We start from the raw sequence: 144,179 nt of genomic DNA, 5'->3' as shown, positions 1-144,179 counted from the left end.
TGAGGGGTCACGAAGAGGAAGGAAAAGCTTGGACAGGGGAGAGAGGAGAGAAAGGTCACCACTTTTTAGACCGGACATGTGTGTAACAGACGTTGAAGTCATCTGTTCTTGTGATCGCCTTACTTTTTAGTTTAATTATTATATTATTAAATTTTGTAATATTACATTACTAAAAGAAATATTTTTATTAAAGCAATCAATACTTTATTTTCAATCAATAATTAACTAACAATATAATTAAAAGTACTAGCAAGAAGTATATTTTAATCTTTAGTTTTTTAAGTTGCTTTTTCCTGTTTATTGATATTTTATAACACTACAAGACAGCTTTCTACTAATCAATACTAAAATGATTTTACTAATACCAATGAAATGGGAGTTAGCTAACATATAAATACATAAATTTATATTTCTTTAAATTTTTCTAATTTTTAAGTAAATAATGATAAATTATAATATAATAATTTTTATTGGTTGAAATGTTTTCTTAGAACTTAAAACAGTCAAACTTCACCTATAATAAACTGCATATGGGAAATACACATAATTTCCCACAATTCATTAAATGGAAAATTCATTAGTAGTAAAAAAAAACTGCAGTGTACTTGTAATAATGTTTTTTTCTCTATGAACATATCCTTGTTCTCAAATTAATAACAAAATAAAGTACTATACTTGCATTTTAAACAAACAAAATTTAACCACGCAATATTTTATTACTGAAATTGAGAAAAAATGTTATAACTGAAATAATATACAGTATGTTGAACAATAATTAATAATTTTCACTTGTTTTTTTCCCCCCTTTTTTTTTACCAATGTCTCTTTTCCTTTAAACAAATAATTCTAACTTTATTTAAAAAATCAAATGTTTCATCCGAAACATTTTCAAGTCACTATTTGAAACTACTCTCAGATACAGTCATTTCAATGTCCTTAGAAGTAAAGAACAGTATTCTAAAGATATTTTACTGTATTCTAATGGCCATCTAATGTTGATACAAAAAATATGAATTTTTTAAATTTCATTTAAAAAATTTACTACATAGAAATTAAACTTCAAACAAGAATACTTTCAAAAAGATCAGTAAAACAAAAAGTAAACTTTATGAAAGAATAAACTGAGCATATGAAGTAGTTGAATCAATTAGTAAATAATGAATAAATGAAATAATAATATATCTCAGATACTGAAATACACTAACATGTTAAAAAAATAGAAATACCCTCCATACTCTGTAGTATCACCTACAACTATTGCAAATTTTGAGCTATCAGTTTATGCTAATTTTATAACAAACTATATAAGCAAGAGTGAATTTCCTAATCAAGATAGATTAAAACAAAATGACAAATTATTTTGATTATAGATGTATAGTAAGTGCAAATCAGATGGGCTACTCTATTTCCAAGGTGACTGCCGCATTTGGATCTTTCCCTTGCAACTGTGTCGAAGGTTTACAACAACTACATGATAGCTGAAAAAATCATCACATGTGATACCTACAGTGAAAAACTACACATTGATGTTTGAGGTCTTTGTTGTCTGTCACAGATTATAATCAACAACCATCAGGCCACGTTATGCCATATCATAGCCAATTTTAATGCTTGTGAACCTGTGGCCATCAGTCAACTTTCTGTGCAAAAGTCTATAAGCCATGTTGGGATTTGGCAGTTGTTACCTACTTATCTGTTCCTGGCTAACAGCTTGTCATCATGCTATAAGGCTATCCCGCATTAGAGAATATTGCCACTGGAATTTAAAGATTGTCATAGAGTTGTCTGTCAGATGAGTCCAAATTTTATCTGTTTAATGCTAATGGATTGATAAACATCTGGAGAAAAGCTCATGAAACCATATCCCTATCATACCAAATGAAGATTATGCAAACTAGCAGTAGTGATATTCTAGTATGGGGTATCATTAGTTTGGCAAATACTGGTGTGTCTGAATACTATATTCACTGAATATAGCAACCATGACATCCTTGCATATGATTCTATATAGCAATGATTCTTTTTCAATAAGATAATGAACCTCCACACAGATCACAGGTTCAGATATGGCTAGAGAAACATTCAAGAGACTTCAGTATCACCATCCTTCTCCTAGATACCCTGACCTGAACCCCATCAAACATTTCCAAAATGCTAGAAGAGCCATCCCCAAAAATACATCTCTTCTGCTCTCACCAGTGGCCAAATGGATAAAACCACTGAACAAAGATAATTAGTTCTGGATTTGCATCTGATCAATGGACAGGCAATGTGGAGTTTTTCACATGTCTAACACCTAAATATCATATAGAAAGTCTTCCTGGGAAACAGCTTCTCACTTGGCAGATTGCCATGTGTTGCATTTCCATATCCTATTAAACCAAACCATTTCCCATGCTAATGTTGGAAAATTATAGTTTGCAATTTGAGATAGCATGGATTGCTGTATTTCCACAGCAGTATCAATATTTTGTGGATTCTCTTTCAGCATGTGTCAATGCAATTAGACTGATATTTCTATTTTTCTGGCATGTTGGTGTATAGGTTACATTTAAAACTGTAAAAAAATGTTATTAAATTTTAATTATATATATATAATACCTTTTGTCTTCTTTCATTAATTCTTTTCATTTGTGAATTATATTTGTCTGTAGCAATATCTAATGTTTCTATCGTACCTAGAAATACAAGGAAAAAAATGTATTTTCAAATATATTATACTATTTTTAAGCTGTGGCAAAAGCAGGGCTGCAGAGTCAGAGTCAGAATTAACTTTGGGAGTCAGTTCATTTTAATCGAATCTAACTCCACCACGAGTCAATATAAACATAAACTTATATTTAAATATAAGTATAGAAAGTAGCCTGATGATTCAGATGATAGTGGTAGAACATCTTACAGTATCACTTACCACTTTTAATAAATTAACTATTATTAGTAGATATTGAGCTTTTATGAAGAAATCAAAATTGAGAGGAGAGAGTCAGTAGTTTTGTATACCAAATCCACAGCCCCAAGTAAAAGTGACAAAAATAATGTTACTATACAATGCTCAACCCAAAATGGCATCTGTTCCTTAAATAGATGTCATTCTGAGTCATATAAATAATACCGTATTTTACGAACTATAAAATGCACTTTTTTCTTCGAAAAATTGCCTCCAAAATTCAGGTGCGTCTTACAGGCATTTTTTTAAAAAAATTGCTTAAAAATTAAGGTGCGTCTTATAGTCTGTAAAATACAGTAATTCTTAATAACAACACTTTTATTTCCTTTTCCTATATTATTTTAAATTATAAAATAATTAGTCATTTGCATTGGCATTAAATTAAAAACTTTGATCTTTAAATCATAAAACTGAATTCTATTGATATATTTAATTACATATAAAGCTTCTTAAAACTTACCGTAAGTAAATATAAATAGCATATTGAATTTTTTTACTTATAATTTCAAATTCAGAATAGCAATATTTTCTTCATAATTTAATATAGTGTTTAAAATAAAAATAGCCTATCCATTCTATCAATAATTCATATTAAAAATGTAAAAAAATTTGGTTGCATGACAATCAAGTGGGAGCAACAATAATTTATGATATAGTAGTTCAAAAATGATCAAATTTTAAACATTTTTTATAATATATATTTTTCATATCAGTATCTTTCAAAAGAGAATTATTTGATATTATGTACTAATTTATAATTTTTGTTCTTTTTATTTTACATTTATTCTTACATACATTGTTTTGTTGTATAAAAATGGTTATGCGAATTATAATTCCAAAACCCATTTTCAAATTTTAATTATTTTATTGGGTAATTTCAATGTCAACTCTAAATTTAATTTTATTTTAAACAAACTTCCTAACTTTTCATTAACAAGCACATTCTTCTTAAGAAACTTTACACACAAAAATTTACCATTTTCTATTTGTTGATACGAGGACTTAAATGAAGCAAGTTTCTTCCTAATTTGGGCTTCTCAAGTTTGGGCAATTCCCTTGAGACTCAGACACCCATTTCATCATTAAAAACTATTGATCAAAAAATGTGAACTTGTTTATTTCCTACAATTCGCAAAATCTTTTAGACTTAAAAGTAACAAAACTAGTTTTATAGTTTTTCTACAACTTACAAAAATGTTTACTATTATGAAACTCTTTAGTGTATTATTAGCATTTTAATATTTCTTATCATAATTATACATCTTTGCCCACGATTATTTTAGTTAATTCAATAATGAATTTTAAGGCAATACAAACTATGTTTGAGTCCTTTATCCTAATTTCTCATCCTTTATTCTAACCAGGAACTATAAAACAGCAGGCAAATAATAATTTATATAATAATAAGTTTAAATAATTTTTTTGAATTTCTAGAGGAGGGCAGCTGCCCCCTCGGCGACGCCTTTGTGTGTGTCTATGTATTAAATCATCATCATCAGTTCAATACTGATATTCCAATAACACTTCTAAAAATAACAGACAAAATACTATCAAACGATTCACAAACACAATTTAAAAACGATCTCAATGCCGACCTGTTTTTGTAGGCTACGGCGTCTACAAACATTAAAAATCTTTGATGACAGCATTCTTGTTATATAATCGCATTTTCTACTGAGAGTCCTCTGGTGGATAAGGCTATCCAGACATTATTTGCATAATTATACATATTGTGTTTGTGAATCATTTGATAGTATTTCATCTGTTATTTTAGAAGTGTTTTACTTCAAGTCACCTGCTGTTCTATAGTTCCTGGTTGGAATAAAGGATGAGAAATTAGGATAAAGAACTCAAGCATAGTTTGTATTGCCTTAAAATTCATTATTGAATTAATTATTTCTTATCATCTCTCAACTGTTCATTTATTAAATATCATGTGCCAGTTTTAAGAGTTTTAGTGAATTAAATCAGCTAAAGATTAATCCCAAAAATTTATATATATTTTGAATGTTTGTAAGAAAAATGTATGCCAAATATTCTTGGTCTCCTCAGAAAGTGTAAAAATATATATATTTTTTTTAATATTTCACAATAAAAAATAATATGTTTTTAGTTTCTATAAAATGAAACTTATTTTCTTTTCATATAATATTTTTAAATATCCCTAATATAAAATCACTTTTAAATAAAGACCTTGAGATATCAATAATTATATCAAAGGCCAATAGCATATTATTTAAAAAAAACCATCATTTACTGAAAGATATAATAAATGACTACTTGAAAAACACACATTATTGTTTCTATTTACATAAAATTCCACATATAAATGTTCTTACTTGAAAACTATTTAATATATTTATTTTTTGATTTGTAAGTTATTTAATTACTTGCCTTCTTCTCGCTCAAAATTCAACAGAGCTTCACCAACTACTTCTGGCCAATCACTCGCACTATGTAAACCCTTAAGCAAAATTTTTCGACAATGAATTTCATCTCCATAGGCTCTACATATTTTATACAAAAAATATCTTTTAAAAATTAACTTTGAATTTAAAATATTAAAAACTATAATTCATTATATATTGTATTTATATAATTAAATAATTTTCCATTTACAATAATTGTGCATATATAGAATTAATTACAGCTGAAAATAATTATTAAAATAATAATAATAATAATAATAATAATAATAACTCTCCCGTGGTCACCACCTGGTCGTGGTGGGAGAGCCCAGTAATTTTACTGATCCATAGGGCAATGCAGGCTGGAGCATAAGCTCCTGGTAGGGACACCCATGCCAGTAAGGTCTATGGGGAGAAATGAAGCTAAGAGTGACCACGCCCACATTCTGTGGAGATATTCATCATGGTAATAACTAGATCAAAGTGTGATACCGGCTCGGACGTCGCCCGGGTTAACAAGGTCCGCGTTCGTGGGTTAGGCAGAGGCTCACGTTCGAAAAATAGGCCACAGTCTCCCTTGGTTACCGGTGGCGAAAGCAGCACCGGCCCAAGCATGGCTACTGCAATGCCCTCAACAGATGTGAGGAACCAACCCAGCCTTGGTGTTTCTGTGGCAATGCATCCACAGACCACAAAGGCCGGAAAACCACGCCAACGGATGAAATGGACAGTAGAAATGAACGAGTTTATCATCCGTAATTATTACACCATCACAAAACTCGAAACAAACATGACAGCATACAGACAACAACTACACCATAGATTCACGCAACAGTATCCTCATCTCACTGTCACCGAACAAAGGGTTGTTGATCAAAAAAGAACAATTATACACAACAACCTTATTCCACAAACAACACTTGAACTTATCAAACAACAGGTTGCTGATCAAATACATCAACAGACAGAAACATCTAACATTAATGAAGATCATGTAACCTGTCAGGATAATCCAGCAACAAGCATTGATAATAACACACATACAACAATTACCACTAATGATACTACAGACACTTCCTCATCCATCACTGATAACATAGACTTGGATTTAGTTAATACGCTCTCACTTATATTTCAGGAAACACTCACTAAATATACAGGTACAGATCCCACACAACGACCACGAATACCAAAAATCAACACGTCAAAGAAAGTAGGAAAAACACTAAATTATGTAAACACTCACTTACTACCACACTACATTCATTCAATTTCTACACTCGCAGACATTCATACATTAGTTTATGCTGGGGCAGTCACAGTAGTGACACACCATGGACTGAAAGTACAATCACAGACAAATACACAGAAAACACAATTCTATCACAAGCCTGCCTGGCAGAGAAGAATAGAAACACAAATAAATGACATTAGACAGCAATTAGGCAGGCTAACACAATACACTAAAAACAACATAACACCCAAATTAAGGAAACAGCTCAAAAACATTTTCAAGAAAATAAAAACACACACAAAACATGAACATCACAACACACGCATTACAGAATACATTGATACACTAAAACAAAAACTTGCTGCCAAAGCACGTAGACTCAAACGATACAAAACATGTACACTACGAAAACAACAAAATAAATTATTTACAAACAATGAAAAACTCTTTTACAGACAAATTAATAACAAAGCAAACACTGATACACAGCACAGTGGCACACCAACAGAAGAAGAACTCACAACATATTGGTCTTCTCTTTGGTCCAGTGCTGTCATGCACAATGCTGAAGCAGGATGGATCGAGGAGGAGAACAAAAACTTACACAACATACCAACTATGCCCTGTGTTGAAATAAACATACATGATTTCCAATACACTGTTAACAGAACACACAACTGGAAGACACCTGGTGTAGACAACATTCACAATTTCTGGTACAAAAAGTTCACATCACTGCACCAGGAACTAGCTAAACACCTAACACACATCATCATCAATCCACAAGACATGCCAAATTTTCTTACTCAGGGCATCACCTACATGAAACCTAAAAACAACAATACCACAGACCCCACACAATACAGACCAATTACATGTCTTCCAACACTCTACAAATTATTGACATCCTGTATTGCAAACAAAATATACAAACATGTTCAAGAACACGACATTCTTAGGGAACAACAAAAAGGTTGCCGTAGAAATCACAGGGGATGCAAAGAACAGTTACTCATAGATTCAGTCATTCTACGGCAAGCACACAAACAACACAGAAACATACACATGGCATATATAGACTACAGAAAAGCATTCGACAGTGTTCCACACAGTTGGCTGCTACATATCCTACACATGTACAAAATACATCCATCACTCATTGCATTCTTTCAAAACACTATGCAGCACTGGAGAACAACACTATATCTCAGGGTTAGTAACACTTCCATACAAACAAACCAAATTTTTATTAGGCGAGGAATTTTTCAAGGAGATTCCTTGAGTCCTCTCTGGTTCTGCCTAGCCCTGAACCCATTATCCAACATGTTAAACGACACACAATACGGCTACAATATCAGGCATGAAAAACAGCACAGTATACACTGTCACATCTCATGTACTACATGGATGACATAAAACTTTATGCATCCACACAAAAACAACTTCATCAACTCCTACAAATCACACATTCATACACTAAGGACATACAAATGGAATTTGGCCTAGATAAATGCAAAACACTTCACACAGAAAAAGGAATCCTGAAGAAAGAAGATTTTGCATTTGGAAATGGAGACATTATTGAATCCATGGAAGAGGGCGAGTTCTACAAGTATTTAGGATTCTAACAGGCCAAACTAACAGAACATACACAAATAAAGCAAAGATTAATTAAAGAATACCAAAGTAGGTTAAATGCTATTCTCAGAACACAATTAAATGCAAAACACACAGTTAAAGCAATAAACACATATGTCATCCCAGTACTCACATATTCTTTTAGAGTTATACATTGGACTCACACAGATCTTGAGCAACTCCAAAGGAAAACAAGAACAACACTTACTAAGCATAAACAACATCATCCTAAATCCGCCACAGAAAGATTAACCCTTCCACGTAAAGATGGCGGACGTGGCCTGATTGACATAGTTAACCTTCACTACAAACAAATACAGTCACTGCGAAAGTTTTTCTACAAAAAACAAGAAACATCACAATTACATAAAGCAGTAACTCTAGCAGACTCGAATAACACACCATTAAACTTACACTCACATCATATGGACACAACACAACATATAAAAAGCATAGACACCATTAAGCAATCGTGGGCTCGAAAGGCACTCCATGGCAGGCATCCTTACGATCTGGCCCAGGATTTTGTTGACAAAACTGCGTCAAACAGCTGGTTAGCTCGGGGATGCCTCTTTGGGGAGACGGAAGGATTCATGATTGCCATACAGGATCAGGTCATAAATACTAAAAACTACAGAAAACACATACTCAAAGATGCAACACTCACAAATGACACATGCAGAAAATGTCACATCATGCCAGAAACTATACAACACATCACCTCTGGTTGCAAGCTCTTGGCACAAACAGATTATTTACACAGACATAATCAAGTAGCAAATATAATACACCAAGAGCTTGCAAGGAAACACAAATTAGTAGACATCCACGAACCATATTACAAATACATTCCACAGACAGTATTGGAAAACAACACGCACAAAATGTACTACGACAGAGCCATAATCACAGATAAAACAATTTACCACAACAGACCAGACATCACACTCATTGACAAACACAATAAAATCACATACATTATAGACATATCCATTCCAAACACTCACAATATACAAAACGCATGCACTGAAAAAATTAGCAAGTACACAGAACTCGCCCAGGAAATAAGGCATCTGTGGAGGATGGATAGGGTGCTTATTGTACCTGTTGTTCTCTCCTCTACAGGTGTCATACCACACACACTACACAAAAGCCTGGGCACATTAGAATTGAATAGAAACACATATATCACTCTACAGAAGGCCACTATATTGAATACATGTCATATTGTGAGAAAATTCCTGAATACAGACACACACACTGATACACTTCTTTAATTTCTGTTTTGGTTACTATGCCTTGACTTTGGTCCGGCATAGTACTTAGCCACCGGTGTTAACCGAGTATATCTAGCTTAACCCATAATAATAATAATAATCTTGGCAGGCATCCTTACGATCTGGCCCAGGATTTTGTTGACAAAACTGTGTCAAACAGCTGGTTAGCTCGGGGATGCCTCTTTGGGGAGACGGAAGGATTCATGATTGCCATACAGGATCAGGTCATAAATACTAAAAACTACAGAAAACACATACTCAAAGATGCAACACTCACAAATGACACATGCAGAAAATGTCACATCATGCCAGAAACTATACAACACATCACCTCTGGTTGCAAGCTCTTGGCACAGACAGATTATTTACACAGACATTACCAAGTAGCAAATATAATACACCAAGAGCTTGCAAAGAAACACAAATTAGCAGACATCCACGAACCATACTACAAATACATTCCACAGACAGTATTGGAAAACGACACGCACAAAATGTACTACGACAGAGCCATGATCACAGATAAAACAATTTACCACAACAGACCAGACATCACACTCATTGACAAACACAATAAAATCACATACATTATAGACATATCCATTCCAAACACTCACAATATACAAAACGCATGCACTGAAAAAATTAGCAAGTACACAGAACTCGCCCAGGAAATAAGGCATCTGTGGAGGATGGATGGGGTGCTTATTGTACCTGTAGTTCTCTCCTCTACAGGTGTCATACCACACACACTACACAAAAGCCTGGGCACATTAGAATTGAATAGAAACACATACATCACTCTACAGAAGGCCACTATATTGAATACATGTCATATTGTGAGAAAATTCCTGAATACAGACACACACACTGATACACTTCTTTAATTTCTGTTTTGGTTACTATGCCTTGACTTTGGTCCGGCATAGTACTTAGCCACCGGTGTTAACCGAGTATATCTAACTTAACCCAACATAATAATAATAATACCAAAATAAAAAGTGTTTTAAACAAATTTTATAAAACTCTTTATTTTCATAATTTTTGCTATGAATTATTGTTTTATATTGGTAATAATTAGAAATTTATTTTATTTTTACATTAAATGACTGTAAACACTTGTGTATGACCAATGAAATACTTGCTTGATGATTGAATCACTAATTTAGGCTTTAAATAAAGTCAATCATCCATGTTTGGATGATTATAGTATCATAAAACAAGAGATTTCCACTAACTTCCAAATAAAAGCAAATTCAGAAATGACTGTGTCTATGTATTAAATTATCACCATCAGTTCCAATACTGATACTCCAATAACACTGATTAAAGACAAAATAAGCAATTGCTAATTTTTTAATTGTTAAAATCTGGAAAAAATTACAAAGTTATTGAATAGTTTTATGTAAAATAATTCATTTGAAACTTAGTATGAAAATGATGATAATCTACTTTTATCGTAATAAAAATGTCAACCTGAGAAGAAAGTCGTCAGTAGCACAGGATCATATGTCATGGTTGGAGAGTGGCAGTGAATGAAGAAGAATATTCCATCCAACCAACTGCTTTGTATGAGATGTTGTCACTTCAATTTTAATATATTCATAAACTATCTAAATTTTATTCTAAAATAAAGATTAGTCATCCACTTGTATAAATACTGGTGAAGTATACAATTCACTCACACCAACCTTTGAAAAACCAGTGATAATTTAATTGAAAACAAACATTTTCGACCGTGTAACTCGGTCTTCTTCAGGTTATAACTATTGAGATTTGTTACAATTTCTAAAATCTCTTAGAACATTTTCAAACTTTCGTATAAAAAACCGTTGTGCGCGCACATTGCCATGGAAGCATACGTGTTGCTGACATACGTAGCAGGCATGGCGCAAACGAAATAATATAATGTAATTATATTCTATATATAAACAAAGGGATGGAAATGTACATTAAATAGAGCTGTAGAGATCTTCCCCTTCGTAACAAAACTTCCAAGCTTGAGAAATGTTACTTGCATCTTTAGAATTGATGCAGTTTGTGCGCAATCCGGCTTTGTGTATCTCCAGAGTTTCCAGGGATTGTAAATGCTCCAATCAGTGGGAGAGTTTAATCAATTCTGCATTTTGCAGATCAGCTCTTATGCCTGGGGTTTTAGAAATTGTAACGAATCTCAATAGTTATAACCCGAAGAAGACCGAGTTACACGGTCGAAAATGTTTGTTTTCAATTAAATTATCACTGGTTTTTCAAAGGTTGATGTGAGTGAATTCTAAAATAAATTCTAATGTTTACAAATTATTGACTAGGAGATTTTGCTCCTGCTTATCCATGGGCCTTTCCCATTTGTTAAAAAATTCTGTGATGATTCATCAATTCCCTGTCGCTGTTTCTATTTCGCTTTCCTGACTGTTATGTATATATAACAAGGGAAAGTATTACAATCATCTTCTATGGTTCCACTTATGACCATTCGTTGGCACCCTATTAAAAATCTATTTTTATAAAATTTATTGACAACAGATGTCAGCATTTGACAGTAATGTGTTGTCTATCATCTGTTTCACATATTTTTGTCCAGGTGGTATTTTGTTGACTTAAAAAAATTTTAATTAATGCATTTTTTTCTTAATTTTTTTCCTGATAATTTTTTATTTCATTTTTAGCATATTCATGCAATAACATTACTATAATAAATTCATTCATATTATAATTAGTCAATGTATTATAAATATTCAAGTTTTGACCTTCAGTTCTGACATTTTGTATATTTTCTATATTTTTATTTTTTATTTTAATCTAAAATATCAGCAAATGTTACATGTATTACTACTGATAATCATATGTTTATTACAAAAATTTATATTTTTGTTCAATATGAAGTGAATAGAGTATATTAATTCATTATATTAGTTGATAGCAGAATAAAAGTTTCCATTCCAAACAAAGGTTTGATATAATATGTGATAATTTTGAAACAAAAAATCGTAAATGCATAAATGTTATATAGAATCGTACAAAACAATATTCCACATGGTTCTGGCTTAGTGCCAGAAACAAACTAGGTAATTGGAGAATGTTAATTTTGACAAAATGATACAAATTTTCACATTTAGATGTCAGTTCTGATATATTATTACTAGCAGGTAGGCCTGGTATTGCTCAGGCAAAAGTAACGATAGCAAAGATTAAGATTATTACATTATAGTCAACCTTACCCATTTTCACAGAATGCAAGAATTGGGTCTCCCTGTTTCCAAACTAATTAGAGAATGTTTAGATGGGTCTAAAAATATGTTCAATTTCCCGCAAAAATGAAAAAAACTGCATTTGCATCTTGCACGTTGCTTTCTCTTAATAATTCTATTGTTACTTAACACTTCCTTTGTTGATGGAAGTGTTAAGCTTTAATCCTGTCCCTCTCCCCCATGGGGAGGAATTTTGAAAAATCCCTTCTTAGTGTGCATTCTTGTGATATACCCTAACTGTGTACCAAATTTCAACTTTCAACTCCTAACTGTTTGGGCTCTGTGCTGATTATTATCATTAACTTGTCTCGATAATGTATATACAGTAGAGCATCGATTATCCGACCCCCGATCAACTGTCACATCGGTTAACCGACCACGTTCTAGTCGGCAAATTCAAATGTCTGCTAGTGATGTGGCGCTACAATATTTGGCTGTCTTGGCTACTTTAATATTATTTTTATTAAATTTTTGCGTGTTTTAGCTGGCAACACTGGCTCGACCATGAAAGGGAGGCTAGTATTTAAACCAGGCTTAATTTTCAATTTTTCCTTTATTTTTGTATTTATTTTGTGCAAAATAAAAAAAATAATTTTTAACGATACAATAGCGATGATTATTATTTTAAAAAAAATTTTATTAGGCTTAACATCGATGAAAATTCAACGCAAAGTAGGTTAATAGCGATATACTAATTACATGGGATATACTAATATACTATACTAATAATGTATTTTTTCATACTTTTTGGTTATCCGTTTTTTCAGTTATCCAACCAACCCCAGTTCCCAACTGAGTCAGATAATCGATGCTCTACTGTAGATTATTATTTTCTTAATTTTCTATTAAAATGTATTGAAAAATATCATATTTAAAACTGAAGATATTAATATATGTATGCAATTTTTTAAAATATGAATATAATGATAATTTGATTTTTGGTGAATTTTTAAAATATCATCGCCTGACTGGCCTATAATGCCCTCGGTTGTTACTAGAACCTGAACAAGGGGCATGGTTAGTCGTCAGGTAAGAATTAAATCATCCGATTTTCGGGAATTTAAAACATTAATATTACTCCCAGCATAAAAATTATCTGATTTCTTACCTATTCTTGCATTCATGTCACCCATAATAACTATATCATCCTCAGAAAAATTCCTCAATAAATCTTCCATTTTAGCTAACATTGCATCATAAAGATCTATTCTCAAATAAACAAGAACTAAATGAACAAACATTTTTCCTATAATTAAATCTAATTACTATTACATCGTCGGAGTTAAAATCAATTCAGAAGAACCTAGTTTTTGGGAAACTGCAAGAATGAGACCGCGATATGGATGACTGGGACCAGTTGGTTTTTTAGCAAATTGTTCGTATAAAAATAAATCTTGGTTCAACAAAGAAAGAACCCATTTATAAGAGTTAGTTACCCAAGTCTCAGTGAAGCAACTAAATCATAATTTTGCAATAAATGTATAAACTCTTGGTCATTCACTGTCAAGTCCAATGTTCCTTGACTGTTCCAAGACAATATTCTTATTACTAAAGTTTTATCCCTCTCTTCCACTTAGCCCTTTTGGATGGATTTGTCTAAAAAAGTATTAATCTTTTGTAGTTCGTTTGTTTCTAAATTGAAAGTGAATTTGTCACCATCGACCGTCAAGCAATCCGCTTTCAGAAATGCTTTTTTATTCAAAGATTTCTGAAAGATTTACAAAAATCCTTATAAGTCAGAGATTTACTATATTCAAACAGTATATATATGTCTATGCATGCATATATATAATATCTAAAATGTTTTAAAAATACATATAGTACTGTATAATAGTAATTTACTTAATTACAACTACATTTTAAAGAATATTAGTACAATATTATTCACTGGCAAATTTCTTTCAAAGGTTCATTTATTTAATTTTTTCTTAATGTCATATACATAAAATTTATATCATTTGCATGATGTTTCTACTTAAATTCCAATAAAAATTAAGTAATGAGTTTATTTGATAAAAAATGTAAAGAGAATAACTATTAAATTCTATTAAATTGAAGATGAAATAGACAACAAATTAAAAAAAAAATAGAAAAATAGCAATATCATTCTGTCCAATATACTGTCAAATAAAAAGTTCTATTGCCATAGATCAGTGTTCCACAACTGGTGTCCCGCAACACACCGGTGTGCCGTCACAATGTGAAAGGTGTGACGTGAACTTTTACATCTTCTATTAATTGTCAAGTTTTATTTATATATTTTCATCACAGTTGCTGAGTTTCTTACGCTTCTATTTCATTCTCTGCCGCAGCACTGATGAAATAAGATGATGTTTGTTTATTCTTTATTACAAGCCACGCATTTTTACGTATTCTAAGAAATTAAATGTAAAATAAATTTGCTCACAGATGTTGATGTCTGTTTAATAATAATAATAATGATGATAATAATAATAGTAGGTTAGTGGCATTACATAATTCTATTACTAGTATCATATCACACGTTTTTGATGGGAATTAGATTTTGGTGCGCCTCAAGTAGAAAAAGGTTGCAGAACACTGCCATAGATCAATGATCTATGACAAATTCCTTATATTTCTTTGGAAAAAAAAAGGCTCAAAAATGATTGTAACATTTTATCAGGGCACCTAAAGCATTCTAAATTATTATGTTAAATACCTTTCAAAATTAGCATATTCTATCCACATTTGTGCTTCTGAAGCATGACCACGAGACAATATTTTATTCCACAATTCTCTTGCTTTATCCATATTCTTACATATTTTAGCCTGTCAAAAAATTATTTTGTGATAAATATACTTATAGTCCTATGTAAAATATTAAAATATCCATATGTAAAAAACAATTTATTGAAACTTTTACTTCAATTCGAGCCCAATATCGAATAATATCAATACTGTGATCATTTTCATCATCAAAATCTAAAAAAAAAAAAAAAAAAAAATTAGAGAATTTAAAATATAATCAAAATGATGAAATATGTAATAAAAATGTATGCTTATTGTATTAATTTAATTCAATTAATCTTTAAAAAAGCCTGTTGATTCCATTAATTATATTTATACACACCAAAAAAAAAAAAAAAAACTGAAAAAGTTTCAAGGTCAGAAAATATTTAATATATTAACATTTTCAGGATAGATTTATTCCTATAGTATGCATGTGTGAGATTCAGAATTTTAGGGCTATTAAAATCCAATTTTAAGCAAATTTTTATATAACATCCATTGCGATTGTTATTTAAACATCGCACAAGCTACAGATTAAATAAAGCTCTCAGTCAACCAATGGACGAGACTTTTAACAGTTAGTTGCCAAATGATAACATCCGATTGTAAAAGGAGAGGAAAGTAAGCAACACCATTGCATCACTTTGGTAACCCTTCACCTCACACATGCAGATTTGCCATTCCAACTGCCAATCACATGATTACTTTCCCAGGCTAAATGCATCCATAAAAGGACAAGACATTGACAGTTCTGGGCATTTGTCATAAAGTTCCAATGAATTAATGTTTGGTCATAAGTGCTCCCATAGAAGTGGACCGCCGCCAAAATGGGAAATAAGAAGTCCCTGGAGAAGACACTTGCCATTCCCTCAACAGTGAATCCTCATCATGATGATGAAACAAATGTCACATCGACTATCAGCAAATAGTAGAGGTATCTGTAGATATTTGTAAACTCTCTCTCTCTCAAGAAATTAGGCATGCTTCACATGAAACAGGGAATAGAATAGTCGCGCTGCAATTGTACGATCTAATATCTATATATAATTTCTATATTTTAGCCATATCCTTTGTAACTGTATGTATCCTAGCTTTAGATCTATATTAAACTTATATTTTTGTTACTCGTTAACCTGTCTACCTGTCTTAATCAAAAATTGGACATCTTATTGTCTTACTCACTATGCCCCCCACTCGATTGTTTAACGAGCCTCCTACTTATAGATTGCATTCAAATCGCGAGTTAGGACACACACAATTTAAATTATTCTAAACTCAATCTAATTGGTGTCAGTCTGACAGGACAGAGATCTTGAGATCTTTGGCCTTTACTTCATTACAAGCCATCCAAATGACAATGTGGGCAGGTCTCACCAACTTGTAGCCGATTAAGCGGCATTTAGGTAACAGCCCCTGCACCCTCAGCTTCTCACACATGCGACTCAATTATATCATTAATATAAACACGACATGGTTTGTATTTAATTATTTTTAAGTTTACTATGGATTGTATTTGTTTTCATTGTAGCGAAATTTTTATAAGTAGTGTGGCAAGAAATTTTTGATCCAAGAGCATATACAGAGGTGGAAACAAAAAACATAGTGGAAGAAACAATAAAAGTCTTCACATCTTGTTCAGAAAAAATAAATTTTTTATTTCTTACCTGTTGTTTTCCCTGGGGAAACGGGGAAAACAGGTGAAAAATTAATAATTTATTTTTTCTGAATAAGAATTCCTCCTTTGCAAAATCAGGACACAAGTATAATAGTCCTATTAATATGATAAGTCCTTAGTTGACAATAATATAATAAATAGTATAATATAAGGACATAAAGGCAACTGAATTAATATGAACCTATATCTGCATTAACACATAAGACATCATTTAATACTATTGCAAACAAACTTCATTTTTCTGCTTTCATTAACATTAAAATGTAAATTAACTAACTCATATTTTAATGCTGAAAACCATTTCTAAGAATTTTTAAAATACTTACAAAGATGTAAATGATTCACAGCTCTTTGGAATGTATCACGAAGCTCTTGTAAAGCAGTTTCTTCATCTAGATACAAAAAAATTAAAAATTACTTCATGTAGATCATAATATAGTAAATAAATATATCTTTTATACTTTATTGCTATTTGAAATAATTATTATTACATATATAATATAGATATATAAATATTATTAAATTGATAAAATAACATTATTATATATTGTTATTTTATCAATTTAAAAAATAGTTTTTAACAGCACAAAAATTATACAGAAAGCAAATGAAAGGGATAATTAGTCAAATGTACGGTAAGTATCTGCATATATGGATTATTTTGCACTATATGTTTGACAATAAGAACAGAATTAAAATTTGTACTATAGAAATAATTTAAAACAGTAAAGAATACCATAATCAGTCTTACAGATGAAATTTAACAACATACAGAAAAATAATATATTTTTTTTATATATAGGAAAATATATTTTTCAATAATGACTAAAGTAGCACTACATATAAACTGATGTATTACCAGTGTGAGAATCACCCCCTTTCACTTTATTCTAAATCGAGGTTCGAATATATTTTATTATGTTAAATTTTCTAACAATATTTTATAATATTTGGTGAGGATTTGAAGGACGTTTCCATTGAAAACTTCCTGGTCGTGAAACCTGAGATACCTCAAAACTTTTGTTTTCATCTGTTCGGGGTAAAAACCTTTATGTTAGAGAATAAGGAGGATACATCTATAATCAACATTTAATGTAGAATATTGTTTAACTGAAAATTATGTTAAATAAAATAGAGATAGGTATGAATGGATAAAATGGATTTTCCTAAATTGGATAAAATCTCCATTTTCCTAAATTGTAAAACGAAAGAAGTTTTGAATTCAATGGAAGTTGATTTCCTTTCAATGACTGATTGGAGATGAATCATTAGGCGGCAGTGGGCCGTCCGTCTCTATAAAAAGGGATGATTTTCCCGCCTTTTTGCGCAGTTCCTGGGAGATCAAGTTGATACCAGAATGAGCCATACAACTACCATTAATTCACACAGTAGGTGGATATAATTTTGTGTGCAAATAGAAGATTACCTCCTCAAGACCCTTTCCAAATACGAAGAATATGAAATCAACTAGATAAACTAAGGTCGTATGAATTGATAGTTATTTGTGATCTCTCTCATGCGCATAGGTTAATATATAAGTTAGATAGTTCAATATCTTCACTAAAATAGGCCTAGATTTAATATATAATATTCTCTTTGTAATTCAGTCCTTTGTAATTTGTTTATTTTGATTTTATTAAATATATTGTTATTGTTTATCAGGTTCTTATCAATTAGCCTCGAACGAAACCATTATCGCAACATGCTCCACTCATAATAGAAATAATCCCCTATGATATAATAATACAGACATTGTCACTCGGACATCATAGAATCTATTTATAGAAATAAATGCGAGTTAGGGCACGTATTTTTAATTACCCTAGCTGGTGTCAAGAAATCCTGACGTTAAGAGATGGGATCTTACAATCTTTTATCTCCAAAATTTTCACACTTAATATAAATCCCTCCACACTCATTATTCCTAGAATTAATTTAGGAAACCATCCCCATTTTGACAACCTGAGAATCAGTTTTACAATGGATTGCCGATTAAGCAGTATAGCGATCACAAAGATATCCTATACCCACGGCCACCCTCACACCAGTATGTGAATAAATAATTTATAAAAGATTGAAACACTTATTTATATTACTATTTTTAAATATTTACCTTCACTCCTTTTTATTCTGCGTCGCAAGTAGTCTAAATATGTTAACCAAAGTAACCTAAATTCGTCTGCTTGAGAAAATCCTGCTTGAAGACCGCGTTCAATTATTTCTATAAAATTAACCAAAAAAAAAACTTCTTAAAATTAATTTTAATGATTTTTTTTAAATTCAAAATTAAAGCACTTAAACGAAGCTAACAAATTAACTATTCTACTATATACATAAACTAAAAATATTCATACAACAATCATTAATCAAGAAGTAACAAATATACTAATTACTCTAGTAAATTAATTCATTCAAATTTTAAAATTAAATATTATATTTTTAAAATTGTTTACATCATTAATCAGTTTAAACTCATTTTCAATAGCATATTCTGTATGCAATCTATCTTAGTAAATGATTGTTTTACAAATACTTATAATTAAAGGCCAGTTATGTATGCATGTGTATGTTTTATCTTAAATGCTATTAAGTATAAATCTAGATATAAAGTCCAAGTACATCAAATTAAGATTGTCTGATAATGCATATTTTATAATCATTTCTAAAAATGCATTTATGATTTTTACAGCAGTCTGACTATTTTCAGGACTATATAAGTGCTTTATAAATTTTATAGTTTGTTTGCATAATTGCAAGTTCTTTTTTCAAATCAGCTCTAATCCATTTCTGCTATCTATGTAGTGAATCCTTTTTTGTGCATGTATAGTTGATGTGAGAAATATTATTCCACTCTCAAATTACAGATAAACACAAAATTCAAATAATTTAAATTTGAACTGTTTAATTTGCATTCTTTAAAAGTCCCACAAAGACACATTTTCAATTGCCATGAAAATTTCACATTTTTCAAATTCTCAAAATCCCTTTGAATTAATTGGATTAAAATTATTATAAATGTTAAATTTTACATTTATTAATTTCATAATATTAATCTTTCAAAAAATTGTGTAAATATAATGTTTAATTAAATATAAAGGAAATAATTTCCTGTGAGTGAAGTAGTGAAAGTTTTCTGCATATGGAGAATGTGCACAAAATATTCCATTATATCATATTCAATTCAATCAACAATATGGATAAAATAGAAAAAACCAATGCTAAATTGCTAAGAAAGTATGTAAAAGTGTTTAGATCCAAGACATTAAAACAGATTGAAAAATACTTCATTATAATGTATGCCATAAATCATTTCCTGATAAGACACAGTTTCAAATGTCTCAGCATGTTAAAACATCCTAACACAAGCACAACAGAAAGCGCCAAAATGAGCCAAAACAGCAATTGTTCACAGTTATAGGATAATGAAAGTAACAAGGGAAGGATATAGCTGTCATGGCTCAAATTTTGATAAGTCTTGTTATTAAGTATCTACAATGAAAATAAATGAACACATGCAAAAGTTTATAGCATTTGAATGGGCCTTGATAGTTGAAATATCAAGCTCTAAAATTTTTAATATTCCATGGTATACTTTTCAAACATAGAAAGAGTGATACTAATTTGTAGTTCCAGATAGTGTAGTTACTAGTAAATCAAAACCAAAAGGATAAAGGTTTGAATCAACCCATGTTTCTCTTTTTTTAAAATAATTTTAATGTTTCTTATATTTATTATTATTTTAAACAAGTAATAACTTTATGTAATTATGTAATAACTTATGCAGTATTTTTTATATGTATTATTCTTACAATGTAAGTAATAGAATATGACAACTAAAGAAAAAAAATAGAGATTTTTTTTTCTTCAATTTTTCTTCAAATGTAGATTAATATTAAAAAGTTTAAAAATAAAATTCTGGTCATATTTTTGAAAGAATCACTTACAATGCATCAGATGATACAAATCATAAAAACATAAAATAAACAAACACGAATGTTTAAATAATAGTCAAAGAATACCAACCTTATTGTAATTGCATAAAGATCACAGGATTAATAAAAAATATATGACTCATTTGCCACTTTGTAACATGAGTTCAAATTTGCTATACAACTGTTATTAATTTCAATATAGCTTATCAACTTTTAATTTAACATTCTTTGAAAGTGAAAATGGCACACAAACATTCATACAAAGAAATAGCACACACAAGTGTGACACTATTTGAAAGCAGTAATGAAACAAATGCATTTATGACCATCAGTTATCAGCTCCAATTTTTAATGACACGATTAAATATGCATGATTTGCATCCAAATTAATTCAGGAACAATATGTACTCAGAAATTTCAATTAGATTTGTTTTCCACTTGATGAATTGCAGCAAACAAAATATAATTGTAAAAAAAAAAGGGCCTTTATAAAGTGTTGTGTATGTAGAAAGTGTTTATTTTTCATGTTTTTATGACTTGTATCATATTTATACAATAAATGAATTAAAATCTAAGCACTTTAAATTTCATATACCTTTAATATTTTCATGTGGTTGTTTATGTCTTTCCATTGCTAGAATATAATTTACCCATAATGTCACTGACCATGGACAATTTCTAACAGCTCTTTCATGGGCAGTAAGAACTATATTATCTATTCTAAGTTGAGTATCCTTTAAAAGAAAAATAAATAAATAAATAAATTACATTCATGACAATAAAAATTAAAAACTGAATTAGAAATTTTCTAAATTTTAAAAATCAATAGAAAGTTTATCATCTTACAAAAATAAATCACAAAGAGTTAAAACTTTATTAAATATTAGACTAGATTAATAGTAAGATAAAATTCAAAAGCATATGAAAGAATATAAAAATAATGAATATTTCAGCAAAATCTATTTATAATTAAATATTCAATTACTAAAACTTCTTCATTCAAACAATGGCAATTCTTTTATTGACAAAATGAAATTTATATTTTACTTTGTGTTAAAACTTGAAAGTAAAATATAATTTAAACAAAATTTAGTTTCAATATCTTATATATATTACTAAGCATCAATACAATAATATAATTTTTTGTAGGCCTATTCTTTGTAAAATTATTGTATTTTGTATGATTTAAACATTCTATTTCTGTTTTCTTATGTAATAATAAAGTATGTAGGTGGTGTATTTTAACTGTAATTGTTTAAATGGTATATGTTGTAAGAAAATTATAAAATATATTCAAATAACTTGGCCTAGTTTTATCAAGTTTATATTTTATGATATTATGATGGGTTTCATCATAATGTCATAAAGATTTATTTTTAGCATGGGGTGCGTGCAACTTAACAAAATTTTTAACATCCAAAATGCAAAATTTTTTTATGACAACAACAGCCATGCAATTCTTTTCTGAAAAATTATTTAAAAAATGCACCAAATATTTTGCAAAAAAATAACAACTTTTTTTAAGTTTTTGACTGACTTCATGCTCTTCTGTTTCCAGAATAACAAGTATGTCTTTTAAATTACACCATGAATTCTTAGTTCCTGATAAAGGCTTCAAAATGTTTGGAGTTAACACTGAGAAGCATTCACAGATTTCCTACTGCTAAAAACAAAAAAATACAAGTAAATTAACAAATGCCAATTCTTGAATACAGTACGTGGAAAAAAATTAATAGATCAGGAAATTAACATACACAAAATAAGAATAAGAATGAAAAAAATGGTTGTGAACTTTGTTTTCCTGGATAGCTGATGCTGTGATTTTTAATTGCTGAATACTAGTTATATTTTAAAAAATACAGAAAATGAAGATTTACTTTATTGTTGGAGATATATTACAAAGTGGTTACTTTTACAAGCACATACCAAAGTTGGAAGACCAAAATCTTCACAACCACTTATTAAAAGTTATCTTTCAGATATAAGATATGACAAAATGAGTAACTGTCAAAATATCAAAATAGAAATGTGGTAATGAAAGTTGTTGAAAAAAAACAATGTCAATTTAAAAAGTAATTTTATATTTAGTAATTCAGTACACAATTCTCAAAATTCCAAATTTCTATACAGTAAAATGAACCCCTATCCAGATATAAATATGAATAAATACAAGGTCTGTCCAGAAAGTTAGCAAATTTTTTAATTGGCACACCAACTAATGATTGAATCTGAATGCAGCTTGCACAGCTCTCTACCAGCAAATTTTTTGAACTATCTGCCAAAAGCGGTTTGTTCTATCTTCATTTGTTGTTACATGATGTCCATTTGTGTAAACATGTGTTGACTGCACTTTACAATTTTCTTCCCATGAGTGCAATTGAGTGAAGAGTTCTCGGATTGGCTAGGTCTGATAAAAATTTTGTGAAAAACATCACTGGGGATGAGACATGAGTCTATGAGTATGATGTGGAAACAAAATATCAGTCATCACAGTGAGTGGGAAAACCTTTACCATGACCCAAAAAAGCACATCAAGTTCAGTCAAATATGGCGATCTTGCTCAATGTTTTGTTCAATTCTTATGGTGTCATTGACCAGGAATTTCTTCCAGAAGGGAAGACAGTAAATAAAATATACCATCTGGAACTAATGAAATGTCTTCATGAAGCAGTGAAGAGAAAAAGACCAACTACTTGGAGAGAACAGCATCATGACAATGTTCCCATCCACACAACACTGCCAATAACTAAGTCTTTGCTAAGAACTCAACACCACTTGTACTCCAACTTCACCCACACTAATCCTGGCAGGCTTCTTTTTGTTTCCCAAATTAAAATCTGCTCTGAGATGTCACCATTTTGAACCCATGATGCCATTAAGGAAAATTTGCTAGTTGTGCTGCACATCATCCCAAAGAACGTATTTCAGAAAGTATTCTCTTCGTGGCAAAATTGCTGCATTTGGTACATACTCAGGAAAAGACTACTTCAAAGGCAACAAAACTGACTAGCTTCTAGGTAAATGCATACTACTTCCATTTGCAAAGTTCATAAACTTTCCAGACACACCTTGTAAATAACTATTTGATTCAATCAAAGAGTACTTCGCTGTCATGTACAAAAACAAAACTTACTCATAAACTCATTTTTCTATGAAAATAAAATGCTTATTTTAATATTAAGAATAAAAATAATATTGATAATTAAGAAATAATAGAATTCAAAACAATCAGTTCTTAAAATAATACAATGTAAATAACAAATACTCTGATCATAAAAATAAGCAACAATTAAAACAGTTAAACAACAATTCTTATAGACTAACATTAAAATCTTAAATCTGAATATTAACTGTCTAATTACAAAAAATGCATACATAAGTTTACCAAAGCATTTATTTTAATATGTATTAGTTTCAATAATGCAAAATAACTGAATTTTTATGTAAATACTTAATAATTTTTCTAAAAATTATATTTAATTTCAATTTAATTAACTTTTTATGTAATTAAATTAATTTAATACAGTAGACTCCATTTATTGTAATCTTTTTGGAACTAACCTAAACAAATAAAAATAATCAGCTGATAACATTGAGCAAGTTAAGTAAATAAGACTATAATTACCGTGTTTTTTTTTTTTTTTTGCGTATAAGACGACTTTTTAACCCAGGAAAATCTCAAAAGTCAGGGGTTGTCTTATAGGATGAGTATATCCCAAACTATATTTTAACTGTAAAAGTCGGGGGTCGTCTTATACGCCGGAAAATACGGTAGTAAAAGTTCTGGTTTTATTGATTCTGGCATTAAATGGACAAGTTAAAATAATTAAAAATTGTATAACTTGAGGACATATTAATTATAACTATTTTCTGTTTTATTTCAGAATGAAGTGATGATTTAAGACATAAGACTCTTGGCACATCCACTTTATACAGTATTGTATTTTTTATACATTTGTCTGCCAATACATGTCTTGGGTTTCCACCCATCTTCCATTGGCAAAAATACAAATTATTACTATAAATTAAAAATAAAGACACAGTTTCAACAAAAGGAAAGAATTATAATTATTATTATTAATTCATCCAATACGACTTAAATATTGTTTGCCTGCTACTGTCTAGAATGTAACCAAAGAAATGCCAACAATTAAAACTATTGTATTGTGAGCAAATAATAATAATTAAAATAATTAATGTTTAACTAAAGAACTCACTAAGACTGATGGATTAAAAAAACAGCTTAAAAATGTGTATTTACCCAAAGATAATGTAATGGAAATTTAGTTATTGTTAAGTGAAATTATCATCAGTCCAAAAACATTTAAGTGAAATTTTAAAGCATAATTTAACTTAAATGTTTCTGGACTGATGATAATATCCATGATTACAAGAAGCAGGGTCTACTGTAATTGTTGACATGTACAGTACAATGTAATAGAAATATAGTGTATATGACAATCTAGTTTAATATTAACTATCTTTAAAAATTTTATACATGTTATTAATAAAATAATGTATAAAAATTTATTATTAACCTACTAAATATTTAGTATATTTCTGCCATAAATCAGGAACTAGACAATTATCAGTGATAGCTCGTTCATATATACATTGTACACGTGCAGGATCCTTTTCTTTTTCTTCAAATTCTATGTAATTATAATATTCTTGTAAGTGAGGAGATTCTGAAGATATCTGTAAGATAAATGTTTTATTAAATAATTATTATAAAATTTTAAATAAATAAGTGATTTAAAAATATTTTTACAATTATATTACAAAATTAATTAACAATCTTATTTTATAAAATGAATTTTAAAATATACTTCTTACTAAGCTATCTTCAAACTCTTGTAATCTGAATAATTTTTTCTTTGCTTTGTTATATGATTGTTCAACTGATGGAGGAACTTCACCATCAATCCATTCTTTGTATTCTTCATAAGTTTTTTCCATATCTACAAAGTTTACGCAAAACACATTTAAATTACTTAAAATATTACAATAAGTAAAGATGAATAATTATCAAAATAAATAAATAAAGATGAGTATTAAGATAGATATATGCTTTAGTCCTTTATTTCATATGTTAAGTATAACTTGTCTATTTGGACTTTCTTTTTAAATAGGACTCGTTATATCACAAGGGAGTGAACCCACACGAATTCATATTAAAAGATTTTTATTGTAACCTTAATCTATTTAACGATTAAGATTATGATAAAGATTTTTTTAATATGAACAGGTTCCATACAGATAATTCCATCTGTGATTCGCCGACATTCCCTGACTTTCCATGACCAATTATAACATTATTCCCTGACTTATTAATGTTTCTGCATTTTCCCTTTTCATTATGTAATATTAGGCCAAGTTTATTTAAGCCCATTTTGTACACAATTATATACATTTTTTTATTAAAACCACTTTATTCACTTACAAAAATCAAAAAACTTTGCGTAAAATCGATTATGCAATTAGCTATGTCATTTCTATGTAATATAAAAAATTTCAAGATTTAATTTAAATTAATTCATAAATTTTATTTAAATAAGAAAAAGACTTGCATCATAAAATCAAATTTTCTTAAAGCAAGGAGGTGGTAAATTAAAAATAACTTAAAAAGAAGAAATCACATGCTATTTTTGGTCCAGCATGAACCCATTCAAGGTCATTACATATCTTCCCATCTCTCCCAAAACTTATAGTGGGAGTGGTGGAGTTTTGACAAAAAAGTGGATGGTTGTTAATGGTGTTTTCGAAAACTCAACTTTAACTCTATGGTGATATTTTGGTATACTTCTAAAAAATGTGGACTTCCGAAATTCTGCGAGCCATCCAAAGATGAAAATTTGCAGTTAGAGAGAAAACATATCAAGATCATCAATCTGTCAAAATTGGCAGGGTTATTATACAATGAATAAAAAAATACGTGAACTGTGCAAGGTCTGCCACATGGTTCAAAATGTCCCATACACAATGTTGTTAAGCCAACTGACAGTTTATTGCCTTCCCCCATGGCATCAACTGATAGCAATGAGTTAACCAAATGTCATGCAAGTAAAAAAAATTGGGAGGGCTGTGTATGGGACACAATTGCAATTGTTTAAGGTGTGAATCTGTCTTTGTGTTATTAGAGGAAGGATAAGATGTAAATCTATCAACACTCAGTTTTCTTACACACACTATATAACAGGCATGGGCAAATGTGGCTCTTTTTGAGTTACATGCGGCTCTTGCTAAAAGTGTTAATTTCTGTTTTTTATTATTGTTTTTACAATTTTATTTTTATAATTTTGTGAAAATATGTTCATTAAACAAATTCAATATTTGTTTTATATTATATTTATATTATATAATAAAATTGTGCACCTTACCATACTATCCGCCACGACAGTACAGAACTGTGGCTCCCATGCATTTTGCAAAACCTACATTTCGGCTCCCACCAAACTCTTGCTTCCCCACCCCTGCTATATAATTTGCATCATTCAACATTAGTTATTTTGGGCTTTTCTGATTCCTTTTAAATTTTTATTTTCAATGATATATATCTCTTACATTTCTGTTTGTATTTCCTTTGCAATTTCTTCGACTGCACACTTATAAGCTTATAACTTTACAAATTCTATTTTATCAGTTATTATTGCTAAATAATATTGTAGATCCTGTCATTCTGTACAAATTGACACAAATTTTGATGTCCTACCTCTTCACCATCCAAAGTTTCACTGCCCAAATGTTGTGCTGCATTGCCATTTTCAGTGTTCACACATAACTGCTACCCCTCCCCTGCATCACTGCACCCCCTACCCACCATTTAAATGTGGACATAAACTTCCTATCCAACAAAATTTAAATTGTTAGATTATTGTTTATAGTTTGCAAGATATAAGCAGGACAAATATTGCCATTTGTTTGGTTGCTTTAGTTTTCATAAATTTTCCTATACCGAACCAAATTTAAGTGTGTTCAAATCAAAAAGGAGCAAGAGTGACAAACAGATTCCACAGCATGACTTCCCATAAATTTTTCTGATAAAAATCTTATTCCCTGACTTTCCAGGTCTGTATGGACCCTGTATGAATTTGTGTGAATTTACTCCCTTCTTTGTTGTAACCTTGACAATAAAGGTTGTCAATCAAGTGGTATCAGTGCTTCCAACCTGAGGGCTTCAACCTTGATGATGATAAATGTGAAGGGCATCCAAGGACTGTGGTAATTCCAGAAAAGATTGATGCTGTGAAGGCCATGCTTGGTGAAGACTGACAGATAAGGACCAGAGAGCTAGAAGGCAATTCAATATCTCACATGGGTCAGTCATTACTATCTTGCAAGAACATCTGAATTAGGAGGAAGCTGTGTGTATGTTGGGTACCTCATCAGTTGCAGCTGAACCACATGTGAATTTTTGAAAGTTTATGCTAGAGAAATTTAATGATGGAAGGTCAAATAGTTGCTAACATACTGACAGATGATGAAATCTGGATTTACTATTATAACCCTGAAACTAAACCCAAAGCAAGCAGTGGGTAACTAACAGCAAGAATGTCACCATAAAGTTTCTCCAAGAGCACAGCATTGGAAAAGTTATGTTTGCATTATTATTATTATTTGGGTTAAGTGAGATATACTCGGTTAACACCGGTGGCTGTGTACTATGCCAAACCAAAGTCAAGGCATAGTAACCAAAACAGAAATTAAAGAAGTGTATCAGTGTGTGTGTCTGTATTCAGAAATTTTCTCACAATATGACATGTATTCAATATAGTGGCCTTCTGTAGTGTGATGTATGTGTTTCTACTCAATTCTAATGTGCCCAGGCTTTTGTGTAGTGTGTGTGGTATGACACCTGTAGAGGAGAGAACAACAGGTACAATAAGCACCCTATCCATCCTCCACAGATGCCTTATTTCCTGGGCGAGTTCTGTGTACTTGCTAATTTTTTCAGTGCATGCGTTTTGTATATTGTGAGTGTTTGGAATGGATATGTCTATAATGTACGTGATTTTATTGTGTTTGTCAATGAGTGTGATGTCTGGCCTGTTGTGGTAAATTGTTTTATCTGTGATTATGGCTCTGTCGTAATACATTTTGTGCATGTTGTTTTCCAATACTGTCTGTGGAATGTATTTTTAGTACGGTTCGTGGATGTCTACTAATTTGTGTTTCTTTGCAAGCTCTTGGTGTATTATATTTGCTACTTGATTATGTCTGTGTAAATAATCTGTCTGTGCCAAGAGCTTGCAACCAGAGGTGATGTGTTGTATAGTTTCTGGCATGATGTGACATTTTCTGCATTTGTCATTTGTGAGTATGTGTTTTCTGCAGTTTTTAGTATTTATGACCTGACCCTGTATGGCGATCATGAATCATTATTATTATTATTATTATTTTTTTTTTTGCCATTACAACATCCTTCAACCTGTTGTCCTGGAACAAGATGCTACAGTGACCAGGGAATGGTACTCTTCTGTTTGCTTGTGAAAAGTGTTTCAGTCACTCAAAGAAGAATGTCTAAGATCCAAGCTACGATCCATCATGATAATGCTCCTGGACATAGAGCCAAAGTAATCCAATTGTTTTTGGAGTCCAGCAAGCTAGTCCAGCTTCCACAACCTGCTTATTTGCCAGACTTGGCACTTCGTAACATGTTCCTCTTTCCATGGATGAAGAGGAATTTGAAGTGAAGGAAATTTGATTCAAAGGAAGAAACGGTAAATGTGATGACAACAGAGTTACTCAAGTTTTCAAAGGTGGATTTGTAAGGCCATTTTTTTGGACTGGTTTCAAGGATAAACAATACATTGATTTCAATGATAAATAGAGAGATCTGTATGATTCTGTATACAAAAATGAATGATATCTGACAACCATAACAAGTGTTTTTGGCAAAAAATTTGCTGAAAACACTTATGCTCCCATAATGACTGCATTAGTATTAATTTTACTCTTAGTTAAAAAAGAAACAATAGATTTAAAATTTTCAACATAATTACCAAAAGAATAATCAAGTGAAATAAAAAGATTATATGAAAAATATAATGCATGTATAATGTTTCATTGTATGTTATTAAACTGCAGATAGAACTTTCATTAATCAAGCATTTCTGATATTTATAGACTAATGAATAAAAAAAATAATAAGGCAAAGTAGTAACGTAAAAAATTGCCCATAACAAAAAAAAAAATCATGAATTAACTCTAATACTCAAAAAGCTGCACTATGAATACACGAATGTATGAAAGATCTCAAACTATATTATGCCCTTTGTAAAACTTAAGAATTTCTCGCTACTATTTTACTCTAAAACATTTTTTATTTAAACAAAGTCTTAGGATTTGTTAGTTTTTATTATAATTATATGATAAAAATGTTTTATCAAATCAAAACCAATTTTATTTATTTATTTAATGATAAGTTCAAAATAAGAATCTTTCTTAAACATTAATAAAAAGTTTACCTAATAATGGAATGGAAAGTTGGCGATGAAATATGGACATGATGCGATTTGTCTGCTGCTTTATTTGTTCCTGTTGCTCTGGACTAGAAACAACATCAGGTGAAGGCTAAATCATAATAAATGAGCAGAATTTTAATGAATATTAAAACACAAACAGAATTAGCATAAACCATATAAATACATATATTTAAAAATTATTTATCTTTCATATATTCATATTAGTATTAAGCAAGATTTATTTATTTCAAAAAACTTATCAAACATTTCTAAATTTGAAATAAATCCGAGAAAAATGACAAAAAGATAAATAAAAACAAACATTTTTGAATTTTTCCTATTATGTATATATATATATATATAAATAATAATTTTAAAAATACTACTAATTTATTTTTGTATGCACAGCCTTCAGTTCTTCAATCAACAGCAAAGTGTTTTTTATTTTTGAAATGAATCAGATAATTAAATTACACTATTTTAGATTTGTTTATATTCTTCAGATATGCAAATCAGTAAGAAATACAAAGGCATATAAAATATTTTATTGCTACTGATTACCAAGATTACAGTGTAAACGAATTATATTCAAAAACTGATTTACAAAAAAGTTGTTCTTTTATATAAATGAATTTTCAAGGATTTTATTAACAAATATAAATAAAATACCAGGATAACAGTTAATTATCATACATGTAGAATAAACACTAAAATAAAAAATAAAAGTGTCTTCATCTTTCATCCTTCTTCACACTTTCAGGATCCAACAATAGTCTGATGAAGGCTTAGATAGAGTTAATCTTTTCTTTGAGATTATTGATATGCAAAATATTAAAATTCTTTTGATGACAAAACAATTAAAAATATATATTATGCTTTTATTTTTTAATTTATTATTTCTTCTAATAATTAATTGTTGTCCTGATACTTTATTTATAATTGTAATATATAAATCTGTGTTGAAGACCATAGGACATTCCATCTTTATCAAGGGAAATGGTAACTGTCTCTTCTTTCATTCAACACAATTGTAATATACATTTTTTATTGTATTGTCATCAAAGAGATTTTAATATTTGTTTGCGTATCAAGGCAGACAAGCTTCTCAACAAAAAGGTTGATTCCACTGAAGCTCTCACCAGATTATTGTTGGATCCTGAAGCTGTGATTATAAAAGGACAAAAGATTAAGACACTTCTATTTTGTAATTTAGTGTTTCTTCTATATGTGTGATAGTTTACTGACAAAATTATTATCAATCATTCTAATTGTAAAGAAGAAACATTGATTACATGAAAATGGATGCAAAAAACTTATATTCTATCACTCATGAAACATCTAATAATACTTAAGTTCAGTGCATGCAGATTTCCACCACATAATGCAAATTTCACCCCATGGCAATATTTTTATCATTTGATTGCTGTTGACATTTGTAAAAACTTGAACTAGTCAGGATAAATGTAATTAACTCAAGTTACCATATATTTTACTACTGGTCTTAAACTTTCTGTTAACAGCATCTTTGTAGCCTACTGCAAGGGAAGAGTGCAACAATTCTATTTTGTAAGCCAACACAGGAAATCAATTAATAATTATATATTAACTATTCTACTGGTAAAAAAATGTAAATAAAAAAGTGTTATTCTGAAAAATTTATTTAATTATTTAAAAAATTTTTTTATTTTGTAAAAATCATATTGTTTAATATTTTTCAGGACTATTAAATAACACCACTAAACCTTCAAAAATATATTTAAAATAAATAAGTTGTGACAAATATTTTTGATCCAATTAAAATCTGCGTCAGGTCAAAAACGAGAACATATTTTTGACCCCGGCAATGAAAAGAGCAGGAAATTTCAACAACCAGATATACCTTTGGCCTTATGATCTAGGTCAAAGGTCAAGATTATTTTAAGGTTACATTATAAGCTGTTTCTAATGGGAAACCAAATACTTTTTATTACTGGAATAGGCAGGGAGGTAAAAGTTACATTTACATGGAAAAAGTGGGAAATTTCACAATCAGCCATGACCTTGAGTACCCCAAATCTGACCTCTGAAGGTCATCTCAAGCGTGATCATTTTAAGTACGGCTCAACAAATGCATCAAAGTGGAAGGGCATCATTTTGAACATATGTTATAAAATTTTCCCCTGAAACCAACACCTCAAACAATGGTGAAAAGCAAAGTGACTCACCAAAAACAAGCACTGCGATAATGAGAGGCAAGAGGACTCACTGAAAATAAGCACCTCAAAGGGAGCAGAAAATTACTGAGTCCACATTGTTACTCTTGGGTAGTGCTAAAAGTAGTGAATGCTTTTAAAGGTCAAAGTAATAAGGTCATGAAAAACTGTAACCTTTACCTCCCTGCCTATTCCTGTAATAAAAAGCATGGTTTCTCATTAGAAACAGCTTATAATTTAACCTTAAAATAATCTTGACCTTTGACCTAGACCATAAGGTCAAAGGTATATCTGGTTGTTGAAATTTCTTGCTCTTTTCATTGCCGGGGTCAAAAATATGTGTTCTCATTGAAAAAAACAGACTTGACCCTCAAATGACCTTGAAGGTCACCAATTGATTAGCCCTTCGAAACCCTACAACTTTTGTCTATTCCTTTTCCCCAAAATAATGAGATCCTATTAAGTTATTTCATTGTTTCAAGATAAAAAACTCACCCTGTATATTAGAATGATATCAGTATTTTTTTTATTAAAAATTTTTGCATTTATGCAAGTATTTTTTAAAAATTATGCAACTTAGAATCATATTGATTTTTCACAGAAAAACAAAAGTAAAAATTAACCAGTTTCATCCAGTATAAATAGAAACAAATAATTTGCATAACAAAAATTAACTACAATTTGTTGTTTGAATAATAAAGCATGAACATTAAATGCCATGTAAATCTGTTACATGGTCATCTAATCCTGTTGAAAGTTTCCTAAAATATAAAATAAAAATATTTTAAAAAAGAAATAAAACAAGCAAAAGCAAAACACAAAGTTTCAGTTTCATTTTTGATAGTCATAAAACTGCATGTACACTTTCCAGAATAAATGTGAAATATGCAAGAAAGCCAGTTGAGTGACCATCGTATAAGCATTAGTTGATTGATCATTAAGCACAGGACATTGCATGTGCAGCTTTATGTTTATATTTATGGGTTGAATGGTCATTTGAATTGCATTCTTCTAAAACCTTTTATAAATTCATGTTTGTTCCAAAAGGACGTTCCGTCGGGTAACCGCTCCGTTGCACCTGAGAAACTCAGGAGTTGGAAAATGTTTGTGCAGAGATTGTTTTTTGTTTATACACACCAGAAATTGGTTCTGTGGTCGTTATTACATTTATCCTGGTGTGGTGTGATGTAACTAACTAAGTATTTATCTGAAATAAACTTCCATGAAACATTGAAACACTCAATCACTTATTAAAAAAATATATAAATAAAAGTTTTTCCCATCATAATATTAGAAAATGATAAACTATATTTAGAGTAAAAAATAATAACTTTCCAAATATTTATTACTAATGGGTCTACAGGAATTAAAAATTAGAAACTCTATAATAAATTTATGATAATTTATTAACAAAATCAAAGATAGCTAACCATTTCTTAATTTGTTCATACTAATTATTCCTTTTAGCTTTAAAAATTGTATTGCAAACAAACAAACAAACAATATTGATAGATAAATTATTTGTTTTAGTATTCCCCATTTCCAAGAATTTTTTAGTAACCAAAAAAAATTATTCTATTTTTAACAGTAAGAATTTAATAAAAGAAAAATTGATGTCTCTGATAAATTTGAGAAAGTATAATATATATCGAAAATTTTTTAATAAATGTAATAATAGAACAAATTCATTACTAATTAACAAAATAACTATTTTGAAACCATTAAAATAATTTCAATTATATATATCTGAATGTACTAGGCATGTTCAGAAAGTAAGTGTATTGTGACCATAACGGGCTGTGGTTTTTTGTTTTTTGAGGGTTGGCAACACTAAGTGGTAGAGAGAGATCTTCTGACGAAGCGAGCATCGCAGGAACACGATAGTACGTAAACTCACGTTGTAGTGTCCAGTTGCATGAAAGATGTCGGTAAGAAATCCCGCCAAGTGTGAGCCACGTGCTGCGATCCGCTTCCTACTCACGGAAGGAATAACACCTACCAAAATTTTTTTGCAAATCAAAATGGTTTATGGTGAACGTGTTATGAACAGAATGAGTGTGTTTAAGTGGTGTAGGAAGTTTAGTGGAGGCAGAACAAATGTTCATGACGAACAAAGGAGTGGAAGACCTTCCACTTTGACTGATGAGTCAGTGCAAAAAATCGAGGAAACTGTTTGTAAAGATCGCTGATTGACAGTGGATGAAATTTCTGTGATGTTTCCACAACTCTCCAGAACTCTCTTATACAAGACACTCACAGAAATGCTGGGATACTGGAAACTGTGCACAAGATGGGTCCCAAAACAGCTGACAGAGCAGCACAAGAAAAATCGGGTCAATAGCACCCATGAGTTTCTTGAGCGACTTCAATTCGAAGGTGAGGATTTTCTGAGCTCTATTGTGACTGGAGATGAAACATAGGTGGCTCATTACACGCCTGAGTCAAAAAGATAGTCGTCACAGTGGCATCACACCAATTTCCCATCTGCCAAAAAATTCAAAACCACAATTTCAGGCAAAAAATCATTGCCTCAGTGTTTTGGGACCAAAAAGGCATCATTTTGGTCGAATTTCTGCCTCAGGGGAGACCATCAATGCACAATGATATTGTGAGACCCTAAAAAAACTCAAAAGGAGCATTCAATACAAATGGAGGGGAATGCTGATGAGAGGAGTGTGCTTGTTGCACGACAACGCCCGTCCTCACACAGCCTTAGCGACCAAGGCACTCTTGGACTCATTTGGTTGGTATGTTTTGAACCACCCCCCCGTATTCCCGACTTGGCGCCTTCAGATTATCATCTTTTCACCTCCCTGAAGGCACACATGGGTGGAATTAAATTTTCAACCGACGAGCAGGTGCAGAAAGAGGTTCTAAAGTGGGGGAAGGAGCTGGCAAAAGTTCTTCAAGGAGGACATGAAGAAGTTTGTGCCACAGCTCACCACATGCATTGAACGAAATGGCAATCATGTGGAAAAATAGTCAACAAGTGTATCAATAATGTCCTGTAATTTTTTTTCAAATACACTTTTTCTAAAAAAACATAAAAATCTAGTACACTTACTTTCTGAACATGCCTCATATTTCACAATTACTATTAATTTCTTAACAGAAGAATACTACAATAAATTGCTTTGCTATAACAAATACTTACTTTGATTGTATTTAAGATGACCAATTCAAATTCACGAAAAGCCTCCCAAATAAGTGCACCTTGAGTAACATGTAACCCAACAGCAGTAAGTGCCCTCTCAAAAATATTTCTTACATTTTCCAAACCATCTTTTAATCCCATGTTACCAATAGAAACTTGAGCATATTCTAACCAAATAGGAACAGCTAAAAATGCATAAAAAATTCATGTAACACAAATCTTTTTACAAATGTATTTCTGTTCATAATAAATAATTAAAACAATTTTTTTTAGCTTGTTTAATTCATAACTTTTATAATCAATTTATCCTTTAAAAAATAAAAAAAATTTGTCTTTGTTTTTGTCGGTTGCCTTGGATTTTGTTGGCGTGTCCATATAACCTCGCTGCCAATTTTGCAAAAACAAAGGGCAACCCATGCATTTTCCTGCTCAGTGTGGTGTTGTTTCTCATTGTGTGGGCACTAGCCCGTGCGTCTAGCCAAACAACTTTTCTATGAAAGTTGGATGGCCGAGCAGTCAAGGTGGCAGCCAACTGCTCTGGGCGACCCGGGATCGAATCTGAACGGGTCAAAAAATCCCCAAGAATTTTTTGAGTGGTGGACCATCCAGATATGTCAGGCCCCATCCTCGCCACCTGGCCGCCCCATTGTGGGCCTAGCCAAACCCATAATGGGCTTGCTAAAATAAGCCGTCTTAGTGCCCACAGGGTGGTAAGAGTTTAAAAAAGCCAAATAATTCCATTGCTTTCCTTTTAGCTCCATCATGGGACCAAAGAAAGATTCCAGAGCCAGCATCCTTTCGAATGCCCTGTTAAATGTTAATTTATTCATTACATTAGTGTTTTATATTCATTTTACATTAAATTCTTATTGTTTTTACTATTAAACAGTATACTTAATATATAAATATACTCTATAAAATGTGTTTTTGGTATGTATTTCGGAGTGTGTAGAACGAATTAATTGGATTTACATTGATCCATATGTAAATAATTGCCTCGGTTTTTGTTGGTTTCGGACTTCGCTGACTGTTTTCGGATGGATTATCGACGAAAACCAAGGTATCACTGTATTTTATTTTGAATTAGTACATATTTAAACAAACAACAGATGCTAATAAAAAATTTTATATTCATTTATTTTAACAGATAAATTATCATCTCTATGAGTAACATAAGAACAAACAAATTATAAAATTAAATCACTTTGATAATTTAGAATAAAATTACTTACACATATAATCTTTTACAGCTCGTTCAAACAAATTATTTAAAGCTATCTTTTCTTCTTCAGATGAAGCTATTTTCGCTTCATCTGTTAACCATTCCAACCATAATTCTGAAAAGTAACTTTATTTCGTTATTATGTTATACATATTTTATATATGTTTAATTACTAATTAAACAAATGTATAAAGTAACTTGTATAAATTTAAAAAAATTAAAATCTATTAATTAAATCTATTTGCTACAAAAAAATAATGATAAATAGTGCAGATCATACACTATTTTTGCAATTAGTAACAAATCATAGAGAATAAGCAATTCATTTAACTTTTCACTATTTGTTTTTTTAAATGGTCAGAAATATATTCAAGAAAAATTTTCACAGTCAAACTTTTTCCTAGATATAACCAGTCAATAATTAGTTAAAATTCAGTAGAAAATTTTATCATCAGAGTATCAGAAGGTTGGTCCCTAAAATGAACAAATGATTAAATTTGTTGCGATTATGCACAGTAGTAGTTATCAATAGCTGGATGACCAAGGCAGTTAAGGCATCAGCCTGCTGCTCCAGGAACGTAAGATGAAATCCAAATGTCGAAAAATTTCAGGAACTTGTAGGTGAATGATCTGTACCAGATATGTCAAGCCCTATTCCAAACTACCTAGCTATCTCTATTGTGAGCTAGCTTGAACCCATGATGGGTACAATTAAAGACCTCTTAATACCAACAGAATGAAAAGAGTAAAAAGAAACAAAATATATATATATATTGAAAGCTTATAATTTTAAATAATTTATATTTTACTAATCATTGTCATAATTTATGAATTTCAGAAATTACTATTAGAATTAAAGTTTTTGATTGTCTTTAAACTTGATATGTCACCGAGCCAAGAATTTCTCCCTTATGGGAAGAGGCTACCCTAATACACAGGGTATTCGACAGACAACATATAAGAACATTAGAGGCCGCAGAAATTTTCGTTTGACTTTTCCTGATGAAGGCCGATTAAGGAATGGCCGAAAACATTAGAATGTTGAATTTGGGTGTTTTGCTGGAAATTCGACGTTTCTCACCTAAACGTCAAATTTATATATATATATATATGGAACTATATATATATAGTTCCAGTTTACTGTTGTGGTTTCTTAAATTTTTTGGATCAATTCAAACAAAATACAAATTATGTTACCATATAAAAAAAATACGCTAATGTTGAATTAAAATAATTGTCTGAGAAACTATTCATTTAAATAATCATTTCTTTAATTTTAAAAATATGTTGCAAAGACAACTATTTTTTTTAGAGATTATCTGAAAAATTCTTATCTAAAATTTAAAAAAAAAAGCAAAATTATAAAATACAATACCTGGAGATAATGGAAAAATTTTATTTGCATTTTCCCTTGCTTCCTTAACTGAAACAAATCTCCCGATTTGCGTAATAATCTAATCAGCTCTATATGAGGATCATATAAGTACGGGTTTTCTGACACCTAAAAATAAAAATAATTATTATTAATATATTGGATTTAATAAATGTTTATTTATTAATAACAATTTTTAAAATAAAATATATTTTTTTTATTTCATTACATTTTCCTTATAAAATTATTACAATACAAATATAAATAGAAAAACTTCCATGAAAACTGGACTGTTCTGTAACACAAAATACACAACAAAAAACCTAAGTCCTTCCAGTAACAACATTTTAATGAAAAAACAAACATTTTTAACCTCCTCCTGAGGTCTGCATCAAGTTTAAAAGATAAGTGCGCTATAATGGAATGTACGCTGGCAGAATTCAAATTTATATCATTAAAATTCAACCAGATTATAAAAAAAATCAAATTCTGCATTATAAAACTTGTATCTTTAAACTTGATGCAAACCTCAGGAGGTTGAAAACATTTGTAATTCATTAAAATGTTACTGGAAGGACTTAGGTTTTTAAGCCAACAACTACTGGATTATATCGGGCTATTATATTGTGATTATTTGTTTAAAATCACACTATAATCACAATATAATAGCCTGATATAATCCAGTAGTTGGTGGCTTATTACATATGTACCAGTACATTGAGTTTGTAGATGTTGGTGTATGTATTTAAGTTTTTTGTTGCATATTTTGTAATACAGATATAAAATATTACACATTTCCATTGGACACGATAATAAAAACCATTCACATAATCAAAATTTTACAATTTTTTTTTTCTATCTGTAAAATAATATGTTAAGTAGACTGCCTTTCAACATTAATAGCTTCTTTTTTTAACATAAAATATATATTGTCAAAAGTATTTGCATAAATATTTTATTTTTAAAAGAAAGCTATTAATGCTGAAAGAGAGTCTATTTAATGTGTTATTTTAGATATTTTGATAAGAAGTGTAAGTAAAAACTTTATTTTTCATCTGTAATCTAAGATAAAATACTTTAAAAATTAATTTAAAATGTAAGTATCATTGTTTCAAATGTTAATTTATACACAAAATATATAACCAAATTAAAAGAAAGACCAAGACTACCACCATAATAAATGGTATTCTTTTTGAAATGAAACAATATTAAGATCTTAGTTTGTGGAAGATATTGCATCTTCTAATTTAGCTTCAAAGCACTTTCCAAATCAGCCACATCTGATCTTTTAGCAGCAACATATCATAGTATCATAGATATATTGTTCAACATATTAAAAAATATTTAATAAATATAACTTTTATGTCAGAGGAAGCTATAACTGCAGTTAAACTACTACTTCTACTACTACTACTCAGCATTACAGCCCATGTAGGGCCTTGGCCTCTCTGGCAATCGCAGCTCAATCTTGACGATCTACATATTTCCTCCAATGGTTAATGTGAACCTAGGTATACAAAATGGCTGGACTTCCGGTAACCTCGATGACAAGTGTTTTTAGAAAAGAAATGTAGATGGCACTGATAGTAATGATGCCTTCATATGCAAATATCCATCAAAAAATTCCATTCAGGAAACATGAGGAATAATATGAATTTCGAATTTTGGTTACGATGTAGACGGATTATGCACGTTGTTAATTTTTTTAAAGTGTCTGTGTTTTTTTAAAGTTTGTACAATTTACTCAAAGTCTAAAGTTATCGAAGAGGAAAGTTTGTCAATCGTAATTAACATGTTAAACGTGTCCTTAATGTGTTTAATGCGTGTTAAATGTCATAAAAGTGTATTAAAGATGTGTTAACATTGTGTAAATGAGGTAAAAATTTTATAAAGGGTTTATATGTGGTTCAAATTTGCGTTTAAAGTGTGTAAATGTGTGTTAAATGTGTTTAAAAATGTGCAAATGCGAGCTAAATGTGTTTAAACGTGATTTAAATGTGCGTGTATAGTGTGTAAATGTGTTTAAAAGTGTGTAAATGTGTGTTAAACGTGTTAAATTTGTCATAACCAAGGATATGTAATAGTGATTTCCGACACAAAAGACAATGTGAACGACACATGGAAGGCTAGGTGGCCGTGGATTGCAGGTGCCAACCTCTATGGAGATGCTGCCTATCGTTGATGAAAAGGCGAGAGATGTGAATCGTAAGGCTGCAGTTCTTAAGAGGAGTAAAATTTATTTACAATACAGGCAAATTTTGTTCGAACTACTGATGTATAGAATCTCGCAATTCACTTCGTCCATGCATCGATTGAATTTATAGGTGTAAGGAACTGAGTCCGAACCTTATTTTTTATTTTATTATTATTTCCATTTTATTATCTTTTTGTTTGGGGTTTATGTTTATTTAGGACGAAGGTTCCCCACCACTCTCTTGTTAGTAATGAAAAATGAAGAAAAAACAACTCACGGAGAAATAAGCGCCATAGGAAACATCTTGCGCACTTGCGCTGCCCGGCGAAAGTAACAGTCCGCGAGAAAAAAAATGGGGGGGGGAGTCCCCACAATCACTAGTAGAGAAATACTTGATAAACCATCTTAAACATCCCAGAAAATTATGATAAACATTTTGTAAACGGTTTATAAGCTTTGTCGGAAACTTAAAGCTGCCAGAACAAAGTTAATGTTAGCAACTAAGTATGTAAATAAGAGGAGTAACCCAGCTCAAGTGTGACGTCACCTCACAGTATAAAACTCGTATGTTAACCGAAGAAGGAGAGGTGATTTCCAAACCGAGGTGATCTCCAAATCGAGGCGACTGTGAGAGCGAGGTTAATTCGAAAGCGAAGTATTTTCTGATAGAAGTCCAGATTGATAATTGGACGATCCAAGGTGTTAAAGAGGAGTTCGATTGACGATTTGACGATATCGAAAGGATTGAGGAAATAGTTTCTTCGTATAGTGAGGTGACGGATAGATGTTTAATTAGTAAGAGATTTTGTTCATAGTTGCTAAGTATTTGATTTGTCGAATTTCAAAGGGAATTACTATTAAGTTAAGCTAAGTTTATTGTCGGGTTGACTTGTTGATTTTCGTTAATAAATTTGGTTTGGATTATTGATATTTGTACGTAGTACATTCTAGTTGCTAATTAAATATATTTGAACTTTTGATCTGACTTGATATTTATCGTTATTATTACTAATTTTTCGGTGCACGCTTAAAAGCCCAGGCCTGGCAAACTAATCTCGAATCCGCGTAAAGTACCCGTTAGGTTAACGGAAGTTTCACCGACTGTAATTATAGTCGGTTTCCTAAGCTACTAAAAAAATAGTACTTTACATAGGTAGTATGATGACTTTTTTATTTTTCGTTTCTGGTCCAAGAGTAGGAAAAGTAACCAAAAGCAGGGAAAAAGGTAAGTAGCAAATTTACATTTTAAAAATGTTTTAGTTTTAGAAAAGATTAAATGTAAACATGTTTATGTCATTGTCAACGGTCGCCATTTTGTATACCTAGGCTCACATTAACCCCTCCAATCACCAACCCCCATCTTCCTCAAATCATCCAGCCATCATTTCTATGGTCTTCCTCTACATCTCCTGCCACCCAGATTACCTCTATACATCTTTGCAGTTCTATCATCTGACATTTGCTTAACATGCCCCAACCATTTCAGTCTGTTACTCTTTATTTCCACAACTATATCAGTATAACCATACAGTTCTATCAATTCACTGTTTATCCGCATCCTCCATTGCCCTGCCTCACACACTGCCCCAAATATCTTCTTTAGAATTTTTCTCTCCCATCTTCTCAAAAGTTCCTCTACAGCCACAGTGATTGTCCATGTTTTTGAACCATACATCACCACCAGTCTAATAACTGCAATGAACAGCCATCTTCAATCTTCTACACAGGCTACGAGATTTAAGAATTCTAATCAGGGCCCAGTAAGCTCTATTTCCCACTGAAATCCTTGCCTTTATCTCTTCTTTTAAGTTATCACTAGTTACCAGTACTCCCAGGTACTTGAATTTCTCACATCTCACATAGTTGAAATCATTTAACTTGATGTATTTGTCTTCCCTCGCAACAACTTTCCTAGACAAAAGCAAGGACTGTGTTTTACTATGGTTCACACGAAGCCCCAATTCTTCTGCCTCACTTTCCAATCTACCCAATCCTTCCTCCATCTCTCTCAGGCTGGGGACAGCATACCATCATCATCAGCATAAGCCAAATTTTGGCTAACACAGTTGAACAGATTGCCAGTTGGTGAATTTTCCTCACCCCTCTCATCACTCTCTCCAGTACTATGGTAAACAGCAGTGTGGATAACACATTGCCCTGCTGCAAATCTTGATTAATTTCAACTACTTTAGTGAGGTTTCCCTCTACTTTGATTTGACATTTTGTGCTGGTGAGAATCATTTGCACCATAGTTATAGCTTCCTTAATTAGAAAAACAAGGCATATAATTTGCATAATTTTCATATAAATCTAACCAATTCTGTTTTCTTTACTAATGAAATCAGATTTTCTCTTTATTCTTCAATTTCAAATAATGCTTTTGATAGAAACATTGTTAATGATTGAGTAGGCCATTTCTTGAGTGACTACAGAAACCTTTATGCTATTTACTTATTAACAACTGGTTTATTTACGATCTATATTAAGCCTTTCAAATAAATTATTATGAAAGTTAATTCTAAAAATAGTCACAATCTCATAAGGCATTTAATGGTTTAGATCAATAAATTCTCTATAATTAGTGATTAAAAAATTGTTACATCTGAAGGCAAAGATCATATTAGATTCCTTTCTTGTTGGAATACCAGCTATATTCCAATTAGAAAATTCTTGGGCATTCCATAGTCCTGTACATGCGGGTGTATAGAAACACTACTGGTAATTCAATGATCCAGAACTAATGGCCTATTACGATTGTACAAAACATCCATAATATAATGTACTGTATCAGTCTGTATCATTTGCTGTATGTATCAGTGAAATATATTACATATCATGTTTGCGTACTTTGTTTTTAAGAAGATGGTTGATTCAATATAAACTCTTAATTTTAGTTACTGATGAGAGTCCATAAAATGTAAGTTGGCCTGAAATGCATATAGTTATGTATGTAATCAACCAAAATAAACATAATTAAATCACAGTTCTAGATCATTGAATTACCAGTAGCATTCCTACACACCTGCAGACACAGGATTATGAATTCCCAAGAATTTTCTAATCATATTAGATGTATAACTAAACATGCTTTATTTGCAGGAGCTACAGGACCAAGTCTTCATCTGAGTCAATTTTTTCTCCCAGATGTTTTCTTAATTTATTTTAATCACAAATTTCCTTATGAGATGGCAACATTTTTAAAAAAATCTTTGATAGCAAATTTCGTAGTAATTTAATTGGACAACCTTAAAACAATCCATAAATAATCCAACTGGTTTATTCAACATGACATATTATTTTCTTACTATCTCAGAAGAATTATTTTCTTTGACATCTTTGGAGGAAGAATCTTACAGAATGATAATGTTTGTCATTACCTGGCAGAATGACTGAAAAATAATTGAAGTAAATAGCATCAACGATATGGGATAGCTAATTTTATAACTTAAATCTATTAAGTGACGTTTAAAAGTAATGCTACTTTTTAACATCTTTTTCTAAAATCTATCAGAAGAGCATAAAAGTGAAACAGTAACATTATTGGAAGAGAGCTGACACAATCTATTAAACAAGAATAAATCGAATATCCAGTTGTTTTTCAATATACGAGGTTTGTTTAAAAAATAACTAAAATTTATATTTTTTTTGTTTTTATTCTTCAAGTTACAGATTATTGATCCTTGTCACCTTCAAATTACTCCCCTCCTCTATTCACACACTTATCCCAGTGGTGTTTCCACTTTACAAAGTAATCCTGGTAAGCTTGTTTCAGACTGTCCTTCAATGTTTGTGATGAATTTGTTTTAATGTCATCAATTGTGTCAAAATGGCATCCTTTCAGCACTACTGATTTTAATTTTGGAAACAAGAAAAAAGTTGCAAGGAGCCAGGTCTGGTGAGTAGGGAAGGTGGGGAAGGCAGTCATTTGATTTTTGGCATAAAACTGACAAATTGACAAGGCTGAGTGAGCAGGCACGTTGTCATGGTAAAGCAGGCCTCGGAGTGCTATTTCCCCTTTGAAAAAGTGAGAAAAGTGAGTTGAAATACAGAAAAAGTGAATAAAAAGTGAGTGCAATAGTGACAAAACAAAGTGAAAACACAGAAGGAAAACTCAGCAAAACAGCAGTAAAAATTGTTATTTCTTTTTATTCTGTTATGGTTAAACACATTTTAAAAATTTCTGTATATACTGTAATATAGTAGCCACTCGTTATATCGCGTTTTTTTGGTCCCCTAAATTTTAAAAGCATTTGAGTCAATTAATTTTAAATTACCAATTACCACTGAATTTCTATTTGCAACGAAATACGAGAAAGAGCTAAATATGCAGAACAGGTGGATAGATCGATTGTCATTTGTTTCCTTTTGATATAAAAGTTGTTTATTTATTAGTTTTAAGTACAGTCTCCTCATTTACAAGTTTCTGTGAATTCGAAATTTCATACATTTATGTGAATTAACGGTATTGCGTCAATTCACATAAAGGTGTGAAATTTCGAATTCACCGCATAACGTGTAAGGAAAAGATCTCTCTGATTCTGAACGAAAACTTCTAAAATTTTTATACAGTAGTAACTTCATTTTGCTTTTTAGAGAATTTTTACTCTGTAATTTTATAAGTTTTGGTGTTCTATTATATATTCAATATTCATTTTTTTTAAATTTTCAATTACAGTATTTATAATTTTTATTGAAAAATATAAACTACACGAATTTCTAATAAGCGATTTATATAGTACTGTATAATAAAATCGCAATTGATGTTTTTATATCGACAGTATTTGTCTTTCAATGTCATTGTTAAAGAAACAATGCTAAATGGGCGTTCATGGTTTCGATGTTTACGTAAACGTCAATTACCGGTAATTCGATATAACCTACGAATAAAATTCAGGATTGAAAAACTAAGCTTATTTTATATCAGAAACACTTGCTGATGAAAGAACAGAGATTCCATAGCATGTATAATCTGTTTAGTAAAAGCCCAGAATTTTTATTACTCGGTTATATCGCGTTTTTTTTTCTGTTTCCCGATAATCAGTGGCTTTTGTATTTTCAGTAAACCATGAATACTTGAAAAGTCTTTGGCTTCTGTAAATAATCAGTCATGAAAGATGATGTTCTTTTATTAAGATTATTCTGCATGTTATCAACTTCCTTCTATTTCGCTTCCTCTTGCTTTTGAACACTTAACACTAATAAGCATCACACGTGCTGCTTGTACTTCATTCATGTTCTTGCTGTTAATAGCCTTCTCCAGTTTTTTTGTTTGCTGCTTCTAACAAAACTTAGACTGTCGCATGTATTTCATTTTCTTCTACATTTTTCTGGTTTAAACTCAGTTGCCGTTCCATAATCTTCATGTTACGAACAGCTTTCTTTTGTTGTTCTTCAAAACATTTCTGTGCTCTTTTTTCCGTTTCTCTTATTCTTTTAACTTCTTTTCATTTTCCAATCGTTCTTGATAATTTCCATGCACCGAGGAAGCTAATTTCAGTCGTCCTTTGCAATAGGTACAAGGTGTGGGCTTTGGTCATACATGTTTAGTCCCTCCTTAACAATCAAAAGTGAATTAAGCATTCTTTCCAACACTGATGCTCTATCAGGAGAAAGTGCCCGGCATAAAATTGATCCTCTCATTCATGGGAACGGGATTTTCGATGCTGATTTCACTAATTTGGCTATTCTCGGATATTTATCATTATCAGAAACTGTTTATTTTTTAATGCTTCGAGATGTGTAAATATTGATTTCCAAATAAAATAATAAATCTGAAATAAATATACTCCAAATAATATAAGTAAAATAATATTTTATTAATGATTTCATAAATAACAAAAAACTTTTTCCTGCAGATGAATAAAAACCAACATCGTTGCAAAGTTGTTAACCTTTGGGAAGCGTGTGAAAATCTTTCTCACAAGCAATTACGTGTTGTACTTTTTACAACACTTCGAATATTTTAATTTATTTGGTAAATTTTATATGTAAATATGAATTTACATTTTCGTTTACTTTTTTAGTCTCTCAATTAATGCACAATTATAATCGGCATAAGAGAAGATTAAAAAATGGATATTTCACAAGCAAAGTAATCACACATTTTATGAAAATAACACTTACTATATGGAATAATTATACTTGTAGTCAATTTAAACATACATTTATGGGAAGATGTAGATGTGATTTAACGTTAACAATATGCTATGAAATCATTAAAGTAATTTTATTAAACTCAAGTTTATGAAATTATTTAAAGATAAATCAAGTAAAAAAATATTTTTGTAAACGACAACTCCATAACCCGATTGTTAATTAAAACCAAATAATCTGCCAAATTATTGGGCTATAACCAGGATAACTAAATGGTCAGAAACGAAATCTTTTTTAGTGGTAGGAGGTTACGCTACTATCTCGTGTTAATTTTAATAATTATATATTTTGAATTTAAAAGCGGCAGCAGTGTTGTCAGCTTGAGAGATTAATCCCTCTGCGTAATGTGCTTTCCCCTGCAAAAAGACTTTAGTGATTTTCTTAGAAAACAGCCAAAACTGCAGGGATGCTTAGAATACTTATTTTTAAACTCTGTAGAAGGAAATGCAATTCGGATAAGGTAGATTTTGGCGAATAATGAAAATATGGCATGAGTACATAACTTTACTCAACACTGGCTTCTGAATTTGTAATGAGAGGGGTTTTTTAAGTGCATAAAAGATTTTTTTAAATACGTTAAATAAATTTTTGTTTTCTATAACCTAACGACACTGAGCGGGCAGTTGCAATTTTGAGTCTGCTCAGGGCCGCGTATTTTCTTCTAAAAAATTCTATTCTGATAGTCCGATAATTCGGCAATTCGTTTGGCTTTAAAATTATTTTTGGTTTGCCCCACATCTTAATTAAGCACGTGAAAATGACCAAAAAGTGAGAAAAGTGAGAAAATGACCTGAAAAGTGAGAAAAGTGAGGATTCTTCAGAAAAGTGAGTACAAGTGAGAAAAGTGAGCGACTCCGAGGCCTGTAAAGGAACCATAAGTTGTCTCGTCAAAACTCTGGTCTCTTTTTGCAAATTTTTTCACACAATTGTTTCAAAACACTTCCGTAATACTGACAGTTGACTGTTTGACCTTGAGGCAAAAATTAAAAATGTACAACTCTGATTTTCTGAATGTGAGTGTCATCAGTTGAGGTCTAAGGCTTTCCTGGTTGAGGGTCATTTTCAACTAATTGATGACCACTTTTGAATCAGGGGTAAACCATTTATAACGCTGCATACGACCTAGAGCATCGCTTCCATAAGCTTGATTCAAAAATCAAGCTTATGGAGGCAATTATTAAAACGTTTCCATAAAAGTTTTCCCCAGTTTTATGCAAAACATCACATTGCATCATTGCTCCCATAAATCATACATTGCAAAAATCACCACTACACCTTCCATTTGAAAAACAATAACACAGAAATAAAATGAGATATCAACAATCTGAAAAAAGTAGTTTACTCGGTAGGTTTCGCAAACGTAGTGTTGTTAACTTCATGAAACTAGAACACTCCACTTTTGCTCAATTCAAAAGTTTGATTATTTTTTGAACTCCTCTCATCTATTCCAAAACATTCCAAATCTACTCAAAAATTCTTTCAGCTGGAAAAGAGGTGAAAATCACTGAGATCCAGGTTGGGATTGTATGGTGGGTGGTCAAAAATGTCCCAGCCAAATCTCTGAAGCACAGTGGTTGCAGTAGAGTGCAGTTGACCATTATCTTTCTTGATTAAAATTTAAACACCATTTTCTCACACTTGCTTCATTCATTACATTATTCATTTTCTTCGCATTTGGCAGAATTTTTGATTTTTGTACATTTTACCCTTGACAAAACAGTAACATTAAGTCTGCTGTTATGGATACTTTACACATTTAGCTAAGTTAACACATCAGAAAACAAATTGCCCTTGACACGGTAGAGTCGATAATCGTTGTAAATTAAAATAGTACATTACAGAGTGATATGTGCAAACATTCTTTATTTTCTGGATGTCCCTTGTATGGTACATATACATATCATTAAATTGGTATTTCAAAACTGTGTGTGTATATAACTGTAAAAGCAGAGAAAAAAATCCACAAACAAATTTCAAAAATTAGTTGTTAATATTTCAGACATATAGTATATACTTAAATATAAAATTTTCAGGTCCTGTACTTGCAATCTTAATTTAAAGATTAAATAAAATTACAAGAAAGTAATTTCCTGATATTTTATGGTTTTCATAATGGTACTAAATTAAAAAAAAGTAAAAAATGCACTTACAATGTGAGAAGTCAATGTAATTTTGGACTGGATTGATGGGATGAGGCAACATAACACATGGGCAATCTGCCATGGGGAAATGCCTCCCGGGAGGCCTTTCTATCTCTATTTAGTTATTACACACATGAAAAATCCAGAAAACTGCATATAGCCTAACTGTTGGTCAGGCACAAACCCAAGACCAACTACCAGCAACTACCAGTGTTAAGGGTTTTTATCCATTCCACTAGTGGATTGATTTAATTATGGACAAACTTATTTGCTTAAATTAAAGATTATATAACATTAATAATGTATTAATTTTATTATAATTTCCATTTTTTAAACTAATCAATTTTCCAATCTTGCCTAAATCACTCTTAATACAATCATTACTAAAAAGTTACATTCCAAAAAGGAGGAATTGAAATCAAATAAAACAAACATAATCATAATAGTGTAATTTAAAAGAACCTTTAATATCTTGTACTCTATGGCAAAATAGTAATTTATATTGTTCTACAAAGTTAACATTGTTATTTGTGATAATTATTTTTAGTAGTCATCATTTAAGTGTTTTTCTAGACACAATATGGATGAAAATGCAGTTTCTAAAAAGAAACTAATGCATTTTCATCTATAGTGCAATAAAATAAAGTAAAAAAGATTTTTCTAGAAAATAATTAGAATAGGTTAGGTTTAGAAAACGTACGTCCCCACTGTTTCCTCGCTTCTGTATGCTGGAGTCAGAGACGCGCCACCATTCTGTATACCTAGGGTAACATTAACCCATTTATTTTCTAAACCCCACGAAATATATACGATTCGCAATTTAATTTTTCTTAATCAATAATGTAATATACAATATTCATATTAAAACTGTTAAATAAAATAAATCTGCATGAATATATATATAAATCAATTTTAATAAATTGAATTATTCAATATCAATTCAGTTATACAAACTGAAGTGCCTAGCTTTGGTCAGGAAAATAACAACATATTAAGCAAAGTTAATATACACCTGAAATCACAATATGCACATTTGCTAGTTCAAACAAATGTGCAACATACCATGCAACAGAGGAGTTAGAGAAATTCAATTTGCTAGATTTTTAACTCAGAGTAACACTGCTGAACCAATCTATAAAAATAAAAATGTAATGTGCGTTTGTTCCTAGCCGCTAATCTCTGAAAGTTCTTCATCGATTACTTTGAAATTTTCATACAATGTTCCATTCGAATATGGGCGTGTTTATATATAATGTACATGTCAAAATTCCCTCCCACCGTGAGTTAATAATAAAAAAGTAATTTTTTAATGAAATCTCATAACATATGGCGCTACACACAATTTGAACGTTGTACCAGCGTGTCTTACTTTTTCTTAAACAAATATTTTTCGCTTGGAAAATTGTGAAATATTTAGCTATAAAAGTTTAAAAATTAATTAAATCGTATTTTTATTAAATTACTTCAATAGAAACATTTAAATTTATAAAATTAAATCCAGAAAGAACACATTTCTAAAAGCAAAATTACTTTTGCATATAACTGTAGTTGTACAGTACAATCAAATTTAACTATTTTATAAATGAACATTAATGCTCCTAATTATCAGCGATAAACAAAACTGAAAATATTGATGACGAATTTAAATAGGAAAGCGAAAGCGTTACTTTAGATTTATTATATTGTGGTGGTACACCATTATATTTTTGTAATTTTGTATATCTATATAAATAAAAATGTAACATTCATTTGTTCCTACCGATTCCTTTGAAATTTTGACACAACGTTGCATTCGAGTATGCACGTGTTTTTATATAATATACATGTCGAAATTCCCTACCCACTGGGGGAGAGGGAAAGAATTAAGGCTTACCATGAAAAACTGGGCTTCTATTTATACTATTTGGCATGCGGTATTTTGCGTTTTTATTGCGTTTTAATAGGGTACATCAACAGAATATACACTAAAAAGAGATTTTTTGATATTCCCCCTGCAGGGGAGAGGGACAGGATTAAAGTTTACCGTGAAGAACTCAGCTTCTATTATACTATTTTAGATGCAGTTTTTTGTGTTTTAATAGGGTACGTCAAGAGAATGTACACTGAGAAGGGATTTTTCAAAATCCCCCCACAAGGAAAGTGTTATACATTTATAATAGATACATTTCGAGCCACAGCAATGCGTGGCTGGGGCCACTAGTTGGTGATAAAATTGAAATCACTTGCTCAGTGTTCAAAAAATAATAGTAGTAACATGCATTAGATATAAAGTTGCAGCTTACTAGTCTTTCTTCATACTTCTAAATCAAATTTCTCATTATAATTGGCAACAAAAATTTCAAAATTGTACTTTTCTCTTTCGTATTTTCCAATATTTTTTAATATTGGAAAATACGAAAGAGAAAAGTACAATTTTGAAATTTTTGTTGCAAATTTTAATGAGAAATTTGATTTAAAAGTATGAAGATTTGTAATTTGATTTAGAAATATGAAGATTTGCTCCATCATAGGACGAAAGAAAGTTTCCAAAGCCAGCAGCCTTTTGAAGAAGGCAGCCATGAACATGATCAAGTTGAAGAAGGAAATCATTGAAAAATATGAGAGAGACATTAAGATTGCTGAAATTGGCTGCTTTTATATTCATTTTATATTAATTTCTTATTGTTTTTAGTATTAAACACTATATTTATTCTCTATAAAATGTGTTTTTGGTATGTATTTTGGAGTGTACAGAACAAATTAATTGGATTTAAATTGATTCATATGGAAATAATTGCCTCGGTTTTTGCCAGTTTCAGATTTTGTCAATTGTTTTCGAACAGATTATCAATGAAAACAGAGGTATCACTGTATCATCTACTTAAGAAGCTGTATACACTAAATTTAAATCATTAATTTTACCTCCCAAAGACATTGCAATGCAAAAATGAAACAACTTAAAAATGATTCAAATTGAATAATTCAGAAGACATTCCAACAGCTGCACTGCACTGCAGCATCCACCATTTGAAATGCAGTGCTGTACCATTTGCAAGCACTGCAGTTAAACCTTCAGTAATGATTGTAGACCTCTAACAGAAAAAAAAGCAGTGCTGAATTTAACAAGCCAAATATCAAAATTCTATATACTTCTCTTGTAAACCTTGTCACCGGTGCTGCCAATATTCATACGCTAACGATTTCGGCCCTTCACTAGGTCCTTCTTCAAGCGAAAATTTATTCGATTTTCTTTTTTGACCGTTAGATCGAAGAATATCCGCTTTTTGGATCAAAAAAGATCACAATTCTATTAAGGCTTATAAAACAGAATGAATTTTGGAAATGAAAAGTAGCCTATATTCTTTATGGAACTATCCTGAATGTATGCACAAAGTTTCATAGAAATTGGAATCAGGCTTCTTAAAAAATTAGAAAAATTACAATCATCAAGAAAAAAATTTTTTCCTGATGAATAAGAATTTATTATAAAATAACAAATTACATAAATTAGTAAATTATAATGAAATAAAAAATAGAATGAAAAGATAGAGAAAAATACATATAATTTAGATTATTATAATAGAAAGAACAATTATCCTTTACATTTTCTTTCTAATATTGCTTTAGCAATTCCTGAAGTACTAGATAACGTAATGTTAATACAAGTATACCTCGTCTTACGTCAGTAATTGGTTCCAGGAGAGGTGACGTAAGTTGAAAAATGACATAAGTCGAATTTACTTATGTAGGTACGACGTAAGTCGTAGTTTCAACTTATGTCGTAACTAAACGCCAATAATGGAGGAAACGCCAATAATGAGCATTTAAAGACTGCTAAATAAGATGACAACACAGAAACACAGATGTTTTCGTGTTTCGTTCTCTAGGATTTATGACGCTTTTCTAGTCATATTACGACTTCAATATTAGTGGCGGACGGATGTAAAGTCGAATAAAATGACTTAAACTTGATTTTTATTTTTCCATATACTTTTTTGACAAACGACGTATAATTGGGAACAACGTAACTCGAGGTATACCTGTAAGATGTTTCAAAATTTGTTATTCAATATAATTTAAAATTTAAGAAGTAAAGATGTATACATGTACTGTACTTTGTTCAAAGTCATTCTTTTATAATTTATACTTATAATAATTTTAGATCATTTAATAAATATTTGATTAGACTTTTTATTTCGAAACTGCTTTGCTAGAATCTCTGTTAACAACAAATGTGATTATTTTAAATTCATATTTCATTTATTTTTCTAAAAGATTTGTTGCTGATTAATGTTGTTATTTTCAAATTTAGATTTCATAACTGAAAAGTTTTATTAACTGTCATGGTAACCAAACCACTACCTATTAAATCAGTTACTGGTTCTTAGCAGATCAGATAAAGTATACCAAAACAAAAACCCTAAAGGAATCCATGAACAGAAACTGAACCATTTTTTATTGTAATTTGAGTCCCTGAAACTTAGGTATTTATTGAAGTTTTAATCTGAATTTTGCCAAAATCATATTTTAAAAAATTGTAAAAGGGAAATAACATGTTAAGTCAGTATTAAAATGAAAATAATATAAATGATCGAAAACACAAAAGTGAAGTCTTGCTATTTACACAGAAACTCTTACCATTAATTTATCACTTGATTTTCTACATAAATAATATAATTATAAAATTTTATGCAAATTTTTACAATAATTATAGAACTATTATAGTTAATTAAAATTTTAAAATATTAGTTAATTATTTTAAATTATATAAACTCTCAGGTTATAAAAGCAAACTTTATACTTTTTGATTTTATTCCAGAAACAACTGCAAAAAATGTTCTACAACATTTGATGTGGGTATACAAGTAGAGTAATCAGAGGGAATCACATATTTCATTGGAAATTATATAAACTCTAGATGCATCAGCAATGTCTAACAATATGAAATTTTCAAAAGAACATATTCATGTGCTGTTGCTTCATCACTTCAAAAATGGTCAACATGCAACAAAGGCTCACAATTTCACAAGTAAGACATTTGGCAAGGACAGTCAACAGGAAGATCTGCTACAATTGGTTTAAGAAATTTAAGGATTAAGATCTTTTGCTTCAAGATGAATCCCATCAGATAGCAATTCCACCATTGATGATGGTGTTCTCCTGCAACTGATAGATGGAAATCCACAGTTGACAACCAGATGATTAGCACAAGAACTTGAGTGTGTTCCTATACACTCCATAAATTAACAAAGTTCAATACCACCTCAACAATGCACCAGCAAATAGAGCAAAGACTGCCTTAGAGAAGCTGGCCAGTTTGGACTGAAAAGATTCTGCCTCATCAACCTTATAGCCCAGACTTGGCACCAACTACCATCTATTTTGTGACTGCAGAACCATATTGCCAATACAAAGTTCAAAGACAATACCCATATGAGAATGATGCTTAAGACTTTCTTAAAACTAAACTCCCAGTGATTCTATACTCACAGGATTGAAGGTGTACAGTGAAGGTGGCAAGATGTGAACAATATTGATACTGATTATCTACAAAACTGAATTATAATCATTGTTGAGTTAATTGTCAATAAAGATTTTTTTTCAAAATGTCTAATTTCTCCTTTACAACCTGATAATACTTACTAATTTAAATGTTATGAAATTATATAACCATCAAGCTCAAATCTTAATCAAATATCTAAAAGATCCATTTCTTTCAGCTATAAGTAGACCTAATTCAAGTCTAGTCTAATTACAGTCCAAAAGAAATTTCAACTTTTAGAAATTTGCTTAAATGTTATTCAATAAATATTCATGCCATCTTTTTATATTTTATAGGTTACATATTAAATTTACTACAAAAAAATACCTCAGAAGCTGGAAAAGGATATAAATACTCACAGATAACTTCTGTACTGGTTCAGACAGACAGCTATATTGGCACAAATGAACATTTTTGATCATTTTCAGAGATCTTCTTCAGGCTATTGTGTTTTCATAAATTGAATGCTATTATTCAAATAACTATTTTAAAACAGATCATCCTATATGTCAGGGGTGGCCAACAAGTCGATCGCGATGCCAATTTTGGTCGATCGCTCACGATGTCTTTGACTTAATGTGTTACACTTGTAACTGAACGCAACTTGTAAACGTAACGTGCAAAAGCAACAATATGCATGCAGTTATGACTGGACTCGTAGAAAACACAGCCATTTAGCTTGAATATTTGATACTGTCATGCGGTAGCTTCTTTTCTTTAGTATTAACAATATTATTATTATTAATCAATATTATTTATCCACGGTGACAACGTTGATTTTCAATTTTTCATTTGTTTAAAATGTAAGTACCTGTTCTTTATGTTTTAAATTAAATTATGGCTTTTCTTACCTATCTATTTACTTGATAAGTGAGCGTTTTTGGCAACAGACCTCTATATTTTTGGATTTTTGGAAATACCTCAATTGAGAAAAATATCCCAGTATCACCAAATGTAGCAAATACATTTATTCCTGTTTCGGAACTACATACCTGTGTGAATTGGCATTTTCATACTTAAAGTTAACGAAGACTAAACATTCTGTCCTGGCTGAGTCCCATACTGAAGAATCATTATTTATTATTATCTTTGTCAGGATATATACCTAATTATGTTTCCTTGGTAAGAGACGTGCAAACTCAGTTTTCCCATTAATGTAACGGAATAAAATAAATTCTAAATCTGTCTTCATCAGTAGCTAATTTGAATTAATAAATATTGTTAATAATTACTCATGTTGTTTTAATTCCCTTGGACGCGAGTTTTTTGGCCCGTTAAATAATTACGTTGTTTTTTACGTAGGTAGATATACAGGGTGTTTCAGTACAAAGAACACTCCCGCGAGCTTTTGATAGATTAGCAAAAAATAAGTCTAAAAATCTTATATCATTCTTCCATGATAAATTTTCCTCGCCCAAAAAAAATCGCGAAAGTAAAATTTTATAATCAAATTATCAGCCGTACTGTGCAGTTTTATAACAAGTTTTTCAAGTTTACGAACCAATAGTACCACAATTTATACATTGTAATTGATAAAAAAAATTAAATTATATTTTAAGTTAATAAAAATCTATCTTGAAAGTGTCAAAAAATCATTTTTTTAGGTGCCGCCTGTATGGAATGAACTCGTAACTGCAAATATCAAAAGTTGGGTCTGGAAATTTATTTTCTTTATGGAGTGCTCGCGGGAGTGCACCTCGTACTGAAGCACAGTGTATAAACATAGTATGTATTTCACACCCCCTCTCGCCACTTAGACTATGCCTACCACAAGTCGATCGCGACACATTTTTAAGATAAAAAGTAGATCTTATGTACACAAAAGTTGGCCACCCCTGCTATATGTCATGTGATGATATTCAAATTCAAAAAATAAACATGATATACTTAATGACGAAATGTGACATAATAAATTTTTTAAAAATATTCACATAACTTTCCATAATACAATTGAAAATAGACTAGAAAAACTTTTTAAATGTTGTAACACACACATTAATGACTAGTGCAGGGTTGTCCAACCGTTTTTTTCTAACGAGCCAAATTAAAAATTTGGGTATATTCAGTGGGCCACAAAGGTAATTTATATAAATATACGCTTTTAAAAAGATCAAATTGTGAATATCAAATTTTAATAACAAATATATATAATTACAAAAAATACCGTATTATTGACAGTAAAAAAAAAATTATATTCACATAAAATAAAAATAAATTCAATGCAATTTTTTACATTGCCTTCCTTTATAATATTGTCAATATCTGCTTTTATGGTACTAGTCTTAATTCTAAAAATGTTAATTAAATGGGAATCACTCAATCTATTTCTTTCAGCAGTTTTGATGTTTTTCATGCACAAAAAGAATTGTTCACAACAGTATGTACTACCCCACATGTTCTCTAGATAAAACAGTTTTCTAACACCAATTATGTCATTATGACATCAAAGCGTATCCAGTGAAACAAAAATAAGTTTTATGACACACTTTACCAAAATAAATGAAAATATACCTAAAAAATTTAGGGTGCAGTGGGTCGCAGGTTGGACATCCCTAGACTAGTGAGCGAGGTGACAAAATTTATAATGTTGTGTTAATGTATGCTATAGTTGGAGATAAACAACATTGCTTGCTACACTTGTGATAGGAAGTGTTAGAAAGAGCTAAACAGGAGTAAAAAGAAACTTTAAAAATTACTAAATGGATTCTCTCATTTGAAAGAAAAGAATCACAAAAAAGGTTTATTATTATTATTCTCACTTTAAAACAAACTTTAAATTAGGTTACTTTCTTTACTATTAATGCAACGTCCCTTGAGTATTGCTTTATAAATTTTAGTTTCTGTTATTCTTAGCTGTTGATTGAAAATGTTCATATGCCAATATAGCTGTCTGCTGGAATCAGTATAGGAGGTGTCTGTATTTAAATTTACTACATTTGCAGAAAAACATCTTAAGAGAACATTGAAAAATATCAAAGAGAAATAAAAATTCCTACACAAGAATATCAATTTTGGTTCTGGAATTTCTAAATTATAAGAATTTTGGTTGCAAAATAAAAATGTAATTTTAAAATTTTGCTGGATGATAAAATTTTTTTTATAAATATATTAAGTGACTATGTCTTTTTGTTTATAAAATAAAAATGGTTATATCAAATCCAAAACCAAAACTGTTAAAAGTTCCTTTTTATAGTTTTTGTTCATGATTCTGCATAATCAGTGACCACCAACAAACCCAAATTAATTGGCAAATAAATACAAGAAAATACAAAATATTTGTTTGTGTTTTTACACCTTGTATTCTTTTAATATATTTTAACTGAGAAATGAACAAAATCTGCTACCACATTGAAACAAAAAATAAAACTCGTACTTGTTAAGAAAGCAAAAAGTAAGGATTCATTAGGAACATTTTCAGCCTATAATTTGGTCAGTTTCAGCCAATTAAAGCAAAGAGCATCTCTACCCACAGATCAGACCAAGCACCATACCAAACTCAACCATTACCAATCAATAGTAAATTTGAGAAAAGCTGCCGGGATGATGAAATTACAAATAAATAAAGATACACTGTAAAACAAAAAACAAGAGCACAGCAAATATATTACCCAAACTGCTACAATAAAAGTCCATTAGTATAAAATTAAGGATGATAACATTACTAAAGAGCTAGTAAAAACCACAAAAGGAAATAAAACTATCAAAAATAAACCTTATTATGGAGGACTCACATCACCATATCAGCTACTTAACGTAAGACTTCTACAGTTAAGGTGTGACTATGCAGACGCAAGTGAGAATATGTGGTGAGGAGAGGTGATGACATTTCACGCTTAATTTTATGACCACACAGGCAAGAGTGAGAAACAGAAAGCGTAAAAAGTCATCACGTCTTCTCGCTCGCTCACGTCTGCATAGTCACACCCTTATTGCGTGGTAGAGAGAGAGCAGTTCTAATGTTCCTGACAAATCCTTATTTTTGTCTTCCTTAAGAAACAATTTGATTTTGATTTTTATTTATATATTTTAAGTCTAATTAGCTAAATTCATGGAAAGCTCTCTATCCAACCCTCATCAGCATGCCAAATAAATGATCTCATACTGTGCATACAACTTTCATTTTTAAATTATATATAATTCTGCTTCTGTGACAATGAAATTGCAATTTATTTGTACAAATCACGCAATTGGAATTTAGCATTTATCATATTTCAATTTAATGCAAAAATTTGCTTTTTTTTTTAATATGCGACGTAAAAAAATTTGGTAAATTTCTTTCTATGTGATAAACAAAATTATAAAATAACTCGTCGTAACGAACACGAATCACTGAACATCATTTGACAAATACAGAATTCCAAACACGTGTCATTTTATCCAAAATATAATTTCGAAAATAAACTTATTTAATTTTAAAATAAATTGTCGTTTGGCTTTCTTTCACCAGATAATTAATACTAAAAACAGTTCCGTTGATAAAGATATACGAAATTCCATTATATTGGTTTAAAAAATAAAAGTTTATGGCAATTTATAATAGTTGTTTGTAAGAAACGAATTTATCTTTACTTTTTGTTTTAGCTCATTTATTCTAGATTCGTCTACTTCCTCGTCTTCAGATAAATCAGAATTCGATGAACCAGAATCGGAATGAGTTTCATCCATTGATTCGTCCAAAGGTAAGTTTTCGTTTATATTCTCGTCCATCTCTACATCATCTACAACTTCTGCCGCCATCTTACATTTTACAAATAATTTCAGTGTTGCCAATAGTTTTGATTTTTATTTAAGCGTTAAAAAAAAAACTGTAATTTATATCTATAATTTAAATTATAAATTACAATTTGTATTTTTTAAATTGGATAAAAATAACTTTAATATTTAAAATAAATTATAGCATAAAAACAAGGATCGCGTATTTTTTTATAATGCCTTTCTACACGTAAAATATCTGAAGAAACAATTATATTTAGGAAACGCGTAAGAAATACATTAAGATACGCGATGGCTAGAGTTAAACATGATTAAGACGCCCGATCGAACACCTGATTTCTGGTCCAGATCAATTCCTCAATCAATTTTCATGGATGTTCAGATCCAAGGTCCTAGAATATATTCTAGGACGTTGGTTCAGATCCTGCCCCATCTTGCGCCTGGTGCTAAAGCGCCTTATGAAGCAATGCTATATTGAAAGATTCGATTGCTTACTACAGAGCAGGAAAGTGAAAAGCATGAATTATATATGATTGCCAAGATTGATTGAATATATAAAAATTCAAAAATTGTATAATTACCGTAGTTTGTGAATTTAAATAATTTTTTGTCAATAAATAAGCTGTATAAGTGAAATGAGCACATGAGTCAGCTAATAGCGATCAGTAACCGAATTTATATATAGAGTCGAGCAGTAAAAGTAGCAACCAACAACTGTGGGAGATTCAGGATTGAATCCGGATGGATTGAAAAACCCCAGAAATTTTTCAGGGCTTAGTCCATCTGGATATATCGAGCTCCTGTCCCTCATCATCCTGTTGTGGGCCTGTCTGAATCTGTAATGGCCTTGCTAAAAATAGACCCTCCTAGTGCCCACACAGGGGAGAGAGCTGGAAAAAAAACCTTTCCATCTTGATAGTTGTATTCCAACTATCATTTAAAACACAAATTTACTTGATAATGATTATCATTCTCCTCTTTAAATACAGAACGACCCCAATATATGTCATACTTAAGTTCCTAGAACGTATCGTGAGCAAAATAGTATACATCGAATATCAATTTCTCACCGAAATAATATATTATGTGAGAGATGTGATACATTGCAGACCAAATATAAACAATTTATGTGCAAGTGTCTAGTGTACATTAAGAAACTGTTTATATGGAAGTGTCGCTACTTTCAACACCTATTAAAACAAGATGACAGCCAGATGTTTGAGCGACTAAGACTTCAGTCTATTGCTCTGACGTAAAATTCGGGCTGTTAAAGAACCCAGGGCGGTTTGTACCTGATGTGTCAAATCCTGTTCCATACAGTCCTGCAGCCCACGTTATGGATGGCCAGATAGCCGAGAGGTCAAGGTGGCAGCCTACCGCTCTGGGAAACCCGGGTTCGAATACCAACGGGTCGAATTTTTCGGGGGGTGGTCCGTCTGGATATGTCGGGCCCCGTCCCTCACCACCCGGCCGTTCCATTGTGGGCATGGCCAAACCCATAATGGGCTAGCTTAAAACTTAAATAGGCCCTCTTAGTGCCCACTGGGAGGAAAGAGTTAAAAGAAAAACGAGCCCACGTTGTGGATCTTAAGAAACCGAAAATAGGTAAGATTAAGACAGTTATCGATAAACAAAACAAAAACACCACCAGTTGCCATGCTGCAAGTATGATGAAATAAACGATAAGCAAGATCTTTAATGAGTTAGACTGAAATACGAGCGAGATTTTTGCGCAGATTCTTTCTTCTTGAATTTCTGACTTTTTTTAGGATCTCTCCCCTGAATTCTTAATTTGATCGGTTGATCAATTTGACACTTCCGTTCGACTTGGTCCGCAAGTGTTGATCTAACTTCAAAACTTTCGCTCGTATCTCTCATGCCATGATATTTTATTTCCTAACGGCTAAGAATTTTTTTTTACTTACAACGCGACAATTTTGCTTTCGGAGGAATGCTACATTTAATTTAAAATTTTGTCATTGTAGACCCATAAATGAGTCCCACTGTCGTCTGTCCGTCTCTCTGTTTTAACATCGAGAAAGGAGTTATATGTAATCCGAGACCAGATGTGGAAACTTTAGGGACAGGAGACCCCAATTAACTATATATGATCTTCCGATTCAAGCCGAAAGTCACGTTTTTTTAATTCAAAAAGTCTCCGAGAAAGCAGTTCACAGATGACAGGCACGATTCTTAACGGAAAAGTGTGACCTACGGTGGCAAGCCGCTACTAATTTGAGGTACAGTAGAGCATCGATTATCCGACTTAATTGGGGACTGGGGTTGGTCGGATAACTGAAAAGTCGGATAACCAAAAAGTATGAAAAATACATTATTAGTATAGTGTATTAGGCCTGGTTTAAATACTAGCCTCCCTTTCATGGTCGAGCCAGTGCTACCAGCTAAAACATGCAAAAATTTAACAAAAATAATATTAAAGTAGCCAAGACATAACCAAATATTGTAGCGCCACATCACTAGCGGACATTTGAATTTGCCGACTAGAACGCGGTCGGTTAACCGTTATAATTATCTCTGCGTCAGGCGCGCGGGGTGCACCTGCACCCCATGCGACTAAAGTCGTCCCTGTAAAAATCAAAATTTTTTCGCGGTTTTTTTGTTTTTGATGTTAGTGGATTGTGTTTCTGATGTATTAATCAAAAATACTATTTAAAATATATCATTTTTGTTTATTTATAACGAAAACAAAAAAGTATTACGTTTCGGGAATTTTTCAGGAAAAAATTGTCAACTTCAAAAGTCTATTTTTCAAACTGTAAACAAGTCTGTTTCTATCTAATTGTTGAATCGTCTTCCCGTATGTGTTTTTTAAGTGTTCCAACCATTAAATGCTTTGTCACAAACCCCGGGCCAAAAATATTTCAGTATTTCCAAAAATACACCCCCTAAAACTCTACAGCAACTAGAGATAAAAAGGCAGATTATTGGCAGATAACATCGATAGTTAACTTCTTTTACACTGTAATTGGTTACTTTCTTTGTCTGTTATTAGATCCACCAGTAAAAACAATTGTCGGTAAAATTCCCGCGAAATGCCACGCCCTCGCAAACTACCACTTTGACTTATGTAAACAGTCGCTATAAAATCGCTATAAAATCACTTGTTTTATTCGTTTTCTCACTTCTAATTTGCAAACGAGAAGTTGTTTGACGTTATTTAGACAAATAAACATGTTTTCAAGACAATTTAGCAATAAATATTCCCAGAAAACTCCACCTTTCAAACTTTCAATGCTAAGTCTATGAGACACCTTTCCGTTAATTGGCCTTAAAAATCATGTTTATACGCCTTCTATGCTCTCATTCGTCATTTTTATTATGACTGATTGGATATCAGGCAATGACCGTTTTTTTAGTACACTGACTCAGCTCAACCGCCTCCAGTGGTTGAGCTAATAAAACTTCCTCCGTTAGGCGCACAGGGTGCAGGTGCGCCCTATGCATTTTTCTGTGTGTTTTTCATGAAAAAATTTTTTTAGCTGGAATTTTTAACTTTTTCAGTGCGATCTTCAGTACTTTGAAGGAAGGTACTGAGGGCATCATTTTTAAGCATTCATTACATGAAAAAATACACGCGTTTAAAAGTGTGTTGGGGTGCACCTGCACCCCGTGCGCCTAACGCAGGTAAAGATCTTCGTGCTCATTGTATATACTTACAATATGGCAGCCGGTGATTTTTTGTTTTGTTTTGTTTATGGAGGGCTGTTTTAATCTTACCCAATTCATCGTCGGTTTCTGAAGATCCACAATTTGGGCTGCCAGACTGTCTTGACACACCGGGTACAGATCGCCCCGCGTTCTTCAACCGCCCGAAATCGATGTCAGAGAGGTAGACTGAAGTCTTAACAGCTCAAACATCCGGACGTCACTTTGTTATACCAGGTGTTGAAAGTATAACAAGTAGCGACACTTCCATGTAAACAGTTTCTTATAACTTCCATATAAACAGTTTCTTTCATGTACGCAGGACACTTGCACATAAATTGTTTTTAGTTGGTCTGCAATGTACAGTACCATATCTCTTACACAATATATTATTTCGGTGAGAAATTGACAACATTTTGTTCACGACGCGTTTCAGGATCTAAATAGCCAATTATTTCTAACACGACCGGATTTCAACAAATCTAACCAAAGGTTATACATATAAGACAGAAAAGATGGATGGGAGGCCGACAAAGTCTCGCTTGGAACGACTCAGGGCCGATTTTGGTAGGTACGCAGTGCGTGCATGCACGCTGGCGGCCGATAGTGCACTAAAAAATATAATTTTTCATACCATAAATATAATAATCAACTGACTCCTTTTTTTTTTTTTTTTTTTTTTTTTTAACTCTTTCCACCCAATGGGCACTAAGAGGGCCTCTTATAGCAAGCCCATTATGGGTTCGGCCAGGCCCACAATGGGGCGGCCGGGTGGTGAGGGACGGGAACCGACATATCCGGACGGACCACCCCCCGAAAAATTCCTGGGGATTTTTCGACCCGTCCGGATTCGATACCGGGTCCCCCAGGGCGGCAGGCTGCTAACCTTGACCGCTCGGCCATCCGGCCAACATCAACTGACTCCTTTTTTTTTTTTTTTTTTTTTTTTTTTTAACTCTTTCCGCCCTGTGGGCACTAAGAGGGCCTCTTTTAGAAGGCCCATTATGGGTTCGGCCAGGCCCACAATGAGGCGACCGGGTGGTGAGGGACGGGGCCCGACATATCCGAACGGACCACCCCCCGAAAAATTCCTGGGGATTATTCGACCCGTTCGGATTCGATCCCGGGTCCCCCAGAGCGGTAGGCTGCCACCTTTACTGCTCGGCCATCCGGCCTCAACTGACTCCTTTTTTTTTTTTTTTTTTTTTTTTTTTTTTAACTCTTTCCGCCCTGTGGGCACTAAGAGGGCCTCTTTTAGTAGGCCCATTATGGGTTCGGCCAGGCCCACAATGGTGCGACCGGGTGGTGAGGGACGGGGCCCGACATATCCGAACGGACCACCCCCCGAAAAATTCCTGGGGATTATTCGACTCGTTCGGATTCGATCCCGGGTCCCCCAGAGCGGTAGGCTGCCACCTTTACTGCTCGGCCATCCGGCCTCAACTGACTCCTTTTTTTTTTTTTTTTTTTTTTTTTTTTTTTTTTTTAACTCTTTCCGCCCTGTGGGCACTAAGAGGGCCTCTTTTAGTAGGCCCATTATGGGTTCGGCCAGGCCCACAATGGTGCGACCGGGTGGTGAGGGACGGGGCCCGACATATCCGAACGGACCACCCCCCGAAAAATTCCTGGGGATTATTCGACCCGTTCGGATTCGATCCCGGGTCCCCCAGAGCGGTAGGCTGCCACCTTTACCGCTCGGCCATCCGGCCGTCGGCGCATTTACTTATGATCGTGGCAAACTGTTGAAAAAGTTATTAGAAAAAACATGAAAAGTTTTACATCCGTGAAGAATGTAAAACTTTTTTGGCAAAAGAACAATTCTCTACAATTTTCACATTTAAAAAGACTCTGAAAAATTTAGAGGTGCCAACACTGCTTGCTAAGCAAATGGATATTTTTTGTCATTTTATTCAATCATGTGAACGAATTTTCCAACTCGAATTGGAAAAGAACGTGCACAAATCAGCAAATGTAGTAAAATGCTTATCTGGATGATTTTGATTCTTATTACAAGTGAAACATTTTGAAAGATTATTGATTCCTTTATTTGTAAGAACACATGTTTACATGTTTACTATACAATCAAATTTTTTAAACCATGATTTAAAGAGTTGTAAAAAACAATTAAAATCAATCATCTGTTATCACCTGTTTGTAACTGAATTATACTATAAACAGATGAATTTACCAAATGCAGCAAAGCAGAAATTTTCCTTAAAGCCAAGTGAATTTTCTTATGGAGTTTCTGGTGAAATTTGAAATTGTAATTACTTTAAAACTGCAAAGCACTTCTAAGTTATATAAAGGATGTAATCAAAAATTCACACTAATGTATCATTTTTTTTTAATTATAATGTTTCACTAATATTCATGACCAATATGCTGAATTTTTTACAAGTTTTTCATCATTTTTATTTTCCTTTGAAATACAACCTAAAATAAACAGAAGAAAACGTAGACTAATGATTTAATTAAGATAATAAATTTCCCAGAATGAGAACGATAGGATTGCTTTTTATAACTCTTTATGAATTATAAAGTTCTTCCCAGATAATACGACTTTGGATACACGTTACCCGTCGCCATGACGAGAACCTTAATCGTGAAATCCGAGTTGTCTCTCATAAAGCATATTTATCAAAAAATATTTGTTTATTTATTTTGATTCAGAATGTACACTTGTATATTACAGTCTCAAGAGCTGTGTGAGTACAGTAGCAATAATACATATATTGTAGAAGTTTTTTGTATTAAATTAAACTTCTCATTCTGGATGGGGCTTCAGACAATTTCCCTTTTGAGAATTCGTTTCAGAGAATGTCCGTTAACTCTTCCAAGGCCATGGACTCTTGAAAACGCCTTACGAGTCCGTGGACCCCTGATTAAGATGCATTTTTGTAAAAGATTAATATTTTTAACCACAGAAAATAGTTCAAAATCTACAGAAAAATAAAGATCAGGTGTATGGAATTATTTCGAAAAAATTTCTCAATATCCTGTCAAGTATAATTTTAAAAAAAAAAAAAAAAAAAAAAAATGAAAATGTTCAATAACACCGCTAATTTATCAGATCGTTTAAGAAAGAGTTTCCCAACGGGGTCGATATAGACTCCCTGGGGTTAATGGAACTTTGAAAGGGGTCTTTTGTATATTTATCTATATTGGACTTTTAGTAATAGGACTTATTACACCGGTGTTGTTTCCGTTTAGTAAATAGAGAAGATCTTATTCAGAAAAATCAAAACAAAATATCTTTTTGTTTGAAATCAATGAAGTAAGGTTATAGAGGCAAAAGGAATTAAAATTTGAAAGGGGTGGATGGAAAATTCAGATAGTTATTGAACTTTTTTGAGAATTTCAGATAATTTTAAAATAAGAATAATAACAATCATGTGGGAAATTCATTAATTGTATGTCGTATTTGATGTGTTTTTTTTTATTGTTTTTATTGTATTATAATATACTATTATATTATAATGTTTGTTGGCGTAGAAATTCATCGCCGATGGCATTACCTTTGATTAATAAATAAATTTATTAATAAACTATTGTATGTTTTAATTTAATAAAATGCTGTCTAGAACAGTTTATATTACTTGAATTTTTCAATTATAATGCTTCGTTGTGTTCATTTATTCATCTTAAATTAAAGTCCTTAAAAATTAAGATCATATAATACTTAACTGATTGTATTTACATATGTATATTAAAGAAAAAATAAATTATGAATACTGTAAAGAGTGAACAATTAGTAAACATGGTTTATGGTTGTACTGTGTACTACCAGAGTCGGTAGATTAACTGGTCTTTCGACTAATAGTTCAAACTTAGCTAGAGACAATATTTGCCGCTAGTTGGCGCCACTGTTCGCAGAAGAGCGTTGTTCTTGCTTTGGATTTACGGAACTCAGTGATTTCGACCTATAATAATTGTTTTTTTTAGCTACATAAAAATGCCAACGTGCTTTGTGCCAGGATGCAAGGCAGGATATAAGTCATCGAACGAGAAGAGACATTTCTTCCGTGTTCCTAGCGATAAGATTGAGAAGTGGATGCGATGCATTCCACGAGACGACAAGATGCTAACAAGTAAATGTTATGTTTGTGACGTACATTTTGCGAGTAGATTTATTTTAAAAACCTACTCCCATGTTATAAATGGAGAGAAAGTAGAAATTCCACGAGATCGCTGGGCATTAACGTCAGATGCATATCCATCAAACTTCCCTAATTGTCCTAAGTACATTAGTAAGTCTGTACCTCAAAAACGATCAACGCGATGTCTCACAAGAAATGAAGAACCATCTACGAAGAGATACCGAAAAGTCAATACCAAAGGTAAATATTTATATGTTTTTTATGTAATCTTAATCCTTAGTGAGCCATGTAACTTTTTGCCCTTGCCTGAGTTGCAGTGGGTCTCTCGGACCCTGTGTTTTAATATAAATTTTTCGATTGGAAGCTTAAGACATCTAGTCTAAGTAAAATCAAATAAAAAAAAACGTTCTAATCTCATGTTGATCGGGCCGAAAAGTTAGAAAAATATAAATTTTTTCAGTATTTTTAAGGAACATTTTATATTTAAAAAATGCTAACTAAAGATTGAACTGGGTTTGTGAGACCCACTGTGATTCACTGAGGGCTATCTCTCTGTGGCCTAACTTTTCTTATAAATACTTTAAGATTAATTGTCTGATTTTTTTAATATTTTTTTATCAATCATTAGATTTGCATGATACACACTCTCAAGTAACAACTGTAGAAAATGAAATAGAAGAACCCTCCACATCTGAAGCAGCAACTACACAGCATCCTGAGCTGTTATATGTCAATAAAATCTCTGCTTTGCAGTCTGAATTGTTAAAAGTCAAAGAGGATTTGTATCGGTGCAGAAAGCAAAAGATGATCTATAAGAAGAAACTGAAAACTCTTCAAACAGAAAATCTCAAGCTTCATCAAGAAAATGCTGAACTTAAAATAAAACAGTTGTCAGCTGATAAACTTGATTCCTTACCACCGAGACAGAAACTTGTAATAGAGCACATGCTGAAAGCATGCCATATAAAAAGCAAAAAGGGTATGAGATATGACATTAATTGGTTACTTGACTGTTTGCTTTTAAAAATTAGGTCACCATCTGTCTATGAATTTTTGAGAAATAATGATTACTTGCCTTTACCTTGTCAGTCTACACTGCATCAATATATCAGAGGCATTAATGCCAAATTTGGATTTGATGAAGATCTTTTTGTTATTTTAAAGTCAAAATTGGAGACTATTCCACAAACAGAATGCCAGGGAGTTTTAATTTTTGATGAAATTACACTTCAAAAACATATAGAACTTTCAAAAGCTACTGGTGAAATGATTGGACTTGTTGATTGTGGTGATAATTCTGTGTTGCCACAGAGTGAATTTACAGCAGGTGATCATGGCCTAGTGTTTATGTTCAGACCTCACTTTGCTAGTTGGGTACAATGTATTGGCACATTCTGTTCAAAAAGCTCTGTCCCAGGTACTACTGTTGCAAAACTTATTTTGCAAGCAATTATTCATTTAGAGCAGTGTGGCATAATAGTCAATGCAATAGTTTGTGATGGTGCCAGCACAAACAAAGCAGCTTTAAAAACTTTAGGAATTTGTGCAGACACAAATAATGTACAATGCTCATTTACAAATCCTGCTGCAGATAGACAAGTACTGGCAATTATTGATGTACCACATATTTTAAAATGTATGCGAAACAATCTTTTGAAAAGTAGATACTTTCAGGTAAAACTAAGAAAATAAAGTGTTTTCACCTAATTTATAATATAAGCCATTGCATTATTCTTCATTTTTACTTTTAGTTTCCTGAAGGAAGGGTAGAATTACAGCATTTTAAAGCAGTTGTTGATGAAGATTCCAAATTACCAAAGGGATTAAAGGCATGTCCCAAAGTAACTGAAATACATGTTAATCCGAATAACTTCCAGAGAATGAGTGTATTGCTGGCAGCTCAAGTAACACTTTTTTTTTTTTACTTATATAATCTGATTTGATAAGAATACTTTTATTTATCTCATTTCTTTATAGATATTTAGTAATACTTTTGCTGATGCTATGCTGTTTTATAAACAGCGTGAGGTTGCTAGCCTAAAGAATGCAGATGTTACAATAAGTTTCATACGTCGCATCAATGCTCTTTTTGATGCTTTAAATCGCAGATTGCCACAGGATGGAATCAGACATGATTCAAATGATCTCAAGGTAATAGTAATGATTCACTAGGAAAAACTATAAATGTTTTAATAAACAACTTTTTTAAAATAGGTTATTGAAGAATCTCTAGAATGGTTAAATAGATGGGAAACATTCAGATTACAGATTGAAAGCAGTGATCAAAAGGGATTTTTGAGCCACCAGACAGCAGAAAATCTACGCTTGACGCTAACTAGTATCTCAGCACTCATTAAACAATTGCTTCCAAACTCATATTATATCTTGACAGCTCACTTTAATCAGGACCCATTAGAGGTAAAACTGACTTAGTGTAATGATTATATAATCTTGTATTAAACTCTTAACTTATGTTTTCTTTTCAATTAGCGTTTCTTTGGAATGATAAGACAAGGAAGTGGAAGCAATTCTCATCCCACAACAGTACAGTTCTTATACCTGTATAGACTGATGACTGTGTACAGTTTGGTTCGTCCTCCCAAACGAGCATCAGTTCAAACTGATCCTGGATCTTCCCTTGTTACTTTAAAAAATCTTCTTCAGAGTCATAAAAAACCATTTAAGGAAGTTCAAGAACAATTGGAAGAACATTTACAAAATTTGCTTTGTAATCCAAGCCTGCCCTGTGGAGATCCTACTGATAATGAATTATTAGATCACGATTATTGTGCACCAGAAACATTTAAGTTTATTTTACATTATTTAGGAGGTTACATTGTTCGTCATCTGCTGCCATCACTTGGTTGTGATGAATGCAAAAATATATTAACAGCAAAACCTGAAGATGCTGCACCAGAGAAGACATTTACATTCATCAAATCTCGAGGAGGTTTGTTATATCCAAGCTATAAGCTTTGCCAATTGATGTACTGGGCAGAAAGCAAAGTATGTGAACAATTAACAAACCCAAACATGAATGTTTATTTTTCAATAATGGATATTATATTAAATCAGTGTTCTGTTACATTGATGATAGGATGCCACAATGCTGGTCACAAGTCCTACTTGACCTCCAGATTTTTGCACTTTTTTGTTACCTGTCGATTGCATTTTTTCACGCGAACGATTAATCAATCATTTATTTCATCAATTGAAAGTAAAAAACATAGAAAAATTTCTCACTTAAAGTAAATTTTAATAGCGCAAATAATAATAATTACTATTATAATTATAATTATGTGTAATATAATTTGTTTGTATGTATAATAAATTTTTAACGTATAATAATTGTACTATTATGTCAGTTTTGTTCCTTGTCATTCATTTAACTGAATATCAATCTTTATTAAATAAACATTTCTCAGCGATGGAAGGTGTTTAATGTTTTATTAAGTGTCATTTATTTATCCATAAACCTGGTTTTGGGTTTAAATAAAAGCCTTTTCATTCTTATAATAAAATTCATAGAAAATTATGAAATCGAACTCGAAGGTTATATATAACTTTCAATAAAAAAAAAATATTCGACCTCACTGAGATTCGATCTAGCGCTCTTGTAGTGATTGCAATGCCCCTGGTGGTAACATTTGTCTCTAGTTGATTTTAGCTACTAGCGAAGATAGGAAGTCGAAAGACCAGTTAATCTACCGACTCTGGTACTACTCTGGTTACGACACCCATTAATCTTGGTTACTAGTAACCAAAAGTAATGGTCTGGTATCCAGAGTAGAGACTTTAGTCTGCTTTTATAAGTCTCCTAATCAGAATAATATGGTATAATTAGAATATAAAAAAGTAAAATAATAATGGTTTATGGTTTTGATTTTAGTAATCTTTATTCGTTAGCGAATATTTTTTTTCGTCATGGTTTTAAGGGTAGGCAACTGGTGAACCGATAATTATTAAAAGTTGAATTTGGCCATATGTCAGAAAAGGTTGCCGACCCACGCTTTATTTAATTATCATAATCTGGAATTATATAATGATGATAAAATTTTAATTCGTAACTTCTCAAAACGGTAGAAATGTTTTGCCCATAACAAACTGTCTGAGAGATTATAAAGGGTTTCATCTTATTTGTCATTTATAATTAGGCTATATTAAATAATATTCGAACGTAGTTTTCATTTTTGGTGATATTTAAATCACAATTTTGCAAAAATATTAGTCTTTTACGACTCGTTTTGACTAACGACATTCAACCAGATAACAAGATGGCTACCAGTCCTCTGGGGACCTATTCTGAGCTCTTCCGATAACTCAACGAGAGCGATATACTGGGCATTCGATAAGTCCCCTTAGCGAAAGGCAGTTAACGAACCTTAGACAAATCGCTATTCTGTGCTCCACGTTAAGTGGGTTTCGCTACGGGTAGCCGGTCGAGATGCGTCTGGGTCCCATGCTATCGATAGCTATTACGCTTTAACCAATCACAGTTTAGTTAACATTGTATTTTTGTCACGTGGCTGCAACCCGCCATTTTCTAAGCGAAGCACGTGGTTTTAGCATTGTCGTGTATCAGCTCTAGTGAAATAGTTTGTTTTAAAATGTCGAAGAAAGGAGAACGAAGCCAGCGAACTACAAGTCGCCAGTTCGAGATGCTCGTTAATTTTATGGAAGACAATCTTAAATTAATGTCAGGGAAGTTAGATGCTTCCTTTACTGTAAAATATCGCCAGAAATTATGGCAAGAAATAGCCGACCGTCTGAATTCCGGTGGAGTCGGCTCACAAAAAGATCCAGAAAGATGGCGGAAAGTAACTGATAGCTTTGAATATAAATACTGTATATGACTATCATTTTAATTTATACATATGCGAATGAAACCTATTTCAGAAATAATGTTCATGCTATAGAGCTAGTGGAACTGCGTTGAGCGCCACCTGTACGCAGGCAAAGGAAACTTTTTCGAGAAAACACGAGCGTCTTTGGGTTAGATACGTAGTGAGACGCGGTGCTTGTTTTCTGCCTGTGATAATAAAAACAGCTTTCTGCCACACAAAGCTTCAAAAAATAACTGTTGTGTGGTCGGTTGTAGTGTTACCTATATTACTGCGCCGCCAGGTACAAAGTTTTATTCGTTCCCGCATGAATAATAGGCCTACACCGGGACGAAAGAAATGGCTGACTGGGCCGGATTATCGAATAGGCAAAGTAGGCAAATGTCTAGGGCCCGTAAGTCGGAGGGGCCCGGCTTCAGTGCAGAAGATTTCTCTGTTTGAAAATGAGTTAAATTTAAGAAATTCGATAAGACAGAAAATGCTGTACTTAACAATTCTTTTCTTACTAAGTTCCTCTCGACTAGCCATTGCCTAAAAAAAAAAAAAAAAAAAAAAAAAAAATCAACAGCCTCCCGTGGGTCAAAAGTAACGCCACGGGATCTCGCACCATCTACATATATTCCTAGGTCCGCGTCTCGTGGTAGTACCGATGTATGGATGGTTATGATTTATTTTCTAAATCTACACCTATACGTCGCGACATCGCATATTCGATATAGCGTTCAAGTCGAGTGCGAAGATATTACAATTCAATAGTGTTTTACCGGGTGTCACCGATGCTAGCTACGCTAATGTCACATTATATAAGATTTGTTTAGAAGCAACTTATTTAAATCGGGCCCCAATTTAAATTTTGTCTAGGGCCCGCTAGAAGCTTAATCCGGCGCTGCAGACTGCAATTTAATTCCTGAGGTTAATTACATAATGATGTGTTGCATTCTAACCAATCTCCAATCTCCTGTAAACCTTAGTTTGCTCTATTTTAAATTTAGTTCTCTAATGTAAAGTTTAGTAATTTTCTTTTTTTATGTTATTTTGTTAATCTGACATATTAATTGGCATACGATGTGATATTTGAATTTAAAAGATCTGTGGAAGAAAGGAGTAAGAAGCAAAATGAGTATTTTGAGGAAATGAGGATAAGAATTTCCCTGTTAATACAATACTATTAGCTATTGCTATGGTCCTTATTGAAGTTCCTTTTTATATATGGTTAGTTACAAATTTCATTATTTACCATGAAATAGATATATAGTTTACTTCTTCCACACCACCCTTTAAATTATACAAAATTAAGAGTATAATAAATATCAGAATATTAATACTGCTCAGTCCCAATGATCTACAGTCACTTCTCGAGTTACGACCATTCGCACTTATGACGAAAAAGTTCATTAAAAAATTTTTAAAATGTATCAATTTTTTATAGGTTTCGTGGAATATATATCATATACATATATATCTTGCACACTTTTGGCGATTGATTGCGTCATCTTTAGTTTTGTTGTGTAGTTAGTTACCCTTCGCGTGTGCTTGTGTAAGATGGCTGTTTTGTTGAAGTACAGTCACTTCTTGACTTACGACCATTTCGACTTACGTCCGAAGTTGCGGAACCGAACCTCGTCGTAAGTCGAGAAGTGACTGTATTGACTAATACAGGCATTACTTTGACCTTAAACTGCAGAATGTATGTATATATCATATATTATTAAATATATACTTATAAATAGTGGTGATATTCAAAATAGTTAACAAGGGGTTCGCTAGCAGAAAATTTTTCCCTGACAATCACCGGCAAACGAAATGGAAGTTTTGGCTAAAAATAAATACAATACTTTTCTTGCGATATATCTAATAATCAGTGGCGTATTTGGAACGTAACGAGCCCTGGCGAAGACCAGGTAACAATAGTATATTAGTGCTGTCGACCTTTTTTTTTAGGCAGAGAAATTTTTCACTCCGAGAGATAATAGACAAATGTCATCATCTCTCGAAATGCAATATCCTTTTTATTTCGCTGTCCATAGCCCGACACGTGTTACACAGCCATCTTGTATTATTTAGCGCGCGTGAGATTGTGGGATCTCTCTTATGACTGGATCTAGTTTCAAGAACTCTTTTGAATCGATCGCGATTAAACCTCGTTTCTGTCGAGATTGAAACAGCCGAGAGAGATCGCATTAAGACATAGTCCCCAACCTTGCTCACAATCTAGATTGAAATGCTCGGTGTGAACGGGGTATAAGGCCCTAGTTTAGTAGTATTACAGAGTATAATACGTATATTTTAATATATTAAAAAAAAAAAAACCATTGAGAAATGTTCCGTGTGTTTAACAAGGTCCGGGAAACTGAAAATTTTAACAACGGGTTCGGCCGAACCTGTGCGAACCCGCTGAATATCACCACTGCTTATAAATAATATATAAATTTAGAATTTATCAAATTTCTATTTATTAAAATATAAATAGTTTTACATGTAACATACAAAATTCATACAGGATAAATTCATATGTTGCGAGAATGCTATTATTCCTCAACGACAATCAAATGAACAAAATGATGAAACAAAAGTAATGAACATGAAGTACTGAACTTTAAAATTATCACATTGAAAAATCACTGTTAAGATCGTCATCATCAGAATCTTCCTCGCTAGAATGTTTTTGTATGGTTGAAGCAGATGATGGTTTCCAAGTGTAACATTTTATCATTGTTGCTTTTAAGAACTCGATTTTGTAGTTTAATTTTTATTAAATTTAATTGCAAAAAAATACGTTCAACTGCTGCACTTGAATGAGGAAGCAATAAAAACATCTATTTACTGCCAAAGTAAAGTAGAAAAATATAGAAATATTGAATTAAAATGAATGTTTTGAAAGGTACTAAATTGAAAGGAAAGATATTAGGATTTCATAAATAGTACTTTTTTTTTTTTTTTTAACTTTTTTCGCCCTGTGGGCACTAAGAGGGCCTCATTTAGAAGGTCCATTATGGGTTCGGCCAGGCCCACAATGGGGCGGCCAGGCCCACAATGGGGCGACCGGGTGGTGAGGGACGGAGCCCGACATATCCGAACGGACCACCCCGAAAAATTCCTGGGGATTATTCGACCCGCTCGGATTCGATCCAGGGTCCCCAGAGCGGTAGGCTGCCACTTTGACCGCTCGGCCATCCGGCCGTCTCATAAATAGTACTAGGAAAATGGTGTTGGGTATCTTGGTACTGGAACAAGTAAAAAGATATTAGATTAGTACAAAAGTACTAGGTGAAACAACACTGGTGCTACCTTTGTAGCCCCGATTCTGTTACCCGGCGTCGCCGCTAGAGGCGCCTCAATCTAGTTTTGCCGTTCCTTCCACTAGCTCTATAGCTACTTACTTTAAATTTTAACAAGAAAGCAATTACATTATTCATACAATATTCATAAACAGTTAAGGTAATTATTTTTAAGCAATACAAAAAAACATAGTTTATTAACTGTCTCTCCAATTGCTCGTGAAGTAAAATCATTCGTACAACAAAAGGCTTCATGTTGTTTTCACTTTCGTTATGTCCCTAACGGCAGCTCCAGAGTGACCGATAACAAAAACTTAGTTATCGCACGTGGTTATCGGCACCGAAAACGAAACGTACTGTACAGTACGTACGGCTCGGAATAGCATTTTCACGGTTGATTAAACGCAAATCACGTGGTTCCGATAGAAACTGGTTTTTATCGTATTCGTTAGCTTAACGATACTATCAGAATAGGTCCCCAGAGCTGTCAGCAGAAGGCGAGCATCAAAGATAACTACACACAAATGCCATGGAATGTTTTTACTTTTGATTTCAGGGGTTTTGAAAACAAAACGTCGAGATTTACAAAAAAAACTCTAAGGGTCAAATTTGATATGATTAATACGTTCCCTTATAACAGCCAGGAAAATAAAATTTGAATAGAATGTTTTAAAATAACGGCTACAACTAACTTGTAAGTCTAGTTATAAATATACTACATCAACAAATGGTCGAATTCCCGGATACGTATATTTTTAGGCACTTGTGCAGTTTAGGGAGTACGGCTATTTGAGAGGTTTCTGTCCATAAAATTAATCAAATCTAGCCTGATTTCACTCGAATATTTCAAAAACACGTATAACTTGTTGGAAATGATCAATATAAAATATGCTACGAACAAAAATTGTCGGAATACTTATCGAATGTACCCCGTTCGAAGACGCCATTGCTTAAGCTTGTTTTCGTCGCGGAGTGTCACATAGGACGGGACGCGTACGAAGCGTGTCACGTGACATTTGTCGGCGCTATTCGGCACGTGACTACTCATCTCTGACGTGTTCCTGAGAACTTATTCTTTTTGCGAAGAATTCGCTGAACTTTGGAGACATCACGTAATAGATCATAATATACTATTAAATTTTTTTTAATTAGAAACGACTTATTATTATTATTGACTGTATGAAGCAACAAAGGTAAAACCGCTGGCTAAAGACAATAATTCTATCATGATATATATATTATGATGATAAATATTAGTCAGATGCAACATAAGATGTCTAATGTCTTGATGTAAATAAATATAATTCAATTTTGTTTAAGACATGAAAGAGATTAGATCATTTAAAACAGAACAGAATTATTAGTTTATTAAAACAGAATTAGAATTATTAGAATATATCAATTATCATATGTTATTATATGATTTTAATCCATATTTAGAATGAAATGATGTTTTAATATTTCTACTAATGATGTCTCCAAAGTTCAGCGAATTCTTCGCAAAAAGAATAAGTTCTCAGGAACACGTCAGAGATGAGTAGTCACGTAGTCAGAGATGAGTAGCATATTTTATATCGATCATTTCCAACAAGTTATACGTGTTTTGGAAATATTCGAGTGAAATCAGGCTAGATTTGATTAATTTTATGGACGAAAACCTCTCAAATAGCCGTACCCCCTAAACTGCACAAGTGCCTATTTTTATTTACTAGAAAAATACTTATAGAAGATAATTTTCCAGCTAGCGTTACTTAAAACTGCATATTGCTAATGTTTAAACTATTCCATAGCTTCGCAAAATGGACAGTAGTTAATTATGACAATATAATAACAATCTTAAAACTTCATATTGATACTTAACACGATTAGACAGATAAATTATTTCCTCTCAATTCTTTGCTAAAGTACTGTATAATATCCTCATGCAAAACATCTGTTCAAGATTAGTATTTTAAAAACCAATGAATTAGCGACAAATTCTCGGTCTAATTAACATAAGTACTTTGAAAAAGGACTTAAATATCTTTCCAAAAACGTACAGTATTTAGAGTGGTCAATAATAGAACTTTTCAAAAAGTTCAATTACTGTACTTTGCATATTTATTTTACACACTCAATCACTTTATCACGTTTAAAGTAATTCTTAATGACGCATAAAAGTAGGAACAATGCTTCACTTTAAAGCGTTCAACGTTAATTGGGTTCATAAAATATAATAAAATACTGTACTAAAATATTAAATTGAAAATAATTTTTTAACGATTTTAAAAGATGTAAGCTATTTTTAATTACTGTTTGTAGCGAAAATTTGAATTCTTTCTTACATTTTTTAAACAATATTCAACGAACACGAAATTCGTCAAGGACTCGATTAACAGATTTAGGCTCTTAAATACAGTTTAAAAAATCAATTATTATTATTTTAAATTACTTTATATATATATATATATATATATATATACAAAGTAATATTTTTATATATAAACTTATTTTTGAATTCTTGAGTCTACATTCGTTCGTTACCGAAGCAATTCTTCTTCTTTCACAGTTTAATATGTTGACCGACGCAATTGTATCTTACGCTTCTTTAAAACTTTAATTAGCAGTGTTCAACGAAAAGTAGGTAATTCGCGCCTTTCTCTACTGTTGTAACCCTCTCAGGCCTTAAAAGGTCTATAAAAGGGAGTGCGGACTGGACTATAATCTCAGTTGTCGTTTCGAAGTTTTACCTAGCGGTCTTGTCTTCTCTACAGTTTTACCTAGCGGTCTTGTCTTCTCTACAGTTTAACTTATAGGTGAGTTATATTTACATGATTATATTTAGAGTTTGTTTCTAACAGTAATTATTTCCGTGCATTATAAAACAAAATTGCACTATTTAAATATATAAACTTACTTGTCCTGACTGACTGATTGATTCATCATCGCCCAGAGTGGTGATCGACTGATTTGATTCATCATTGCCCATCGACTGATTGATTCATCATCGCCGCTGATCCTAAAGTGATGTAATTTGGTACAGAGTTAGGGTACGTCACGAAAACGCACACTAAGAAGGGATTTTTCGAAATTTCCCCGTGGGGGAGGGGGAGAGCATTAAAATATAAATTAAAATTGCCGATGAGAAGCGGAAGGTGTAGGTTTCTCTAACATCCCTGTTAGAGAAACCTCACCCGGTGCCACCCCGATACTTCAATTAATCCAGTTTCAACTCAAAAAATCATAGCAAATCTATTAACAACAAAGCTTTAACAAATTTAGTTTATTATTCACATTCAAAAGTTTGATTTGAACTATATAATAACTAGTGTATATTGAATACACGAGGGGTATTTTTACAATATCTAATGTGCCGGGAAGAAAAAACGAACAGAGAAACGACGATTACATAGAAAAGTAACTACAGCTTTTGTAAATAAAACAGTTTTGATCTTTGCTGTTCCAGAATTTATGTTATTTTTAACACTGTTTAATAATAAAATATACTTATGACTTCAGTTTTTTTCTATCTTAATTGATAGAAAATTAGATAAGATTAAATTTATATATTTATGTAATCTATGTACTGTACGGTTTCATTAAATATAATATTGATGGTAGAAGTAGAAGCGTTTGTTAATTTTGTTGATGATACAGCTGCCGCTTTTCGTAAATACTGTTAACACGTGTAGCAAATTTCAAGTATAGACATTATATGCATTCTGCACTTTATAGGTATGTTAAATTTAATTTTTAAATTTTATAATTGTGTTAATCAGTTTTTAAAAATATTATAAATTAAATTAATTACACAATTTTATTTCTGAACTATAAATTTAAACATTTAAAAAAAAAATTAAATTGAACAGGTCGTTAAACACGACCGAAAACGTTCGTTTGTACCGAATAAACACGGCTGCAAATTTATAAGGTGTCATGAGTGTAGTGTTTTAATAAGATATGCAGTCTACGATGAGTTAAATTGAATTTTTACGCATTTTAATATAAAATTATTTCAAATTATTCACGATTATAAATGAAATAATATTAGATTTTTTTAAAAAATTAATAAAGTTATTAAATTTATAAAAATCGTTTCGAATTTCGAAATTTCTAGAAATTCTTTCTCTGTATTTTGTTACTTTAAAAGCTTGACGCCAGGGGATTATCTGATTTGATCTCGTGGTTTACTACGTCATCACGAGAATTCTTACACTATTCGGCACATGGCGAACAAGACGGCCACGTGGTTGTTGGGAATAATTGCGATAACGTTATTAGTTAAAGTTTTTAAGCTTTGACCATAGTAAGTTCTGAGACAGTTTCAGTTAATACGTCAATTACGAGCGCTGTATAGAAAATTTTTGATCGTTCAGGTAAATTACAGCAATTTTTTGTTGAAAGGCATGTACTCATTTCATTTGAATGGCACCATATTGTTTAAATTTAATATGGATTATATCATTTAATTTCTTTTAATTATAAATAATTCTTTTAAATAATAAATGTAAAAACAAGATAGTTTTTGTTTATTATTGCTGTTATTTTAGTTAAGTTAGAAAAAAGTATAATTAGGAACCACGTGGTGGTGGTGGTTGCCGTTTAAAACGTTGATAAGCTTGTTTGCGTTGTTAACGTATTGTATGCTATTTTAAATTATTTTGTAATATTAATCGATAAATAATTTATTATAAAGTAAAAATATATATTTATATTTAATATTTTTATGATAAAAATCAATTTTTTGTTGATTTTTATGTATCAATCTTTGCTCTTATAAAAATTAATTTAGCCTATTGATTAAGAAGACCTTGATAATTTTTAAAACTTATTTTTCTGAATTGATAACAAGATAATTTGATAACATGTTTTATTTGTGATAATATACATGTAGATTAATTTCCCTTGTTTAAAGCTTTGAGTTGAGTTTAAAAATTGAAATCTGTTTTCATTTATTGGAACAAAGTCTCAAATTTCCTCTTTAGCCTGATTTGTATTTATGCATATGTCAGCGTGTTAAGAATTATCTCTATTTATTAAATTAATATCAAGCAATATTAAAAGAGACACTACTTAGAAATGATATTTCACTTCTTTCTAAGTCATTTTTAAGATTTAAGATACTTAAATTTTTCAAGTGCAGTGTTATTTGGTTAAAAAAAAAAAAATTAGGGTTAAAGTATACCTCTACATCCAGAATCAAGTTATACTTTTAATTTACAAATAAATAACAGCAAAATGTTTTGAATAACTACATTTTCTTGTATTTTAAAATTTGTTCCCATATTAATCTTAACAGGAAAATGTTTTAAATTTTAAAGGATGAATATTTTTATTTTTATTTTGTTTTTTTTGTGTTTTAGTCAAAAATATTTTCATATTATCTCCTTGTTCTGCTTGTTACACGTTAGAACAAAGAAATTTTGTATATTTATGTTCAGAGAAATGAATTATGAAAAACAATCTGGATGTGGAAGTAATGAACTTTATTATCATCATATGGAAATTATTAAATTATTGTAACATTATTATATAATCTGATTGCAAAATAGCAACTATATTATATTACCTATATAAATGTTCTTGATTTATTTATTTAAAAAATTAGTTTTTTTTCAATATGTTTAGAGATAAGCATAATTTAGTCTATAGTTACACAAACATTTTCTCTTTTAATTTTAGTATGTCTTGTAAAGAACTACCCAAATTATTTATTAATAAATGATAAGTTTTTTTAAAGATAATTCAACAATAAAGCAGATTTAAGTTTATAAATATTCATGCAAATTTTCTTATTTGAATATTATATAGATATATAAAAATTTATTGCACCAGATCAATTTAATACAAATAACTTGGGTAATTTTCAAAAATTTCAAATAAATGTAATTTGACATTGTTTCCATTGAATGGTTGTATATTTAATTTCAAATCCTTTACTTTTGAAATACCATGACATGTTCTCAATTAATTTTCTTTATCAGTGGAGTAAATGATGTCCTTGGTTGAGATATCATTTACCCCATTGATAGAGAATGGAGTTAACCTAACCTTGTTATTTGATCACTGATTATGTTCTGTTGACATGACAAAATTTTATTATAATTTTGAATTAAATTTATGGAGTAGTATAACTCAGATGAAAAACAATATTCAGTAACCAAAATACAAGGTAAAAAGTTCTGTGCAGGTATGAATTATATCTGAACATGTTGATTCTTGTCAAAAACAAAAACTGTCTAAAGAGTGTTAAAATATTAATATATTATTTCTAAAGTAAAGCTTCAAATAGTAGTAACATTTTAAAATAATTTATAAAATAGTTCAGTTAATGTTCTTCTTTTACTGAAATAATAATAATATATCCAAAAGAATTGCACTTTATATTTTTTTGGACAATTTTTTTTTTCCTTTTAGACTTAACGTTAAGATATGCTTTCTTGTAAATTGAAACATGTCTCTAACATAATTGTAACTTTTAAGTATAACTTTATATTTTGTATTGTAACTACCAAAGAGTATGAAATTTATAAAGTGTAATTTCTACAGAAAATATAATTTTAATACCACATTAATTAATAAAAATCAACTTAATTCAGGTTATCATTTTCAGTACAGTTTATTGTAGAAAAACAATAAGTATACTTAACTAATACTGTATTACTGTTTACATTAAATGAAAAATGTAAGAAGTAAAGTTCTTTTGGTTTTTAATTTCATTAAAATTGTTTCAAATTTACACAATTCAGGCTAACAAACTTTGCGAAAAGAATGGAACAGTGCAGTATAATTTTCAGTTTATAAAATTTGTTTTAAAATACAGTTAAGTGTATAGATTACCTTTTTAATAAATTTCATGTTATAATGAAAATACTAGAGATAGACTTACGTGAAATAATGTATACTTGAGAATTTGGCAAAGTACAAGTGTGTGTAACATTTAAAATCCAATATATTAAAAGATTTGATTCTAGTTCACATGGAAACTTGTTTCTAATTGGGTGTTAACAGGTTTCTCAATCAGGTTTTCTAATTCTAATAAATCATAAATTTTTAAAATAATAGACCACATTATTCAGCCAAGGACAAAGAAATTCTTTGACTTTTTGTGAGATTGACCTTTTCGATATTTTAATCTGTTCCATATCAGGTCTTAAAGTACTTATTAATCTACTTATAAATAAGTATTAACGTCCGGATAGATTTCAGTAAAAAAAAATGTGTGAATTACTTTTAAAAAGTTTAACAATGTCATTTAAAATTTGCTTAGACAGTATTAAGAAATAAAAAAAAAATTTATATAAAGCCTAGATATTAAATTTTATCTAAATGAATATAGTTCAAATACTTAACCACAAAAGTCTATAATTCAGCATCTATAATAAAAAAAAATAGTTTAACTGTAATTTCATTTATATAATTTGATTAAAAGTAGAAATATGTAAGTTGCTCTGCATAGTTAGCAAAATTAAAATGACAATGTTTGCTATTGTCTTAATTTCATGTCCATCTGTATCAGTTTTTAAATTTATGAATTGAGGCTTTCTTATTTAAGAAGTCTATTCAAATTTATTTTTAAAATTTTCTTTCTTAAATTTTGAATCTCTCTTACTATATTAAGACATTTTATGAGTTGTGTATCAAAATCATAATCACACTAATTTATTGGTTGTCATTTATACATCAAAATAGTAATTTACGATAAGTATTATACATGTTTACTCATCTAGAGTTTACTCATCTCATGTTTACTCATCAATAGTTTTAAATTTAATTATTGAGCTTACTAGTTGTGTAGTCAATCCATTGTAGAGTTGAAGACAGAATTGCCATGTTCCATTTTGGTCAAAATCATCTAATTGATTATCAATGTGTGTTAAAAATTAACTGCTGTTTCTAAGCAAAAACCTTGGATTGGAATTGTCTTTCTGTTGCACGCACATGAAATAAGAATTAAATATTTCCGTCTTTACAGCTGAATTAATAGTTTTGCGAAGGTTTGCTGTTTATTGAATTATTTAACACTTCCGTAGTTACTATAGTTATAGATTAATGTTAATTTGTAATATAGTCATTATTTAAAGATGAGATGTACCAATTTTATATGCAGGAAGCAAAATATTGTTTATTTAAACAATATTTTCATAAACCAACAGTATATTATATTAAAAATTAATTAAATGTATATAATGGTAAATTACCAGTAATCTGCTTCAGGCTATATTCTATTGATTTGATATATTTATTAATCCGTGTTTAGAACATTTGTTTTTATCCACAATTTATGTCTAAATTTCATTTTCCATTTGAATACTAAAAATACATACAACAGCATCTAATCAACCATCACCATTTCATTGTAGTAATAATAAGTTCAAGTGGATGCAGTCTCACATGTATCTACATTTCAGACATATTTCAGACATTGAAGAAATTAAAGCTAACAACAACATAGTGCTAGTATACGAAGTATATTTAGTAGGAACATTATGCTCAAATTGTTTCCTTAAAATGATTCATTTCTGTAAATAAAACAGTAAATTTGTAAACTTTACAAGATAAGTAAATAAATTTATTCATAGATATACTGATCAATGGAATACTAATGTTTAAAAAAATGTTAGAAATAATATATTATCTTTTGGCTTTGTTAAATTAATAATTTAATAAAGAACAAAAATAGCTTTTTTATAGCAAATAGGTAAATTCTAAACTGAATCTTTTGCTTACTCCATCTATTTTCTACAATAAGGCAAGTGTTGAATTATGAATTAAAGTTCTGTTGTTGAATGGGTACAGTATGACACTTAATTGTTTTGCTGATCACATCATTTTGCACCTGGTCAAATTGTAAATAGTGTCTGACATTATTGATGAACAGCACATCCATAAAATTAAGTTTTTTCTGTAAATTTTTCTTTTTAAATGATGTATTTTTAAAAGTTTTAATCACATCGTATAAGTTTTTTTTTTGTTTTAAATTATAATGTTTGCACATGTATTTGAGTCATATTTCATAAATATGATTTAGAAAATAATTAGTATTTTGTCTTTAGTTTTATTTTCTTATAATTAACATTAATTAGAGTGGAATCCTCCATAAATATAGTTAGGTTATTGTAGCTTTTGTAAATGTGCTAAAATTTAATAGTTATTAAAAATATTTGTCAAATTGCATTGCAACCAGTGACTGGCCAGTTTCATTGATTTTGCTTAACCAGATATATTAAAGAAGTACTCTGGCCATTTAATTTTCAAGATCATTCTAGATGCTTATTGCAGAAGCCTGATAGAGTTAGAGGTTGAACATCAAAGAGAAATTTAGCACCTGTGGAATTAAACTTTTTATCTTATATGGTAGTCAGATATGTAATTATCTCAACTATATTATGGTGTGTTTATGCAAAATGCCATATTTAAAAATGCATAATTTTTAAAACAATCTCTCATACTAATTCTTTTATTCTCTAATTGATGATATAGCTGAATCTACTTAGAGTGGATAAATTATTTAACTATAAAACTTTTACAGAACAAGATTTCATGCCATGATTTCTCAAATTGTATGTAAAAATATATTAAATTCTTGCATACAAGTAAAATATGCAAGAGTTTAATATCCTCTGCTGAAAATAGCGATGATAAATACCTATAATCAATTTACATATGGTAGTTTTGTGTTGTTAATCAGTTTGTTGCCATTTTATTTTAAATTACGTTTATATTTAATTTATTTGAGAAAGATTTTAGTAAAGCTAATTAAAAACGAATTTAGTATTGAGGCAGAACGGAATTTAGTACAACGAACGTTAAAACCAATGAATCATCTATTAGGCATAACTAAAATTGCGCAATTATTTGGCGACTACATATACCTAATATCAGTTTAAAGCGCTTCTGATTTCGTTAGTTTAATATAAACGAATAAAGTAAACGAAATGAGTGTAAAATAATATCAAAAGAAAGTCATGCATTCTGGAACTCAGCGGCATCAGTAGCCATATTTAATACCGCATATGTATTTTTTAATCTGACCACGTGGTTTTAACACGTGAATGTTATCTGTAGTTTGCGTTAATTGCTTCGAAGGCTAGCTGATAAAGTTAACAAATCAGAAATTCACAAAAACAAACAATTAATCGTATTTAACATAACTTTCACTCGATGTTAATACAATTTCTTTTAAATTTTAAAATGAAATGTGTTTCGGTCACGCTGCTAGATTAAAAAACAAAATGGCGTCATCTCCTGATGCGCTTTTTACGAAAGCAAAATATGTATATATAATCGTGTTTTGATATCATTTCATATAAAGTACATATACATTCATACATAACATAGAACATTTCTAATATATATATATATATATACAGTATGTATATTTTAGAAATGAAACTTCTTGGGTTAATTTTCATACATTAAATCAAATGTGTATAATAAAATCCTTCAAACATTTGTTTATAATTAAATAAAACTATAAATTTTATGTTAGAATTTTATTTCAATTGGACAGATACACTTGTAATCAGAGGCTTTAGATTTAATAAAATTTGTTTACAGTTGCAAATATAAAATTTAAGTTATAGAAAGTGTTGTTTATTGTGATAGACTGATTTACATAAGTCACTTTACTTTTGTAATTGATAACTGAAAAAAGTAATTTTATATGAAAATGTGTAATTCCTTTGTTAGTAGGTGTTTCTACATGTACACTAAAAAGGGTATAATTGTGAAATTTGTGATAGTTTTTATTAGTTCTGTATGAAACCAATTACTCCAAATTCTCCATTAGTTTTTGTTTGTTCTAATAAATTATCTAAATTATCTTTTTTTTTTTAACTTTCATATTCTAAATCAAGTTTTACTTGTTTTTTTTAGTTTCTCTGTATTCTTTTGTTTTAAATTGATTTTTCTTAATGGAAGGATTGTACAGAAACTGATTTATGACTACCTGTTTGTATTGTTTTAACTTATTACTCCAATTTGATTAGGTGAAAGGTAAGAATTAAATTTCATCCTGATTATTTGCAATGGAGAGTTGACTTTAGTTGTCATATTTTTTTCTTTTGAGACATCTCGTGAATGCAAGTTTGATACAGTGATGATACAGACAGGTTTATTGTAGATCTAAATGATGAATTTACAAAATTCTAATTAGGAAAATTTTTTTAAAGGTTTTAATGATTATTAAATATTGAAGTTACTATGAACTACTGTTTTATGACTAATCTATACAAATTAGTTCAGGAACACTAAGCATTATTTGTTTTAATATCAGAATGCTTTTCAAATATTTCACAATTTTGTCATACTAAAAACAACACCCAGATAAGATCTAAATAAATTGTCTAACAAGACATCAAACATTCTTAATTGAATAAAAACAGATTAAAAATTAACAAAAAAAACATTTTAATCACTTGCTAAATAGGAAGTTTGTTTTTGAACATGACATGCTTCATGATAAAATGAGGATTGAGCTGCTTGCTTACATTAAACAAGATTATGCTATTGAATCCAGATTTTGAAGTAATTGTTTAAATTTTCTGAATAAATTGTAACAATATAAATAGTGCAAGTTTATAAATATGTGATGATTCTTACAGTAGAAATAAGCCATTAATTAAAGCTTTTCTTTCATTAAACTATTGGTTTTTTGATAAAATGGTTATATTGTCTCAATAAATTTATTTATATTATTCTGTTTTATATTAACATGGTTAAAATTTAATATTCTCAATTGTTTTTATTTTATATTTAGAAAGATTAAAGTATAATTAATAACTATAAGCTTCAATTCAATTGTATTAACTTTATTTTCTAACATCTCATCTTAGAAGATTGAATTAATACTTCGAAAGAAATAAGCATTATATTAACTTGACAATAATATTTAGAACTTTATACAACATTCATTAGAATAGTTGTATAGTGACTGGATAATTTAATCACATCTAAATACTTCATTTACTATGTAATTGCTCCTTGGGGAAATCAATGAAAAATAAAAATTTCCTATTTAAGTTAAGGAAAAATAACTACAGTTTGATAAACAAGTGACTTATGAATGAAAAATGCAAAATATTTCATTCATAAATTTCTACCTTATTCACTATTAGGATGATCACTTCTATTTCTTATATTGAAGAGATTATTAGATAATAAGGTATAATAACTAAATGGCATTGAAATGAATAAAGTGATTTCAAATTTTTAATAAATAGAATTTAACACTTTAGGTGCTAAGATTTTTTCGATGCAATCATTATGTTGATACTATCCATTCATACTAATATATGTATATTATTCAGTTTTTGTTTAATAATTAAAGTATCTTTTTATATGTCATATCTTGAATTTAATTAGTGAAAATTAAAATTTTACACTTTCGAAAACATTTGGTTCTAATTAGATTTCCTCCCTATGATACTATTTAATGTATTTTTCTAATAAAATATAATTAAAAATTTATTTGGATATGAAATCATATGAAACACGCTTCATTGGAAATGGGGTATAACGAAAATCTAGGAAAATTTACGTGAACCGAATTGATCCAGTTTCGTGCCTTTAATTCACTAATGATGTATAGTATATATATATATATATATATTATATATATATACTATACATGAGTTGTTTAGTTTCAGTTTAATTGTTTATTTTAAACTTTTTCATGTAAAATGTTTTGAATACATTTTTTGGGATTGTTTAAATGATTTTAAAAGTTTACATGTTAGATGTCATTATTAAAAATTTATTTTCTGTACAAATTATAATTATTTTATGCTATGGATGAGTATTACTTTGCTTGCGTAATGATTAATTTAGGAACTGAAAAGTACTTGTATATTAAGTTACCATAATTTGTATAACATTTATGTTTAATGACTTTGTTACAAAAAAGGATATTTTGGTATCGAAGATCATAAAAACTAAAATTGCCATTATTATTTAAATTTTTCCTTGAAATATATAGGAAATCGTACAAAATATAAATTCTTTGGTTTTCAGATTTACTGCATTCTTTGTACAAATTCATATGTCGTGACAATTTATTGTTAAATATAATATTGAAAAATGGACTAATTTATGATTTTTAAATATTTCTATTATATCTATACATTGCAGAATTAGAATTGTATAATTCGTATAAAATATTAAACACGTTCTTACAGGAATGTAAAGTTTAAAACTTCGATTCAAACGAATTTTCACAAACGAAAGCAAATATAACTTTGGCTTCGTTTTAACTGATCTAAATTAGTAATAGAAAGAATTGGTCTAAACCATTTGCCAAAAATAATATTTCTCAGTTTTGATATAATCTATTAGCCAAATCATCTTATCCATCATTTAGCTATACAAATACATTCGATTCTTCTCCATTAAAATTTTTTTAAACATATTTAAAAGTTTGATTACATTTTGTTGACCCTATTTTCAATGATGTAAGACATTTGGCAGGCTTCCATTCATACTAAGTCATTGGACCTAATGTTTTTTCTTTTTATTGACAAGGTCTGGCATTATCCCAGTATCTCAGGTAATTCCTATGTAGCGGTAGAAAAGAATGCAATTACGAGTAAAATTTTAAAATCGAATATTAAAAATTTGTTAATAAGAATAATTTTTATGCAAACTTTCAGAATTTCGAACCTCTGCGAGACGGTCAGAATTTTAAATATGAATTTCATATTTTATTTTTATTATTATTTTTTAATAAATTATAGTAAACTTAATTTTTTAGAATTGTGTATGTTTTATTCCATTATGGGAAATAATGCATTTAATTTTGTATAAATTTGTTAATACTGGATTAAATTTAATAAAATTATTCCTTTGTACTTGTATTAATCTGAATATAAATACATGATCTAATAGTTTTTTCCTGTTTGGAAATTTTATCTGGCAGAAGTTCAAGATTTGCTTATAAAAAAAAAATAATAGTAAATAAATTCAAAACAAGGCTAATATTTTTAAAAATTTGTTTTACCGAATCAAAGACGAATTCTCAAATGATTCCACATTGTTTTATAATTGATATTAAAGTTCAGCTTTTTCCATTTGTGATTTTTAAGTCATTAGAACATTACTTTATATAATTATATAAGGTTTTATCGAATTAATAAGTCGACCATTTTTTAATAGCCAAACTGGATTACGTTCAAGCTAATATTGGTAAAATTAGTTTTAATAGAATCCGGCTTGTAGATTTTTTTAAAAAAATTAATTTTATCAAATTCCCATTAAAACTAAATTAAATTTGTCAAAATTTAGATATATAGTTAAATTGAGTTTTAAATCCAATATATAGTATATTTTAATGCTGTTAAGAACAGAATATGGAGTAAATAATTGACTGGATAATTAGATAATTTTGGATCCGAGTATTTTAAGAAATTTTTCAAGAGTTTCTAAAATTAATGACTTAAATAGGGATCATATACATTCCAAAATTAATGTGTTAAAATTCTGTTTGCTAATTTAATAGGAAGTGTAAATACTGTTATTCATTTAATTGAAAGCAATGCTTATAAATAACTGCTAAAATCATTAAAATTAATATTTAAAAATTTTAAATTAGGTTTTTTTTGTGATTTAATAGAACGTTTACCTGCACTATAAGTAATTTAAACGTATAACATATAAAGTTTTTTTTTTTGTTTGTTTTTAAATATTGTAATTGTCTCAGGTATATTGAACAAGTTCTAATCTGCACTTCCTGTCTTTGTTCGACTCGATTACACAGTGATACCAGTTTGGATAATTTTGACCTAGAACAGAACGTCCAGAACATTTCTGTACGCTCGACTAAATTCGGCGTTTCTATCTATATACATAAAAAAACTCTTTTCTCTGCAGACTTTACTGCATTTTTCTCCCATCCAGGATACAGTAAATTTCGAGAAATTTCATTACAATCCGAAGTATAAGTTATACGTTTTCTTTACTGTTCGACGAATGTCTCGTCTAAAACGCTTATCGATTTGTCTGAAGTCTAGAATTTTCCTAATTTTGCTTCCCGCCTGAAGAAAGAAAAAGAAAAAAAAAAAAAACATATATATATTTAAATAGAATTGGGACTCGAAATGATTAATCGGTTTGGAGAATATTTAATAATTTAAGCAAGAACGGTACCAATTAAATGCCATTGATTACGTTGAAAGCGCGCACAATTTTCAAACAATAAGCCACTAATGACTTAGACTTTTGAGGTGAATGATCAGTCGGATGTTTTTTATTATTATTTTAAAGTAGATTCGCAATTTTTTTTTTAAATAGAAAGTTGACGAAAATAATTTGCTTATCCGTTTTCTAACTCTATTTTCCGTTTATCATTTAGTAAAGGGTTATTAAGTTGTGATAAGGTTTAAAGTGTGATTTAAACTTTTATAAATTCATATTTTAACTTCTTATAACATTTTCCCCTAATTGATAAGTTTGCATCATGTTTTTAGTAGCGAGGTTGAGGCCGAAGTTTTAAACGCGAAACGTGTACGTCGGACGTTCAGCGCCGCTTTCCCGTAAGCATAGAATCTATGCTTACAGGAAAGCGGCGCTGAACGTCCGACGTACAGTACACGTTTTCGCGTTTAAAACTTCGGCGTCAACCTCGCTAGTATTCGGTTTTTTTACGACGAAGTTGTGACTCATTTCTTATTGATTTACCCGAAACCAAAGATTTATAGAGTCGTTGATTGATGTAATTTTTCTTAAAATTGATAAATTCGAGCAAATTTGCGATTTAAACTTCTGTTTTTTTTTTTTTTCGTAAATTTTGTTTATCGACCGAAGTTAATTCGGAGATGCACGAAGGAGATACGACGACCTTGAAATTCTGGAAAGTTTACCACCTTTCACGATTTAAACTACTTCTATGTACTGTATTAACAATTGTCGCCCGCTTTGCGATTCGCGTAGAAGTTGCCGAAAATTGGAAGTTATTTCACAAATTAGAGCTTTAGTTCGAAAAATTTAGCCCTCTACACCTTGCCGGATTCTTTTCTAGGCGTTTAAACCCGAAAAAAAATTAATCTTGAACCAATTCTGTGACGTTTTCTGTTAAGTTTTATAGCCGACATGTTGCTCCGAGTCATCGTCCTGATCGCTTTTTTAGCTTTTTTAGTATCCTTCCAAAACCTGTCGGCGGCCAACTTTTACGAAAAATTCTTTCGCACAACTCGAAACCGTACGAAAAGTATAGAGGAATTTATTGTTTATCTAATTGAAATAATTATGTCGAAGTTTTATGTGTAGGTACAATCGAGATAAGTGTCTAATCACTTCCTGTATGGCAGGTGTTTGGTTAGGCGGCGGGAAAAAAATTCTCCTCTTTCACCTGTTACTTACGTAAACGAATTGATACTTTTCGTATCGGAAGGAATCAGAGATACGAAGATGAAACTTTGTAAATTCAAAACTCGTTTTCGTAAAATTCTTGACTGGGCGAATCTAGAGTTCAGCGAACTTCATACTATTTAGCATTGTTGTCTGCTGGGCCCCGCTTTGTACGACTTTCCAGTTACTCGGGTTCCTTCGTTCTCGGTTGCTATGGAGACAAAATCCTTTTGTAACCAGACACACATTGCTTAGTTTCCTGGTGCTTCCCACTCAAACTTAAATCTAGATATATATATATTTTTTAATTCAGAGTTCATTTTTTATTTTTTAAATGCCGGTAATCGACGCTTTGTTAATACAGTATTGGCTTTATAACTGTGCATTTTCTCCTTCCTGCGTGTGAAATTAACGTAATCACATGATAATTTGGCGCGAAATTGACAACTAATCACGTGTTCTGTAAATAATTCACGTGTTTTTTACGTATGTGCAATATAAAACAGATTTTATAAATATTTTTGTAGCAATATAAAATGTTTTTATAAAAATATATAAAGTTAATATTCCTGTCATCGTGAATTAAATATATGAATCATATAGTTGATTTATAACGTAAGCTAATTTTCACTTTGTCCTTGAAAAGTCGTAGTTTTATTAAATCATAAATATCAGATTATCTTATCTCCTGTTAAAATGAATATATAAGTTGTTGGTTGGTTCAAAATTCCAAATGTTTAATATATTTTAAATTGCATTCTTAAGCAATTTTCAAAGTCCTTACTGTCTGCTAGAGATTATAATTTAGATTTTTTTTTTTAAATTATTTAAGAAGCGATCAGTTTAATATACAGTATTACAATTTTAAACTTTAAGAAAACAGTTACTGTATCACTAGTATTAAGGTTAAGAATTTAATCACAAAGGCATATGTTTTTCATAATTTTCTTACTATTAATAGTTTGTATCCTGTGATATATTTTTATTTTGTTTTTATCTTAAATATTGATGGAAGAGTTATTTGTTATGGCGTAATGAGAATAACAAGATGTTTCTATCGTATCGATAAAACCACTTGGACCTTTTCCTGTTTATCTCTAAGTTTAAGTGAAATGAGAGATAACAATCTGAATTTTTTTAATTTTAAACATCTGTATGATATTGTAAAATATTGGTGTGTAGATGTGTGGAAACATCGTTTGATACAAAGGTCGGATGGAGAGGTCCGAGTAGCGTAATCGAGAGCGCATCCGTACGACGGGCAAGAATTGTGGGTTCGAGTCCCACTCTAAACTGCTTTTCTTCCAGAAATCCTAAATTAAAATTTACTGTATTTATTTATTATAATTATCATGAGATGGTTGCATAACTGCCTACCTCTAATCAAATTATTTTACATCTGATTATTAAATTAGCCTCATTATAGCCCAATAATATGGCAATTGTTTGGCATTATGTAAAAATTGGGTGTTTGATTGTTTGTGTGCTAGTGATTTATGAAAGTGACCTAAGTCATTTTTTATTTGGAGGTATTTTTTAATTTTTACAAATTAAAAGCCAAAGCATTTTTAGTGATCATAAAAAAAAACAAAAATATATGTACTCTTATAAAATAAGTGTTTGTGTGTGTGTAGTTGTAAAATTTTATGAATAGTTCGTGAAATAAAATTCCATTACAGTATGCGATACATTGTTTGACCATTACCTCTAATTTTTACGGCAAATTAAAGTTTATATAATCCATCGGAGATTAACTTTTATATCATGTTTGAATATAAATCTAAACTAGGTCTACTATTTCGGCATAGAAAGTTAAAACAATCTATATTAACAAAGTAGTTATACAACACTTGCAATTTGAAGATCGTTTAATTTATTACATTTTCTGTGACATGCTTGTTTTTAGCATCTTGAATGATGTGTTTTTTAAAATATGAAATACTTAAATATTAAAAAAAAACAATTTAGTTAAATTTAAGGATTCGATTAATTCTAGAGAATTCAAACAGAATGTAAAACTTCAGTAGTATGTTAACATGTAAAAAAAAAATAATAAATGTTAAAGTTTGAAATTGCTTTAAAGAATCTTTCTAATAAAATTATCAGTACAGTTTGTTTTATTCTCATGTTGCATTCTTTGTCAGTTTTTAAAGAAAATGCTTTTTATGATATAGGTTTACTACTGATATATATATATATATTACTTTTTTCTGCCAGAATTGAAAATGTTAGATTGTTTCAAATAAAATTTTCATTTGATAAATTTGATTTTAATTTTGAATAGGTGGCATCAAGGCTGTTTTGATAAAGTTGTTATAAAAAAACATATCTGTAGGATTTAATGCATTTATTATTTTAAAATTTTTTTAAGTTTCTGGTTATTTTAAACACGATTAAAACTTCACTTATAAGTTTTTAAAATTTTATATTTGCAGTTATTTTATGACAAATTAGATTTTAATATATATATATATATAATATACACACATTAAATCTTTAATAAAACTTTACAAATATGATAATAGACAGGTGAAGTGAGTAAACAAATTGTATAACCAGTTATATCATTGCCTCTGGCAAATTATAAAAGCCACCTAATTGTCAAACTGTTTTGTATGTGAGAAGGCATAAGCTTGTTTTTCTTTTAAACACATTTGTTTTATGTATATAGTTATACATTAAGTTTCTGTATGGAACTTTTTTCATACTTTAGAATTTTACTTTGTTTTAAAGTTGAAAATCAATTTACAAAAATAATTCTAAAATAGAAAATTTCATTTCTAAAATAACTAAACGTTTTTAAATAAAAAAAATTGTAAAATTCTCAGTCAAAATTCTTATCTGTATTAGTTAGTTAATGTAAACATTTATAAAATAAACATTAAACATTTATTATAAGTGATTTTAAAATGCTTACTGTGTGAATCAATTTTATATTACAGTATTAATGGACCAATAAATATATTAATGGATTAATATATATATATATTATGCCTTGCCAGGGTTTGCGATGGCTGGTTGAGTGCCTTATAGGACATGGGCACTGGATGTGTCCCCAGCCAGCATTGTTATAACCATCGGTGGTTATAACGTTAGCTTATATGTGCTGAAGGAGGAGATCGGACTGGAGGTCCGGATAGCCAGATAGTGTAACTGGCAATGCATCTGCATGGTAAGCAGATGTGTGTTCAAGTCCTGCTCTGATGCAATTTTTTTTTTCTTCAGTGGTTCTAAATTATTTAAAATTATAATTATTAAAGTTAATACGAGATGGCGCCTAATGCCTCTCTCTAGTGCCAAATTTGGTTGCGTAATTTATTTAGTAATTAGCCATATCTAGCCCGATAGAATTTTGGCATTTGGTTGGTGTCTAGATTAATGGATCATTTATAATGATATACACTTTTGTGTGTTTCCCAGAAAATACTTAATACTAGCCATTGATAAAGTATATCACAATTAGAGAAACTAAATTCATAAGATTTAAATCATTTGTGCCATTGTAGATGCTTACAGAAGATAGGGCACTTCTATCATATATACAAGATTAATATCCAAAATGAAATTTATTTTGGAAATATTTTATTCAAAAACAATTTGGAGAGTTCTAGAAAACAACAGATTCTATGATTATATATAAAAAATTTATTTATTCAAATTGTCCATAAATTTGCATAAACCGTCCGAATAAATGCTTTATCTTTGAAGGAAATATACATATACTTAAATATATTGCACACATGGGGGGGTGTATCCTCATGAGATGGTGTTTTTCACACTAGTGCTCTTCTGCCCCTCTGCTGTTCCACTCAAGTTTAAAAGTAAACAGTGTAAAAAGAATATTGTAAGTGATTGACCACTGAATGAAATGGAAAAACTGGTGTATCAGACATAAATACTAGGTTACACGAACAACTGATATAAAGAAGAATAAACTATGTTTCACTGGTTTGTGTATGACTTCAAGAAGATCAGTATGGTTGCTTCATGTAAGATGTGTTTCTAGTAGCAATAGGCTATTGTAAATATGCAATAGCCTATCCCTTAGTCTATGCAATCCATTAGCCATGTGGAGATCCTCAAACTTATGGCTATGTCTCTGTATACATTAGATCTAAATTTGGTACTGTAGAATGGTAGTTGATGTTTTCATAATAGTTGGATATGTGTGTATTTCTAGAGAGATTTCTGTTTGTCATAAATAATTCCTGTTAGGTATAATAATTTTATGAATATGAAATATTAATTTCAAAAAGCTTTTTATCCTTTTTGAACATTTTCACAAATTTAGTTTTGTTGACTAATTGACATGAAATAGGATTTAATAGCTTTGTTTGCAAATATGATTATAAAATGAAATTATTTTTAGCATTCAGCTTATATAAAGTAAACAAAGAAAGTAAATTCATAAATCATATATTAATTAAAAAGCATATTAATCTTGTTGTGACAATTAAAAGAAATTCTTTTACTATATGAATATAAAGGTGTAAAGCTATGTGAAATGGTAGTTTTCCATATTTCACACCGTATGCAATGCTTCTGAGTTTTTTATTGAGTTTATTGAATATCATTAGATCACAATGAACTTGTACATTGTGAGCATGTCCAATAATTAATGCAGATATTAAAACTTTGATAGTTTTTTTTTTTTGTTTTTCATGTGTTTTCTTTGTGACTGCCTTTATTTGATGTTTATTTTTGAGAAATTTACTCCTTTCACTTAGTTTTTAACAATTAGAAATAAAAAATAATTTTAATAATTGATTTTGTAATTTACGTACAGAAAATATATTAAATATATTTTTGACTATTCATAAATTGAATTATTATTATTTATTGATTCATAATTTGAACTAACTGATTAAAATTTCTTTTTTCAGATTATCTTCATCAAGGGAAAAAGTGATTTTAATTGGATTGCTTTAATTTACCCTTTACCCTTTAATTGGTCTTTACACAAGTGATATAATATCTAATAAGTTGACTTTATACCACAGCATCAATAGTGATGCGTATTGAAAGTGGTTCAGGTAAAAATACACAAAAAATGGCAGGAACAGTTCAAACTAATACACAAAAAAATAGAACATTAAAATTTAAAGAAACAGTGAAAGTATCCAAACAAAATACAACAGAAGATAAAGAACATTTACTTGCTGATACTCAAATGAAATGTAATGCAAGTAGTGATATAGTTAACAAACTCGAAGATTTACATTTATGTGATATTAGCAATATTCCCAAATCAGAATCTGTTAGCTTGGAAAACAATCAAACTAATAACACAACTAAAAATGTTGATGTATCCAGCAGTCCTTCAAACACAAATCAAAAGCCAACAGGAAAAAGTAAAAAGTCAAAAACAAAGAAGAATAAACGTAAGAAGAAATTGCAAGCTTCAGAACCACTAACAACTGAAGAAGAAGCCACATTCAATGCTTTTATGAGTCATATGATAACTAAAGAATGCAGAAGATCATCAATAAATAAGATGAAAATGATGCAAGAAATGAACGAGAAGATGCATCAGAATCAAGGAGAAAATGAAGATGGTTGTAACGGAGTTGAAGAAACTGTAGTTGATAATCTTGGTTCTAAAAAATCAAAGAAGCAAGTGAATGGGATAAATGTCGGTGACTGCAGTGATTCTGTTCAGAGTTTAACAGACAATGGAAGTTTACCTCACAGTGCCTACTCTGATTTTCCAAGTGAGGTAAGTAAACAGTAGTAGTTGTGTTTATCTTAGAGAGAAAATTATTTTATAACTTTTCTAGCTATGTAAACATAAATTTTATAGCTTAATATCTTATTTCTGGTTAATCATATGACACGAGATAAGCATATTTTCATATTCTTACATTTAAGTTGTTTTTTTTTAACCTTTACAATTAATAAGCATTTGTTTTTGCAACTACTGCATGAAAATGCAGTAGTTGCAAAAATTTTTATAATAATTAGTAGTAGTAATCATCTAATTACAGGCATTGTAAAATAGAATAATAATATTTTTTTGAATAATTATAGTAATAATTGAAAATTGTTTTTATTGATTTATTTTAATTTGTATTTGCATTTCATTTTGAATGTGCTTTCAATGATATATTTTCAGAATTACTTTCCGTCTGTCACATGTCAGGTGTGAAGCAATGAATATTTTTGAGATTGGATTTTGAATAGAAATTTTATTTTAATAAATTAAGATGTGTGTAGTGTATCAGTAACTTAGTTTTAAGAACAATATGAATACACAGCTTAGGATTTTAATAATTAGTTTTTGTTATAATCAGTAGCATTGTTGCAATATTTTATTCATTGATTTTCAGTTATACTAGTTTTAAAAACTCTAGCCAGATCCCACATTTTTTGTTAGCAGTTGCAGAATGAGTGGCTGAAGGTGTTATATTGCGATCATTCAAATCCATTTGTCTCCTGCATGGATGAAAATGTAATGTATTTCTCTCAAGTACCACCATCAAAGATCTCAGAAATTAACACTATTTTATAGAAATATTTAAATTGAAATAATTACATAACCAAAGCTGAAACTTCGATTCAATCAAAACTTTGATTTTTGTAACATAACATCTTCATCCATTCATATCTTCAATTAATAACTTTTTTGTAAATATAAACATGAGTAGGTATTTAAAAATGATTTATATAAACATACACATATAGAGAAATAATACCGAAACATCAACGTAAATTGTTTTCTGTACTATTCCACGTATATCATCATTTTGCAAACAATAAAATGTGCTTTCCCGAAATTTTTATTTTGGCACAAATTCTTTGTTCATTCTTAAATTGGTATTTTAAAATTGTCAAATTTTATAATTGCATTCATACATAAACTGAGTGTGTTTAGAAGTACAGGTATACCTCGAGTTACGCCATTCCCGATTATACGTCGTTTGTCAAAAAAAGTATGTGGAAAAATAAAAATCAAGTTTAAGTCATTTTATTCGACTTTAAATCCGTCCGCCACAAACATTGAAGTCGTAATATCACTAGAAAAGCATTAAAAGCACATAAAATCATATTAAAATATGTATATTTACAGTAAATGTTAATATAATCATCATAAATCCTAGGGAACGAACCATGAAAACATCTGTGTTTCTGTGTTGTCGTCTTATTTAGCGGTCTTTAAGTGCTCATTATTGGCGTTTAGTTACAACGTAAGTCAAAACTATGACTTACGTCATAACTACACAAGTAAATTCGACTTACGTCGCCTCTCCTGGAACCAATTACCGACATAAGACGAGGTATACCTGTATTGCTATACAGATAGGCCTCCTATAATGCGGTAGATACGATACGTTCCTTGAAAATACCACGTTGTGGGAAATCGTGTCGTAGGAGACACCAACTTAATACAAAAACTGGGATTCAGTTCTAAAAAGAGAGAAACTGTCTTTTATGGTGTAACATTTTCATCATTTTTTAAATTTATGTACATAAAAAGCTTAAATAAAATTCAACATCATATAAAAACTAAAAAGATTATGATTTTAAATCAAAATCAAAAAGAAAAAAACTCACAAATTCAGTCCTCATTGTCACTTATTATAGTTGTTCAAGAATGTTCGACTGGCCTTGTTTCAAGATCTGAGATTGTTTCATCAAGTTCCGCTTCACTTATGTGATCCGTTGCGATTTCTCTGTTATGTGAAAGATAATTTGTTTACAAATACCCTAAACCGTGTTGTAAAAGTACCGCATTGTAAGAAAATTTCCACATTTTTCCAACCGTGTCGGAACAAAAATGTGTTGTAAAGGTATTGCGTTCTAGGAGGCCTACCTGTACATATTCAGAAATGAAAAATTTCACCTTACTATAATCAAGAAGAAAAATTCAAGCTGCTAAGTTTTACTCCTGAAGTTGAATGATAACAGTCAACATGCTTAAGTTAAAGCAATTTTGAATATTTCTATCTAGTTAAATCAAATCATAGTGAATTTTCTTTCATTAATATTTATCCAAATATGAAACCTCATTTTCTCAAAACTACAAGCTTTTTTTTTTTATTTATAAACTGTCTGGTTTAAAATCATTCCTCAGGTATACAGTTATTTAAATTTTATTTGTATTGTGTATATGATATTAAATTAGAATATTTATTGAAGTTTAAAAATATGTTAAAACAGTTTCCTTTAAAGAAATGCTTTAATATTAAATTATATAATAAATATAACATATTGGAAATTTTCATCAGTTTGTTTTAAATTATATTTAGACATTTAAGTCATTAATTGTGCAGCTGGCTTTTAGTGAATCATCATCTAATTCTGGAAGTTTGTACATACAACTAGGTACAAAAGTGTGTACACTTATTTTTATTCTGCAGGATTTTTTTTGATTTTGTGTGTAATTATTCTGATTGTAAAACAAATTACATTCCAGTCACAAATTCAATGTTGTTGAATAGTCAATTACACTCGATATAAAACCCTGGGATTGTTTTAATGGTTAAATAAATATATTAATGATATATGTATTTATATGTGATACTTTATCAGGAAATTTTGGTAACAAAGAAAAAGCATTATTTTTGGAAAATGTGGTAGAACATTTGCCAAAAATTTATTCATTTTATAACTGGAATATGTTATTTTAGATTCTTCTTGCAAGTTGAACTTCTTTGTTGTTGATTCATTTAGAATTAATTAGTTTTGAGATTAAAATATTAATATTTCAACTATATATTTCAATAATTTTTGTACTTTGAGCTTTTATCTTAATTCACATGTATACTTCTAAATGTTTTTTCATAAACTAAGTTTTGTATGATATGTCAAGAATAATTATATGTCAGTTATACATGATACTTTCAATGCTAAGAATTAACTACAGTAGAGCATTGATTATCTGACCCCCTCGGATCAACCGTCACCTCGGTTAACCGACTGCGTTCCAGTCGGCAAATTCGAATGGCCGCTAGTGATGTGGCGCTACAATATTTGGCTATGTCTTGGCTACCTTAATATTATTTTTGTTAAATTTTTGCGTGTTTTAGCTGGAAACACTGGCTCGACCATGAAAGGGAGGCCAGTATTTAAACCAGGCTTAATTTTTTATTTTTTCTTTATTTCTGTATTTATTTTGTGCAAAATAAAAGAAATAATTTAACGATGATTATTATTTTTAAAAAAATTTTGTTAGGCTTAACATCGATAAAATTCAATGCGAAGTAGGTTAATAGCGATATACTAATATGCTTATTATATGGGATGTACTAATAAAGTATTTTTTCATACTTTTCGGTTATCCGACCAACCTCGGTCCCCAATTGAGTCGGATAATTGATGCTCTACTGTATATAATCAAATTAAAGCAAATTATCAAATAAAATTTTTTTGTTAATTAATGTGTAGTATATTAGCTTTAATAGAATTTTTTTTAAATGGCAAAACTTTTGCTAAAACTGAAAAAAAGCTAGAAGTTTTCATGTAGTTCTCGTTTTAGAATTTGAACATTATTAGTTGCTACTCCAGACTTTGAAGGCTTCTTTTAATGACTTTAACACGTCTTTAACCCTTCAATGGCAATTTAAACATTGTAAACAAAACATAAGAAAAAGTTTAAAAAATAGAAAAATTGTTTGTTAGTTATAATTAGGAGAAGATCAGTTAAGAAAAATTTAATAAAATGTAAATTTAAAAAATTTGATATTAAGTCATGTTTAATCAAAATATAATAGAATACTATTTCTCAGTGTGAAATTCCATAGGAAACAAACTTTGAGTGTAGTAAATGCATTTATCACATCTTAAGTTTAGGAAAGACATATTAATTTTTTTCAGATTTAATTTCACATATGAATTAACTGTGTGAATCTTTGGAAACTTAATATTTTTCTCTTTTAATGACAAAGTATTTTATAGCTTTTTCTCTCTGAGAAATTAGAAATATTTTCAACATGCAATTGCTCACATCAATACAAACCAACCTAAAGGTGCAAAATGTAGCAAATGACAGATAGCAGATTAAAAAAATTCAACATAGCATGAGACATGTTTTGTTAAATATTATTTGTATTTTTGATAACAAATACAAGCATGTAATGTAGGTAGATCCAAAGAAAAAAGGTTACAAGCAGCAGCATTTGAAAAGTAATTAATGTGGAGGGAATATTTTTTCCCCATAGTGGAGAAAGATGGTGCTAGTTGTCTTACACTACCTACCCGCACAACCACTAAGTTTGCAAACACATCAGAGTGATTGCAATGGCAAGACGTTTAGAAAAGTGGTCTCGCTTGGAGGTGCGAGCCGTGATTTGTTTCTTATGGGCAAAGAATGTGTCTGTATCTGAAATTCAGTCAAATTGTGAAGTCTATGGTGAAGAATCAATGAGCATTTTCCTGCATGACAATGCTAGGCCCCATAATGCTTGCAAAACTCAACAATTGCTGCAAAAGTTCAAGGGGGAAGTCTGGACCCACCCTCCCATACAGCCCAGATTTGGCACCCAGTGACTATTTCCTTTTTCTGAAAATGAAGGAACACTTAATCTGGAACAAGGTTCTCTTCGGACAGTGATGTGAAAACAGCTGCCGAGAACTGGTTTAATGGGCAAGGGCGTGATTTCTACCAAGCTGGGTTATACAAGTTGGTCCTGCATTCAGATAAATGTCTAAATAGATTTGGTGATTATGTGGAAAAGTGATTGGCTAGTATGCCTCTTATTTCCCTTTTGTATTTTCTGTATATTGTTAATAAATAATCTTTTATTACCCTTGTAACCTTTTTTGGGGGGGGGGAATCTACCCTCGTAACTGTCAGCAAGGTGATTTCAGTATATACACTCATGAATATGATATCAGATACCAAATCACTTTGTACACACTTTGTGGATCACTTTCTTGAGTAAACTATGAATCAAATACCACAAACTATCAAGATACCGAATCATGCACATGACTAATATGCCAACATTTAGTGATTGTTGCCATATTTTAAAAAAACACACTATCAGTAATCTACATATTTATGAAAATATGGTATAAAACAAATGCTCGACTTAGAGTAATGACAAAATAAAATGTAAGAGAATATTGTTAAGTATATATGTATTTAGTTCTGCATATAGATGATTATAAATAGTTGGAAATATTTCATGAATAAGGGGAAAAAGCCATTAAGGGGAAATGTTATATAGTATTAACAGCATCCAACTTATTGATTTATTGTTAATTTTTAGAATAATGAAAAAACTATTAATTATAAAACATAAATTGTGGATTAGAATCAACAATTCTTCTATATTTTATTGTTTTTTTACATTGGTCTTATCAGCTGTTGAATAAGTGGGGTTTTTTGGTATATTTTTAACATGGTGATTTCTTTACGTATACAAGAGATTACTTCATGGTAAAATTTTATATCAGAAATTGGTGACTAAATAAGAATAGTATGAAGGTCATTAAAAAAATGAAAGCACTGTAATCTCTCTGAACTGTTACTAATTTCATATTATTCAATTATAAAATCTAAAACACAATGACATAAATATAGTGTTAACAGCTGTAGACTGATTTTTAAGAAATCAGTTTTGCTATAGAAATTGAGATTATTGTATTTGTAAATGATCAGTATATATCTCTTCCAGAATAAGCTTTCGAGTTTTAAATTAATGTTATCAATTGTTAATTGTTATCAATAAATATAACTTGCGGTTAAACGAACTTCAATGTATATGTAACCAATTTATTTCCAATACTTTTCAAATGAATTTTTTTCCAATACTTTCAAATGAATTTTTTTCTTTTCAATTATTTAGTTATTTAAGATTTTTGTGTTTCCTTTTTTAAATGTATTAGTTCTTTCTCTTATAGCTTTTTATTTATAAGAAAATAAATTCCAAACTTAATGGAGTTAAAAGTCTAAAATTGGAAAATATCCCATGTGTTTTTGAACTCTACCTCCATCATCATATTCTCATTTGATTGCTTTTGATGATGATTTATATAATTCAAAGTAACCTGTACAATTGTCACTCACCATTGGATTTGTTTTTATTGAATTTCATCTCTATTGAAGCAGTTTTATTTTCTTATAAATGAATATACTTCAGCTTTGTGATTATCTTTTGATATAGCCGTGTGTGTGTGTGCACTACATATATATATATATGAATTATGCAAATTTATTTTTCTGATTTATAGGATTCTGGAAGTGATAGTGGTAAAGGAGGCAGTGGTAGTGATATACAATGCTGTAATGAAATAAATCCTACTGATGTACTATTTTCATATACATTTGAAGTTCCTCAAGAGTTTTGTGGTGCTCTAATTGGAAAGCGTGGGCGATTTATTAATGGAATTCAGGACGATACAACTACAAGAATATTTGTTAGAGAAAATGAACCTGTTATAGTTGGAGTTAAAATCTGTACAATTGAAGGTATGAATAATTTTTACGATTAGTGAATTTTCTTGTAATTGATTAGAATTAAAAAATTATGTTTAAATACTAAATAAATAATATAGATAAATAATATAGATCGTACAGGTGGGGTAGTCAAAAGCTCTTTGACAATAAATGCTAAAATAATTTATTTGGGTGATCAATTTAAAATGATTTGTTTGGAATAAGATATTTTAAAAAATACACAAAAGTAGACACTGTTTAAACAGGTTTAATGATATAAATCTTAATTTTTAATTGATAGTTTCCATTACCAGTTTCTGTGGATTATTCTTTAAGCCTAAAATTTTGGTTTTTTTTTTTCTCGTAACTTACATCACACAAGAAACTTTTATTGATAGACTATTATTGGATGTGGATATGCATTTCGGGTCTTAATGACCTCTCTTCAGTCCTTTTTTTATATCCAGACCTTGTGTAACTTATAACATTTATTTGTTTTAATCACACATACATGTTTACATAGAATATTTATGAAATGCATGTCCACATACAGTAATAAAGTCTAACAATGAGTTTCTTGTATGATGTAAGTTACTGAAAAAAAAAAAACCAAAATTTTAGGCTTGAATGATGTTTATTAAGAAAATCATTTAATTTCTGTTGGAGAAATGACCTGAAGAATTGAGATTTTGAAGTAAATTGTTTTCACAGCATTCTGAAGAAACTTCTCTTAGTCATTATTGATGAAACTGCACGATAATGCAAATAACGACTAACAGCAGAAAAGTATTTACCGTATGAGACAATATTCAAAGCAAATATTTTGCATTCTTTATAATATCAAACAGTGAATGTTTTAGGATTTAACTTTGTATAAAATAAAACAGTTTGTTTAAGCAAATTTAAAACTTTGGAAACATTTTTCATCCTAATAGGATCAAAAATGTTTGCCATAACGTATTTATATTATATTTGCTGGTATATTTTGAAGGTTTTATTGGTGTTTAATATTTTATATTAAATTATTTGTGTGTATTAATAGGATTTTTTTGAAATATTCTTTAAAAATAGTGTGTTTATGCTTATTAAAATGAACTCTACCAAATTAAGATGGTAGCTTGAAAATGATTCAGAATTATTTTACTTCAAACTAGCTTTTTGATTTTAAGATTTAATAAATTATAAAATCATTTAAAAAAATTTAATCTAATGTTTTGTTATTTATCAAGTAAAATTTGCGGAATATAAATTGTATAGGTTTTGATTTTAAAGTCAGAGAATTATTTTTGTGAAGATATAATGAATGCATCTATGATACATAAATTTTGTTTGAATAACAAATTAACTTAACTTGAATATAAATGAACTTACAATTTTATTTTATAAAAAAGAATTATATGAAGTTACTTGGAAAATAGTGATTTTAATTTTTGCATGTAGCATCAAATAGTGTGAAATTAAATGCTGTTTAAAGTAGGAATTTTCATTATTAATCCAATCATCATAGTTTCCACCAAGAAGATTGGATTAATACAAACACTTTATATAATTTTACTAATATGGAAGATAGCATTATTTTATTGGAATAAAATTTTATTAAACGTTTTTACTACTACTTTTTAGGATCCGAAAGTGGAATTAAGAAAGCTCTATCATTAATTCGAAAAAGATTTCCTCTTTCCCATTATCCTGCAATAACACTTCAACAAATTGTGTATTCAGTGGAACCATATGCACTACCAGATTATTTACAGGTTAGAATTTTTTCTTTTGTGGTATTTTGGATTTATTCAACTGTAATAATAAAAATATTGCATTCTGGCATTACTGCAACATAGAACATTATATTCACTAAATATATATCTGTACTAAGAAAATGAGATCATCTCAATGGATCAAATTAGTAAGGATACAATCAATGATGATAAGGTTCATATAACTCAAGTTTCCAGTCTTATACTTACATTATGGTGGCGGTATCCTCATTGCATGGAAGGGTCTACATGGGATTTTATTGTTTGTACACTGTCTAAATAATATATTCAGTATTAAATTTATTGTTGAGTGTGAATGTGCAGCACACAATCTCCTTTTTAGATTTACACATTATCCATCAGGACCATAATTTAAGCTTTTGGATATACCACAAAGTTAATGCTCCATCAACTGTAATTCCCTGTAACTCATTACAGCCATAGGTAACTCGTAACTTATTATGAATTCATGGCTATCAGTGCATTGATATGCTAAGCTTATCAGCTAACTTTTTTTAGTTGATTTTTGTAAGAAAATTAATGGATATTACCAGTTATCTATGAACATGACTGGTTATCATAGTAGTACGTTTAATTATATATGCAGTAAGATGAATCATTTGTTATTCCAGTGCACTATTCTTTACATATTTAATTTTCATACTTAAAAAAATTTCAAAGAAATAAAATGTATAAAGAAAAATACACATTTGTTTTTTTGTTTAGCTAAAAAAGTGCTAAAGGTCTAACTACATATACTTGTAGGTGCTTGATATACTATACACAATGAAATAATCAGTTGCTAAAGTTAAAAACTACTGTGCAATGGATTTATTATGGTTAAAAGCCAGCACACGTTCTGGATGTTAACTAATAACGAGGTGATGATAAGAAAATAAAACTTTCTTTTTCATTATGATTTATTTATCTTCAATCATCTTATATAAGTAGGTAACAAAATTATTCATCACATACAGAAATGTAACTTTGTTACTTTTCAACATTTCATTCATGAAAATCTGTTGCAGAGCTCAAGATGTCAATGTTTCCTAACAACTAATTTACTAAAAATAATTACTTTGTCAGGAACTTTATTAATAAAAAGTTCCTGACAGTCTTTTTTTATGAGAATCAAGAATGTTGCAGAGTTATTTTTACCAATTGTTTTCAAACGGATTATCAACGAAAACCAAGGTATCACTGTTCAGTGTACACCCCTGTACCTAGCATCAATCTGCATTATTTCATTAGTTTCTGTTGTGTCCTATCCTAAAACCATCCGGTCATAGAGAAAAACAGAATAGTTTTAGGCTAAAACTATTTCCAGCGAAACTTGTGGCGTGAAGAGTAATAGCATCAGAACACGGAGTTTTACCCTAGATTTACCCAAAATATAAGACTACCTGAATTATTACTCTGAGAGGTTGAAATTACTCTAGAAAACGGTAATTACCCTAGAAATGGCAGCACTGGTCAAGAATGAACACAATACAAACTCCGCAAGTGTTTGCAATGCGCCCGATTTTGGTCTTTGAGCCTAACACATACATTTAGTTAAGACAATCAGTTTGTTGGTGTTAATTCATGAAAACACAATACAATATGTACTTCAAACGTTTTTAACATATTTAATTATTTTTATAGTAACTACACTAATTTAAATTTAAAAAATTTAGTGTAAAATTTTATTTTATGCTTAATCAAAATAATTGGTCACTTCTATTTTTTTAGCTGCGAATTCCAGAAGGTGTACCATGCGAAGTTATTGTATCAAGTTGTATGTCTCCTGGACAAGTTTTTCTGCAGCAACCAACACATCCAACTTATCCTTCTTTACCAAGCTTAGATAATCTCATGAGCACATGGTACAACCAAATGGAAGCTCCAGGAATTGTGATGCCTCAAGAAGGTATTTTTATATTACATACCTAGCAACTATAAATTAATTTTTGTGTATATATTAAGCATTTTTTAATTTAGATTTTCAGACATCTTGTCAAAAACTTACTTATCCTTCTAAAGCTTATATTCAAACTTTTTATTTAGGCAAAACTACCTAAGTCATAGTCAGACCACAAATGTTTTGTATATTCCATACATCCCAAAAGTAAAATTATTTCTATCAATAAGAGATGTATCAAATATATGGGCCAGATTTTGCTTAAGGGGCATGGTTTGGACAACACTGCTTTTAACTTTAATAATAATTTAAATAAATTTTTATCACTTGCAATAAAAATATCTCTAAATTCAGTAAGTAGTGTTGTGTTGGGAGAAACTTATTGGCGTCATTTAACTTTGATCTTTATTAATACTTGATTTTGAAAAAGTTCTCGGTTCTATTCTTTAAAATAGCAATAGAGAAGAGCATTAAAAAGATCATAAAATGCATTACTATCCATTCTGTATACTGTATGAAACAAGGTTTGATTTCTGATTAAAATGCCAAATCTTTATATCAAAATTTTTTGGATTGATCAAGAAATGTATACAGTATAAAAATTTTTCTCAGTTGATTAAGTTTTCTTTTCTTATAAAATATTTTGTTAGATTAAAACTTATTTCATAATGTAGGTAACTTGTGTGCTGCACCTGGAATAAATGGATGGTATAGAGCAAAGGTAATTAGTATCAATGAAGCAAATGAATGTGAAGTAATGTTTCTTGATTACGGAGGATATTCAACAGTACCAGTCTCCTTTTTGCGCCAAATCAGGTATGACATCTTATAGAATAAAAATTAATTTTTAGATTATTCTCATACTTTAAAAGCGAAATTGAAAATGTTTTCCTTTGATGGTTTATAAACTGTTTTAAAGGAAAACATTTTACAACAATTTTTACTATAGAAGCAAGAGCGTATAAAATGTTCTTGCTTTTTATAATAAAAAATAAATATTTTTCTTTATTAAACAAAAATTATAATTTATGATGTAAAATGCAAACATATAAGCAGTCTATATTTATTATTATAGTTTATTATTTTCATTTTATCTTATCTTAATATTTTATCATTCAAAGTTTTTAACAATTTTTTTTATCTCTAGATTATCTTTTCTATCCAATGATAACTTACATGTCTCTAATCAATGAATATTTTGAAATTATTTATGTATTATTAAAACAATGAAATATTTTTTTTCATTACAGAGGTGATTATTTGACTTTACCATTTCAAGCACAAGAATGCTACTTGGCAAATATTGCTCCTAGTAATGGTATGTATTTTTGTGAAAATTGCTTAAAAATTTATTTATATAGTGACATATCAAAAATCGTGGAAAATTCAATTGTGATCAGATTATAATTAATATGTATTGGATTTAATAATTAGAAATAAAAGATGGTGACTTAACTGCCAAATTACTTAGTTTAATTACTAGCCAAAGTAGTGTCTGAAAAATTCAATGATTAGATTTGTCTAAATATAAACTCTAATTTTATACTAATTCAAAATGTAAAAAATTTCTATGGGGGTTATTTAAAACTGAGTGATTTTTATTTTAGGAGCAGAAGTATGGAGTAATGAGTCAATAGAATTATTTGAAGGATTGGTTCGAGGCCATGTTTTACATGCCGTAATTACTGCTTATGCTCTTAATGGAGTACCCTTAATATTACTTTACAAAGTTCAGAATGGATTAACAGTAAGTATTTAATTGAAGCATTGAAAGTCAAAAGATCTAAACGTCAAAAAATTTTAATTGTTGCAAAATTATCCATAAACCAAACATAATCTTCTAAAGGATGTGTGTGCCTAAATGTATGTGAATAATTCTCAGCAGCTCACTATATTGTAATAGCTGTGTTCCCAAGGTACTTGAGCTGGGTTTTTTCCCAATTTTCTAAGAATGAATTTGTCACTTGACCTTTTGAATTTCAACTCATCACTTGATCTTTAATAATTACTTGGTATTAATTTTAAGCAAGATGTTTCCATCTTCAGTAAATTTTTTGCTTTTTTTAAATGTTTAGTTTGTGTATATTTCCTCTGGAACAGATTATTTATTTCTGTTTTGATTCAAAAATAATTCATACACACAGCAAAGTTATATAATTGGTTTTCTGAATTTATATTCAGAGAATCATAATTATAATGAGGTTACAAATAGATATTTCACTTTAAAAAATCTAAAGTTGTGTAGATGACTAGATACAGTTAATCGTTATTCGGTCACTTCATTAAAATCAACTGAATCAGATAATATATAACTGTTTACATTTGAAGTTTTTTTCTTACAACTATTTTTATTCTCTGACTTTTAGACCATGCTGGATATGTGAAAATATTTTTTAAAGAAATGTATTATAGTACACTGGAATAAATTTGCAATAAAAATTAATTTTTTGTGAAATATGGGACAAGTTTGCAGAACATGAGTTGAGAATCACTGGTATATAAGGTATAGGGTCACCAATTTCTAGGTGCTGTTTTCAGGATACTGAAACTTGAAGTCCATTGGCAGCATCTGGTAAATGATGGGGATGCAAATATGGAATATTGTGAATTCCTGTTTCCTGAATCATACATTGCATGTAGGCCAATGTTGATCATACAGTGTAGCTGGATGCCCTGTTTTGGTAGATAACTACTTTTGGTACATTCATTCCATATGGCATTGGCTTGTAGTTGCAGTACATAAGTTACAAAATATGCTGATAATAAGCTGTGTTCATTTTGGCATTAATTGCAACTTTACAAATTGGGAGTTTGACGTTGTATGAGTGGCCTGCTACAACCATGAATGCTCGTGAAAACGTTTTTTACATTCCATTACCCAATCAGAACGCTTCTTTTGATCAACTTAGAAACTGACTTGTTTCATACCAGTCTGTTAGGCTTGTGCTTCATCTAGACTCAAAAAAAAAAATTTCCATTTGTCACCTGCAAGATGGCAATTCTACTTCCTCTCCGGAATGTGTTGTGCTCTTTAAGTGTTTGGAGTTTGTACAGGTTTATGATGTAACTGTAAATTTTTTGGAAATTATGTGATAAACTGTTGCTAGTGACACTGTTACATGCTTGGTTTCTTTGAGAGGCTTTCCTACACTACAAACAACTTTTTTTGCAGTGGCCTTTGGGCCTAAAGCATTGGCTTTCAACGGCTCAGAGCAAATGGTAGCTGCTGAGTCAAAATGTCTGTGACCATTGAGAATGAGCACATTGATTCCTTGATCAGAAATTGCAAATTCCTTCTCTACATTATTATACAGCCGATCATAGGAAAGTACTTCTCCAACATGACAATGTTTTTGGAGCATTTCTATAAATATCACAAAAAATTTATTTGGAATGTTTATTAGGATAGCTAGTGAGTAAAACATCTTGTGACCATGCGTAGTTACAGATGCACACACCAAATATTTAAATTTTCTATCATAACAGTGAATCAACTTTCTGTATATATCTTCAGTTTCAAAGTATAATATACATCTGGTGGTACTTGGAAATTAATATATGATTTATGGAATATATTTGTGTTAACTGCATACCAAAGATTTAAAATTTATCTAAGTTTAAATTATATATAACACAATACACTACATAATCGTATTTCATCTAATCTGGAGTTGACAAACATATCAAACTTTACAAGTAATTGATTTATGAATTAAGCTGTTTGACATATTTTTGCCATATATGTTTTGACCAAAGTTGTTCTGATTAAAATATTGTTAGGCATCAGAATTATTTATTTAAATTCATTAGTTTTCAATTGTGTGTGTACACAGACACACACAATTGAAAACTAAAAAGAAAATATCTGACTAAAAAGTCAGGTATTTTCAACTGTTTTGAAAGATTAAACTGCTTTTGTATTCTAATATAATGTAAAATAACATATTAAAATAAATTTCACGTTGCTTTTTTCTTTGCAGCTCTGCATAAATGATGAATTGGTGCATCGTAAAGTGGCACAATGGATCTCAACTTGAGAATGTAAATTTTATATGCTTGAAAGAGAAATTGGATTATCTGTATTGTGTTGGACTATACATTTTGAATTCATGTTTTGTCAGCTGCAAAATTCCATAATACATCGAGTAAGATATTCAGAAGGCTTGTCATGAATTTTAGATTTATATGAAGTATTTTCATAAATATGGATATATGATGACATTTGATCAAGAACAGACAAAGTTTTGTTTGATTACTATTGTGTACATTTGCATCTTAAATTATAAGGATCTTATGAAATCAATTTTGAATTTTTTTTTTCTACAGTAACTTTTACGTTTTTGTTCTTAACATTTACTTCACATAGATATGTAATAAACATGTGCATCACTGATTAGTTTGAATTTATCTGTGTGTAAGTTTTGGAAAATTGCTAGTGTATCAAAATCTAACTTTTGTATTTGTGACATCTTTAAATCAAATATCACTGATAATCATCTAAGTCTTCCCTTAAGATGTATTGTTAAAGATATAACTCATAAATTGCAAGACCTAAAAAATCAATTTGCTCATAAAGCTACAGGTTCTCGACAACAATGTAATATATTTGTTTCCGAATCATCACTATGCAATTGCAACGTTATCCGTTGCAAATGCTGATAGTTTCGTACGTATATTTACAATGTGTGTGTGTTTGTGTGTCTGTGTATAAAATCTTGGACAGACTTTTTCTATGCAATGAGGAAAGCCTTATTACCATTTCATTGATTAAACATTGTAAATTTTTAGATCTCTGTATAGTTTCATCTGATCAATAATAGACATATAAATATATATACATAATACACACAGTTTTCAGAACTATTTCTATGTGAATGTTTTTAGTGGATTTTTCTAATTTATTAGAGAATTTTGTTACAAAAGAAATGCTGGGCTTGCTTTTTATGCCAACATTGTGATATTATTATTATTTGTAGAAAAATCATTGATATTCTAATTGTCAACTACTAAATAACAGAGTTACCCGTTACCCACTATTTTTCCTCATTGCATGTTGAGCATGTATATTTTTTATTCATCTTCGACGATACGAGGAAAACTTAAATGTAAAAAGTATTAATGTGTTAAGTAATTTAATAACAATTAGAAGATGGCTGTTGGTATCACTATTTCTCTGTTCGTTATTATATAATATACTCTCATTGATAAAGTTTGATGCTTTTTGTATATCAATCACTTTGTAAAATATGTAATGTGATTATGGGAGTATCTAGAATATATATTGCCATTATTAATGCACTCTGCTTTTACAGGTGTGTATTGCTGGTTGCCAAGCTTGTACAGGGATTATATATATATATACATATAAAATATATAAATTATATATATAATATAGAAATATATAACTATAATAATGCCTTGTTTGGAGATGGTATTTGTTCCATATTTATTTACCATCAAAGATCAAAGAGAATTCTTGAAAGACAGGCCTTTTTTGATTAAGATGAAATTTTTATAAATCAAATGTAAAGTCTTTTTTGATAAATTTTCTTTTTCTTTTTTTTTTTTGTTTTGAATGTTGTTTGTACACTCAATTTGAGGTACCCCCATTTGGAAATTTTGCTGGAAAGTTATACGAAGGTTCTGTATATTTACACAATTTCTAATAGGTGCTATATAGTTTTTTTTAATTTGCGCCAATGTTCCTTACATTTGTGTACTGATAATAACAAAAAAAAAAAATTGGTGTTTAGTGAAATCTATTTTCAGGTGTAAAACAATTTGGTATTATTTAGATAAAATAAATTTTTCCTATTGCAATCACATTGCTTGTCTGTTATGATTATTTTTAACTTATAACAATATAAACATGGCACAATAAAATTCTTCAAAGTGTGCATATAGATGATAAAAGTATACCCAATTTAACTTAGCATATTTATCGACCTCAAATCAAAAATATTGAGATTTCATTTCCATCATATTCCTTACAGAAATCAAAAACTAAAAATCTATTGTATTGGTATTTTCATCTCATCAAGATTTCCTACCGTTCTGCCATATAAATTTATCTTTATTCAAATATCAAGCAGCCAAATGCCTTAAATAAATGAATATTCTCTCATTTTCTGTCATTGCCATCTCAGATGCCTACAGCAAATACTATTAAGGATAAAGGAATATTTGCTATTCTTACTTATTCCATGTATCATTGTTCTTTTTATCCTGATGATGAAATAATCCTATTGGGCTATGTTTGTCATGGCTCTATTAACGTAAGCAGTATATTAAAGAAAATACCAAATATTTAGAGTGGTTTTTTAAATTTTTAATCAGTCATTTTATGAATTTTTAATAGTAGTAATCATATTTCCATTGAATTTCTTTTTGCAACGAGATACGGTATTTTATTCCTACGATTGTCCTCGAAACTACCACTGCAGGTGAAACAATAAATTTGTCAAGATTATTGATCCGTCCACCTGTTCTATTTAATCATTTACGTTCCTTTTTGATATTAAAAGTTGTTTATTTATTGGTTTTAAATACTGTCTTCACATTTACAAGTTTCAATGCGAAATTTCATACCTTTTTATTTGAATTGACAGATTGCGTTAATTCACACAATTCCCTCGTTAGATCACGACAAGTGCGATATAACGAGAGGCTACTGTATTAGTTTGTATCGATGAAATTTAACGCAGTAAGGAAAAAATTTACAAGGATACATTTACACTGGGGGGGGAATTTGATAAATTAACAAAATTCGTTTATAAACATTATTGAAATTATCATTGAATAAAAATATTCAAACCTAGTAGTGTCGGAACGGTTGTCTTTTCGGACAACCGTTTCTAAATCTAGAACAGTGGTTCCCAAAGTGGGCGGTGAGTAAATCTAGGGGAGGCGTTGTAGGCAGAGTACCGAAAGGTGACCATAGGTGAAAGTTGAAGTCACCACCTTTCCCTTTCCTCTGTTAAAACGGGTAAGAAGAAACAGCATTTAATGGTTTCTAGGGTGCGTTCTTTTATTCCTCCGCGTAACTCTGCACGAACGGCATCCCTTTAAAAATTCACGCGAAACGCGTTCCTGTATTCCGGCCGTCTGAAGGCAAAAACGGCCGCTTGTAGTAGTAGTTTACGGTGGAAAGCAATATGGCGCCCTCCATGGCTCAAATAGTTTCGTATAAGGGTTCATTATGTGGTTTTATCAACGAAAATTTAGAAGTTGTGAAAGCGCGAGTTGGTGCACGCAGTTATATAAATCTCAATTTTTTTCGAGTGGTAGCTGGCATTCTAATTTTATTCGTGACTACTTTGAATGCTCTGTCGGCAAAATAATTCATTTTATGGTTAGATTTTACAATTGAGACTCTTCTTTTGTCTTTAAAAACGCATATTTTAAAATCATAGATACTATCGATAGTACGGATGCCACCATCTTTCTTCCACCGTCGTTCCTAAATGCCTACAACAGCGCCCTCCTGTAGCAGAGCGAGCACTATTAATGAATGCATCCCAGATGTGAAGAACAATGTACTGTACCTGTACGATAAGGACACAAAGTGTGAGGTTCATTAAAAAAGTTTTTCTAAGAATATGTTTAAATTCGTAGTTTAAATTGTATTCAGTATTTTCAATAAAACGATTGCAAAATTCATTAAATAATTTATCATTTTAATTACATACGAAATAATAATAACACGTAAAATTCATTATGACGATTTCTGTTTTTCTCACACAAGGGAAAATATTTTTTTAAAACTCTTTCTACCCTGTGGACACTAAGAGGGCCTCTTTTAGCAAACCCATTATGGGTTCGGCCAGGCTCGTAATCGGGCGGCCGGGTGGTGACGGACGGGACCCGATATATCCAGACGAACCCCCAAAAATTTGTTGACCTGGAGTTTGTGTAGAAGGTTCACTCTCCATTCGCCTAATGGTAATTTCAATCGTGACGTTTTCCCTAAACCGACCAATCAGCATCTATCTGCCAATGGTGGCGTTACTGTGCACTGTCGTCATAACATTTGACGTCTTTACACGTGACTTCTAACAAATCACGTGACTGTACGATTATTATTAATTCTTAACAATTTGATTTAATTACTTTTGATAAATAGTATAACTTTACAAAATTCCTCAATTCATTTTTTAAACATATTTTATCACAAACATCACTTCATAAATTTATATATTTTTTAAAACTCTTCAAAATTTGATATAGAATATATATGATAAATCAATTATTTTTTGTATTACAAATAAAAATTCTAAAAATAATCAGTTTTCTATATGTATTATTTCCTCAGAATGTTAGTAAAAAATAACGATTTTACTAAATGGCGTTCAATAACATAATGATAATTTAAAATATATTTTGATATAAACGTAGATGACGTCATCGTTTCGTTACATTATTGTTTGTAACATCAAAGTTTACGGCGATTTGGCTAAATTGTATGATTACAGGCCTACAGTAACATAGAAGTGGACTATCTATATTCATGCCGTCCTTATCCCGAACAGTTTGTAGATATCTATCCTTTCCGAATGTTTCAGTTGAGGTAGTTCTATCACACGGTGTGGTAGTCACATACCACAAAACTCTCTGTTCCATCTATAACAGCGGTTCCCAACCAGTGGTCCGCAAGAGCTAAAATATGGTCCGCGAAAGACTTAAAACGTTTATTCATTTTAAATTATTATTTCCACATTGATACAAATTGAATTTAATTTTTACTAAAAACGTTGTTTTCTATTATAATAATACTGTTAAAGCATGTTACTCTTGAGTTTAACGATTACTTATGTTAAAAGTTTTGATTAAAGTTTATTTTTAGATTGACACAGTTTATTTTTCTTAAACTTTGTGGTCCCTGCTAACAACAATGAAATCAAAGTGGTCCCTGTTCATAAAAACGTTGGAAACCGCTGTAGAATCTATAAGGAGATAGACCGATGTAGTAAGCACAGAATTCTAAGGAGTGACGAAATTGTAGGGTTTTAGAAGAACCCTACAATTTCCTCACTCCTTAGAAATGAAAAAAACGCCATCGAGAGAAAATAGTGCCTCGGCCGAAACAACTCGAAAGGTTAGAAATGTGCAAAGGCTCCGGGAAAAGGACGGTAGTTAACTTCGAGCAGACAGACTCTATTTCGTCAGGCTGGAGAACGTATAAAAAGTTATAAGTGAAGGTTTCTTCTTCCAATAGTCAGGCTAGTAATATTTATCACGTCTTTCTTAATTATGCACAACTAGCCGAGACCGAGATTTAAAAAGTTCTCTTTATTTCGCCTACTTAAGAATGCATTTCGGATTGGTAATTTTCTAATCCCTATTCGGGCTCACGGCTTCAGTGTCTCCAACATAACGAACAAAAGGTTAGTTCGTCTTAATATACTTGTGTTATACACAATGATGGATATAGTGCATATCTTAATGGCGTAGTTTCTACATATCAGTCTCTTGCACTTACTGGCACGCTTTCTTCGTCTATTTTTGATGGGCAAATGCAACGCTTCTTCCATTTCCCACTCCTTATTACCTATTAGATTTTAGAAGGATTTTAACTTCAATATTGTGGTTCATAACACGACAAAGGTCAAAATGTGCTTATTCATTCTAAATATTTTCACGAGATGAAACCAGTTTTCACAAACTATAAGTACGAACAATTATTTATTGTGACATGGTCACAATGCCCGGCTGCAATTTTTAATCGTATTTTTAAATCATTTAATTTAAAATATATGCTCTCCACCTCAAATTAGTAGTGGCTTGCCCCTGTACATCATACTTTTTCTTTAACAATAGAGTCGTGCCGGTCATTCTTTTTTAATTTTAAGGCTAAATATCTGCATTTTTTACGTTTCTATCCCCGAGTGACGACGGATTGGGATCGAGAGACTCCCTACCACCCTCCGCTTTCGGTTTCCATTCTCCACAAGGGGTTAAAAGCAAGTTTTTTTATAATCGAACGTCTCCACCCCCAAATCTAGAACAGATCATTCTTCTCGTTCGTCCAGTATTCTCCGATTGACCGACAGCACAATTTTTACTAAATTTCGTAATATTTCGTTTATCCGACGCCATTTTAAAAGCTGTTATCTGACGTCATGTCATCGGATGTTGGTTATATGAAATATGCGCATTATAGTTTAGTTACGTAAACGTTAATCAAAATGACTTATATATTAAATAAGCGAATTTTATGAATTTACCTGCCCTAAAGAAAATATCGTGTACGTATTCTACACCAAGGAATCAAAATATTATAGTTGTTCTTGTATGGAAATGGAGAAATGTGATTGTCCTACTGCTCGAAACGAACGATTTAATTTTCTTTTTATAGCCAAAAAACCCGGCAACGAGTTGCGCAAAATTCTCGGCTGTTGTGAGATTTTATTTAGAAAATAACTTTTGTGTTTTTAACTACGATACAATAAATAGAATCAAGGTCCTAGAATATAAGGTTAGTTCATACAGCCGATTTAGCCATTTCCTGCCAGATTCCGGATATACGTCATCCCTAGTCGATCCGTGGTCGAGCGACTGTTTCACCACAGTAAGCAAGGGAAGAAAATTTGGAATTTCACTATTTTTGTTACTTTGTTCAGCGTTTTTAGACTCATAATCTTCGAAGGTAAATATATCTATCGTTATTACTATTATTAAACATAATTATGTCGATAAAAATTGTACGGAAGTAACAAGTGTGTTCCTAGAACCGTTTGATAATCTGTTGTTGTCTTTACTCTTCGTTCTGTAGAAATTACAGAATATGGTTACGGATAAAATATATTTATTACTAAAATACTTAAAAATACTAAGAATAGTTTTCTGCATGTATAAAAATAGTATCTGCACAATGAAACGACGACTACAAATAATAAGCTGGCCCCGTAACAGGGTGGTGACACTTTTAAGATAACTCGAGGTGTAAAAAGGAAATATTGTTTATTATTAATTAATATAACTTTTTAAAATATGCATATTTACGTAAAATGCTTAGAAATGTAAAATATAAAAATGTTTTATATATTTAGTATAAATTTATTGTAGTGTTATTTATTCGTATAATAATTTTTATGTAAGAAATGTTAATACTACTTTTTACCACTTCAGAATATTATATCTTGATTAGACTTATTTGGAAAAATAAAAAAATACCTAAATTTTATTATTATTTTGTTTAGATGCCAAGAGCAACATGTGCTGTTGCAACTTGTGTAAGGAACCAAGTCCGAGCGTTATTTTTATTTTACTTTTATTTTGCTTATTATTCTATTTTTGTTTGGGGCTTATGTTTTGTTAGGACGAAGGTTTCCTCACCATTCACCTTAAGCATTTAAAAAGAGAAGAAATAAAAACCAACTCACCGAAAAAAAAAAAGCGCCATAGGACTCGCGCACATTTGCGCTTCCCGAGCGGCATAGAATAAGTCCGCACCGAGAAAGAGGGGGAAGACCCCACAAGCACGAAAAGACTCGCTAGACCTTAAATAATAAAACCGTCCCGGAAAATTGTAAAAACAAATAATGTAAAAGGTTAGTGAGTAAATTGTCGGAAAAGAGGCTGCTAGACGACGAAAGAAGTTATTGTTAGTATTAAGTATGTAAATGAGGGGAGTGATCGCATTCAGAATTGTAACGTCACCTCACACTATAAATCCCGAGTCTCAAGTGAAGACGGAGAGGTGAATTCCGGATAGCAACGAGCTTGGTGAGCTTCGTAGCAGTAAGACGAGAGAGGTGTCCGATAGGATCTCGAATAGTTCCAAGGTGATTTTGAAGTGATTCGAATTGTGGATCGACAGTCAGAGAAAGTCTTGAGAGTTTGAGGAAATAGGTTCCGAGTATATTGAGGTGACGATTAGGATCTCTAGTTTATAAGAATTATTGTTATAAGTTAAACTTTTGGTTTTGTCGGATTCCCAAGGGGAATAGAGTTAAGTTAGACATAGAATTGAATCGAGTATTGTCGGGTTGATTTTGTTGCATTTCATTGAATAAATTATTGTTTGATTTTTTTTTTTTTTTACTAAAGATTGTACATAGTTATTGCGAAACGACTAATTAAATCTTTACTTTTGTTGTTGACAAATCTTGTCGTTATTTAATTCGGTGCACGCTTAAAGTCCAGGCCTGGCACGCTAAAGCGAATCCGAGTAAAGTACCCGGTAGGTTAACGGTTGTTTCCGGCACACGATAGTCTATAATAGTCGGACATTAAAATAGTACTTTACACTTGTAATAAAAGCTATTGTAAAACTTTAGAAGATCTTAATTTTAAATTTAAACATGAAAATTCTATTTTAAAAATGAAGATTAAACATATTGAGATAAGAATGCAAGCAATCCAAAGAAATCTGAAATTGTTGAAAAGTAAAACTGTCATCATTCAAAAAGAACATGAAAAATTGAAAAAAATAAAAAAGATTTTGTTATATCAATATTGAAAGGTACCTTTACAGAAACACAAATATATAATCTGCTGGAGAGAAAAAAGAAAATTAAATGGAAGAAAGAAGATATGAATTTGGCATTTACTTTGAGATATTTAAGCATAAGATCATATTTATACTTAAGAAATCAAATGAATATCCCGTTACCTGCAGTTTCGACACTTCGACGATGGGCTTCAAAAATAAATCTTTGTCAAGGCATATTAAATGATGTTATAAACATCATGAAAATTAAAGGCTTTGAACTTTCAGAAGAGGAAAAACTTAGTTCTTCAGTTTGATGAGATGAAGGTAAATACTGTATATACTGTACTCATATTGATAAAACCACATAAAACAGAAAATTAAAATAATTATTGAATTAACATTTTACTGATATTTCAGGTAAAGAGTATATGTATGAATATGATAAAGTGAGGGATAAATTTATTGGACCCAATAATGAAGTTTTAGTAATGATGGCAAGAGGACTATTTGCATCATGGAAACAACCAGTTTACTTGGATTTTGATGTTAAAATGAACAGAAAAACACTGTTATTTACTGTTATTTCAAAACTTTTTGATGCAGGATATACTGTTGTTGCTGTTGTTAGTGACTGTGGTGGACAAAATATAGGATTATGGAAGGAATTAGGGATAAATATATTCAATACTAAATTTATACATCCATCTAATGGAAATAATATATACTATTTTCTAACTCTACAGCTATTGCTATTAAAAGATATATTAAAACTGAAAATGCCTTAGCAGCTTATGAATTTATATCATCAGTTAATGCATGGTTTGATGTTATGAATAGTTCAACACCCAATTTTCATTACAAAATTGATTATCCCTCCAAATGTGCTTATGGCATTAACATAACTGAACAAAATAATATACTTGATAATACTTACAGAATAATTGAAAGTATGAGATGTGTATCTAAACAATCACTTCAAACATTTCAAAAAGGAATGCTTATATCTATTAAATCTATCAAAGATTTATTTTTCGACCTTAGTTCAAAATTTCCTAAATACCATTATATCTTAACATGTAAAGTAAATCAGGATTCTTTAGAAAACCTATTTTCACAGATTCAAACTAGAGGTGGTTTATATGATCATCCTAGTCCACTCGAAGTAATATATAGAGTAAGAATGATAATTTTAGGCAAATCACCAGGAATATTGCAAAATAAATTAAACACAGAAGATCAGATAGTTGAAAATTATTTAATAAATGAAATGTTTGAAGAGGCAGATTTACTGCAAGAAGTTTCAGATATGTCTAGTTCTAAAGAACAAGGAATATCTGAAAATTCATGCAATGTAAATGATGATGATTTATGTGAGATATCTCAGGAAAATGTAGAATTAAAAAATGATGGATTACAATATTTAGCAGGATGGATTGTGAGAAAATACAAAAAAAAAAAAAAATATTTAAAATATTAAAAAAATTTTGTACCTGATTTAATTGTTTTTACATAACACTTAATTTGTATATATTGATATCAATAATATGTTTATAACATAAAAAATTGTTCTTTTTATAAAGTTATTTTTGTATATGTATGAGTAAATAATATCGTTTTTGGTACATGAATATTAAAAATTAAAAAATAGACCAATATAATTTTTAGTTTTAAAAAAGAAGTCGTTTGATGATATAAATTAAATTAATTCATAATCACCTACGTAGGATTTACCAAAATTAATCTTTTAAGAAACTATTATTGTTATAATATCATAAAATAGATAAAATTGATTTCATTTACAAATTAGAAAAACGCATTTTAATTTCAACTTTACACGTAAAAATTACGAAGATTTGCTCAATATTCCGGATTTTTCTTATTTATAATCCATTTTTATTTACATTTAATAAAATATAAATCGTAATTAATGAAATATTAGCGTGTAATTAAAGCTACAAGCCTCTGATCGGTAATGTTTTTACCATAAGGACATAGTAAGATATTTCGTTTTCGACTAGGAATGACGTCAAATAAGCAACCAATGAGAAGCGTTTCTTCTCTATGAGCTAACCTTATATTCTAGGACCTTGAAATAGAATCGTGTGTGGCGCCATCTGTTATGTGATTTTGTTATAAAAACGATTTCTGATCTTATTGATGTTTTATAAAGTCCAGGAAATTGCTTTAGAGATAAATTCAATAAATATATACTTTTGTACGTGGATCAATAAATAATGGCTTTTTATTTTTTTCAAAGCCACATAGATTTATGGTTGTGGATTAATTTAATGAAACATTTTATTTTTAATTTTAATTATTCAGCAATTATATATATTCTGTAACTGTTAATTAGAAACAATACAGATAACTGACTAAAAGGTCAAAGAAGCGATCCACCGATTTCGGCAACTTAAACATGGCCGCCAGATCCAACAAACGTGTACTGCTTTCATTCTTCGCGATAAATTTCTTTATCATCTCAATCGTCTCCCACACACTTCCATCGTTCCTCTTATGTTTCGTCGCGCCCACACACTTCTCGGATGTCATAGTTAATAAGTAAATGTTATATTGGGTTGAACAGAAAGTTTTGCGTATTCATAAGAGTTGTCGTTACTTAAAATGAAAATTTGACTTAATTATAACGGTTGTGAAATTTAACACATTGTTGCTAATATGAGACTACAGCGGCCGGATTGCCGAGCGGTCAAGGTTAGCAGCCTGCCGCCCTGGGGGACCCGGGATCGAATCCGGACGGGTCGAAAAATCCCCAGGAATTTTTCGGGGGGTGGTCCGTCCGGATATGTCGGTCCCCGCCCCTCACCACCCGGCCGCCCCATTGTGGGCCTGGCCGAACCCATAATGGGCTTGCTACAAGAGGCCCTCTTAGTGCCCACAGGGCGGAAAGAGTTAGGAAAAAAAAAAAAAAAATATGAGACTACATTCTTTGTTCAGAAGCTTATTTTATTCTTCGAGTGCATTTTTTACTTTGTGCAGTTCTGGAATTTTAAAGCATCCCGTTCGAACTCCGAAGCGAATTTTTGTCAAATTTATCATTCGAACTCTGAAGTGTTTGAAGTACGAAGTACCACTGTACAGTACTAAAAATTAAAATTTTAAAAGAAATATCAAATAAACAGACTAATGTTTTGCTATACATCTTTGCATCGACGCACTGAAGTGTAAATCTGTAAAATGCAGTTCACAGATCTACACTTCAGCACCTAATCAATTTAAAAGGTCGGATGACCGCCGAGCGTCAAAGATGGCAGCCTACCGCTCGGGACGACTGGGGATCAAATGTGGACTGGCCGAAAAACCCCGGAATTTTTCAGATGGATCCGTTCAAATATTTAGAGTCCTGTCCCTCAACACCAGGGCTACCCTATTGTGAGCCTGGTCGAACCCATAATAGTCTTTCTTTTATTATAATTCTTGCCGCTTTGTATGCCTTTTTTAACAAGCCTGCAATGGGTTTGCTAAAAGAGGCCCTCTTAGTACACACAGGGCGAAAAGAGTTTTTAAAAAAACCTAGTCAATTTCCTTATTTTATTTACACAAGACTTACGATAGAAAAAACAATATCATTTTGACTTTGGAATTTGAGTGTGGAAGCACTAAAATTAAATCTGCTAATTTTACTTACGTTTGAAAACTGGTTTATTGTCAAAATCATTAGAATTTCTCACTTTGTTCCCTATCTCTTCAACAAGTGAAATATTTATGAATAAATTAGTCTTCGAATAGTTTTAAATTTATCCACACCATATCAACATTTTCGATATCAGCAGTGCCAGCGGTGCCCAGGCACAGGGCGTAGACCCCCGGGGGCGCAGAAATGACCTGGCCCAAGTTTTGGGTCATAGTTTTGGGGCGTAGTTACAGATGCTCCGGGACCATAAAAGGCCAGTTACGGCGCTGGATATCAGTAGAATCTTTAAAATAAATCTTTTGAGAGAGAAGTCTATAAATCCAAAAATTGCATCATTTTGAAGAAATTGTTTTTAATGGCGGTCTTTTTAATTTAATTTAGTTGACGCTCGCCAGTAGCCGATAAAAACACCAAACACTGATAGTTGGCAGCGGGTGGCGTGGCATCTCTGTTAAATCATGCTTTTTTTTCTTTAAACTTTCTTAGCTCCGAGATCACTAAGATCGTCTACATAGTAATACACATTATGGTCTTTGCCAGACCAACAATAAGAACCGCCTGATGGTAAGTTTTGGGGCCAAACATATCCGTCACAGACTACCCATAAAAATTCCTGACGTTCCCAATTTAGATTCGAACCCGAGTTTCCTAGAGTGGCAAGATGACGCCTTTACCATGTGATAATTTACCCGCCAAATCGTATGCTAAAAATACTTTTCCGAACTCAAGAAAATTTAGAGTTATTTGTTTAGAAAATGTGTAATATAAAAATAACTTAAAAAAAACAAAAATTTTTAAATTTTGTAGCATCTTATCAATTACACGTAATTAAAAATGTAATGAATTTTTTAAAATTTGATTTATCTGGCAACACTGTTTCTTCGATAACATGTGTAAACATGGAGTCTGAATCGGAAAGCGTGCAGAATTCAAAAGTGGATTTTAACGAATTAAGTAATTTATTAATTGGTCCTAATAAAAGGATAAGAGAAAATGTCGTTATTCCAGTCAGCATCGCTCCACACAAATTTAAAACGAAGGAAGAAATTATGATTGAAAATATATTTGAAAGTTGTGGATTTAAAACGGGCATAAGCTGTGTTTTAGGTAAATTTAAACGTTTTAAAATACTTTATGCTAATTTGTTAATAAAAATTAAATTAAATTTCTGATATAAATTTATATTTATTTATTTATGACGTAGGATTCGGATTAGGAGGAGCCATTGGTTTGTTTTCAGCCAGTGTTGATCCAAATCTAGCAGGTGTCAGTCAGGAAAAACAAACAGTTCGACAAGTGTTAAGAGATATGAGAATGAAAACAGTATCTTATGGTAAAAATTTTGCAATTATTGGAGCTGTGTTTGCTGCAACTGAATGTATTATTGAAAGTGTAAATATAAGAATGTTGTATAGTTTGCTTATAAAATAATATATTTAAAATTAAATTGCTTTTGTATTTATTTTATTTTTAGCATAGAGCAAAAAGTGACTGGAAAAATGGCACTCTGGCTGGAGCTGTAACTGGTGGTCTTATTGGATTGAGAGGTAAAATGTTTATTAAATTGGATTATTTCTGTTAAGTTTCTAAATATATGCTAAATTTAACTGAAAGAATACATAAAATCAAAGAAAAATAATCACATAATTTTTTTTAGTCATTATATTTGTTATTTTGATAAATAGGTTAATGTAACCCTTGGTGCCAAGATGGTGGCTTGATTTCAGCAAGGAAACAGTGGGATGCACGTTCTGTCCTAACCTAACCTATTCTAATAAATTACCATAATTATTAGCAACCAAATTATTAGAATAGGTTAGGTTAGGTTAGGTTAGGTTAGGTTAGAACGTGCGTCCCACTGTTTCCTTGCAGGAATCAGAGACGAGCCGCCGTCTTGGCACCAAGGGTTACATTAACCGATAAGTAGAAATATCTATAAGCCTCTGATGTAAGCTTCTAATCTGTTATAGTTATTTATTACTAATTAATAGACAATGAGTCTGCTGGCCTTATTGTTATGATTACACATCTTTCTGATTTTTGTTCATTAACAAATAATGTCCTGGAATGCATTTTGGCTTATTCAACAACTCTCTTCAACCATGTTACATGTATGATACATTTTGACAACACGGTATTATGGTTAAAAACATATAAAAAAACATAATTCTGGGATATCAAGTATTAATGAATCAGAAAGGTGTGTGATGAATCTGTAATCATTAGGGTGTCTCTTATATGGAGAAAAAAATTTTTTTTCGAATTTTTAAATGCATACCCCTTAATTCTTTTCAAATCACTAAGATTTACTTGCATGTGAAATATTGATCCCCTACGATGACAATAATCCATGCCGACTAAGCCTCAAAGTTTTTATAAAGTCATTTTTGACTATCACTCGACTACATCATTGTAATATTAAATAATTGGATAAATAAGGAAATCAGACAACAAAGAATAATATTTAAAATTTGTATGAATGTAAATTATTGTGGATATTTTCTTTTCAATGTCTCCTTTTTACAGTCCGGATACAGTTTTCTGTGCTTCTGTTTACAGCATAAAAGAAACTGCTTCTGTACAAGCTAAAAGAATCTTTCTTTTAGCTTGCACAAAAGAAGCATTTTCTTCCCATGAAGAAACGCTTTCCTGAAGGAAACTGCTTTCAATTTTTAACCTAGTAAACAGATTTTTGCTCTTCCTAGACACAAAACAATCCAAGGTTTTTCCTGAAACAAAAAGTAGGTATAGTTTAAATAAAATATAATTAAAGTACAAACAAAACATGTAGTTCTACATATCATACAAAGAGCTGGCTATTTCTTCTTTTGATGGAATAAACCTTTTCTCGAAGTCGGGTATACTTTCCCATTGTCGACCAAATCGTTGAATAGTGATAATATGGCTATTTCCTCAGATAAGTACCACAAGTGTTGACAAAACTTGGTCAAAGCTGCCTGGGAAATTAATTTGTCAACTTTTTCGTATTCTTTTAATGTTTTTAAAAAGCACAAATCTTGATATGGCACCTGTACTACCAAACCGCGTCCAAGCCAGGGTTTTATGTAAACTGTTACAATAAATAAGCAAATGTCTTGTAATGCTTGTTTGTCCTTGGTGTTCATTCTGAATTGAGATTGCAGCAAACATATTTTCAAAGAGTAAATAGCTCTTGTTATCCACCTTGCTTAATGCATTGCACCCAGAGGCCTGATTTTAATTTTTTTTTCTTTATCTCCCCCAAAAATATGATAGATAACTCGACTAATTCGCGATAATCATCTCTCACAACAGATTTTTGAAGTTCTCTCACATAAAAAGATAATAATTGATCAATTTCTGCATCATTGACATGTTGTTTTACAAAATCAATGCACATTTGTATGTTCGTAGAATCAATGCTTTTCCAAGAGTCTTTAAATTTTTTGAATATCGGAATATCGGGGCTGTTAGTAACTTGGGTGATTTTTATTTCAAACACACTTCTTAAAACTAGCTCATATATATGATGGCGACAAGCAAAGAGTAACAGCTCTCTTTCTAGCTTTTGTTCTAAAAGCACACAAGCTCCATTTAAGTGACCCATATTGGACGCTGTTGTGTCACAACACATTATTTGCACCTTGCGTTTAAATTCCAATCATAGAGCACATTTGAAACTGCTTTGGCTTGGTATTTACCAGAAGAACTGTCCAGTATTGGTACGGCAAGCAGTTCCCTCTCTCTGAATGAAATAAGAATCAGTAGGCACTCTTCTTTAGAACTTCTAATGTTCAAGCCATGTAACAATTTGCCATCCCAATGAACAGTGACTACTTCTGGCACATCATCCTGAAAATCGGATTTTATGGCTTCTGCTCTGTCCTTCCTCACTTGTGTCCAAATCCGTTGAAGTGCAGATTTGTTGATTGAAAATTCATCAATATGAAGTTCTAGTGTTTCCACTGTAGCGTGAAGAATATAAATGGAATCTCTAATGCTCAACTGGCATCTGTCTAAAGCTGCAACTAGTTAGGTGTAATGAAATCCTTTCTTCCTCTTTTTACACTAGCTTCAAACAACACAGCATTTGTTTCCTGAGAAAAAAGCTCATCCAGACTATTGTCAGAGCAATGAGAACTGTCGTATAGTTCCTGGAGTGGTGATAAATCATGCAATATTGAAGCCGATGCAGCCTTCATAGGAATATTTTGAGTTTTTTTCTCTCTTCTTCTATTTTTCTTTGCCTTGCCCTTTCTTCTTTTTCGGCCAACTTTTTATCTACATTCACTAAGCAGTCCGGACATCCCGGTTCTCTCTGTTTCTGTAAGAATTTTTTATCTTCTTCTATTGTCATATGTTTGAGGACATCGGTGTGTGCGATATCAAATAAGTTATCTAAATCTATTTGAAAGTTTTCTTGCAGTGCTTATAAACATCTTGAGTTTTCTTACTGTTTTTTTTTGCAACTCTCTCCATACGTGATAAAGATCCACAAATTTCTTGACACAATTAGGTATAGATTTTGTAGGTATTCTAGCTTTTTCCCAAAATATACACTTGCATATTACAAGATTTGTACTTTCACTCACAGTTAATTTAACTTTGTGAATGTTAAAAAACAAAACTGCGAGTACTTGCCGATTTGACGGTAATTTTGCACCCATGATTTGGTGGTTTATCTCTCCGACTAAGAAATTATGTTTTTTAGTGCTTCGTAATTCCACTGACATCTTCAAAAAATAAAACTATACATGTTAATAGCCGGACAGATTGTGTTAGAATGGTGAACAAAGCGAATACACACCACTTCTTTAGCGCAACATGTATGGACATAATTCGATGCAAGTCAGCACAAGTTCTAGTGACCAAAATGGGCTGAAATTTATTGTGTGAGTATTTAAGGGTAAAATAAACAAAACTAGGCCATATGCATTAGAAAAAACTATTCGAAAAATATGAGACACCCTAGTAATCATAACAATAAGACCGGCGGGCTCATAGTTATTTATTACTAATTGAGGTGGAGTGTTAGCGAAGTCTCTTCTATATGGTTTACAGAATGGTGTTTGTTCTCAAAATCTATTTGATTGATTTTGATAAAACTTTGCCATTTTCCATTAACTACTATGAATAATCCAAAAATAAAATGAAAAATCGGGGTCAAAAACTTCATTTTTGAGATAAAAAGTCCTAATAAAAGTGTGTGACAGAGTGATATTGTGCAAATTGTGTGACAAAGTCATGTGATGTCTCAAGGTTGCTAGCACATCTGCATGTTTATAGAATTGAATTCATTCTCAAAATTTGATGGGCTAATTTTTATAAAACTATATTGATTGCGATGAAGAATCCAGAAATGTAAAATTTAAATGTAGAAAATAGTGGTCCATGATTTCATTTTTGGTATAAAGTTGGGTTAAAATGACAATATCCATGCTTCCTGAGCACACTTCTTCCCTCTCACAAATCTCTTCACAAATCTCCCGAGCAGAATTTAGGGGTCAAATTAAAAAACAGCGTTGCATGTATCTAACAGAAAATAGACTGAAAAAACAATCAGAACACGAGACTACAGCAATTGGCATCGATTGCTTTGTTCCTAGATTGCCTTTCGATGCTATAAAATTCAAGGATTGTCTTTATGTGCCTGGCCAGTGCAAAGATTGCACCTCCTGTGGCAAACAAGGTAAGAGGATCACCTCTCCCATGGCCGGTAGGTGCAAAGATAGCCTTTTTTGTGGTGGCAAGCACAAAGTTTGTCTGTCCATGACTGTCAGGTACAAGGATCACCATTTGTATGTGTAACAGTTTCAAGGATTGCTTCTTTCTTTCCGATTCTGCCTCATTTCTATCACAAAAAAAGCAAAGTCGTGCATTGTCCTAGTTAATATCTATAAGCCCAATAGTTATATTAAAGCCAAATGATTGCCTACTTAGCATTTTAATTATTGGATTGACCCATAAGTTCTGGCATTTTTTTTTTTAAGTGAAATTTTATGTGAGAAATAAAATGTTTCCACAATGCGTTTTATGTTATTTGATAGAGAATTATGTTCTCTACAAAATAGTGTACTTAGTTTTTTATGCCGATATACTTTTTGTTCTTTTCAGGCCAATAATGGAGTGTAAAGTCGACAAAAAAGAGCATTTTCGACACCTTCCTAAGAGGCATGCTTCTTTGCCATACACTTCACAAATCTCTCGAGCAGCTACTGTGGCTTTGGCACCTCAATTAAATGCAAAAAGCAGAAGGTGTCGAAAACGCTCTTTTTTGTCGACTTGACACTCCATTAATATCTTATTAATAATCATTTGATTATTAATAAAATAAAATAATATTAGGAAAGGAAATAATTGTTTTAATACTTCTTTAAGATTTATTATAAGTATTCTTTTTTAATTTAATTTTAATAATCTTAATTTTGAATCAGATATTCTTTAAAATGATTTTAACTATAGATTATAGGATTAAATGATAGAAGTTAATATTGTAATAATTTTAAATAACTACTCACCACACCGAATTAATGATAATAGCACACTAGGAACCAATTACAGTGTGATAAAAAAACATCAAAACAAAAATTTCAAGCCCAGAAGGGGTTTGAAAACGTTCATTTCTACAATGTTTTTTATCACATCGTAATTGGTTTCAAGTGCATCATTAGTAATAATTTATTTTTAGTAGATAATTTATTTCACTGATTTACAATTACTTGGATAAATTATTTTTGCTCAGTATAATAAATAGTAATAATTTTTGTTTTCTAGCTGGAGTAAAAGCTGCAGTTTTGGGTGCTGCTGGATTCGCTGCATTTTCAACAATCATAGATTATTATTTACGATAACATTGAATTAGATAGCAAAACTTAATCAGTAAGTTTTAATGCTTGTATGTATCTACATAAATCATAATAAATAAGATAAAGTTTAATATATGAGATAAATAATTTAGTTATAATGTAATTAAGGACAAATTATCATTTATTTGCTGTTAACAATATGAAAAAAGAGAGTATATTTTGTATTGCAGTAAAGTCCATATGAACTAAAGATCACTCCTTCTCCTTGATGTAACAAGTCCTTAAGGGTGTGACTATGCAGACGCGAGCGAGTGAATTTTCTGAGTGAGTGAGAATTTGTGGTGAGAAGAGGTGAGACGCGATAAATATCAAAACCTGTTAGATATGTGCGAGAACCAGAAATTTGCTCTCGCCAGCATTATTTCTCGCTTCTTGCTTGTGCATGGTTTTCCTTTGTGAAAACTAAATTGCTTGTAACCTCTCACTCACTCTAAATTCGCATTTGCATAGTTGCACCCTAAGTAAAGTAAGATTTTTGTGAACATTTTTTATAATACTGACTGAATCCAGTTTGGACCATCTCGATGTTTCTGGGTGTTTAGATTAGTGTCATTCAATAGGATCAGAATGCATATGTTATCTGATTTTATTGTGGTTCATGTCTTTCCATAAAGAGAAAAATCCAGTTTATGTAGTTTCTAATTCACAGGAATTTTAGCAAAAGAAATCTTGCTTAATCCACTCAAAAAAAAAAAAACATTCTCATTAGCAATAATAAAATTTGTAATTCTTTTCTGTTAGGTTAGGATTATTTTATAAAAGGTTTGATATAATCACCATTGTTATGAGTTCTTTTATTTAATATGAAGAACATTTATTTTAATGGATTATTTCTTTTGTAGTGATATATAACTATTAGTTAGTTTTGTACTTAATACACTCCAGAATTTGAAATATGGCATACTTTTTCAAAAGTTTTCTTATTACATTTGTCATTTGTAGAATTGTAAAAAGCAGTGAAGAAAAAGTAACATATAAATATTGATTTTTATTTATTACTATATATGTTCTGTGAGTAGCAGTTGCATTGGTTATATAATTCAATACTTCAAAGAAACATAAAACTGTAAAATAAAACTTAATTTGTATGTTAATCAAAGGAGTTTTATTCTTCTAACTATCTACAGCAGCCCAACTCCTGACTTGCTTTGCTGCCTGCTTATTCCCAATATAGACTATTCAAAACAAAAATTTCAGTAATATGTATAGCTTTATTTATCTAATTCTGAATAAGGATTCTGTAACACGAACTAAGTTCAGATCGCTGTTGAGTGGTGGCAAATGAAACCTTGATTGAAATGTTTAATTGTAAAACGAGAAATATCCAGTTATACTCTGTATTGGAATATGTAATTACATGTTTGGTAGTAATACTGCTGATGAGGGGCATGCTAGCCTGAAACACGTATATGTGTACAGAAATTATTACTACAGGTAATGTAATAAAGAAATTTTGTTCTTTCCTGAACTAACTCTCATTACTGTGCCAATCTTTAAACACCAGTATAAAGTCCTATTAATAAGTAAAGTCCAAGTAGACAATTAACAATAATATTAAGTTCAGATCCATTTCAGAAAAAAGTTTTGTTCAAGTCACACAAAAAACTTTCCTTTTGAATTTTCTCCATCAAAACTGAACAACCTTTAGATTCCTGAACAAATAAAACATTTTTTTTTTTTAAATTGGTTGAATGTCCCACAGAAAAATGTTCCAACTTTGTAGTTATATAATTCACTTCACTTGCTCACGCACAAGCTTGACCCACTTGTTCCAATCTATATATATAATCGAGACGAGTTGATAATAATAATAATCCGCGCAGAGCCAAAACGGTTAGGAGTTGAAAGCTGAAATTTGGTACACAGTTAGGGTACGTCACGAGAACACACACTAAGAAGGGATTTTTTGAAATTCCTTCCAACGGGGAGAGGGACAGGATAAAGGCTTAACACTTCCATTGTTGATGGAAGTGTTAGGTAACAATGGAGTGTTAGGTAACAATGGAAGTGTTAAGAGAAAGCGACGTGCAAGACGCAGATGCAGTTTTTTTCGTTTTTGCGGGAAATCGAACATATTTTTATACCCATCTAAAAATTCTGTAATTAGTCTGGAAACGAGGGGACCCAATTTTGCATTCCGTGAAAACGGGTAAGGTTGACTATAACGTAATAATCTTAATTTTCGCTAAAACGGTTAGGAGTTGAAAGTTGAAATTTGGTACATAGGGTACCAAATTCAAGTACCAAAGTGTTAAGTAACAATGGAGAACAAGAGAAAGCAACGTGCAAGATTTGTGGGTGCTGGAGAAAAAAAAAAGAAATAGAGTAATATGTTAGAACATTTGATTTTCAAATTTGATCTTTCTTTAGAAAAACTTAGTTTGTTGATGAAATTACTCTTTTTCTTTTGTGACTATAACGTAATAATCTTAATATTTACTATTGTTACTTTTGCCCGAGCAATGCCGGGCCTACCTGCTAGTATAAAATATTTGCAATAAAAATTTTGTGATGGTTAAACCCCCTCATATTAATCCCCACTTGCTTTATTTCCATCCCCTCACTTTGCTCCCTTCACCCAACCTCTCCCATCCCCTCCACCAGCTTTGCTCCACCTCCTTCAGCCAACCCCTCATTTTGCTCTCACGTAAATCAACCCTTCTTTGCTTCACTTTCTACTTCATTCACTTGTTCAAAAATTTTGTAATGATTGATTAGATATAATTTTAATATTTTAATGCTCAAGTTAACTCTGAATTATATGTAGTCTATCAAATTATATGCAATTAATTGATAATGATTTGTTTGTGAAATACCTTTTTTTTTTTTTTTTTCTGATATGCATTTGATTCTCAAGACATCAAAACCTAAAAAAGGTTAGCTTGTAAAATATAATGAACAACAGAAAAAGTTAATACATGTAAAAAAAAAATGTTTTACAGTATAGTAATTTAAATATTTACAGTGGATGTCACACAAACAGTTATTCTAACTTGAAAAAAATTCACACGAAAGGGGTTAAGGAACGTTTTATTTTCCTGCAAGTGTTTTTAATGTAGTAATGCACGTCATCCTCAGGCAGTAATAGAATTAAACAGATTTTAAAAATTGATAAATGATAATGGCATTAGTTGTTTGGAACATAACATGACAACTTTAAGCGTAAGAAAACGTGGTGAAAAGGGTCTTCCAAATGTACGCCAGGCCCCTTTCTCACAACATCTGAGTATTGCTACACGATTCCAAAGCAGGGTGTGGTGGTACTGCACAACCAACTTGGACAGTTTGTAAGGAACCGAGTCCGAACGTTATTTTTATTTTATTATTATTTCCGTTTTATTATCTTTTGTTTGGGGTTTATGTTTATTTAGGACGAAGGTTCCCCACCACTCTCTTGTTAGTAATGAAAAATGAAGATAAAACAACTCACGGAGAAATAAGCGCCGTAGGAAAAATCTTGCGCACTTGCGCTGCCCGGCGGAAGTAACAGTCCGCAGAAAAAAAAAATGGAGGGGGAGTCCCCACAATCACTAGTAGAGAAATACTTGATAAACCGTCTTAAACATCCCAGAAAATTATGATAAATATTTTGTAAACGGTTTATAAGCTTTGTCGGAAACTTAAAGCTGCCAGAACAGAAAGTTAATGTTAGCAACTAAGTATGTAAATAAGAGGAGTAACCCAGCTCAAGTGTGACATCACCTCACAGTATAAAACCCGTACGTTAACCGAAGAAGGAGGGGTGATTTCCAAACCGAGGTGAATTCCAAATCGAGGCGAATTCCAAATCGAGGCGACTGTGAGAGCGAGGTTAATTTGAAAGCGAAGTATTTTCTGATAGAAGTCCAGATTGATAATTGGACGATCCAAGGTGTTAAAGAGGATTTCGATTGACGATTTGACGATATCGAAAGGATTGAGGAAATAGTTTTCTTCGTATAGTGAGGTGACGGATAGACGTTTAATTAGTAAGAGATTTTGTTCATAGTTTCTAAGTATTTGATTTGTCGAATTTCAAGGGGAATTACTATTAAGTTAAGCTAAGTAGCTGAGTTTATTGTCGGGTTGAGTTGTTGATTTTCGTTAATAAATTTTTGTTTGGCTTATTGACATTTGTACATAGTACGTTCTAGTTATTAATTAAATATATTTGAACTTTTGATTTGACTTGGTATTTATCGTTATTATTACTAATCTTTCGGTGCATGCTTAAAAGCCCAGGCCTGGCAAACTAATCTCGAATCCGCGTAAAGTACCCGTTAGGTTAACGGAAGTTTCACCGACCGTAATTATAGTCTGTTTCCTAAGCTACAAAAAAAATAGTACTTTACAAGTTTGGTAACACAATTTCCCACCGTGACAGAATGCTGGTGCTCAGATATGCTGTTGGCCAACATTCTGGTAGTTGCACCTATATAATGGGTGTATAGCCTTGACATTGGGTTTTTCCAAGGGAATGGAATATACACCCAAATTTTTTCAGGATCAAAACTGCATCCCTGTCATTACATGACTCTTCTCAGACTTGGGCGTAGGACAGTGGGTAAGAGAAATGCATTTTGCCTGAATATCCAGCAAATCCGAGCTGTGAGATGGCCACAAAATGGAAGAGAAGGACAGAGTTCTATCCAGTCCCTTGGACTGTGCATGGTAGTGGCAGGGAAAAAAGACTTTTAACTCTGTTTTGGGTATGATTGTATTTGGCAGGACCACATCCTGCTGCACATACCACTGTGCAGATGGCCTCTAGCTCAGTGTTGATAAAGCACTGTGTGGAAGGTACTAAAAAGGCCCTTCTGATTATCTATTACTGCCTGAGGATGACATACAGTATAGTGCCTCACAATGTTTGACTTTTCAAATGTATTCGAATATATTCATTTATGGTTTCAGATACAGGAGGATCTGCAGACCAATACTAAATCATAGTCAAAATTACCATATAATCAACATTTTAGCAGCAAGACTTCATGTCAGTATGCATAAGCATGAAATTTATCATATACCTAGACTGAAATACCTGTATTACTGTTCATCAAACTTTGCACCTTATTCTAATGTGCACTCCAATTTTCGAGACCAGAAAAGCCCAAAATCCAAGCACATTAGAATTGAGAAAACAGTATTTGAAAGGTGGAAAGAAATTTTTTTTAGTGAAATTAGGATTTTGGAATATCTGATAGAAATTTAAAGTTTAGAGTATTATATGTCTACAGATTATTATGAGTAAGAATTAATTAAACTTCAGAATTATCATTATAATAATTTAAAGTAGTTTCAAAAATATTTTCTATAATTGTGAATTATTTTGAACTAACAGACAGACAGAATTTTATAACAAATAGGCTGTTACTGAGAGGATATGATACAAATAATTTGTAGCATGTTCTTGTCAGTTGCCACATTTAAAATTTATCTATAATTCTGTAACAGTCTACAATAAAAAGTGTTTAGAAGTTAATCAAGATTTTATGAAAATAGTGATTATAAAAGTATTATTTTAAGCATTTTGGAAATTTGTTTAAAGTTTCTAAGTTAAACAATCATTGCCACTTCGTTTTTATAATGACGTATCAAATATAATTTTGTCAAACAATATACATATCTAACTCGCTTTCTGTTTTATAATGAGATACTGTATTTATGGTGTGGAATTATTGAATTAGTCATGACTTTCATCTTCATCTCATTCATATTCGATAATCTTTCTGATTAAACTGAACAAATTTTAACTTCATAATTTTTATTGTTTTTTTGTACATAATTTTATCTGTTATTTCTCATGATTAAACTAAGAACTAATTATTTCTATCGTACCAAGATAAACAATTTGGCTTTTATTTTCTTCTTATTAATTTTATCATCATCAACAACTAAATATCCTACTCAGCTCCTTAAACAATAAATCGTCCAACACCTGTTGCCGAGAAAATGTTTATTAACGTTTTCGACCTACTACGATAGGCCATCTTCAGATGTACCAGAAATTTGGACGTGTTTAACATTTAAATAGCAGAACGTTTGAACACTTTTTACATAAAATGACATTGATACTACACCAGAGTAAAGTAAACAAAATTGTATTTGAACAAAAGTAGTTTATAGATATTTATATATAATTACATAATTTATTAATTTTTATTAAGAACTAGCTGACCCGGCCATGCATTGTTGTGGCTCAAAATGTATCTATTATAAATGTATAACACTTCCCCCGTGGGGGGAATTTCAAAAAATCCCTTCTTAGTGTACATTCTCTTGATGTACCCTATTAAAACGCAATCAAAAACGCATCTAAAATAGTATAATAGAAGCCGAGTTCTTTATGATAAGCCTTAATCCCGTCCATCTCCCCCCAGTGGGGGGAAATTTGACATGTATACTATATAAAAACGTGCGTATTCGAATGCAACGTTGTGTCAAAATTTCAAAGGAATCGGTAGGAATAAACAAACGTTATATTGTATTTATATAGATAGATAGAAAATGATCTGCTTTAGTCCATTCTCACAGAAAAGCAAACTTGCGTTGTCAGAGTTAGCACCATCTGTTGGACATAAAAGTCTTAATCCATATATAAAGATATTTTTGGAAGGGAGAAATGGTGGTCTTCACGTATGCCACAAACCTTCGCGAGAGTGTATTAAACAACTTCCCAAAGTTTCATGGCAATCAGATAAATGGTGTAGTAATGCATGAAGGACAAACAGACAGACAGGCAAACATTCATTTTTATATATATAGATTATTATGGAAACGGATTGTAAACGGACTCTTCTTTATTTTCAGTTAATAAGAAAACTAATAAGAGACTAATAACAATTTTTGTCACAGGAATTTGGGAATGATTTGTAATTTGTATCAATGTTGTTTATTATATGAAAGTTGCTCAAGGAGCAGTTTTCTTTATTGTGAGAAAACAGTTGCCTGAAGAGGGATGTGGTCTTCTATCTGAAATGCAGTGCAAGTGCATTGACTAAGTGGTCTTGGTTTTTTTAAAGATGGACATAACAAAAGAGATGTGACAAAATTGTTAATAATCTCTTATTGGTTTTCATTAACCAAAAATAAGAATTTTTTTATTAAATTTATTAATAAGAAATGAAATGAAAAATCAGTTTAAAGGTTTTTTATTACAAATTATAGTTATAAAACTCCTTAAACTCAAGGTTGCAACATTGATTTGTTGTTGTAATTAGTCAACAGAATATGATTTAAGTTTATTTTGAGAAATACTTTATCACTTCGTTGAGTAATTTTTCAGGCTTTTCCATATGAATGTGGTGATCTGAATCACTGATGCATTGCATTGTTAGATTGGGAAATGCAATTTTTAAGTCCTTCGAAGGTCTGAAAAAAAATTAAAAATATAGTTAGAGTATATATTAGGGTGTTCCTTATTTTTCGAATATTTTTTTTCTAACGCATAGGGCCTAGTTTTGTTTATTTTACCCTTAAATAAACAAAACTAGGCCCTATGCGTTAGAAAAAAAAATATTCGAAAAATAAGGGACACCCTAGTATATATATTGTACACCGGTAATGCCAGTGGTAGTTTTAGATATAAGCAGCTTAGGCTCTTCTAGGATTTCGTGCATTCAGAGATCTCAGATATGTTTGTTAATACTCAGCTTGGTTCAGCATTCATAATTTAACGTCGGCTAAAATCCTAGACATTACACAATATCAAGTTATGTTAGCTTTACATAACTTTACATTATTTATACTAGCTTTACATTATGTAAACTTACATGAAAAGGGCTTTTTAACTGGGTCGTTTAAGTCATTTTTAACTGGGGCAAGGATTGCAAGCTTTTTTTCAGTATGTATGCCAAAGTAAGCGTATTTAACTTTTAAAAATTATACGTGCTGAAACTTTAGAGTTTCAAAAAGAGATGAAGTAAATACATTTTTAATTAGAATAAATTAAAAAAGCTGGTTGAGAAAAATTTTATGGTATGAACTAAATATAAAAATTGAAATTAATATAGTTAAAAGTAAACAAAATTATATATACTGTGTGCCAGACAATTCTTCCAACAATCCACCTTGGATACACATGTTATAATTTGCCACTGTTGACTTAGGACATTGCATAACCTAAAACCTCCACTGATTGGCGATTGTGCAACATTTTGTTATACTTACACAACATAATTAGATTGTCCTGCATAAATTAACAAGGTTTCTGTATAGCACAGACAGCGCAACGGATAACAGTTAGTTAACGACTTATTGACTCCTGACGATTCAAGTTCGTTCAAATTAATTTTCCAGGTAAATTCATCTTCAACTTTTGCAAAGCTCTGCAAAAGCATTTTACGAAAAAACTGTTGCTAAAATATAAAATGTTTTAATGAAAAAATGTTGAAGATTTAAAAGTATAACAGTAGTTATTAATTGATTTACGTACAAAATTCTCATTATATTTAGAAAAGGAACTTAGTTTTTATTAACATTGCACAAAAATATTACACAATTTACATGTTTGTTCAGTTTGTATAATAAATATTTATTTCCAGGATTAAATTAAAAACAATATTTATATATAAAAAGACTTACTTTTAATTTAGTTTTAAAAAATTGGTCAACCTTCTCTTTTGCATTATTAAAAGATATTTGAGGTGGTAAAGACAATAGTGCTTCGCGCATGATGCGAATAACAGCAGTAATTTCATCATCCACTCTGAGAGGAATATCAACTGGCGATGCATCAATTAAAACTATCTTACAAACCAATTCTTCCTGAAAATGGTATGGAATTATTACGGTTAATTAAACATTAGTTAACAGAAAATTTATAAATTAAAACTTACCATTTCTGTTCCCAAAAGAATGGAAAGAATTCCACCTAGATTATGTCCCATTAATATCACTGGTCTATCAAATTGAATTAAGATTTCTTTTGCTTCTTCTACCAATAGCGAGTAATCTGAATATGGTAATGTTTTACTGTCTCCATGATTAGGAAGGTCAAAAACATAAACCTTAAAGAATATTATGAGAATAAGTAAAAATATATAAACATGTGTTTAGAATGTTTTTTTTTTATAATGCTTCTTTAATCTAAATATTATTCCTATAAATTTAAACCAAATTCAAATTGATTTAAGTCACATAATCATGGTTATTATGCTACATGGAATTATTGATTGATAATTTCATGATTCATAACAGTGAATGGATTGATTTGGATTAAATTTTTGATTCTAAAATCCATTATTTTGCTTTAATTCCTATAAGTACTAAACACACAAAAATATCAATAAAATTATACAATTTCTTATCTTGCAAAGAATATAAACTTATTTGTAAAATTAATTATGTCATCAAAAGCACCTTAAAGTGGCGCCGTTTCTTTCCTATTGGTTTTTATTCTGAAGTCATATCCTAAAACCTTGGAGATAAGCTGTGGCCTATATACAAGAGTATCTTGTCCACAAAAGGTTTATTCTTCATTATTGTAATTAAATTTTAGTTAATATTTTTGTACAACAAAAGTAAATGAAAATCTTAAACAAGATCATTGTCCCAAGTAGAAATTTAAGCTTTAACTTTAAGAAACTTTAGAAATTATTATATGGGAGTAGGTCGGAGAGTTGTTTCATATACTGTGATATATATTAAAAACTCCATTCCAAAATACACTTGTAGAAAAAACTGGAAACTCATAAATCAAAATATCACTAACTCTACACATTCTATACTTTTCCAACAGCGTTTTAATACAAAACAAATGTTTTTGACCCCGTTCAGAGGTCTGCCTCACGTTAGAAAACCTATATTACAAAATTAAATAAATGAACTAAGTTATAATGGCAGAACTATTACAGCTTATTTTAAATTTACAACATTCAAAAGTGAACTATTTACAATTTCGAATGTTGTACTATTTTAAAATAATTGTTTTCGGAAACTTTTAATCTTATAGTAATCATTTCCTTAAAAAATATCTTTAGTAAATTATCTACTATATTAAATAACTTTATAAATGTGTAACATAATTTAATTTTTTTAATTGAATTTTACCGAAATATCAATGGAGAAATCATAGAAAATATTGATTTTTAAATTATTTTTCTAATTTAGCTAACGTTAAAAGAATTTAAAGATTTTATGTAATTTAACTGACCTCTCTATTAAGTTTCTCGGAAATGGATTGTGCTAATTCTGCCCAATTTTCTTTGCAGTCAAATAGCCCATGAAAGACGAGAATTGGTGGAAGATCAGGATCCGCATTCTCTGCTTTATGAACGTTGTAAGCCCAGTAGAGATTCATTCTAGAAAGTAAATTACCTTGTATATATATAAACAAATATATATAATAAAACCTTGTTGTGCTGTTTATGCAATTTCAAAACTTGCTCTAAAAAATATATATATATATATTTTACTTCATAAATATATAAATATATAACAGGAAAATTTAACAAACAAATAAAATTATTTTATTTGACTTCCTCAATTAATACAAACATTTATCATGTTAATTTGTAGTTTTTAAGTGTTATAAAATTATAATTATGAAGAAATTAGTTTAATTAATATATGAGGAAAATTTTAACTGATGATTTCTTCATAAAAAATTTTATTTTACTGATTTATTTACTTTTAAATTATAAAATGTAAATTATATTTTTTTCTTTATTAAGTTGGAATCATTTAATGAAAACATAACAGAAAGTATTCACGAGATTGTCAGATTCTTCAATTTATGATGATATATTTTAATGATCAAGCGATACACAAAGAAGAATATAACAATAATTTTTAACGTTGATATAGGCATTTTTCTAGTTACATTGTCTGTTTAGAAAAAATATCAAGCAGTAAATTTTTTAAGTTTCGGTTGATTGTAATATGGATATTTTTTATTAAGAAATTTATTCAAATCTTCAAATCTCACAAGTTAGTAATAGAAAGAAAAGTCATTAATCACTAACAATTTTTTTATAATTATAATCCTCAAAATGTTGTTTTATCTTATCTTGTTATTTATGGATTACAGTAGAGTTTCGTACAACGCGGGGATTCGTTACGCATTATAGGAAATTGCGTTATCGAAACCTGCATTATCACACGGTTTATGAAAGTTTAAACCTTGGCCTTTAAGTTGAAAAAAAACAACATCTCTGATCGACAAAATTCAAGGGTTGTTGTTTGCTTTATTTGCACGTTGTACCGGACCTACTGTATAATTATATTACAGTACATTTTGGTACTCTTAAGTTTTAAACTAATATTCAATTACAACTACGCCAAGATGTTTTCATCTGATCTTAAATGTATTCTTTCAAGTGTTTATAAAGACAAATACAAAAATAATTATATTGTTAGAATTTTCCTCATTAAATTTAACGTATATTTTTATTATGAATTATTTGAAAATTCAAACTCTGTCTTTTAATCATCTGTCTAGTTACAGAATTTAAAAAAATTCTTTGATTAGAATAGTGAGAATTCATATTCAAATTCCACATGTTTATTTATGATTGTTTCAAATTGATAATGCTCACAATAACTATAGTATGCTGGAAGCATAATAATGAAAAAGTCTAACTTAATCAAAATTTCAGGGAGTGAAGTGTAAGCTTAAATGTACTTAAACCCCGAAACAAAATAATTTTGCTTTCTGCTCGAATAAAGCAATCTCCTCTAAGGAAAAGACAGAGAGACATAATAGCGAGGTTGAGGCCGAAGTTTTAAACGCGAAAACGTGTACGTCAGATGTTCGGCGTTGCTTTCCTGTAAGCCTAGAAGTTTGACAGTGGTGTTTGGAAAGTCAGTGGAATCATGCTCGACATTCCAAATGCCATTGCCAAACTTCTAGGCTTATAGGAAAGCGGCGCCGAACATCCGACGTACACATTTTCGCGTTTAAAACTTCGGCCTCAATCTCGCTAATATCCCTCGACAATGAATGACCTGAATTCTGACCGCAGTAGACACAAAAGTGTCGTTATCTGAATCAGATTGGTTACTGGATCCTGGCATGCTGGAATATAAATAAGAAATGCTAAAGGAAGAAAGAGGAGGAAAGATAACTAAAGGCCAAACTACAGAATCTCTATCTCTATGGACAGAAAAACTATGAATGTATGCTTGAGTTGTCTTGAAATAAAAATTACAGATATAAAAGATTTACATGATATCATTTTTAAACCACTTTTTATATCATTTATAAATCAGCTAATATGAATGATAGTTTTAATAATAATAATAATACATATTATTATAGTTGTATCTTAATATGATCTGTTTTACATTGCAGTTATTGATAAATGATAAAAGTTAACAGAAACAAATTATTTTTTAATATATGTTAGTGTCTCAAACTTTCTTTAAAAAGTCCTTTGAAGTTTTTTGTTTTATATTGGTACCTCTTTTCTTTGCTGCAATGTTCTGCAGTCACTTCAGTATAATTTTTCAAGGGCAGTCAGTCTCAGATATGTTGGACTTTATCTCTCACCGGCAAGTCACCCTCACTATTGGTCTGACTATACTCATGATTGAAATATATGAAAAAAAAATTAGGAAATACATTAAGAGGGCCATTCTTTTATGAAAAAAAAAAAAGGTTTTCTTAGTACCTACAGGGCAGAAAGTTTTAAAAATACACATACTCCACACAGTTAAAAGTATTACAATATTTACACACTTGGTCTATTCACAGCAATTTTTTTATAAATTATAAGTAGTGTATTCACTTACAGGTTTTAAACTTCTATTTAAAAGTTTAAAAAACACTGATGATGGCACCACTTTGAACAATTTTAACTATCTGTTATGAAATTTTATTAAAAATTAATTTTTATATTATTAATTATTGTAAAAAGGCAAAGGCCTAATTTTGCAAGTAGAGATGAATATACAATAAAAATTATAAATGCTTCTAATGAGTAAAATTTTCATTAATTACTAATAAGAATGCAAATTACTTTGAAGTTATAAATAAAGAGTTTGTATTAACATAATACCAAAAATCTGGAGAATGAACAAATCTATTATTGAATATCTGTTAAGAAAAATTGCCCGATTCTCCCTATGGCTAATTCTGTATATATCAATGGTTCTATAAATTTGTATAACACATTAAAAATCATTTAAAAAACAAATTAACAAATTTTTAAAAAAGAAAATATAATAATCTACATATTTAAAATACTTTTGTATATGAAAAAAATTCTGAGAAGTTCTGGAGAATGGACAAACAGATGAATTTAATTTTAAAATAATTAAATTGATTTTATAAATTTAAATTTGAGGTGAAACAGACTTTGAAGAAAATTCAACAAGGGAAAACAATGGAATTTTATATTTAATTTGATTTAATTCCATTAACATTAAAAAAAAGAAAAATTAATATATTTTTATTTTATAAAAGGTCTTTGTCTTATAAAATAACAGTCTTCTTCTCAGAAATACTGGAGTGAGAAATGAACCGTCGCAAACGAAACCTTTTTTAACAGTATTGAACTAGTAAAAAAGGTTTTGTTTGTGGTGGTCTTTGTCTTTATAATGAGAAAGAAGTGAAGGATTTTTGTTTTAAATAATAATAAAAATATTGAATTTTTAAATGAGTAATAAACTATCTTCTAGTCAATACTTGAGAGAGATGGAATAGTACTTAAACTAATCATCAATTTGGGGACCATCCTACTCTGAAAATAATAAAAACATATGAATAAAATCAATAAAACATTAAATTTGGATCCTTGTTTGTCTAGACCAGGCCTGGCCAACCCAAATTGTTTCGCGGGCCACTTTGATCACGCGTA

The 144,179-nt window shown here is 30.6% G+C and overlaps 4 protein-coding genes and 1 non-coding gene across 6 annotated transcripts in view; 2 read left to right on the top strand and 3 right to left on the bottom strand.

Annotated features, from left to right (window-relative positions):
• LOC136980153 (squamous cell carcinoma antigen recognized by T-cells 3-like) overlaps nucleotides 1–59,265 on the bottom strand; it is a 69,352-nt gene extending 10,087 nt beyond the window's left edge. The window contains 15 exon segments of the mRNA XM_067276201.1: nucleotides 2,602–2,678; nucleotides 5,342–5,454; nucleotides 15,433–15,542; nucleotides 15,637–15,695; nucleotides 17,505–17,570; nucleotides 19,292–19,399; nucleotides 21,706–21,844; nucleotides 25,653–25,808; nucleotides 25,947–26,071; nucleotides 30,578–30,683; nucleotides 35,921–36,105; nucleotides 37,153–37,257; nucleotides 38,518–38,559; nucleotides 38,562–38,643; nucleotides 59,093–59,265. Coding sequence (XP_067132302.1) covers nucleotides 2,602–2,678; nucleotides 5,342–5,454; nucleotides 15,433–15,542; nucleotides 15,637–15,695; nucleotides 17,505–17,570; nucleotides 19,292–19,399; nucleotides 21,706–21,844; nucleotides 25,653–25,808; nucleotides 25,947–26,071; nucleotides 30,578–30,683; nucleotides 35,921–36,105; nucleotides 37,153–37,257; nucleotides 38,518–38,559; nucleotides 38,562–38,643; nucleotides 59,093–59,260 — 1,641 coding nt within the window. The 5' untranslated portion in view covers nucleotides 59,261–59,265.
• LOC136980245 (U6atac minor spliceosomal RNA) lies at nucleotides 31,483–31,600 on the bottom strand. The gene has a single exon (XR_010881521.1). It is a non-coding gene; the product is annotated as a U6atac minor spliceosomal RNA (small nuclear RNA).
• Nucleotides 59,266–78,738: 19,473 nt separating the features above from the next.
• LOC136980149 (A-kinase anchor protein 1, mitochondrial-like) lies at nucleotides 78,739–113,296 on the top strand. 2 transcript variants are annotated; one of them, XM_067276191.1, is made up of 9 exons: nucleotides 78,739–78,832; nucleotides 96,322–97,154; nucleotides 103,613–103,850; nucleotides 105,441–105,571; nucleotides 107,303–107,480; nucleotides 108,146–108,287; nucleotides 108,722–108,789; nucleotides 109,079–109,218; nucleotides 111,452–113,296. In XM_067276191.1, exons 2-9 carry the CDS (start codon nucleotides 96,450–96,452, stop codon nucleotides 111,506–111,508), a joined length of 1,659 nt encoding a protein of 552 aa, XP_067132292.1. In that variant the 5' UTR covers nucleotides 78,739–78,832; nucleotides 96,322–96,449; the 3' UTR covers nucleotides 111,509–113,296. The 2 variants fall into 2 exon arrangements, with proteins under 2 accessions (XP_067132292.1, XP_067132291.1); XM_067276190.1 differs by lacking the exon at nucleotides 78,739–78,832 and adding an exon at nucleotides 79,297–79,473.
• Nucleotides 113,297–124,444: 11,148 nt separating this feature from the next.
• Nucleotides 124,445–140,761, top strand: LOC136980108 (mitochondrial import inner membrane translocase subunit Tim22). The gene is made up of 5 exons (XM_067276146.1): nucleotides 124,445–124,663; nucleotides 124,761–124,948; nucleotides 125,031–125,103; nucleotides 130,310–130,414; nucleotides 140,592–140,761. Exons 1-4 carry the CDS (start codon nucleotides 124,456–124,458, stop codon nucleotides 130,384–130,386), a joined length of 546 nt encoding a protein of 181 aa, XP_067132247.1. The 5' UTR covers nucleotides 124,445–124,455; the 3' UTR covers nucleotides 130,387–130,414; nucleotides 140,592–140,761.
• Nucleotides 137,512–140,686, bottom strand: LOC136980107 (sn-1-specific diacylglycerol lipase ABHD11-like). Its single transcript, XM_067276145.1, has 5 exons — nucleotides 140,534–140,686; nucleotides 139,218–139,388; nucleotides 138,964–139,146; nucleotides 138,550–138,737; nucleotides 137,512–137,751 (listed from the first exon to the last, which is right to left on the bottom strand). The coding sequence occupies exons 1-5, from the start codon at nucleotides 140,678–140,680 to the stop codon at nucleotides 137,622–137,624; spliced, it is 819 nt and encodes a 272-aa protein (XP_067132246.1). The 5' UTR covers nucleotides 140,681–140,686; the 3' UTR covers nucleotides 137,512–137,621.
• Nucleotides 140,762–144,179: the final 3,418 nt, after the last annotated feature.

Source organism: Centruroides vittatus, unplaced genomic scaffold, assembly GCF_030686945.1.
Source record: "Centruroides vittatus isolate TY-2023 unplaced genomic scaffold, ASM3068694v2 contig_680, whole genome shotgun sequence".
NCBI classification, from domain to species: domain Eukaryota; kingdom Metazoa; phylum Arthropoda; class Arachnida; order Scorpiones; family Buthidae; genus Centruroides; species Centruroides vittatus.
Note: the sequence above shows the minus strand (reverse complement) of the source record. Positions and strands in the feature narration are given on the sequence as shown.

Coding starts and splice junctions, on each gene's coding strand:
- LOC136980149 (XM_067276191.1), top strand. CDS start 96,450: ATGCGTATTGAAAGTGGTTCAGGTAAAAATACACAAAAAATGGCAGGA. Junction 97,155..103,612: donor ACTCTGATTTTCCAAGTGAG/GTAAGTAAACAG, acceptor TCTGATTTATAG/GATTCTGGAAGTGATAGTGG. Junction 103,851..105,440: donor TAAAATCTGTACAATTGAAG/GTATGAATAATT, acceptor ACTACTTTTTAG/GATCCGAAAGTGGAATTAAG.
- LOC136980108 (XM_067276146.1), top strand. CDS start 124,456: ATGGAGTCTGAATCGGAAAGCGTGCAGAATTCAAAAGTGGATTTTAAC. Junction 124,664..124,760: donor GGGCATAAGCTGTGTTTTAG/GTAAATTTAAAC, acceptor TTTATGACGTAG/GATTCGGATTAGGAGGAGCC. Junction 125,104..130,309: donor TGGTCTTATTGGATTGAGAG/GTAAAATGTTTA, acceptor TTTGTTTTCTAG/CTGGAGTAAAAGCTGCAGTT.
- LOC136980107 (XM_067276145.1), bottom strand. CDS start 140,680: ATGAATCTCTACTGGGCTTACAACGTTCATAAAGCAGAGAATGCGGAT. Junction 138,738..138,963: donor TTTTTAAAACTAAATTAAAA/GTAAGTCTTTTT, acceptor TTTATATTTTAG/CAACAGTTTTTTCGTAAAAT. Junction 137,752..138,549: donor GGACAATCTAATTATGTTGT/GTAAGTATAACA, acceptor ATTTTTTTTCAG/ACCTTCGAAGGACTTAAAAA.